Source organism: Cupressus sempervirens, chromosome 3 (assembly GCF_028749045.1).
Source record: "Cupressus sempervirens isolate cs-2001-9-10 chromosome 3, ASM2874904v1, whole genome shotgun sequence".
NCBI lineage: Eukaryota > Viridiplantae > Streptophyta > Pinopsida > Cupressales > Cupressaceae > Cupressus > Cupressus sempervirens.
Window position 1 is genome coordinate 266157178 of NC_143120.1, and position 144179 is coordinate 266301356.

The window sequence follows — 144179 nt, forward strand, 5'->3', positions numbered from 1 at the left end:
ATTAAGTGAGATAACCAAATCAGGTGAGTGTGTCATATGTTGGGAATCACCTAAATCAATGATCCAAGTAACAAAATAAGATAAATCTCATGCAAAAAGTGCATGTGCTTTCCTTGAAGGAGGAGGTGGTGGATTCAAAGAAGTAATATTGTGTTGTTGCATGGCCTCCTCTAAAGCCTCAAGATATTTCCAACACCTAGAAACTGGATATCTTTCCTTGCCACAAAAATTGTAAGGATCACCTATAAACTTCTTAGTCTTGGAAGAAGACTCACCAGAATTAGAAGGCTTACCCTCCAAAGTGGATTTTCGAGAATCTGATCTAGAAGATAATGTGGAGGAACTCTCACTTCCATTTGAATATGTTTTGGGCTTTAGTTTCCTCTTTGGCTTCCTTGTAGATGTTTGAATAACCAATACCTGGTTCTTTGATCCCATTAGAGAGTCCAGCTATATAAGCTTGGCCTTCTCTCTAGTCAATCGATCATAGAATACCTCAAATGTGGGAACAGTAAATCTAGGACCCAAAGCATCCATAAAGGAATGGAAGCTAGAAGAGAAAATCTGAAAGTTTCCTCAAAGCTTTGATAAAATAAGATAAATGCACTCCTTATCAGTCTTTACTTTCCCACAATCATGTAACAAGGATCTGTATTGTTTAAAATTTATCAAAAATTCCTTAATTGAGGGAAAAGTGTTAGGTACAAGTGATGTAATCTCTACCTCAATATGAAGTTCTCTAAACTCATTCACTTTACCAAATAAGCCCTCTAGCTTAGTCCACATATCTCGAGGAATAGTGCACCCATCAAGATGAAACTATAAACTGTTAGATACCTACAAAGAAATTAGCCACATGGCCTCATTCATTTTGTTCCTATGTTGCACGGCCTCAAAGGCCTTTTGTAAAATTAGTTTCACATTATCTAAACAAGACTACAATCATTTTGAGTGGAGAAGTCGTGTCATTCGAGTTTTCCATGTGTAATAGTTATGTTGGGTCAAAAGTGCTAGAAAAGAAGAGGTATATGTTGGATACAATCATTCAATTGTATGTTGTCTTTGATCTTACACAAATTTCAATTATATACTAAGAAATTGGTGTATGTCAAGCTCACTTAAGAGTCAAAGGAAGTTCTAGTTTATGACAAGTGTTTTAGTGTTAACCAAGTTTAGAGTCATTGTCTACCGAGCTCACTCGGTTGCCTAAGGAAAGTCTGCATGGAAAAAGTGTTAACTGAGCTCACTTGGTTACCAAAGAAAATTTGGAATGGAATGGTTGTTAACTGAGCTCACTTAGTTACCAAAGGAAGTCTGGAGGAAAGTCATTTCTAAGTTAGTATTGACTAAGTTGGGTCAGCTAACAAAGGATTTTCCTATATCAGTTTTGTTGGTTAGTTCTAGCTGACTCGTGGGATGAATTTCATTTATTTAAAATTGTATTCAAGCTAACTTGACAAGTTAAAACATATAATTATAAGGTCAAGTTGAGGATTGAATTGTAAAAGAAGTATGGGATTTAAAATATAAATCAAGGAAGCGAATTGGAAGGATATCAGAGTATCTAAGTTGACCGAGCTACAAAGAACATTCTGATCAAGAAGAATCAAGTATTCAAGCCAAAATAGAGATCTAAAATCAACAAATATAGTTGCATCAGCAATCAATTCATATCATTGTTACTCTCTAATAATTGTATCAATAATCAAATATCCTAGTAAAGTTATCTTAACATCTATTTGCCAAATCCTCTAACAAGGTGGCATTTCTAGATTGAAGTGTCTAAAGACCTCTAAGAAGGCCACTCCTAACAAGGTGATCTAAATTTTTTAATAGGGTCACACCTAACAGTGTGTTTTGTAACCTTTAATGGGATTGGCTCCTAACAGGGATCACTTCAAAAGAATAAAAACAATAACTAGTTGTAATTGGTGGTTTTTCCCAAATTGGATTTCCACATTAAATATTGGTGCCTCTTGTGTTCTTGTTATTTTCTTTATTATTATGCAACTAAGTCAATTAATATTAATCACACTAAACATCTTAAGAAGTAATTATTTTAGTATTTTCCAAGTGACAGTAATTCTTAGTGCTAAACTGAGTGTTCCTGTGCTAACCAATTTATAGAAGTATTTCAATTTCAATAGAGTTTGGTTTTGAATTGTATTGACATCTTAAGGGATCTTGGATTTGTTTTTGTGGTAACTGATTCACCCCTCCTCTCTCAGTTACTCCTCTTATATTTACAACAATTGTTATAAGAGCTTTTGGTGCTTGTAGAGAAGGTTTCAAGGACCTAATCTAAAGATCAAGATGTCTTACAGAAGGGAGATTCCTAAGTTAAACAGGGATAACTTCCCAGCATGGCATGAACTTATGAAGCTCCATTTGGAAACCATTGGTGACACAGATTTGAAATATTTGGAGAAAAAATACGTGGCACCACCTAGAACTTTGATTGTGGAACAAATTATAGAAAAGAAGAACCATAAGATTATGATGATTGACATCGCTTCCACTCTGAATTATGTTGAATTTGATGTAGTCAAAGACTATGGTAATGCTCATGAAATGTGGATCAAATTGAAGGATATCTATGGAGGTGATGATAATGTGAGGAGAGCCAAGGCAAAAAGTATTAAAGGTTAGTTTGATCAGATGAAGATGAAAGAAGATGAGAATATTGCAAAGTACAATGAAAGAATCAAAGCTAGTGTGAGTGCAATCAGAGCATTAGGTGGGAAAATTGATGATGTAATAGTGATAAGTAAGGTACTCAAAATAATTCTTCTTGTTTATGCAATTACAGTGCTAACTATTCAAGAAATGAGATGCGTTCCTAAGAATGATATAACCTTGGATGCACTAGTGAGAAGATTGATAGCATTTGAATTAGATAATTTTGATAATTATGTTTATAACTCTAGTAACCTTGAGTTAGCATTCAAAGCCAATCTATCACTCCAGAAGAAAGCTACAAAGTCTAAAATTAAGAAGTCTGATAGTGAAGATGAAGATGGTTCTGATGATGATCATGAAGTCATTGAAGCATTGCTTGCAAGAAGATTTCCCAAAGAAAAATGAAAGTACAAAGGCATAATTCCTTTGATCTACTTTTCTTGTGAAGAAGTTGGTCACATTTTTGCAAGGTGTCCAAATAAAGAAGGCAAAGAAGAAAAGAAGCATAACAAGTACAAAGGAAGAGTACAAGAATAAAGGTAAGAAATCTTGTTACATGGCTATAGATTCTAATAGTAGTGAAGAAGATGAAATGGTCTACATTGTTGTTAATGATGAATCAGATGATGAGAACGATAAGATGGTCCTCATTTATCATGTTAGTAAGAATGATACATGGATTATTGATAGTGGTTGTTCTTACCGCATGATTGGTGATAAATCTAAATTTGAGCACTTGGAACACTATGATGGTGGGAGTGTTAGATTTGGAAATGATGGACCTTATTATGTGGAAGGAAAAGGTTGTGTTTCACTAACCCATGATCTCATATGTTACAATGCTTATTGGGTTGAAGAATTGAAGCATAATCTACTTAGTGTGGCACAAATATTGAATAACATTGGATTCAAAGTAGAATTAATGAATAGGAAAGCCAAGCTGTTGGATGAAAATGGAAATCTAGTTGGGGCAAGTAATCAAACAAGAGGTAATCTATTCTACCTAGATCTAATTGTAAATTCATGTTTCATAGATCAAGTAGAAGAAAGTTGATTATGGTACAAAAGGTTGTGTCATGTGAATTTTGATAACCTAGTCAACATAAGCAAGAAGAAAAGGGTTAGAGGAATTCAAGCCTAAAAAAACCTAATATGGGCGTGTGAAAGAATTGTCAAATTGGAAAGATGGGAAAGACAAGTTTTAAAAGAAAGAACTATCATTCTGAAGAAGTCTTGGAGCTAGTTCATATAGACCTTTGTGGACCTATTGGCATATAAAGCTACACTAGAGATAAGTACTTTATTCTATTTGTTGATGGTTATTCTAGGATGATGATAGTTATGTATTTAAAGGATAAATCATAAGCTTTTAAAAAGCTCAAATGGTATCTGGCAAGAGTTGAGAAAGAAACAAGAAAGAAAGTAAAGTGTCTAAGGTTAGATAGAGGAGGTGAATTCATCTCAAATGAATTCAATGAATTTTGAAATGAAAGAGGAATCAAAAGATAGGAATCTGCACCTAGTACACCTTAGCAAAATGAAATTGCTTAGAGAAGGAATAGATCAATCAGGGTGATCCAGGTGGATCTTCAAGACCTGAAATTGAAGTGTTCTAGTTTGTCTCGGAAGCAGTGCCATCGCGTAGAGCACAGAATTCTGAATCCGGCACAATTTGAACGGGCAAAAAATGAGTCCTTTTGTGCAAAATATTGCCAGTCAAATCCTGGTCAAAGGTTGGTCAACTCAGGGATCAAGGATGAGAAAAGTGAAAAAATTCATCGTCACCAAATTGGTCAAAGTTGGCATCATCAAAAAGGTCTCATCGCCACGATTCCAACGGCGTTCGTTTCGTCGAAAAAGGAGTTCATACGCTAAAGTTATGAGCGGTCAAAGATGCCCAGGAAAAGGGTTGACCAGTGACATGTCTGTATGATAACGTCAGCATTATGATGTGGCAAGTACATAGCCAGTCAAAGGTTGACATGTGGCAGTATGCATGTAAAAATTTAAGTGCCATGTGGCACCCACGTGGCATGGTGTGGCAGAGGCCCACGTGGCAGGTGTGCAGACGTGATAGATGGCGTGGCCAGACACGTGGCAGTCCACGTGGTAGGGGGCAACTTTGTTTCAACAAAATTTGGTTGCGGGCCTCAAACTCGTGACCTCGGCACTGCAAGTCATTGGTCGGTGGCCATTGTGCTACCGACATTCTTTAAAACTAAATGGCGCCACATTGTATTTGAAGTTATCTTGTCGAAAATCGGCTTTTAAAAGACCGCCGGCAGGGTTGGAACCCCCGACCGACAGCCAATATAAAACTGCAATAACCAACTACGTTATTAATGAGCTCAACAATGTATGTGGCGTGGGTTTTAGATAACCCTTATCTAATCCGCCTACCAACCTATTAAAAATAGGTTTATTTGTTAATTTATTAACAAATCACCCCCCAATTTTGAGATAATGTTTATCCCCTAAAATGGCAAAAGGGGGATTTCGGATATGGGATAATAAATAAGCCCTTTATCCATTTTAGCCTAATTTTGGCATATTTTCTTGTATATAAGGGGGGAATGTAGGCTTAAGGGGGGGGGATCCATCAGTTGATCATCCAACTCTTCTCAAATCTTCTCGTAGAAATTCTTCTTGTAAGCCAAGCATTCCTTGGGGGAATTTGTGTAACTTGGCGAAGAATCTACGTTGTGTAAAAGCTTTTGCAAAGCTTCTTCATGTTCTCTTGTAAGGACGTCTTGCCGACGTGGGAGCTATAGACATAGGTGGAGCTGCTTTCTTGAGGCCTCTTGTAAGGCGAAAGCTGACTTTTTTTTTGTAGCCTGTGGCGTTTCCAAGTCTTGAAGGCAATAGATCGATTCCTTTTTCTGACGAATTCGGAGACGTAGCCGATGTTCGATGAACTCCGTTATCATCTCGGTTCTATTCTTTTGTGATTTTCTTGCAGTTGTTTCTCTGAGCTTAGTATATTAAAGATTTGGATTTACATATTGTATTCAAATCGATAATTAAAAGATCCTGATGCTAGATTTTACTAATGTAATCTTTGTAAGTCTTACCCGTGAGCTATTCTAAGTAAGTACTCGATTAGTTTTACGGATCAAGTGGTATCAGAGATAGAATCACTGGATCATAATCAGATCACAGGGATTGTGAAAGGATGTTGATGATAAAGAAGACCATTGCTATAAAATACTTGAAGGAATCAATCAACACTGCAATTCATACCTTGAACTAAGCTTAGTTGAAGGACTCAAATCAGACACCTTTTGAATTATGATATGGCTATAAACCTAATGTGTGTTATTTTAAAATATTTGGAAGCAAATGTTATATAATGAAGGAGTTAAGAAAAGAAAAATTTGATGTGAAAAGTGATGAAGGAATATTCTTGGGATACTCTAATAAGAGAAAAGCATACAAATGTCTAAATCTATCTACTCACAAAGTTATAGAAAGTGCACACGTAAAGATTGATGAGTTTGCAGAAGAGTCTTTAAAACAAAGCAGAAAAGAACATGAAAACTATAAAATCTTTGTTTGCTATGAGCTTGATACTTTACCTGGAGTTCAAGTAAATGATAGTCAATAGTCTTCACCACTTGAGTCCCTAAAATCCCCAATTCAATTTGAGCTACAACCAATACAACCCAAGTCATGATCTAAAGGACCTGAATCACAGTTAGAAGGATCTAAGTTTCAGCAACTGCAAACTGAATCATCTGATGGACCCAAGTCATAGATAATGAGACCTAAGCTTGATTCAAAAGATCATGGTAAACCTAGTGAATTCATAAAGGAGCCTAGACTTGTTGGATATGTCATAAGGCATCATGCACCCAAGAAAATCATTAGAGACCAGTCATATGGTACAATGACAAGGAAAACATTAAAAGGTACATGTTTTCTTACTGAATTTGAACCTAGAATTGTCAAAGATGCATTAGAAAATGAAAGTTGGATTAAGAAAATGAATGAAGAAATTGATTAGATTGAAAGGAACAAAACTTGGACTCTTATTCCTAGACCCAAGGACAAGAATGTAATTGGCACAAAATGGGTATTCAGAAATAAGCAGAATGAGAATGGAGAAGTTTCAAGTAACAAGGAAAGATTAGTTTGCAAGGGTTATGCTCAAGAAGAAGGTATTGATTATGGAGAAACTTTTGCTCCATTGCTAGACTAGAAGGTGTTAGAACAATCCTTGCATATGCAACACACAAAGGATTTAAATTATATCAAATGGATATGAAATCAACATTCTTGAATGGAATCTTAGAAGAGGAAGTCTAAATTGAGCAACTAGAAGGCTTCATTGATCCTAACAAAAGGGACATGGTTTGTAGACTACACAAAGCTTTGTATGATCTCAAACAAGCCCCCGAGCATGGTATGAAAGCCTACACAATTATCTCATAAAGGTTGGTGTTCAAAGAACTAATGATAACAATAGCCTATACATCAAAGAAAAACTAGATAAGAAGATTGTATTGGTAGAAATCTTTGTGGATAATACATTATTTACTAGAAATGATGATTTGTGTAAATATTTTTCTATGGAAATGAGTAAGGAATTCAAATGTCAATATTTGGAGAGATCAAATTCTTTATTGGCTTAAAATTCAATAGATGAAGGATGGTATCTACATTACTCAATCAAAATACATCAAGGAAATACTGAAGAAATTTGGAATGGAGGATTCTAGACTAGTTGGAACACCTATGACTGCAAGACATCAGATTTCCAAAAATGATGATTCCAAGGAGGTAGATCAAACTACATGCAGATCAATGATTGAAAAACTTTAGTATGTAGTGCACACAAGACCTAATATAGCGTTAATAGCTGGTATGGTGGCTAGGTTCTCTGCTAATCCTAAAGAAAATCATATGATGGCAATCAAAAGAATCATGAGGTATCTGAAAGGTATTGAAGAATATGGTTTGTGGCATAAGAAAGGAGGAAACTTTGAATTGAATGTATTCATTGATGTAGATTGGGTAGGAAGTGTTGATGATAGAAAGAGCAGTAGTGGTGGAGCACTTTTTCTTAGAAAGAGGCCAACATCTTGGATAAACAAGAAGCAGCACTATATCTCTCAATCTATAGCATAAGCAAAATATGTTTTTGTAGCAGTCAATTGTTCCAATATTGTGTGGTTCAAGCAACTATTGTCAGGTATGAAGAAGGAGATCAAGGACCTAGTTGTTATCTTCTGTGATAACACCAGTGCAATCAACATATCCAAGAATCTAGTGATGCATACCAAAACCAAGCACATTGCAATAAAATATCATTTATTGAGAGAACTGGTGCAAGACAAAGAAGTGAGATTGGAATATGTGAATACAAAAGAATAAATTATAGAAATATTCACCAAGCCATTGCCTAAGGATGAATTTTTGTATCTAAGAGGTAAGCTAGGGGTCATTTCCCTATCTGAAGCTCGCTAATCAGATTTTAGTGATGCATCAACCAAATATGTTGAAGATTAGACAAGTTGATGTAGTATTGTCAGAGTAGATTGCATATGAATATGTACATCAAATACATGGAAATTACATTGATTCTTGTCTTTGGCATAAGATATCAAAGAGGAAGAGTTTGTTGTTATCTATCAAAGATTTTTTTTGAATGTCTGAGATATTATTTCAAAAATTTTGAGTTGATATAAAAGAGGGAGAGTTTGTTGTCAAAAAAAGATATTGCAGTCATTGCAATCAGAGATTGTTGATAGAGGGATTTCACTTTGATAGAGGGAGTTCTCATGGATGAGAATTAGAATGAAACTAAGGATATTATTCTTACTTCTATTTTCTTCTAAAATTTCTATATATCATGACATGTGTCGCCATCAATGCCAAAGAGGGAGATTTTTGGATACAATCATTCAATTGTATGTTGTCTTTGATGTCACACAAATGTCAAGTATATACCGAGAAATCAATGTATGCTGAGCTCACTCGGGAGTCAAAGGAAGTTCTAGTTTATAATGAGTGTTTTAGTGTTAACCAAGTTTAGAGCCAGTGAATACCAAGTTCACTCGGTCACCTAAGGAAAGTCTACATGGAATGAGTGTTAACCAAGCTCACTTGGTTACCAAAGAAAAGTTGGCATGGAATGAATGTTAACTTACCTCATAGTTACGAAAGGAAGTCTAAAGGAAAGTCATTTCTAAGTTAGTGTTGACCAAGTTGGGTCAGCTAACAAAGGATTTTCTTGTATCAGTTTTGGTGGTTGGTTCTAGCTAACTCATGGGATGAATTTTGTTTGTTTGAAATTGTATTCAAGCCAACTTGACAAGGTAAAAAATATAAGTATAAGGTTAAGTTGAGGATTGAATTGTAGAAGAAGCATGTGATTGAAAAGATAAATTAAGGAAGTGAATTAGAGGGATATCAAAGTATCCGAGTTGACTGAGATGCAAAGAACATTCTAATCAAGAAGGATCAAGTATTCAAGCCAGAATAGAGATATGAAATCAGAAAATATAATTGCATTAGCGATAAGGTCATATCATTGTTACTCTCTAATAATTGTAGTAGTGAATCAAATCTCCTAATAGATTTAGCTTAACAACTATTTGTCAAATTTTCTAACAAGGTGACATTTCTAGATTGAAGTGTCTAAAGACCTCTAAGAAGGCCACTCCTAATAGGGTCACACCTAACAATGTGTTTTGTAACCTCTAATGGGGTTGGCTCCTAATAGGGCTCACTTCAGAAGAGTGAAAAATAGTAACTAGTTGCAATTGGTGGTTTTTCCCAAATTGGGTTTCCACGTTAAATCTTGGTGTCTCTTGTGTTCATGTTATTTTCTTTATGAATCCGCAACTAAGCTAATTAAATTTAATCACACTAAACATCTTAAGAAACAGTTATTTTAGTATTTGCCAAGTGATAGTAATTATTAGTGTTAACCAAGTTACAACAGTATTTCAGTTCCAACAGAGCTTGGTTTTGAATTGTATTGACATCTTAAGGGATCTTGGATTTGTTTTTGTGGTAACTAATTCACCCCTCCCCTTTGAGTTACTCCTCTTATATTTCCAATAGTATCGGTCATTTCTTTCTAAAAGGTGTTTGTTTTTTTATATAGTTATAGTTTAATGATGTAAATAATAGAAACAAGCATATAAAACATCCCCCACAATGCAAAAAATCGAACCCCAACAGCTAGTAGGAAAGCTTATACAATGAGAAGAGAAAAAAAACTTCAAATGAAAATCATGGGTACCTTTGAAAAATAAAATTAAAATATTAGATACATTGGAAAGATCTCAAAGAGACCTTTCTGATGCTTCTTTTAGATCGAAAAATGGAGCAAAAATGAGCAAGTTATGTCCCACAAAATGGAAAAACAATCATCTCACTTCAACTACAAAAATAGGTACCATAATGGAAAAATTCACCAATAAAACCTACACCACTGTGTCCATCTTGGAATCAGCTTTTTGATGATATCTCATTTACCAAAAACTACATATGTATGCTCAAGATATTGCAAAAAATCCTAGGTAGGTTCAGAAGGCAAAAAAAAGTCAAAAAAAACCCCTTAGGAGCTAAAAAACTAGCCCCCTGGGCCGACATAGGTCTGCCCACTTGGAAAAAGCAGGTCACTGGCCCATGAGCGGTGTGGTGGCAACAGGATATGGTAGAGGTGATCTCGGAATGGTAGTTGGGTGGAGGTCATGGTAGCAACGGGGCTAAGTAGCGACAACGAACAACAGAGCAGTGGAGTGTGGGTCGCACGCGAGTGGAGTAGCAATGGCATCTTTTTTTTATAATGGGTCACGCTAATAGAAAAAAAAATCAAACAATTGATTTTTTAATTTTTTTAATAATTATTTTAATTTTGGCCTCATTTTGTGTGCCAAGGGTCATACGACCCTAGTCTAAGAAAACACTTTTTTGCCTTAGAATTGCCCAGACTCCAAAATAGATATGTTTTATATGGAAATATGGGTTTTGAAATCCGTTGAATCCAACCGTGAGGTCTGTTTGGACTCAAAATGTTCCAATTTTTAGAGGCCCCCCTATTTCCACAAAAAAAATTCATAAAATTGCCAGATCTGTTTTGTCAAACCCTCTTTCCTCTTGTCCTCCAAATAAGAACACAAAGTCAAATGATTATTTTTACATTCTGGGGGCATAAGTTGCTTATTTTTGCTCTATTTTTTGATCTAGAAGAAGAGCTGGAAAGGATCTGGCTTTGATACCATGAAAGATTTGATGAGAAGAAATCTACAGATTTAATAGAACACCTGCATGCAAGAACCTGTCACAAAGATGAAAAAGATAAGAGAAGGCAAGTATTTGGCTTTGAAAATATGCAAGAATATATTATCAAACTGTAAGAATGAAATGAAATATACAATTGATCAATCCTTATAGAAGGAGATCGTAAAACCTAAAAGGGAAACCCTAAGAGATAAATGTCATTTAATAATTAATATTTAATTAGTAAATAGGAATGCATGTGGATAAAGGGAAATCTTAAGAAGGGAGTAAATGTAATTTAATATAAATTAATTAAATTAATCATTTACTCTAACAAATTTATATATTAAGTGGATGATTAATCAAAAGTTGAGATTGATCTAAGAGACAAATGATTGAGGATGTTTGAAAAAGGTTTCAAAGTTTCTCCACTAATCAATTAATGGTTTAAGATTGATTTAAGAGACAAATGGTTGAGGATGCTTGAAATATTTGGAGGAAGGAGGAACTCCCAAGTGACGTATCTTGTAATTGATGCACTTGAAAAAGACAAATATCAACGAGATTTTGCAAGATAATGTTATTTTGAGTTAAATAAAAGAAAGAATTTTAAAAATCTCATTATATATGTGTGTGCTTGAAGGACCACAAGATGTGATTTCTCTCACACATGTTAGGATTACATGCAGATATGCAATTTAACAAGTGGGTCTACATTTGTAAGATAAAGGGTGTAGTTCTTGGGAAAATAAATGAATGTTCCAATGCTAGAATTTATGGGGATGTGGGATGAATGTGAGAGATGATTAATTATTTAAGATTTATTTTGACTTGTGCAAGGGGATCAAATAGTTAACCAATTGATTTTAGTTAAATATTAAATTAAGATCATTTTTGGAGAAAGTAGAAGTCCACTATATATTATTATAAATTAATAAATTGGTTCAAACAAGCTCCTGAAAGAAAGAACCAGAAATAAAACACTTATAATTTACTCATAATTTACAAAACAAACATACCAAATATTATTGACGAAGCCCAAGAAATGCTCCTCAAATATCCTTTGGCCATATAAACTCTATACATCTATTGGATAATTAAGGAGGCTTTATAAAACAACCATATAAATTGCCCATACAAATATACACATTAAATCTAACTTTTTTATAGAATGCAAGTATACATGCCCAACACTAAATATTTATACAATATATCAAACCTATCATTATTATGAAAGTAACAAAAAATCTTCATTATGCCTCAACAGTCCCGACCATGTACCCAGCTGTTATGACGGGCATGCACTTTTCAATTTAGAAAAATTGAGAATACAGACAAGCTAGAAAAATAATAGTGAGGCACGTTGATCAGGAAAATATATTTATACAAATGGTTGTATTCATTTATTTTTTGGAGGATAAGAATGCGAAGGATCAACACGATTAAATAATAAGAACTATAGAGGAAACATTAATGGAGGCTAAAACAATTAAATTCATCTTTTATTATCTATTTAGATAATGATTGGAGGGTGATTGAGAAAACTACCTAAACTATATTATTTTATTAATGCTAGAAGGAAAAACAAATCACATGTGAACATGTGTCAATGATTTTAGCCATCTACAATTAATACAATACACCTTCTTAATGAATAGTATTTTTTTCATTAATATATAACAATATATACACAATTCACAAAGAAAGTAGGGGAATACAAGACCAACCCTCACTAGACATAAGGGTAGTCCCCCTCCCACTCAAGCAACGACAGGAACACTAGAAAATTATTGAAGAGGATCTATGCCGCCCTTTAATGTATAGTCAATGATATACAATTGCAAAATGTCCTATAATATGTTTTAACAATATGATTTATAAATGCAATCATGACGTTCATGAACTTTCATGTATTATGATAATATGTGTAATATTTGTTAAGTGGATTTCTTAGCTAATACTTCTAATATCAAGTGGTTGTATATATATATATTGCAATGTTTAATACACATGAATTATAACAAATAAATAAATATTAAATATTCAACTATATTCAAGAAATGTACTTGTTTACGTTCCTCTCGAGTATCTCTAGAACTTTTAACATATATAATTTTTGTTGAAAATTATTTCTTTTTGATAAAATCTTCCAAAATCAATTAAGTTAATATGATTATAAAATTATTTAAAACTAGTCATAAAGTCTAAATGTACTGTCTTAAAATACCTCATATAAAGCAATAATGTATGCATATTGTCCAAGTAATACATTAAAGGATTCTTGAATAAAAAGACTATTACAATTTATATTTAAAAGTAATTTGAATGCTACCTATTACTCCTTAATATTTTTTTACATTTTGGAAAAATCCCTTTCCATATTTCATTTAATGTACTTCTTGGACTATGAGTTAGCTATGTTGAAACCTCTTAGACTAAGAGCCACCCAATGGAATTTTTGTTGGAGTTTATACTTATGATAGAAGTCTTTATCTCTAGGTGTTAATGTTAGCCACAACTGATAATTTAATTGATAGTGGGAGATTGTTAGTTGATAGTGCTATGAATGTATGTAAGAGAGTTATATCAGTTTTTATATTGTCATTGATGTCAAAGTTTTAGTTGGCTAGACATCATGCGAACTCAGTTAAGTACCATATCATTATATTGATGAAGAGGATTTGAAGAAAATATGATAAAGACAGAAGTGATATGTAAGATATTGAATGAGTTGGACAATGATAATGTATTATTGATTTGATTTTTTGATAATCATGTATTGTTGCAAAGTATTAAAGAACAAAAGCTTAACCGAATGACTAGGTTAATGAAGGGAGACTGTATTTACTGAGTGACTACAATATTGTCAGAGTGATTGGCAAAGAAAAAGAGAATCATAGTGTTGCCTGAGCAAGTCAATATTAACTAGGTGTTATGTTAGCCAAGTAAATGTTAAGTTTACTAAGTGACATTTGGATGAACAAGTTTGGGAAATTGAAATATGAGGCCAACTTTTGATAGAGTTTTGGAAAGTTCAAGATGGTCCAAGGCACAAGTCAAGATTTGTTACAAGATCAATGATTGAGAAAATTTAATCTAGATCTGATGATGGAGATTAAAAATATATTTAGAATCTACATAGAAAATCCTAAAGGACTCTAGTTTACTTCATCTTCAAATTCCTTACCGTTAAATGGCAATTCGCATCTGAATGTGAAAGTTTTCTTGAAAATTCATCGTTCAGTGTCAGTTTAGGCAAAAAAGTGTAACCCATTATTGTGGGTCCACCCGGCCGTGCACAAATTTCTATATAAGTTATGTTTTTCGAGTGTCTAGATTTATTGTATGAAATTTTTGAATCGAGAAATTTCACATGAACCTAAGATTGACGATGTTGATTAAGAGACAAAAGATGGAAGGATATGGAAGCATTGAGAAAACTATTTGAGGAGAACAAGATTGTTTTAGGTTTCTAATTTCATGTTTTTGGTTGATGTTTTTGAGTGTGTTGCTAATCATATTCGAAAAAAGAGATTAAAGTGTGAACAGTTCAAGAAGGTTATAGTAAAGAGTTGAGCCAGGTGAACCAAGTAGTGGAAAGAGGAAGAGGATAAGTTAATCGGCCAAGTCAAGAGTACAAGAGTGAAAGAAGATCTAAGAGAGAGATCAGATAGAGAAAGAGAAAAGAGCAAAGGTCTAAAAAAGAAAAGGTAGTTGTTATTCTTAATAGATCATTTGTACTATTACTATTTAACCATTGTAGCAGAAAATCTTGGAAGAACCAAGTGGACCTAATAAGTCTGTGAAATCCTATACGGTAACATTGATTAGTGGTGTTTGTAAGTCTTTTAAATCAAGTCACTCTTTTTAGTCAAAAATAGGGTGTGATAAGGTTTAAATGATCTTTTGGTGAAATCCTCTAACAAGGTCACATTAACAATGTGTATGTAACCTTTAACAAGGTTGGTCCTAGCAGAGTTCAATTAAGAAGAGTAAATTTTTTTGGAATGTCGGTCCCAAGTGGTTTTTCCCTTCACAGGGTTTCCACGTTAAAATCATGGTGGTGATCGTGAGAAAGTTATTTGTGTTGCAAGTTACTTTATATGTTTTTACAATTTATTGCAACTTAGTAATAACTAAGTTTAAGATCAATAATAACTAAGTAATTTTACTGATACTCAGTAATGGAAGGAATAGTAAGTTAACAGTTTGGAATATATTGTTTGACAAAGTTGATTAATGTGTACACTGAGATTTTTTAAATTAAAAAAGTTTAAGAACCAGTTATACATCAGTCATAATTTCATTAAAATAGCCCAAGACTAGGACATGCCTATATTGTTTTGTTGTTCATATTTTTGAATTACATATAATTTTATACCATAGGGATTACAATCTCCAAAAAGACTAAGGATTACAACTCAGGGAATATACATTACAAAAAAAGAGAATTATGATCAATTATATTTGAAAAATACTATCCGAGCTAAGGAGTGTCCTTGTCATCCGCAATCTTATCATTAATCTTGAGGTTCTTTATAAATTGGTTCAAATTATCAAGCTCCCTTTGGTTGAGCATTTCTTTGTGAATTGAGAAGTACTAGCAAGATACCAAGTCCTTCTTGTGGATCAAAAGTTGTCCTTCTCTCATCAGCACCATGAATTTGTCCCTAGAAATCTCCAATGTTGTAGAAACTTGTGTCATAATATGAAATGTGAGTTTACAACCAAACTCAGTAAGCTACCTCCTTCACCTTTGAAAAATCTCCCCATTTCTATCCTTCTAGAGAAGCCATAGGATCTCATAGGTTAGTATAGACCAAAAGATATTAACTTGCTAAAATTAAATGACTCAACATACATATCCAACAAGGATTTCACTCCAAGATAACATGGGCACACTATTCCAAGTGACAAGAGAGCCAAAAAAAAAAATAGCCCAAACACCTCAGGCATAGGTACATTCAAAAAATAGATTTTCATAGGTTTCAAGAGCATAACATAACTTGCACATAATGACACTCTTTATGTCACGAGGAATGAAAAAACCAACAACAAGTTTTTTAAGCAAAAGCATCCATCTAAACAAGATTTTTTTGGTTCACATGGGAAATGCCAAAAAATGTCATTTAGAATCAGACCAGCGCAACCCCCAGCCATGGTTCACTCTACCAAAGGTAGAACAGTCACCTTTCAACATATCTATATTAAGATCGTTTACATATTGGGTGCTCCTTAAGAGCAACAATTACAACTTATTGAAGCTCTTTTCGAACAATCACACTAGAAATAACAATTGGAAGACCAAGAGTCACAACTTAGAATCCACTTCTTATAGATGAGATGAATATAACCAATAAAAGACCAAGAGTCGCAACTTAGAATTCCACAAAGATGTCCCTCATGGGATTTGAACTAGGGTGTCCACAATGAGAACTCATTGCTTCAACCAACTAAGCTAAACCCATTGGATGTCGCCTTTCAACATATCATAAATCTACTTAGTGAAAATTTTGACAAAATCATATCCATCCTTGCATTTAATCTTTTGCAAAAAAAGATTAGTATTTATAGTATGACCAAGAAGGGGTTGTATGATAACTAGACATAACTGATTCACCCTCCCCCCAGTTATCTAACAATTGATTATATTATGATCACGTTTAGCTCAAAATAACATTTACAATAAATTGTAATATTAAATATAATGACATGTGTCATTTGACATGCTTTGAGGCATGGAAATATGTAGAATTGTATTTAAAATAAAGAGTTGTGTTTTTAGAAAACTTAAAGGACCTTCTATTGTAATATGAAGAGTCTCTCTTCTTGATATATATATATATATATATATCAAGCCAAAAACATTTTAATCTTAACTTTAATGATGAATAACATGATATTTTGTTGTGTGTGGATGAGTTTTTCCGAGTTTCTTAGGATAAAGGATAAATTATGGTGTTTCTTGCTTTTGTTATATTTTCTTTATTGTTGTTGATCACTTGTTTCTAGGCTCAAAGTCCAACATAGTATCAGAGCCTCGTTAGATAACTGAAATTAGAATTGTGTGAGGAAGAGAAAACTTCAGTATATGTCCAAAATGATTGTCTCTTAGATGATATTTTTATTTGCTCGAAATACTCAGTGTTGAGTTTTGATAGCTCTCCTTGCATCAGACTGCGTAGACTTTTTTTGGTCTCATGATTTGGTAGTTTTTAAAATTCAGTACCAGGCTTATTATGACATGAAAAATCTAATTTTGTTGACATGCATCTAATTCTTGGCAATGATCAAGCCATTTCAGCAACACCTTTTGTCTATTTTTCATCTTTCTAAAATGACGAGCATGGCAATTTCTTCAGCCAAAATGCATGGAGAAACATCTCCTCCTGCAACCCAACAAGTCAAGGCCATGTTCAACAAGACCATCACTGATGTGAACATCAATGACAATTTTTCTTAAACTTGAAAAAGATTGCGCTCGACATGGTCTAGGCATCGCTCCCTATTGGTGATTATAGCCCCATCAACAATATCTTGTTGGTGTTGATCTTCAGGATCAAATTTGTTTCCATGATGGGAGACCATTGTGTCTAGCCATTGGCTTCTCTGTGATATTCGTGTTGATTATTGCTCTAGTCATCGTGTCTCTAAACTACTTAGGTGAACATAATCGAAACTTACATGTGTTGAATGTATGCTACAAGCATGGTGTGAGGAGGCTTGTTTATTCAAGTTCTTAATCAGAGTGTATATGGTTCCATTTCCAACAGTATTTGTTCTTTTTGCTCTTATTTTCTTGGTATCCATTACGGAAGTGAAGGCTTCGATAGATGTTGTGGATTGTCGTGTGTTGCATCTCCCTTATTGTAATTGTAGTCATTTGTGTCTATTGAAGTTTTTTTTCCTGAATGTTTTATATATGTAATAGTCGCATATGATTTTCCAGGAAGCAGAAAAGCCATTGTAATTATTATTACGTAGCATGATTGTTTCTCTACGCTTCTTTCAAAGTGTATCATTAGGATAATGATCGATTCACTTATTTCTTGCAAGGGTGTATGACTGGGACACATAAACACAATAGTGCATGATCGAGACTTACTCAGACAATCGGTATATGATCAAATAATGGCAGTTTAGCAGAGAGACGTGATTCTTTTTGTTGGTCTCTGTTTTTTCTTCTGCAGATGGATCGCTGTCCATCTCTTGGAAAGAAATCACGAGCGTGCAAAGCATGCTCATTTCAATGCTGCATTGAGCGATCTCTTCGTTGGTTATTGTTGGATCATCAATGCAAGGATAGAAAAACCTTGAATAGTGGAGATTCAATTTCCAAGCTCCCTCTCTCTTTACTTGTATACATTCATATTAGATTTTTTTAATGACTTACATTATTTAAGATTTAAATATTGATCTAGTCTTTTAGGTCTGTTTGGTTGCAGTCATAGGAATGGAGAATAGGAATGCATATTGGGAAAAGGAATCACTATTCCAATAACAACTAATTTTTGAAATGGGTATGAGCTCATTTTAGAGGCACAATGAGAATATATATTCCTATTCCCTATTCCAATTGATGAACCAAACAGAAAATAGAAAATGTATTCCAAATTTTCTATTCCTATTCCAACAACCAAACAGACCTTTGAAATCATATTTTAGAAACAAGAGATTTCTTCATATGCGTCCTATTTTGCAAATGGTATATGCATGCATATTGAGTTAAGTATTCTATCTTTCTGTATAAAACTGGAAATAGAATAAATCTTTGCATTGATCTCTATTATAAATGGACCTTATGAGATGTTATTAATCTCCATTGGTTGCATGATGCATTAGGAAGGTGGAGATTTTTTCATTTTTAGAAGGAGACGTTTTTAGATTTAGAGGGAGATGTGCAACCTCAGAGGGAGTTTACATCAACTATTTTATTGTGTAGATCAAGGCCATTCTTGTCAAGTGGGGGTATTTCAATCATTTTATGCATGTTGTTAATGACTTTTTTCTTCTTCTTCTTTTCATGTGATATGACTCTTGTTAGAAATGAGTCCTAGTTGTGATTGCATTTCTTGTTGATTACGAATTCTTTTTCATGATACTTATAAGGTCAACCTGATAACTCTTTCACTCAACGAGTGAACATCATGTTGAGAGAGTCCATGATGACATCACGTTGAGAGATTCTGTGATGGGAGTTGGAAGTCATGTTGACAAAGTTCATGACTATGACAAAATGTTGGTTGTAAACTTTACTAACTTGTCATGTTGAGAGATTCCATGGCAACATCACGTTGAATGACTCCGTGATGGAAGTTATTTGTGATTTTTCATGTTGAGCGATTCCATGACAACATCACATTGAGTGAGCCCATGATGGAAGTTGTTTGTGATTTTTCATGTTGAGTGATTCCATGGTTATGAGTAATTGTTATAGGTCTATCATGTCGAGTGATTCCATGATTATTAACAATGCGTAAATAGATTCTTAGTGTCATGTTGAGAGATTCAATGACAAAGTCTATGATGAAGGTTGTGCTTCTTGCAGTGGTTTCATGTTGAGTGATTTCATGAATTATATAGGATCTATGTGATTGGATTTTATCACTGACATTTTGATTGCATTCTTGTATGACTGACCACTAAAGATTTCTCTCTTGCTAAGAGGGAGTGTTGAAATTTATAGCTACGATAGAAATCTTTATCTCTGGGCATTAATTTCGTTATGGTCACATTCAACTAAATATGACATTTATGATAAATTGTAATATTAAATATGCATTGTGTTATTCCACACGTGTTGAGGCATAGAAATACATAGAGTTGTGTTTTTGGAAAACTCAAGAGACCTTCAATTGTAATGTGAAGAGTCTCTCTTCTTGTTATATATATGGCATCAAGCGAAGGACATTGTACACTTAAACTTTTGTAATCAATAAAATAGTATTTTGTTGTGTGTGGTTCGGTTTTCCCTTCATTTTAGAAGGGTTTTCCCAAATAAATTCTGATATTTATTACTTCTTTAATCTTTTCTTTATTGTTGTTTATCACTTATTCTTGAGTTCAAAAACCAACACTTTCTATCTCTAAATTTTGTTAAGAGACGGCAGCCTCATTCCTTATGATATAAGAACATTATATTGAACAAGAATTTATCTTATATAGCTAGAATATTTTGGAAAACCCAATGACAAATTTACTTTACTCTGAGATCTTTGTTCAAGTTTAGTTCTAACATAGGTAAATGTTATTTGTTTAATTTGCAGCTTCTCATAGTTATCCTGTATAGCTCATTTCTTCAACTGTATTATAGACTACAAATTTCCCAGGAACAATTTCATTTTAACCATGAACTGTTCTGTGTGATGATCAAATGCCTTGATCAGTCTTTCCAGACAATAACATTATATGAATGAAAGTAATTTAATTGGCGCTTAGGCTGTTACATGGCTAAGTTGAATGGTTTGGCAAAGAGCCAAATGAGAACGCAATCAAGAGGATGGCATGCAATAAGGTATGTAGTTGCTTAAGTTGCTTCTGAACTGATCTCTGGCTCTTGATTTGTAACATTAGATAGTGATTTGAATCATACTATGTTATTACATGTAAATTCTTTGTAACATTCTTGCAAATGAAAACGAGGGGCACAAACAGAATGGGGACATTTTTTTCCCGGGAGTGCATGAGAAAACTTTGGGGAAATAATGTTTTAAAAGAGGAGCGTGGCGTAGAAAGAAGAGCTAGTTAGGGGTTTACAAAGCTGAGTTAGGGTTTCGATGTAATGTATGATTGTTATTTTGAAAGGCCTGATGAAGCCAGTGTGTGTTGTCTTTCGCTGAAATTTCATAGAATTTTGATCGAATCTTGGATTTTGGTATAAATAATGAAACTGAGACTGATCAAGTTCTCAAATTTTGCTTCCATTTGTATCTACATAACCTTGATTGGCTGTATGATTGATCATTGTTAAATGAAATCTAAGCTGTACTACCAAACAACTTCGAAGGGTGCTTAAATTACACATGCCTTGTCTATGTATCACATAATTAGAATCGGCGGAAGTTTATGCTCATCACTAATGGTGGATTTAGGGATCTAATGAAAAATAGAGAATACTGTTTCGTTGTAATCAGGTGCATATGACTAAGTTAGTTCGCCAAAATGAAGGTATTGGTGAAGTTTCATACCCTGGTAATATTGAATAAGTAAACAGGCTGTTGAAATAACCTTTTGAAAAGACTCAGATATTCTAGAATTTCAATTAAGATGAAGGGCTTACAATTAATGCAATAAAACTTCCAATGAAAATCATTTTGCAAATATCTCTAAAGTATCTTTTGTCAATTATTTTAAACGTGATCACATTATTCTCTTGTCATTCTTTGTTTGAGGAACTCGTAAAATAAAGTTGTACTTATGAAAGACTTAAAGAAGATGAAATTTCTACAAAGAATACAGATAGAATGAAAAGCTTCACCTCCGTAAAAGCAGCCCTCAAAATGCTTAAGTTTCTCTGAACCCAACCGAAAATATACAAAAGCTCGTTTTTAACAATGGGCAATGAATTTGTTTTATATATGGCAAGGAAATACTATATAACAGGGGAGATCTTACAGAGCTAAATCTTTAAATTACTCTGGGTTTGGATTACTATTTTACCTTTCATGTCTTTAAGGAGTGCCTTTGTAATTTCGACAGAAAGGAGTGGATTTTTTAGAGCAAAACTTTCATACTTATCAGAGAAGATTATTTCATCTTGATGTCTTAGAATAGCATTTAGGGCTGTTTCTTTCAATGCAGTAGCAGAGCACATTGTTGCTAGCTCAAGAACATCCAAAGCATTTAATGTGTTTATAGTATTAGAGATGTGAATCTCACATGTCCTCCTCAAGAAAGGAATATCATATTTGTCAGCTGCTATAAATAAAGCATGCCCATGTTGTTCTATCGTCTCCGCAGATAGGCTTCCACTGTATAGAAACTCCACTAGGCTTTTCAGCTGGTCATGACCCATATCAGGAAAAGAAACTGAACCAGTATGTGACACCTTGCACTCATCTGCTTCAAACATATTTCTGAAGACTGGGGACTTTGTTGCCTGCAACAGGAAACAGAGTATGTAAGTAGAAAGATCTATATTTTGGGCTTTAATGACATAACTTTTCTGAAGACTGGGGACTTTGTTGCCTGCAACAGGAAACAGAGTATGTAAGTAGAAAGATCTATATTTTGGGCTTTAATGAGATAACTTTTAACAGTAAAATTGGTTAAACTTTTAGAATAAAATGACATTATTGTTGCCATTTGAGAACAGGAAAATCTGTTCCAGTGCCTAAAGTTTTAAAAAAAAAAAAAAAAAAAAATTGTAAGAACGGATTTGAACAAAATTGCTAAGAACTTCTCAATTGTAAAGATTGATTTGATTTATTGTAATCTATTTATTTCACATCCAAAGTAAATTTTCAGGCTTGAGCCTGCTCTTTGTATTTTCATGTGATTTGAATCACAACTATTGTAATATTTTCTATATTAGTAACCTATACAGGTTATATTCTCACCAAATTTTGATAGCTTAACAAAATTATATAAGTCTAGTCCATGAGGATCAACTATATATATTTTTGCAGTCATGACTCGGTGCAATTTATCAAACATAAATTAGAATTTTTATTTCAAAAGCTGCCATCTTCAAACTTCCAAACATTATTCTGAAACTAAACACCATTAGAAGAAATCATTAAACAAGTAAAATGCTTCGATAGGTTGTACAACTACATATTATTTTTTTCCATATGGTTTTTAAGACATCTCATCTCAAATAACTATTCAAATTGGTGTCTTTCTTGAGTTAAACCTCTAGTTTGACCTTAAGGAAGGGTTAAAATATACAAGAGCAAGGTTATTTTTCTTCTGTTCTGTATTTTGGCTATTATAGTCTTATAGACTCAGCTGGTTCTGTTTACCATCCATATCTCTGTATTCTGATGCCAACTGAAACAGCAAATATGTTGATGCTATTATTCAGTTACAGGTTTCTTATCATATAATATTTACAATAAATTTTCACTAGAGAAACTACTAATTTGAAAAATATTTGAAGAGTATTTTTGGCCCATGACCTAATCCTGTATTGTCACTCTAAATTTGTCTCTGAAGAATATCTTCAACTCATGACCTAACCCTATTTCGCCACACTAAAACTCAATAGGCCATTATCTTGGGAAGGCAGAAAGTCTCAGAAAAAAGAAATTGCATATTATGAACAATTGTAAATTGAGGAGATAAAACATGCCATAATAATACGGTGAGCATAGACTGAGGATCCTTCATTGGGAACAAGCTCCACGTCTGTATGTAATCCCTGATGAAAGGCAATCCCTAAAGCGTCTGCAAACTTATATTTCTCAACAAGGGCATCGTCCACCTGCTTTAACTGTTTCAGCTGATTGAAAGCCTGTGAAAGGCCCTGCACAAATAATAGAAACAAAACAAACATCGGAATCTGGCTCATATGGAATCATGGTACTAAAGGTGCTATATGTAAACTGCAAGTCTCCTTCAATTAAGATTCACTCTGGATTGAACCTGATTCAAACTTATTGTATTCTGTTATATAAAAACAGAGGCTCCCACATCTATATATGTTAACATATTTTCATATATTTTGGTACAAGACAGCCTGTAATGTTTTGAGTGCCTCTTTAATACACAGTGGTATAATACCCAAATACAGTTCGCCTTACAATTCCTCATAATTCAGAAGAATTGCAATTCAAAAAATCAAAGGAATAGACATATATATACCAGAAATTCAAGAGAATTTATTATTCACCTTTTGAGCATGTTCCTTGGCTTTTTCTGCTTCTTCTTGAATTGGGCTTTCCATTTGTTGTGTGAGAGCCAAGATGCATCGAGCACCCTCATAGCAGCTCCCACAAATAGTGTTCCTGGGAGGCCTGAAAATACTCACTATAGGACTGCAAAGACAACAATCCATTTACTTTGGGAACTGGACAATCATGGATTGAAAGTAGCATTTAAGGGAACTGGTTTCTGTTTCTTTAAGGAAGGAATACCAAAAACGGATCTTCCTTCAATCGAAAGGCAGAGGAAGTCTAGAAAATAATTTGAATAGCGTGTAGATGTTTGGTATTTTGTAATGAGGTTGTACTAAGCCCCTATTAAAAAAGAGATTATTAAAATAATCAAGTTGACTTGGATCCAGCCTGACCTGAATGATTCTTTTTCTTGTTCTTTTTCTTTTGGGCAAGGCAAATATGGTCGGCACACCTAAAATCCCATACATTATCAATAACAACGAATTACGAGTATTCCAACCATAAGTATTGTTTTTAATATCTTGAAAACAACTCATATTCCAATTGGATATGCAATTCTATCGAGTGCTTATAATTATGTATGCACTTTGCTGTTCATGCGTGGCCACTTGTTCTTGTTCTGAGCATGCCAATCCATGGCACTTTGAGCATCTAGTTTATGCGCCTGCACAACCATTATTGGCCGCCTAAATGTAACGAACATATGAATGTTTATGGCCACCGAATCTCAACTACTACAACCAATAATTCATTTTATTCAGATCACTAACCTATTTTCCAAAGTTGAAGTAAACATCATGTATATTCTTCATTACATTTGTACATTTCCAATCCTATTCTCAAGTTATTCATAAACAAATTGTACTCTTCTGAGAGAGGATAAACTCGCAGATTAATACTAATTTAAAAAAATAACTAAACCAATTAATTTAGATACGAGAGTTGGAATTGATGTCAAAAATTAGATGTAGAATTTAATTAAATCATATTAGATATTTAGTTTTAATTTGAGAAAGAAAGTTCATAAATTTGTTAGCTAGCACTGAAAAGACAATTGAAACAAATTTGCCTCAAGGAGTGTAGTGTCTATGATAATATTTTGGGACTTGCTAAGGGAGGTTCCTAGGTAAGTTAGTCATTAGCTTTGGAACAATGATTATTGAAGACAACAAGCATGTAAGTATAGATGCCTAAGATGATATATATTGATCTATGTTTGAATAAGGATATTATACATGCTTTATAACGATGTTCTCTAATAATTTTGTAATATCGTAGCATTATTTTAAATGAGTGAATGATTGTCTTTAAATACAACATAGCTTACAAATTCACAAAATCATTTATTAGGTTGGTTTACATCTAGTAACAAAAAACAGACCTATAATCATGGAAATGATATTGGTCAAATATAAACCTATAGATATGATCCAAAGTACATGATGATAGAGAAGGTAAATAGAACTTCTAGTAATAACTTGTTTAAATATTTATTAGTTATATAAGACTGGATTACCCACAAAAGGTTAATTGCTAGTGTAAAATCAACCAACTAAAAACTTACAACATACAAGATCAAATGAATGTGAAGTAACCTTTTTGTTAAAAAACATGTACCAACAAAAAGAGGCCAAGATTGTCTTAATCATTAACACATAAATAGATATATGCAACAGTTTTTTCCCTTCAATCTAACAACATTTTAATATCACCTATGTACCTTTGAAACATGGTGTAAAAGTACTATATCATGCCACCATTTATAGAGAATCGAGAGGAATTTCACAAAAGGTTCCCAAAGCAATCTACCATGAAACCGTGATAAAATGCAAAAAACACCAAATAGAATAAAGAGAATTTTTTGAGAATAGTCAGAGTAACTATTATTTATATTGAGAATAATGTTATTTAACAACTTTCTAGCTATTAATGTTTCTTTTTATGCTAAACCACGCATATGTAATAATGTCATGATGCTTCAAACACAAGCTAAAACAGTGGCCCTTAAGGTGGCCCACTTGCAAGAGTGACTTTAAGATTGGGGAAATGCTCCTTATATGGTTGTCTAAGTGTCTTTGCATATTTATGCTTCTAGCGAGCCTCTTTGCCTCATGGTCATGAGTGTGGTCATGGTTCTTCCACCTGCCATTCATCAAACACCATGCTCTTAGGTCTTTTGCAACCCTTTTGGTGGGGGAAGAGATTTCCAATGTCACAGTTCAACTTTGCCACCCCATGGTGGTTGGGCTTTCGGTTGGCCTACAAAAAGTGTTATTCCCTCTTCTCCTTGTGGCTATATGCCAAGCTTTGGTTGGTCATAATTTGGTGGTGATTCTTGGTGGTATGGTTTGTCCAAGTAGCTCCCTAAACTGGCTCTAGCAATTTCTCCAACCAAAAAGGAGAATGAAGAAGAAGAAGAAGAAAACAAAGGAAGGATGGTCCCTTCCACACCCCAATCCTGAAACCACTAATGTTTGGGGAAAGAAGAATGATCGTGATCCTCCACTTTTTGCATGCATTATTTTAGTTGCTTAGTTTTTTTGTTTTCTCGTTTTTGTCTTTGGGCTTTGCCCAAGTTTATGTTTCTTGATGGCTTTCTAGGTATCGCTTATGTGACTCTCGTGGAGTGACTCTATGTCCTCTTTTCTCATGAATAATGTATCTTTAATTATACTTTGATGGAAATAACCTATTCATAAAAAACAAAAAGAAACTCCCAATGAGCCATGAATAACTGAAATAAGCTTGTACTTATTGTAGGTCAAATGTCTTTGATTTAAAATTCTTCCATGATGGCTTATATTCTAAAGTATTAGATTTTTTCCACTCAACTTATAATAGGACCTATCAATAATATAAGATGTACTACTAAATTATAGTGTACAAGTAGAGAATACTAAAAATAGATTTTTAATCACCATTTCCAACTCCAGAGGTCAATTATGAATTTCATTACAACTAATCATCTAAGTCTACAAGGAAAATAAGAATTAAATAATTATTACACGTCAACAATATGTGTGTCTAAGTACCCATTCTAATATTCTTGGAGATATAAAAGTGATACATTAGGGTTGTGATTAAATATGACATAATCTTAATACTTTTCTACTTGAAATTATACATTGCTATCAAATATAAAGGAACGAAAAATAAACCATGTATAGGATCCAAGGCTTATTGGATTTCTTGTTCCAGAGGTTATTGGTCCTTATCAACACAAGAGAGAGAAATTACAACTCTTCCTCAAATGGGTTAATAAGTTATCAACTTGACTTGGGACTTAACCTGCATTAGGGTTTCCCAAACATACCCAACTCAAGGATCTCAACCCAAGGGCTTTATAATTCCAACTTAGTGACCTTTACACTCTTAAGAATACCCAACAAAAGATTATGTACCACAAACTCCTATACACCAAGATCAGTCTTCTAGGCTTATTCCTTACAACCTTACTATTTGAGTATTTCCAAATTTTCTCAAAGTTTTTCCAAAAAAAATGAGAAACAAATTATGTTTTCAGATACCCTTTCAAAGATACACAAACTACAAAAAGCTAGATGTGGTTGCTTTGGACCAACTATCAAAACTAATACCTTGCTACCTTTGAGATTAGCCCAATTAGGCCACTTTTACAAGGCAACCCCTTTAATAACTTACCACCAAGACTCCAAACCCTCTAGTTGTTTGTTGTTGTGATGCAAAAAAAGTGATTTTTTGGGGGTTTCAAGTGGTGCCATGCTCATCTTCATACCAAACTACAAACCCTCATTTTTTAAGTGTCAAAACTAGGGCTTCCTCAATCTCATGTTTCCAAATGCTTCAAAAGTCCATCAAAGGATCAAACACCATTGCACAACTTTTAGAAACTCAAACAATCATCAAATCACCCACTCATTTATCAACTTTTCCCATTCCAACACATGGCACATTTATTTCCACAATTTAACATTTAATCCTTTACCCTTGGGCATCATGATTGCGACTTTTCAACTTTCATGCATAAAGGTTAGTAGAAGAGACTATATTACACCATTTTAGATTCATTCCACAAGCAACATTGAATACATAAAGTAGCTCAACCTAGGACATTATGGTTACCATCAATAGGTTATGAAGTTGATGAAGACATAATTAGAACACATGCTAAAGAACTATTATCTAGACCTATGGATGTCACAACTTAGAGATTTGGAACTGTTGAAGTTGATGAAAGATCAACCCTATAGCTCCTAAGAATCACCTGGATGCAAACACCTGTCACAGAAGAGAGAAGCAAAAAGCTATGGAGGTCGGAATTGTCATATCCATAGATGAGACATTCTTGATGAACAAGAAGAGAAATTGCTATTATCAAAACTGAATTAATAAATTACAAAGAGATCAATCCTTATCAAAGGAGATCAAAACCCTAACAAGTAAAACCTAGGTTGCATGATAATAATTAATAAAATTATTAATTATTATATGCCTAAAGTTTAGCTTAAGTAAATTAGAGATAATAAGTCAATAATTAAATCAAAAGTATCTAATTAATAAGGCAATATCTTATTACTCTAACAGGAACATATGAGGAAGCATTCTCTAAAATCAAAATGGAACTGAAGAAACTGGTGATTCAAAGAATATCGCAGAGACTAATGAGCGTGTTATCATAGAAGTTTGGAAGTAGTGAACCCAACACACTAGTTGTAATGACTGATGAATCTGAGCAAACAATTCCTATTAAGTTGATTGAAGGAGAAGAAGAAGAGGAAAATACACTATCAACTGAAAGAACTTATCAAAGGAAAGGTAAAGAAAAGACTCATGGACCCCAGGGAACAAGGAAATTCAAATGGTTAATAAGAAAAAGGTCAATGAAGAAGAGGTAGAACGACAAGAAGAGACAAGTGCCAAGATTGTTGAGGAGAATTAAACTGAAGAAGCCAAAGAAAGCGAAAATGCTACATAGAGCAATGCAAACTTTGTTGTGAAGGACATAATAAAGAATGGAAGATTGAATGACACAAAACGTAACTATGAGCTTTATGATGAAAAGGATGAGAGGAAGGTAGCAAAAGTTATTTTTAGATATATGCATGACTATAAAAAGACACCAAGTGAATTTTATAGGACAATGCCCAAAGTGCTCTACAAGTTAGTTGATGGAATATGGAGTTTTGTATTGAAGCTAAATAAGGAAATGATGGAAGAGAAGTTATGGAGATAACTTATAAATTGAGTAAAGAAGAAATTGAGATAGTTGTTGAAGCCAATAGACAAGATTTTAATATCAAAAATGTTGTTGAAAGGATTATGATTGGGGACACTCTGAGTGTGCATGATAAAATTGTGGAAAATGGAAAGAGATAATGACCACATGGGGAGAAATTAATGGAGAAGAATAGGAAATGGATAAAACTAGTAAAGGTGGATTGGATAAACCTATCCTACCTCATTCTTACATTCCATCACGATTCATTGGACAAGCCAAGAAGGATACATTTAGACAAGAACAAGCTAGGCATTAACAAGAATAAATTGGTGATGATACACTCATTATAGAAGACATAACCTATGAGGAGATTGATCATACACTTAAAGCTCAACTTATCCAATCGATTACAAAACAAAGTGAGAAGAACGCAAAAGAATCAGTGATAAGGAAGAGAAGTCTAAGTTTCAACACTACATGTGAAAGAAAGAGGAGCATATCTCTTGTAAGGGATGTCAAAAATGAAGAAAAATAAATACTTGAAAATGTGGGCATTTCAAAGCTAAAACCCAAGGATCCTAGTGAGAATTCTGAGAAATTGAAAAGAAAGGCAACAAGGGACAGGTTGAAGGCCAAGAAGAAGAAAGCTAGGATAATGGAAGCTACAAGAAAGATTCTTGGAGAATTAGTACTAGATGTTGCATATGATTTGAATGCAAGCATCATTGATCATATGGGTACTCTAATTAAAGCAAAGTAATTGCAGAGAAAGTCACTAAGTTAGAAACAACAACATTAAAAGTACCAAAAGATAATTATGAGAGGAAGAAAATAGAGAAGTTGATGGACACAATAGACAAGGATAGAGTCACATTATCTGAAGAGATTAGTGAAGCAAAGACAATATTAAAGGAAGTTGGACAATTGATGATCAAAGTATCGAAATTGTCAGAATTCATGGATGATTTGGAGAAATCCAAACATACAACATGGAAGGAAATAGACTCATTAACCAAACAATTCGGTCTAGTATCAAGTTCAGCAATGGAATACTACTCTTAGGTGAAAATGATTACTTTATAGATAAAATAGATGAAAGAAGGAGAAAGGAAAAGGATGACTAAAATATTGGATTTACAATCACTTACATTGGAGAAGATTCAACAAAGTGTTAGGAATGTACAAAGACTACTCAGTCTACCTGACATGAGTACATTGGATTTAATGGAGGAATTGGCATGAGATATGCATGAGAAAAAAAAGCATCGACGAAGAGATCTAGAACATACTTCATAGAAATCTTTAACAAACTATGAAACAACTTTTTCATTGATGAAAAAAAGTGGGAGAATAATCCAGAAAAATGTAGGGTAAAGTATAAGAATAGTTTGAGAATCTAAGGGGGAGAAGATCATAGAGGATCATAGAAGTATGAGAAGGTCAAGAAAAGAAAAAGACAAAAAAGTAAATAGAAGAATATATATACAGGGAAATGCAAGATTTTAAGGGGGAGAAGTTATCAAAATAAGGATTACAAAAGGTTTTTGTCATCAATGCCAAAAGGGGAGATTGTTGGAATTTTGAATTAACAAGAGAAGATTAATTGGCTTCACCAAAAAAGTCAAGTACTGATATGATTTACAGTAGGTTGCCAATGATTGCAACTCATTAATAGAAGAAAAAAGATAGAGGCAAATTAAGTAATGGAAGCAATCAACATGATTGGTGAAACTTAGTCACGACCAATATAGTAAGGAAACATGAGGTCAAAGGAAGATTACAGGTTCACATGTTACTCATGATTGGTAGCACAATCAAATGATTGGTAGAATTGATGTGGTCAAAGATAATGTAAAAATGATGACTTAATTGAAATAAGTAATAATAACTTAACAATTGGAAGATGGAGCAAGAGAATTAAAGAGGATTCAAGAAGGAATCTCAACAAGTGAAACACATTTTGACTTATCCTTAAAATTACACAAGGAGATCCAATAATGATCAAGGGAAAATATTGAAAGTGTGTCAAGGCCATAGAGATGTGAGAAGAGAACAAGATGCAAATATGAAAAGTATGTAATTTGAATGAAGGGATGATATTAAACGGCAAAAAAAATTCAAGAGGTAAAAAGAATGAGTACAAGTAAAGCAAGGATGAGCGGCAAGAGAGTGAGACAATGTGGAAGATAGAGATGAGAAATGAACATAAAGAAACAAGAGAAGACATAGACAGAGAGGTGAATGCATTTTTAGATGCAGAGGGAAGCATTAGTTAGAGAAAATAAGAAAGGATCTGATAGGTAAGGAGTGCTAAGGATAGGTCAACCAACTTATTATTACCTACCAATTTTAATGAAGGTAATCCATTTGACGGGTGGACCTTAACTGGTCTCTTTATTGTAAATCTTTTAACAAGGTGGACTCTCAGAAGGAGTTCTAAATCCTCTAATTGAGGTAGATCCTAATAGATTTTATTTTACTCCTAATGGTGTACAAAACACTCTTAATAGGGTGAACCCATAAAAAGGGTTTTTGTATGCTCCTAACAAGACAACCTATTAACTCTAGTGAAAAGGATTATGGGTACCATCCCCACCATTGTTTTTACCTTTGTACAGGGGTTTTCCACATAACCAAAATACTGGTGTTATGTGTTATGTGTTGTGAATGCTTGATTAAATAAGTTTGTTTAATTATAATAGATATTTGATTTATATTTGGTGGAATAGTTTAACAAGTCATTTGAATTAGTAGATTACCTATTATACTGATTCACCCCCACCCCCTCCAAGTAACATTTCATACCAATGGTTAGATTCTAACAAAGCTACTCTAAAATGGGTATTTTTGAATGAATTTAGATCTAAAAGAAGGAAGGACATATTAATTCACAAATAAAGGAAGTTTATGAGAAGATACAAATAGAAGTCTAAGAGAATCATATTGACATTATGCATTCATAGGATGTAGGTTTGTTAAGATAGAATACCGATGAGACTAGTATTGATGATACATCATTTCCTCCTCAAGTAGTTGATACATAATTCTCTCCCTTTTTAGTTTTTATAGAATATTCTAAATAAATATGCAATAGCTCCCCTAACGAAGCTAAAGAAAAAAATCTAGAAGATGTTGAACAATAATTTCTTAGAGGAAAATAAATTCAAGCTAAATCACTTTAGCAAGATGGAGAAGGAAAATAAGAAAATAATTAGAGGTTGAGAAACTAGAAGAGAAAAGAAAACAACTTGACAAGATATATACATGAGTGCAAGGTAACAAGAAAGTTAAAGGGGCGAGTAGAGAAGAAAATAGGTAAAATTCTAATCATGAAATAAATATTTGTACCTCTTCCAATGCATCTATAAATCCTTTGGATGATTTATTTAATGCTTGGTTATTTTTCAACCAATAACTTCATCAAAATTATTCCTTGATTTGAATAAAATGGACCCTTTGCATAAATTTCAATTGAGTGGTGCATTTCATGCATCTATTAGGAAAGAATTAATTGGCTAAAAATAGAAAAATGACAAAATGATTGAGGATAGTGTTGAAGTGTTATACAATGTCAATCCATGTAGTTCTATTGTTCCCTCCATGTCTATTAATGAGAACGTAAAACATTAATGAAGTCCTTTAAAACATATTCTTTAAGTCTCAAGGTTATAGTAGAAAATGAATTGGCAAACAAAAGAGAAAATAGATTTTCAATGTTGAAGGAAAACCATGTTGTTGGACATAAATGGTTCATTGAACTAGTAGCTAGCAACAAATCCTACCGTACAAAAGCTCCTGCTTTATATCACTTCAATTCGCAATGTCTTAAGGAAACCAAATACATAAGGAAGTAAATAGACTATTGAATCTCAAATTCAAGTAGCCTATCAAAATTTTAATCTAGAACTAGATTTATGAAGCTCCACCAGGTCCAATATTAAGGAGTTATAATAGAAATAACTTGAGCTTCAATAGAATAGAGAGGGCATAATACTTCCTCTTAATAATCTTTGAGATTTTATCAATGAGAATGTGAACCTATAACCATGTACCTTCTCAAGGCACGAAAAATGATCTCATCTAATCTAGATCCCAGTATAGTTGATGAAGTAAACTACATCTTTAAAATATTGGGAATTCAAAATGGTCTCCTAGAAGATGCAATTCTATCTTGGGACAACAATAAAGGCACACATAAAATCTAAGTTTGAAAGATCAAAGAGTTAAAAATCTTTAGTAGATAATTTTTTTGCAGTCAAGTATATATAGTTTTGTTACTTGTATAGAAATTTGTGCATTCCACTTAAGGTGGGGTTTCTATTTTGGTTTTAGGTTATGTTGCAAATTTTGACTTTTTTTTGCCCTTTTTCAATGAGGTCAAAGGGGGAGACATGTAGTGTTTTCATATAACAAACATATATGAGGGAGGACTAAGGGTTAAAAATATACATAATATATTATAACAATTTTATGTCTTTTTCGATAAATGAAAAAGGGGGAGATTGTTGGATTTTGTCTTTATGTTGTTATTAATGTCACAAGTTTTCCTACACATGTGATTGGGCAATTTTGGCAGACCTCAAGCCTTTGTTTTGATTTGCATTTCTCTGTAGATAATGGTGTCTTTATAATATTTTGGTAATAGGTTTATATTTCAAGAAAGCATGTGTAATTGATATTATATATGACAAATCTACAAGGTCATGATGCTATAGTTCTAGAATCTTTGTTTATCAAAGTACCCTGTATTTTCAATAGAAAAATAGATCATGTCCATATATCATCTATTCATCGTATTTTTTCATGCAATCTTGCAAAGTGATTAGGTGTTGGATGTTGTGTAAAAAATTTGTTTTGTGGAGATATAAAAAGTGTTAAGGTTTACTTAGATGTGTTGGAATAGTAAGGATAGATAGTATGCTTGGAGGAAGAGGGGGTGGGGGTGAACCAGTATCCTCTAAAACATTCACACTCAAACAAAATTAGTTTGTTCCTTTTTCACCTATTGTAACTTGGTAATCACTAATATTTCATCACATTACTATGTAAACGGAAAATAGTATAACTTATTTAGCATTCATAGTTCAAAACATATAAGCTCATGAAACATAAGACAAATATTTGGTATTATAGAAACCCTTGGTCAAAAGAAAAATTGTGGTGAAGATGGTACCCACAAATCCATCACTACTGCAATAAGAGGTTGTCTTGTTAGGGCTACAATGTTAGCCACTTATGATGACTTACTCGGCTAGGAGTATACAATAAGACATTTTTAGATCTACCTTTTTCAAGGATTTTACTGTTAGATTAATAAAGTGTTTTCCTATTAATTAAATCATATTGATTTAATTATTAAGTCAATTATTATCTCTAGTTTACTTAAACTAAACTTTGGGCATATAATAATTAATTATTTTATTAATTATTATCATGCAATCTAGGTTAGTTACCTGTTAGGGTTTTGATTTTCTTTATAAGGATGATCTCTCTTTGAAATTAAACATTCATTCACTTTTGATTATAGCAATCTCACTTTTTGCTCATCACGAATGTCTCATCTATGGAATTGGGGATTCTAGGCTCCATAGTTATTGCTTCTCTCTTTTTGTGATACGTGTTTGCATGCAGGTGATTCTTGGGAGCTATGGTGAGCTACATTGAATTGGAGGTGAGCCCGCATGATTCACACAATCCTTTGTAATGGGAAGATGTTTTTGAGAGGAAGCGTCTAGTTTTGGTGTGATCCATATCCATGGCATTAATTGTGCCCAGTGATTTGTGCAAACCAAGCCACCCAGCAATTACCTCCGTCCATCTTCAATAGTTTTTGCAGGGACCTAGGTGTTTGTTTTACATCTACGCCTTTGTGTTTGTCTTTGCAAATTCACGCGTTGAGAGGTTGGGGGGCATTTTTCCTATGCACCCAATTTTTGGTCTTCACACTCGTCACTCTAGCTTCCCACATGCCATCCTCCTCCTATCATACCATGTAGTTTTTTCCTAGCCAACAGTGGTTTTGGGGTTACCAAAGTTTTTCTTAAATGCAAATTTTGTTTTAAATTCAAACTTTTGTGGTGAGTGCCTTATTCGAGTGTCATAGTACAAAAAAATTTGGGCAGATGAAAATGTTTTTTACCTTCAATTATGCACCTACCTATGCATTCACACCAACAGTCTCGTCCAGTCAGTGGCCTTTCTTGGCCCATGCCAACTAGCACCACGTCACCCTTAGATGATCTTGTGCTCAACAGATATTTTTGGCCACCGGATTTATTTCTCCGGCATCAACTCTTTTATTGACAACAATGATTTTATGGCATATTTGTCTTGTTTCTAGCAACTACTTTTTTTTTTAGTAGGGGTCCTTTTTTTGGCATTTGTTTGCCTCAACGATCATTTGACCATCAAAATTATGCTCGTCACTTGCTAACGTCAACATGGCATCATGGTTCCTATCACTCCTTCATGCTCTATTTGGACCTACCTTCACATTTTTTCTCATATCATCGAAAAGTTGGTTCTGACCCCATCACAGTGGTATAGGTGGTTTTTAGTTTTGATATTTTTTATAGATTTTTATGCTATCAAAGTCAGGTGTACAATTTTTTCACTCCTGGAGACATATCTTGAGCATCCGATCTCTGATTTGGGAAATATTTATATCATTGGAAAGGTCTTCCAGAGTTCTTTCCAGTGATGTTAGTTCTTTTCCAGATATTTTCTAAACACATTATATTCAATTTTTTGCATTTTTGCATTCTGTTGGATATCTTGGTTGTTTCAGGTCTGAGGATCAATTTCTTTGCTTCAGATTATGCATCATGGTCTGTACTATCTATTGTATTAGCCCTATGTCTCTTCTGGTCTATTTAGATATTATTTGTATGCATTCTTGCAAATGCACTAAGATAAAGTATCATATTCTATTTGTATTTTTGTTGTTTTGTCTTCTGATTTGAGCACTGTCATCTGAGGACACTCATGTAGATTATTGTATTCTTGGGATTCACCATATCTTGTGCCTTAGTGTACATGCACTACTCTGATTAAAGTGCCATGGGGGTTGATGTTTTGTCTTTGTTTTCCATCTTCTTTTTCCAGTGAGTGTCTCATTGTTTTGCCTTATTTTGCCTTCTAATTTGAGCAATGTCATCTGAGGACACTCATGCAGATTATTGTATTCTTGGGATTCACCATATCTTGTGCCTTATTGTACATGCACTAATTTGATTAAAGTGTCATGTGGGTTGATGTTTTGCCTTTGTTTGCCATCTTCTTTTGTCCAGTGAATGTCCCTTTCGTGACATTAGCCACATGACATGTCTGAGATTGATCACCTCAGTACACACATATGTACTCTTTTGCACATCTTGATCATGGTTCCTTGACATACAGTTCTTTTGGCCTATTTTTTCAGTTGCTTGTCACCTCACCCTTGTCTACATTAGGGGGGTTATTCTATTTTTTCTCATGCTTTCTTAGTTTGATGGAGTGAGCTATGTATTCAGTATTTGTTACTATGTAGTAGGTGGCTGTAATGGTTGAGTACCTATGCATTTTGGTGAGATGGATCATTTACCATATAGATACTCTTTTTCTCATTCCTACTTTGGTTGCAACCTTCCATGTTCGATTGATCAGCTCTTCGGGATTTGGTTTTTCATGTCATTTATATCTTTGAATTTGGTTGTTTTCCTTTGAGTGCTTCTTGATTCAATGTAGATTACAATCTTCTCTACCTGGTTAGGTTCGATTTTAGTAGAGGTTCTTCAGATCAGCAGTTACTTTTGACAAAGCTTTGCAGCTTCTACATTATTTAGTGGTGTTCTTCATGATCATCTCTTGTTCTTATCTTCTAGAACATTACCTAGTTTAGAGGCTTGTCCACTCCTTCACTAGTTCTTTTCAACATTATTTCCATCTCTTTTTGGAGTAGGGTTTTTCCCATGTGGTTTTCTTTATTTATCCTCGTTTCAGAGATTTGGTTGTGCTTGGGTACCTCATCAAGCTTTGTTGTCGGGACCCAAATTTACTTTCAATAGTAGTTTCTAAGTTTTTAGCTACTTCCTAATTTCATCTTAAGGGGGGTGTTAAAGTAATAAAGTTTTTTCTTATTAATTAAATCATCTTGATTTGATTATTAAGTCAATTATTATCTCTAGTCTACTCAAGCTAAACTTTGGGCATATAATAATTAATCCTTTTATTAATTATTATCATGCAAGCTAGGTTAGTTACCTGTTAGGGTTTTGATCTCCTTTATAAGGATGGTCTCTCTTTGTAATTAAACATGCATTCACTTTTGATTGTAGAAATCTTACTTTTTTCTCATCAAGAATGTCTCAACTATAGATCTGGGAATTTTGGCCTCCATAGCTTTTGCTTCTCTCTTTTTGTGACAGGTGTTTGCATGCCAGTCATTCTTGGGAGTTGTGGGTTGATCTTTCATCAACTTCATCATTTACAACACTCTTCAAGTGTGTTCTCAATTAACAGTTTACATATAAGACTATTAAGTCTACCTTTTTAAAGGATTTAGGAGACTACTATAGTGGTTCAACAATATAAGCAATGATCTTTACAATAGAAACTTACTTTCTTAATTAGATCCCTCTTATGCTATGTAGTTATCACCTTGTTGTGATAGATCTGCAATTCATTCCAACTTTGTCTTGATCTTTGATCTCTCTTACTTTTGTTCTTGACCTTGATCTCTTCCTCACTTCAATACTTCCTTCAACAATATTGTTGCAACAAAACTCTGAGCATCAACAACTACAACCACCATAACCAATTATGTATGCTCTGTTTATAGTTTTCTTTTGTTGTTTTGCAGCTTGACCTAATTAGGGTTTTAGAACTTTTTGGAATCATTCTCTTATCATGATCAACGGTTCTAAAAGCATCCATCTCTTCCTTCCTTTACATCTTTATTTTCATTGGTCCTTATACCTTGTAATCATGCACAATCAATTCACATTATTCAATGAAATCTTTTCAAATCGTTACCTCAATTCATGTAAATATTTTTCCTTGCTCAGTATAATTGTATTGCATTAGAATCTGTATCAATTCAAACTTTGATGTAATCTATGTGTCACTCGATAAACATACTATTCTTCATTACTAACACCCAATAAACATTTTCTAGGCATCCTCTCGATAGCTCGGTAAACTTTGTGCTTAGTGTACATTGACTTCTCCTCAGCTCAATGTAAGTAGAATTTCTTGGTGAATACTTGAGCTCCGATATACTTAATAATATTCACTTAACTCCTTCATAACTCAGGAAATATGATAGCTTGGTTGCTATACACATTTTGAAACTACTAGGCAATATGATTCTTTGTAGAAATAAAAAGATGGGTAACTTGTGTGGATCTACTTCAAGATTATGTGTGGAAATGTTTTGGGCTGACCTAGTCTTTGGGACACAATATGTACGATTTAGATGACATTTTGTATTAGAAAACTAGTATATGTATGTGTATCTTGCACACATAAAAAGTGGTATTCAATATGATACAATATTTGGTGACACTATAGTTGTGATGATAGTTAGATAAAGTAAGTCAACTCAATAATTTGGACTTCATTGGGACTATACAACATGCATATCTAAGATGTAGATATAATAATTCATTATGTAATATTGATAGTGAGTCAACCTTTCTAAATTGAGCCTTATAAGGAAAGTGATACCTTTAGGAGCCACTCATTCTAATATTTTGTAACCATTATAAGATTAGAGTTAATTCTCTATGTGGTTTTACCCAATATCGGGTTTCCATTTAAAAAAATCGGTATTATGTTTGTTCTTTGTTTCTCACATTTATATTTACTTTCACTTATTAATTATGTTATGTAGATGGTTGTTTAGAGGATCTAATAAGGTAAAGGGTATATTGATTCTCCATCCTCCCCCTTTTAGTAAACCAGAGGTTCAACATAGACTTATTTTTCTAATTCTCCATTAAAAAATGCAGACTTCATATCCATCGATCTTTCCTTTTGACTTCTCCATCTTTATTTGTTTTTTGGAATGCCCACTTTATTGCAAGAACATTCTTCTTTTCTAGTCTAGATACCAAATCTCTTGTTTGATTCTTTTCTATTTGATCTATATCTTCATTTATTTACTTAATCCATCCATCCTCTTTGCTTTCTTTTGCAATTATCTTTGTTTCCATCTTAGATAATAAATAGAAGTTTTACTTTCAAGGTGCCTTAGAAAGTCTTTTCCTTCTCTAAACATCTTTTTATTTATCTCCAATTATTCAATTCTGAAAATGATGTCTCTAAACATACTTTGCAAGTGTTTTTGGTACTTAGTTTGGTTCATTTTCCTTTTCATTGGATACTTGTTTTTCTTTATGAGCATTTTTTTCATCTCTAGAGACAATAAGAACAACTTCAAACTCAATATCACACTTTGGAGAAGTTTAGTCCCATTACTCACTTAAACATTTGTACTCTCCACAATCATCTTCATCCTCATCTTATAACATTACTATGCCTTTCTCTTTTTGTGGAATATCCCAAAAATATTCCTTCATATGATCTTGCATCATTGTCATGTCTTCTGATGTAGCACTTATAAACAAAAACTCTAAAATACTTAAATGTTGGATCCTTTCCAAACCAATCTCATATGTTTCTTTGTGCTATTCACTCTCACCTATACTTTGTTAAGAAGATACACAATAGTATGCCCAATATCTCTCCAACACATATTAGGCTGGTTACAATCATTCAACATAGTTCAAGACATATCAATGAATACAAAATCAACCGATACATAAATGCATTGCCTCTACCAAACCTCAAACCATTGATCCTAGCTCCCGCTTGATTCTCAACCAAATTTTTGAGTATCTTAAATTTATTTAAAGTTTCAAATTTTCCTCTTAAGTAACCCATGTCATTCTAGAATAATCATCAATGGGTAACTAAAATACCATTCACCAACAAATGAATTTTGTAATATACTAAAACCCAAATAATGGTTTTACATGTATTGGGTTCTCCTACCCAAAGAATTCAAATTATCACCCTACGATTTTTCTCATCCCTACTTTTGCAAAAACCTTCATGCAATCTATCAATGGGCTTGGGGTCTCCATGGATGAGGGAATCATATCCCCTTCAGCTCCTCTATCTTTGGGTTATAGTTCATCTATGTTGATTAGGTCTTCTCATGATCCTCTTGAGAAGATTGGCCCTTCTTCCTCTTGTTAGGACTCTTCTATAGTGAGTGGATCTCTACTCCTTTATTGGAGGGGGGTTTGTTGTGCTTGGCAAGTTTGTTGGGCTTGGTGGTGTTGTTCAAGGTGAATCTAATGCTTAGCCTATAGTTATTATTCCAAATATAGGAAAAGATAATGGTTCTAATTTGGCTTGTGTTGATCCTATTTGGTCTCCTATGATTACTTCAAGTTGCTTTCCATCATCCAAGGTTTCCTCTATGGATGTTGTTGTGGATCCACATAGGATTAAATGGTTCTTTTTTTATACTAGAGTTATATTGATTTGAAGGGTATTGATGTTGATCTAAATAGAAAAATAGAGGAGTAAATAGACCATAATGTCTCTATTTTCTCCCCTCATGGTGTGATCTTCCAATTTAAGGGTTTTTGGCCTAACCTCCCTTAATTGCATGCTTGGTTATCACAACATTGGTAACCTCTCCTCTCTAGTATGGTACATATTCTCCTTTTGGAAAAGGGCTCTTTTATTCCATTTTTTTAATGTTGATTAGGACATAAATAAGATTATGTGTAATCACTTCTATAGCTAGGACAGTAACTTTATGCTTACAATAAAACCATGGCATGCTAATTTTAATTTTCTCCTGAGAAGTTTAATAAAATTCTTATGTGGACTTGACTTCCTTCTCTCCCCTAGCCTCTGGGTGGACTCTCGTTTAGAGGTGGAAGAAGCGCTTGGGGACTACCTGATGGTGTATAACGATTCTTCAAACATATTTCATTCTACATATGCTTGTATCCTAGTGGATAAGGATATTTCTAAGGGTTTACGTACAAAAATCTTACTGAAGTCATCTAAGGGTAGATGGGCTCAACTACTAGACTATGAAGGGATTCCCTTTAGGTATAGGAGATGCTTTAAAATTGTCCATGTGGCTACCCAATACAAGTTAGAGAAAAAGAAAATGAATGCTTCTTGGTGGAATGATGCTATTATTGAGCATTATACAATAGACAATAAATTTGATACCCAAAGGATTTCTCATGAGTTGTTGTATCGAAATCTTTTTTGTTTCATTGCTTCTCCTCCAATTGGTTTTGTTGGGGATTTGCTAAGGAAATATTTATGCATTATGTTCGTTCTTCTCTGAATGCATATGGGAGCTCCTACTTCTGGTCTTACCATTATGACTGGTTGTGCTATGTTGGTTGCAAGTAGCGACCTCCATGTTGGCTCTATTTCTCAAATTGATGTTGTTTGTTCTACTGGTCTATTTTCTTAGGATGGTGATGTTTCTATTATGATTTTATTGTCTTGGCATAATTTTTTTCTGAGGTGGAAGAGAGATGGATTACTATGAAAGGAAAGAAATCTAAAACATTCACACCCTCCTATCTGCTCACACAAGGGTGAAGCTAAATGCAAATCTTGATGGTTCATTGTTGTGAGCGTTTAGACTGGAGTATCTCAGGTCATGTCTTTGGTTTTGGGTTGCATGTTATTTTTTCTATGTAGCTTTTGTTTTACGTTATGGATCCTATCATTAAAACTCACATTGAGTTCTTGTCATGATGTGAGTTCTTGGTTTATCCTCTATTTTCTCTTTGTAAAGGGTTTTGGGTCCCTTCAAACCCTTCTTTTGTGTTAATCAAAAACATAAAATACCTTTCACCATTAGTAATCTTGTTCTCAAAAGTTCGCACATATATGTATGAATAATCTTCAAAGGCCTTGAGGTAGAAATACTCCAATGTTCTTGATTTTTTCCTAGTCTACTTTTTGAATGGACATTCTTTCCATCAACTATTAGAAGGGTTGATGATCTTTAGTAGGTGTTTCACAATATTAGAAGAACTAATCTTCATCATATTTTCAAAATTGATATGTCTCATTCTCGTGTCATAACCAACATTCATTTTTCTACACTAATAAATGATTGCTTCCTCCATTGTATTTATGTAGTAGACACTCTCATCGATCTTTATGCCTTCTACAATTAGTCTTTGAGAACCCTTGATCTAACATCCAAACCCATTGTCATGAGCAATTAGGATACATCATTTAATTATAATGGAGAATAATATAAAAACTTAAAAATATTTGGGGCATCTTAAACTTCAATGTGTTGTATTGGATCTTGAAATAGTGGATGGCCTACAATTATTAGATAAGTTACAAAATTTTGTCAAGTCAATTTAATGCAAGCATGGGAATCTAGCCAATCTTCGTGAAAATATTTCATGTTATACAATATTTTTTATCCTTAAGCTTATGCTTATTTCTTCATAACTGAATATAGTTTATTTTATTATTGAAACATTTAAATATATTTGCACAAACTAATAACATCCATATAAATACACTTAAGTAAGAAACCAATTTCATTTGCATATATACTTCAAAGTTCAATGTAAAATATCCATAGTAAAAAATTGATTGAAAGAGTATAATGAAAGTCTTTCATTTAATGATTAAAAACACCACATTACGCATCTTAGCAAATAGAAATATACCATGGTCAAACATCTCAATTTCTACCTTAGCAAATACCACAACATCATTATCAAATTACATCTCACTTCACATTTTGAAAGATGCCAAAACACCATGGTCAAACCTCGTCTCACTTTGCATCTAACTTATCTATAATCTCCTAACCTAATCACTTTCTATTAAAATAATTGCAAGACATTGTTTGCTTCTATCACTACTTTCCTCAACCTATTTGAGTAACCTTATAACCTATTATTACTTGTATCTTAGAAAATATTGAAACACTAGGGTCAAGCATCCCTCACTTCATATCATGGAAAACACCAATACACCATGATCAAGTAGCATTCATCACTTCCTATCTTGCAAAATACCAAAATACCATGGCCAAACAACCTCTCACTTTGTATCTAACTTAATCTCCTAATATAATCATATTTTTTTAAATCATTACATGAAATAGTGGATTCCTATAACTACTTTCCTTAGCCTATCTAGGTAACCATATAAGCTAATATTATTTTAAAAACTTGAAAATGTGATTTTTATTGTATAATGCTATTTTTAATTCTTCTAAATTGCATATCTATATCTATAATTCAAGCAATCAAGAAAAGCTTCCCAAAACTATTTTGTTTTCTGAAAAATGAAATCTCTAAAATATACGTCTCATGATATATCTCATAGAAGATATATAAACAAGAAATTTTAAATATATTCAAATTGTGATTATGACTTATTTTAACCACAAAATTGATTAGGGTTTATTACTTTTTTGGTTTAATAATATTGGATTATCATTTACATCTAAAAGGACTCCCATTTACAATCAATCTTTCCAAACAAACTTCATATTCATGTATTTTGCTTACTTCTGTTGGAAAAATAGTAAAATTTGAACTAGTAAACAAGTAGTAATAATAATAATGAAATCAAAACAATAAATAAATAAAAAATAATCAACTGGAAAAATCAAATAGCAAAGCAAAAAAAGGGTAGGTCATACTGCCAAATGAATCAGAAATTCTTGACCATCTCCAAGATCGCCATGGAAGCAAATGTCATGCCACTCAGAAATGTCTTGAACAAAATAAGCAGAGAAATCAAATGAAGGGGAAATGGATTGAATCTAAGGAATTTCTAGAAAGTCAAAGTAAACAAGGAAAAATCCCTAAGGTGGGATATCATTTCCCAAAAACATCAAAGACCTAGTTCCAAAAATTGGCATATGTTTACTAGAAATAAAGGAAAGAAGAAGATTGATCATGAAGCAAACCCTGGGCTAACATTGATATGAAGTTGACAGGAGGAATTTGGTAAAAAGGATTTAGGTATGGGAAGAAGTAGGAATGATTGGGTTTAGCCCAAAGAAAACAAGAGAAAATCATTTACTATTTCCAATGAGACTTTCAGCCAACCTGGAAACATTTTGAAGTTGTGGTCTTCTATCAAAATGGATAGGAGTGAAAGACTAGGAAGACAAAATCATCAACTGATGGGATACATAATTTTGCAAGAGAGTGAATGCTAGATCCCTCTCAAATGGACTTTTTATAATTGCTTGTGTTGATAAATATCTTAAGTGAAATATTATATATAGAAACCATTACTTATTTATTTTAGGCTTTTGTTTCGCAATTGAGTTTTAACTCATACAAGCATAAACCCAATAGGTTATTAAAATGGATTAGGTTAAAAACCTCCCTTTCAATTATTGGTACCTATCCTTAGAAAAAAGAGGGGGAGCCCTAGGACCTCATATAGGCATTGATTAGAATTTCTTCTTTGGCATACTAGGATCAGAGCTAAAAGCCCTTGTTATTCTTGACACGGCTTTGAGTCCTATAGATAATTCTTGACATGACTTTAAAAAGTGGAGATTGATATGCAAGAATATGGTGGCATGTGTGTCTTAGGGAAATGTTAAATAGAAAATTGGTAAAAATATATTCTAAATAATAAAACCCTGAAGTGGTTTCACACTAAAAAAAGGCTAAAAGTAACCTAAACCTGAGTATTCCTCTAGGGAACTTGAGGAGGGAGAGACTGTAGAGGGTGAAGAAACTCTAGGGACTTCAGAAGCATCACAACACAAAGAATGGGAGTTCGAAAAGGAAATTCATAAAACTCCTTAACAAAGAAGTGGAATGGGAAATCATCTATAGCTAAGGCAAATTATTTCCAAACCAGAGGCCTTATCTAAGAAAATTAATAAACATTTTGTTAAAGAAAATTTTGAGGACCAACTAAAACCAAACATTGAACTACAATGTTTTCTACTTTAAGAAACAACTTTGTTGCCCGCTCATACAAAATTTCATACCCTCGTGTTGTTTCAGGCTCTGCATTTGAGATTGAGGCCTCTCTCTCGTAGTGTGGGCCCCATTCCCTTGTCATTGCCTCCTCTTTGTCAAGATCTTTGATATTAGACTGTGAGGTGTTTCAAGTCAACCTCCCTTTAGCAACTTTTGATGCTCGTGTTTGTGTGGTGTTTCCAGTTAGCCTCTCTTCGGTGGTTAAGGCTCACATTTGTGGTATTGACTCTAGAACTTCTGTGAGGTTTGTCTCTCTGTCATCTACTCTTGTGTGGGTTATGTTGAGTCCTCACCCGCCCCCCGCCCCCCCCCCATCTTTTTGGGTTCCTAATGCTGATGATTCTTGGGGCTCTTCTGTGGTTGTGTGTCAACTATTGCTCTTATGTTGAATGCAAAGATGAAATAGGAGATTCATCATAATACCTCTATTTTTCACTTCTCATGGTGTATCGCTAGGTTTTGGGGCTTATGGCCAACCACTCGATGTTGCATGCCTATAATTCCCAAAATTGGAAGGCCACAGTTACTAGTATTCTTCACATCTTTCCAACAAATAAGGGTTCATTTATCGCCAAGTTTAATCATGTTGAAGATTGCCATAGGGTCTTGTGTGAGCACTTCTTTAGATGGGAGGATAAATTTATGCTAATGATTAAACATGTCATCCTAATTTTACTCTCGCTTCTGAATCATTCAACAAGATTCCTATTTGGCTCACACTCCCCAACCTTTCCCTTCAACTTTACACCAATTCCTTGTTAGAGGAATTGGGTGAGGCTATGGAAGATTCATGATGATAGATAAGGATTATTATGATATTTTTCATTCCACTTATGCCGACAATTTGGTTGATTTGGTTTTTTCTAAAGAGCTGCTTGCTAAGATTAAACTTATTACTTTAAAGTGCTTTTGTATCCAACTGCCCAACTATGAAAGTATCCCCTTCATATTTCAAAAATGTGTCGAAAACAGGCATGTCTCATCTCAATGTAGGTTAGAGAAGAAGAAAAGGTTCGCTTCTTGGTGCCTCTTTTGAGCATTATTTTGTCAGGAAGAAAAAACTTCTCTCCGGTGGTTGTGCAGGATTCACTATGTCCAACTTCTGTCGGTCCAAGTTTGTGTTAGTGTGTCTCAAGTTGCTTGTGAGGATTTTGTTTCTCCTAGTATAATATGTGTTAATGGCTCTTCTTCCTCTTATGGGGTTCTAGTTAAAGATCATGTCTCTAATATTCAGAAGTCAGAAGTTTGTTGGAGCTATTATTGTTGATTCTTCCTCGCAAGATTTGAGTGGTGATCTTGGGAAGCATAGTTCTTTTCTAATCTTTTGAGTTTATGATAGGTCTTTGGATGGTGATAGTGTCACTTTGGTTGTTGTTTTCCTTGTTCCTCTAATTCTTATTTTCCCTACTTCAAATCCTTATATTGGTCCTTTATCTCTAGCCACGATGACTTATGTGTTGAATTTGATTCCTTGGCAAGATGTTGTTGCAAAGGTGGAACAAGGTTGGATTACAGTCAAAAGGAAAAAAATATCTAGATAAACCTCATTTGATATGTCCATCCACACAAGGGCAAGTCAAAAGGTAAATCTTAATAGGTTTTTTGGTTTAATTAGAGTAAATCTTCTTTTCGTACTTTCTTCAATTTTTGGTTGCTTGTTGGCTTTTCACAAGTGTGTTTTTTTCTCACCATACAACAATTGATCTTAAGGGTAGGATTTTGTACGCTTTCCCCCATTTTCTTGGTTTGGTCATGTCTTGGGGTTTGTCCTAATTCATGTTGTGGGTAATTGTTTTTATCATTTGTTATGGGTTTCAGTTCCCTCCAAAACCTTCTATATAAAGGGTTTTGGGTCCCTTCAAAGCTTGATTTTCACTTAATCAACAATAATTTTCAAAGACTAGAATCATACAAATCAAGATTCAGGGAGCTCACAAGATGTTAAGGTGGACTTAATGATTTTATGTAAGTCAAATAGTCCCATAGAAGTAAACATAATTTCTCAAAAAAATGCTAATGTAGAAGTAATAGACTCAACAAAATAGTAATGAATGACAAATGCCAATAGAGCTTGACAAAAAGCATTTGACAAGATTGATGGGAGGTTTCTCTATAGAACTTTGAAGCCTTGGGGTTCAATGGATGGCATATAAACCTTTGATGCAAGACTTCTTGATTTCCTAAGGAAGATTCGCCCCTCTTAATATGTGAAATCTGCAAAGAGAGGAACCAAAGAATTTTTTAAGACAAAGAAATGCCTTAAGTCTCCTTTCAAAACAAGGTGAAGATTGTTGTTGAAGAGGTTGCTAACTATTTTTCATCTATCCATTCTCAAAATCAAGAGGGGCATTCAGAGAATTGGATGGTCAAATGAGATTTAGATGGACTAGATTGAGAATACCATCCTTTGTAGACATTGAAATAGCTCATGTAAATTTAGCCAAAAGTTTGGCCAATTGGATAGCTCTCGATTGATTAGAGGTTTCTCTATAAAACCTTTGAAGCCTTGGGGTTCAATGGATGGTATATAAACCTTCGAAGCAAGACTTCTCAATTTCCTAAGGAGGATTTGCCCCTCTTAATATGTGAAATTTGGAAAGAGAGGAACCAAAGAATTTTTTAAGACAAAGAAATGCCCTTAGTCTCCTTTCAAAACAAGGTGAAGATTGTTGTGGAAGAGATTGCTAACCATTTTTCATCCATCCATTCTCAAAATCAAGAGGGGTATTTAGAGAATTGGATGGTCAAATGAGATTTAGATGGACTAGATTGAGAATACCATCCTTTGTCGGGATTGAAATAGCTGATGGAAATTTAGCCAAAGTATGTCCAATTGGATAGCTCTCAAGTTTGGTTGGTATAAGATGAACTCCGATGGAGCCTGAGGGTGTTCAAGTCCCTCTAGTGCTGGATGCATAATAAGATTGTAGGATGATGAAGTTGGTGGTAAATTAATAGTTCCTCTTGAGGAAAACACCAAAAACATTGTTGAACTTAATGCCTTCGCTCTAGGTCTTCTATTCCACAAGACCTAGCAAAAGAAAGAGTGGAGAACAAAGGGCATTCTACCTTAGTAATCAATGTCGTAAGATATGGCACCAATCCCAATTGGAAACTCAACACACTAGTAGAAAGGGTTTGGGAGATGGACCTAACCTAGCCAAGAAAGGAGGTGCAGGGGACCTCCCTCACTCTACAACCCGTAGGTAGCACTATTGTTCCTATGTTTGCTATAAGACGGAGAGTATGAGATGGGAGTTTAGCTAACCTACAAGGGTAAATGCAGCTGGAACTCTTTAGAACATTTACCATCAATCACATTTACAAATACGTGAATAAAGAGGAAGTTGATTATGTTGTTGATAGGGGCACCTCTAGAGCTATTGGTCCCCCATAGATACCATGACAACAAAATGATGATCATCATGATCATCAATTTAAAAAATGCTATCAATGGTGCTCCCTGTAATATGTGAAAACCTATCAATTTCCTGGTACAAGATGGAAGGCAGGCAAAATTACTCTTGGTATATCCAGGAAGGTTGTTAGTATTTCTTCAGGCTAGCAAGATCAATAGACTTCAATTTGTTAATTGGGATGGATAAAATACTTTGAGGAAAGCAAAAGGTTATTGGCATGAACAAAGCTTGGGCCCACATTCTCTTCCTTTTCTCTGCTTCAAAAGGACGGCTCGAATGAAATGGATCTTATCTCTCACATTGACGTGCACCCATTACGTCACCCAAGAGAGCAATAATGATTTATTGTTCTCTTTAACATTGGCGGCGGCTATTAACTTGATTTCTCTCTAACAAGCATGATGGGCAAATGGGTTGACTCTACGATAGAAAGGAATGACACAACCCCAGTGCAGATTTTATATCGGATTTCAAGGATGTTTGCATGCTTCAGTATTATGAAGCATTAATGAGAGCAAGCCTCAATAAAGTATGCTATGTTGGAATTTCTCTAACAGTTCAGCAATAGATAGAGAATTTGCACTGCATTTGAGAGCTCTGCATTGCATTGGTTCCATATCTGCTGCTGAATAGTTGCACTAGCATTATGGACTATTCCATTCGCCATACTTCTAAGAAGAGGCACATATCTCCAAGAAGAGATTGAAGAGAAACGTCTCAAAATTGTCATTTCACTCACTCCTTGATAATTCATGAAGTTGAACAAATCTTCGGCAAGGATTTTCAAATGGCAGATAATCGATACAAGGTGAACACCAATATTACTTCGGTCTTCCTAGCCTTGGTTAGCAAATACAATGTCAGTGTCCAGTAACCATGCAGAAAGCTTTTCGTGTAATCTTTTTAAGGGAGTTTGGATTTGGTATTCGTCAACATAACTATTAGTATTAGCAATTATTAGTGATATAGTTACCCACTGGCCCTGTCATAGCAGTATAATACGTAGTTGTATGAGATTGTATAGGAGCTAGCTGTAACAGATAGTTTCAGTTTTTATGAATATACAAGTCTTGAGCAATGCTTGGCCCCAATGGATCTCATGTCTTAATTTTGCCTATTAATATGCTATCGAGGGGGAAAAATTTTGAACTTCTGCAACCACGGCATTAAGCAGCCTTAGCAAAACTCTGGAACACCTCTAATGTTTTCCTAACACTATTGAAATCGTAAAGTTCAACTTTTGAATTAATTTAACCAAACACAATAAAGAAACAAGTTTCTATAGTTTTATTTAACTTTCAATTCTAATGATTATATAAATTTATATTTATCGTTCTTCCAATTGGCCTACACTAAATAATGTAGGGAAAAACTTATTTATTTTTTGTTTTACATTGATCTTTGCACAGAAATAATCTGCTGAATTTTGTTTTAGTTTCTTAAAAAAAATTATATCATCCACTTCAGTGTTTTTGTCACCCTTCGGCATTTATTTAAATATCTTATGGCTCAGTGCTTTTTGTTGGCCTTCTGTATTTCTTTTGATATCTTCTGATTCAGTATCTTGTTGCCTTTATTATTTCATTAGGCATGACTAATCTTGTCCAGAATTAATGTTCATCAAATGCAGCGTAGAAGGCAAGCATACATTATACTTGCATCGTTTTGTTGGCAGAGTTTATTTACTCTGTGCAGTAGCTAATTTGCTTTTCAGTGATGCCTATGCTTAGTTTTGTTTAAGACCAGAACAGTACTTCATGCTCGTGGCCCAGATCCATCCTTTCCAATAGTATTTTGCAATGATTATTTACTATTGTTGGACGTGTATTTGTTGGTAAGTGCATGAACAATTAAATTTATACAAGTAAACATATTTCAGCAGAAATGATGGCAAAGTAAACTGCACCTGTGAAATGGAAATGGAACTTGTACTCTCTATCCTTTCATCATTGATGCAATCTTTAGTTCCATGTGTTCTTCTGTTAAGTTCATATTTTTATCCATCTAGTTCTTTCATTAGAAAAGGAGCCAAAATCATCTGAATTTGTTGTCTCCATTTGTGAAGCGTGAACATTCCCAAGTCAACAAAAAATGGGATAAACTAGAGAATAGATATTGGAAACTATTTTTTTAATTGAAATGTTCACGAGGTGACAACAATGTTAGTTGTATGACCAAACAGACTGTACATCAGGATCAGTATAAATGCCACCAATATGCTTAGGTCTTGTTAATGTCTTTGTAGTTGGCCATGTCGAAGATCCACTTGTTTCCACAAGCCAGTTGTTTTCAACTTTGTCTTCTTGTGACTGTGATCTGAAAATAACACGCAGAAAACATTAGAATGTAGATATAACAGTTGAGTTCAAACATAAAGAGATTACAACAATATCCAACCCAGTTATTAATGGGGATGTTTAAAAAAAAGGTGAAAGAAAGCGGATAAAGTAAAAAGAAACATGCAGTATTATTTATTTCTGTAGTCCTTGTACTAAGCAATCCTCTTTGAGCAATACGGTCTGTTTCTCTTGCAGATGTAACAATAAGCATTACAATTAAACACAAATCCAGACAAAAGGGAAATTTTCACCAACAGTACTATACACCATAAACACAATGATTTTAACTTAAAACCCTCTAATGGTCATTGGGCGTTTATAGAAAGGAAAAGACGATTATCATCACACTGATTTTCCAAATGAAAAAAGAGTTATATTGCATTATGTCATGTCCCCTTTTCAAATAATTAAAAATAATAATCTTTGCTAAGGGCAGGCAGGCCCAGAAAGGTGAAGTTTTGGAAAAAGGGGATAATCTTTGGAAGCTAATGGACTAATAAATGAAGATTATTATTAAAATATGTTTTATTAACCCCTCTTGGACGTGAGTTAGGGTTATGCCCTCTTTTAAGAGGTTTGGAGGCATTTTGGGTTGATTCCAAAACTTGATTTTTGCTCATTTCTTTGTTATTCTTCAGAGGCTGCCAAACCTGTGGAGAAGGAGACCCAAGAACGGGAGTTTGCAAGTTTTCAGGAAGGCTAAGGACGGGAGTTTGAAGCCATTCCATGTGCATGCTCATGCACAGTTTGCCTTTGTGCTGAACAGTGCAGATTTGTGAATTTTCGGGTGTATTTTTTGTAAGAGTTTGGTGTTTCCGGTTGAGTATTTCATATCAGTTGGGTTGCTGCTGTATATCAGACTTTAAAATGTTAAAATAGAGCTGAAAATATGTATTTGGATATGATTATACTTCTGTGATACATTATTAAGTCTTTGTGGTGATTCCGGGCTATTTTGTGCTATTTTCGGGAGCCTGATGAGCATTGTTTTTGTCCTCCGTTTGGGAGCTATTGTGTGCATGTTATACAGATCTGGAAATGTCATTTTATAGGCTGTTATGCTGCTCAAATTTCTGTAAAAATGTCCACTTTCAGATTTATTAATAATAGCTGAAGCTGTGAAGCTTTTGGCACTATTTTCGGCATACCCGATTTGGGGTTTCTTGAGAAATTTGGTGGATCTTTGTGATATTAGTTGTTTGATTTTGAAAATCTGATTAGAGGCGTGAAATATGATGTAAAATCAGTAAAGGGACATTTCAGTGGTATCAGAGCCATGATCTTGCCAGCCTGAGGGTTTGTAGAAATTTGCATGTTAGTTTTGACAACTACCCAGATCTTGCATGTCAGTTTTGACAACTACCCAGATCTTGCATGTCATTATTTATAGTTGCATGTTGCTTCTAATCAATTGCATGTCAAAATTTATGGTCGCATGCAACTAAGTGAAAGAGAAAAAAGATATTTGCAGCGAGAAAAGAATAAAGAAATTTTGATCAAACCTCCAGTTGAAAGTAAAAGTACAAAATCCAAAGAAGGGAAAAGTATGGCTGATCCAGATGAGATGGCAAAGAAATTCTTCCAAGACATCCAAAATACTCAGAAGCAAACAGTGGATTGTTTGGCAGAAACTAGAGAGGCTTTGCGAATATTGACAGAAAAACTACAAAGAGTTGCATCTATTAATGAGAAAGGGAGCACTTCAGAGGAGCCAAGAAATCTGAAATCCACACCATCTAAATCAACCAAAACTATTTTCTTGCCTACAGATGAGCCACCAGTACCAAATCCAGCCATTAATCCTGTGGAAGAGGTTACAGGTAACTTGATTACATTAAGAGCTACTTACAATGGCTTAGAGGATGACTTTCGTAGTTCGGTTCCTTTTAGAGAATATGTGGATATGATGAACACTTTGATGCCCAAGAAAGAGTACAGAAGGGAGCATGACATAAGTGGAAGAGAGCTCAAAAATAAAATAAGCAAGTTTATAGCACCTACTTTTGATGGAACAAATAAAATTTCAGCTACAGCATGGCTACAAAAATTACAGACCTTCTTCACACTTAACCCCATGAAGGAGAGTGATGCTGTTCAAATTGCAAGTCTACACTTGGAAGATGCAGCCTATGATTGGTGGTATCATGGAATGACTACTCAAGGTCATAATCACGTAACTACATTTGATGATTTTAGTCAAAGAGTGATAGATAGATTTGACCTCAAGGATGATTATTATGAGGATGTTGTTGTGCATGATGGTGAGATACCTGGTAGAGATGAGTAGACATTGAGCATTCATGACTTTTTTGAGAGAGAGAGTACCAGGCACAGTTAAATGCTTCGTCACATGAGGTTGAGGCTAGTAGTACTTCACATGATTTATCCCGCCAGTTAAAGGTGAGTGAAGATAGTATTGTGACTACATTATCTCATCATGACAGGCATGTGGAGTTAGTTGGTATTGGTCATATTACTCAGGTGAGGAGTTTGCTTGAGTTACTAGCTGATTCTAGTTTACGGATATGGACTCGAGATTGTTATATTGGCGTTTGGGATTCAGTTGACTGGAAATCTTTAACACTTTTTGGTAGCAGTGATTGTTTGGGTGCTATCATGGATTTGATTAGCAGATCGCGGTGTTGTCTTTTCTTGTGATAGCAGCTTGTCCAATGTTGGTATTAGTTTTTATACACCGGTGTTGGGCTTTGTTCATATATCCAATCGACCATTTTTGCTGGAATGTGTTGATGGTCTTTCATATTTGGTAGTGTGTACAAATGAGTCCCAGGGTCATATTGGCATTGATGACATCCAGGAGGATGTAGTGGGCAATTTTGAAGACTTAGTTTCCTTGGCGGTTTCTTTTGGTACAGAGGAGTTGGATAGCAGTGCTACAGTTTTTGATACTCCGTTTGTTGATATGAGCTTTGGAGTTGATTCACAGGATATGGATGGTAATACTCTAGAGACTAGTAACTTTGAGGATACTCCTTTAGACAGTGCATCAGAGGAGGTTTGTAGGAGACAGTCTAGCCAGTGCCATCATGTGTCTAATCAGTTGAGAGTTAGTGAGCGAGACATTGCTATCGCTTGCCAGCATTTTGATGCTGCTCGTCAGTTGTTAGCTGTTTATGGATGGGGTTCTCCTACTAGTGATGAGCAGGGAGGTAGTTATCTTTCCTTGACAGAGTTCCACTCTTTATGGGGGGCTATCCAGATTTTGAGACAGGATTATATGCAGTTGATAGCCGATAGAGATTATCTTATGGAGTGGAGCAGTACAGCATACGATGCATTGTTGGCCAAGGAAGATGAGGTGAGTGAGCTTACTCAGCAGCTTGAGGTGACTTCTAAGATTCTTGAGAGTACACAGTTGGCTTTCAAGGAGTCACAGTTTCATTTGGCTAAGGTGACCATGGAGTTAAAGCAACTACAGTCTTCACTAGATTCTGTACAGTCACAAGCTGTGGTGTCTGATGATCCGAGGATGTCCATGGTCGAGATTGTCAAAGATAGTGGAGATGGGGATGCATCCATCCTTGATACTAACATTGGCATATCGGGTTCATCCCCACTAGAGTCAGGTTCAGTTGAGTTGGGTGCTGCAGTAGATTGTCGTGGTATGCCTGACATGGTGGTGACCTCTAGCACTAATGGCATGAAGACTAGAGATGCTGTATCAAAGACCATGTGTGATGTTGGTGAGCCGATAGTTGGCATGGTTCCTGCTAGTAATACTACTCCCTTGGCGATGTCTTTGGAGGTAGTAGTCAGTTCCAACTTGGTTAGTGATCGATTGCAGTTAGTTACATCTGGATTGCAGTTTGAGCCACTGACTGAGATTGGCGCATTCTATCAGCATTACATTGTAAGGTATGCTCATCAATTTACCTTTGATGACCATGTTGAGATGATGATACAAATATGTACTTTGGTTCCTAGTGCTTATCATCAGTTATGGGATAGTTTAATGCCTCAGGATGAGAGTTGTGATGGACATGACATGGCGATAGGTTCTACAATTGACAGCTTGGTAATACATGACTTAGAGCAGGAGTTTCAGAGTGATGCTTCAGCGGGTGTTGTTATTGATTCTACTCCTTTGGCTATGACATCTCCTGACTTAGCTGGTGATCAGTCACAGTGGGTTGTATCACTTGTTCATGGTGAGCTGTTGACTGAGGTTGGTTTTTTTTATCAACATTATATTGCAAGGTATGTACATCAGTTAGCATTTGATCCTTGTGTTGAGGAGTTGATGGCAGGAAAATTTGGTTTGGGTTCCAATTCTTGCTGTTTATCTTGTGATGGCTTTTCACCATCAGGGGTGCATGGTAGTTATGGTTATGAGACAGTGGTCGATGATCTACAGAGTTGTGTTGACTGCAGGCGTTGTATAGTGTGTGGATTCTCCATACTTGGTACAGTTTCATTCGAGAGCATTCACCATTGTTGCAGAGTTGGATTGTACATTCCGTATAGGCCAGTGGAATGCATTGATGGTATTTACTGTGTTGATAGTCCACTTTACTTGGGCTTTGATGTTCTAAGAGTTTGTGTCTCATGGGTTTCTGACTGTGGAAGTTGTGATTTTGGAGTTTGGTTGAGCTATAATTGTCAGTTTGATTATGGATTCCTCTTGGTCATATTGCAGAGGTTATTGCAGGAGCCTGTGTTAATTTGTAGTAGTATAGTTCATGACTACATTTGGGATCCAAGTGGATTGATTGGTTTATTGTTCAGCCATTGCTTGAGGACAAGCAATGTTTGGGAGGGGAGGACTTGTCATGTCCCATTTTCAAATAATTAAAAATAATAATCTTTGCTAAGACAGGCAGGCCCAAAAAGGTGAAGTTTTGGAAAAAGGGGATAATCTTTGAAAGCTAATGGACTAATAAATGAAGATTATTACTAAAATATGTTTTATTAACCCCTCTTGGACGTGAGTTAGAGTTATGCCCTCTTTTAAAGGGTTTGGAGGCATTTTGGGCTGATTCCAAAACTTGATTTTTGCTCATTTCTTTGTTATTCTTCAGAGGCTGCCAAACCTGTGGAGAAGGAGACCCAAGAACGGGAGTTTGCAGGTTTCCAGGGAGACCCAAGAACGGGAGTTTGCAAGTTTCCAGGAAGGCTAAGGACGGGAGTTTGAAGCCATTCCATGTGCATGCTCATGCAGAGTTTGCCTTTGTGCTGAACAGTGCAGATTTGTGAGTTTTCGAGTGTATTTTTTGTAAGAGTTTGGTGTTTTCGGTTGAGTATTTCATATCAGTTGGGTTGCTGTTGTATATCAGACTTTAAAATGTTAAAATAGAGCTGAAAATATGTATTTGGATATGATTATACTTCTGTGATAGATTATTAAGTTTTTGTGGTGATTCCGGGCTATTTTGTGCTATTTTCGGGAGCCCGATAAGCATTGTTTTTGTCCTCTGTTTGGGAGCTATTGTGTGCATGTTATACAGATCTGGAAATGTCATTTTATAGGCTGTTATGCTGCTCAAATTTCTGTAAAAATGTCCACTTTCAGACTTATTAATAATAGGTGAAGCTGTGAAGCTTTTGGCACTATTTTCGGCATACCCGATTTGGGGTTTCTTGAGAAATTTGGTGGATCTTTGTGATATTAGTTGTTTGATTTTGAAAATCTGATTAGAGGCGTGAAATATGACGTAAAATCAGTAAAGGGACATTTCACATTAACTGGCAAGTGAAGTGAAGGGATAACAAATCTCACTGTGTTCATAATAGAGATTTAGCAAATACTCCTCAAAATTAACAAATCTATAGCACATACTTGATAACTAATGTGTGCAAATTTCATTAATTACTGAGGATTGTTCTTATTATTTGAATCCCATATTTAAATAAATATTTCAGATTTTGAATATTTGAATCCCATAGTTAAATAAATATTTCAAATGGTGAATGTAAACATATTCCCTCCAATGAAACATGTTGTAATAAGAAAGGTAGGAGAAATATGTAGATAAGGTGATTTTCCTATGTGACTACCATGATATTTACTACAATCTGTCTAACGGAGAGAGAGATAAATTAGCATTTAATACCTAACCTTATCTTGTGTAGGTATTGATTTATCTTTCTTCCATTTAACAACTTAGACTAAATCTTTAGGTCATACATAAATATATTGTACATTAGGTGTTCTCCAGGTCATTTTGGCTAAACTCTTGTGAAAGATCACTGAATATAATGATTTTACTACAACTACCATTTATCATAGTTGAAGGAGCCACCTGAGAAGCATACCTGCCTAGCTCCACTTGCAGGAAAAGAAAAGATAAATAAAAGAAAATTAAAACTAAGGTAAGATGGGCAGTCAAAAAACTGAAATCTGCATTAAAATTGTTTAAAAAATCTACATTTTGGACCAAACATGCAGGAACTAGTGGAAAGATTTCTCAATAACATGCTCAATTAGACAGACTATTTTACCCTGCCGTCAAGCCCACCATCTCTCATGAATAGAAAGTCAATATCTTGACGGGCAACAGTGATACCTTTTAATCAACTGGGGCACTGGCATTGTGGTTTTGCAGGCAAAACCCCATACCTAGTATTACAACAGCCCATTCAGCTGAATTCCTGGTAAACATTTGGTTGGGCCTGATCCCTGTGACCTTGATTGTGAGTACATGCCTTTAAATCACTGAGGCATTAGGCATTGCCTTTTGCCATGTCATTAAGTAATCAATTAGGTATCCACAAAATGCATATTCTTAAAACACAAAGATTCATCAAGTTGTCAATTATGTGTCAATCCCACACATAATCTTATGTCATCGCACCAAACTGCATTTCCGGTAAACATGGCCTTAGGCATGGCCCCTGTTACCTCCCTTGTGAGTTTGCACCCTGGAATCACTGAGACATTAAGCGGCTTTGTCATGTCATCAAGTCATCAATTAGGAATCAGCCCCATACAGGCTTACAACAACGCACAGAACTGCATTTCAGGTAAATATTTGCCTAAGCCTTCCCGCATGATCTCGCTTGTTAGTATGCGCCTCTTCTCCTAAAATTTACTTTGCTGGGTTCCTCAAAGATTTATCCCAATCCCAAATGCAAACTGTGCCATGCCTTGTACTTGTTCTTATGATTTTGACTATTTCTATCTACAGTCATAGGGATATGATGTTTCTTCGCTTCACAAAAAACTTGTCCTCAAAGCTAATGATGGAAAACAGCACCGTTGGCATCAAAGTTCTTAATCAAAAATCTAACCAAAGTCATTCTTACAGCTATAGTCCCATTGCTAATGCTATCATAGCTTCGGTCGGATAAAACCATCAAAGATACATATATATGATTGTCATTATAATCATATATGTCAAATCACATTATACTGCATAATATCATGTGTGTCAAATCATGTTAGTTATCTGTTGGCCGACTGTCTATTTGAATCGAGAGTTTACATTGTGGCCGTGAACAAGTCACGATGGTACGTGACTGCCATCATAACAGTCACAGTGGGTCGTGACTGCACAATGACAGTCACATATCATAGTGACCCTAAAACCCTTTTCGCTATCGTGACTTTTCAAACTCTATTTATATATGGCAAGGGAAATAGATAATACACTGGCGAACACATATTATTAATAGTCTTCAACGTGTACAATTTTCTGAGCATAATAAATGTGCAGTATGCAATTAATTTTATATACGTATATATAGAATTACAGTCTGCATTCAGACAGATACATGATAAATATTAAATATCATCTTGATATTTAGTATCAATATTATATAAGAAAATTTAATCATATCTGATTATCAATTTTAACATGGTAGCAGAGCAGATTTGAAGAAAAGATCCAAGATCAGATTTATTGGCAAATCGATAGACACCTAAATTTTGAATTCTTATATCCATCAAAATGGCGAACAGCATGAAACTTGAAGACAGACTTGAAGGTGCTTCAAACTTTGAAGCTTGGAAACTCCGAATGATGCCGATACTAAGCATGAGTTAAAAACAATTGTTGAAACTCCTAAACCTAAAGAGAATGACAAAAAGAGTCTACAGGAAACAAACAACACCAAAGCAATGGAATTATAAGTAGACAGAGTAAAAGATCATCTACTACCTATCATCACAAAGTTAGACTCTGCATATGTTATGTTCAAAGCTCTGGAAAATATGTTTGAGATCAACAACAATAGCAGCATTCTCACTCTTAAGAATCAACTCTAATATTAAAATGAATAAAGGAGAGACATCACCTCATACTTTATGAGGATAACAGAATTAAAAAACCAACTTTCAACAATTGGTCACATCTATGATAATGAAGAGTTAACTATGTTAACATTAAATGGACTCCTATTTCATGAGAAAACTTTAGACAAGGAATAAGTGTTTATTCCAAGCTCCCCAAATTCGATCGACTAAAGCCTGACAGCATACAAGAAGAGTGTAATTTAATAGGTAGAGGAATCGGTATGAAATCCACAAATGAAGACATTTAGATTCTCACCACTAATTTGAAAAAGAAAAAGGGCAAGTACTCTAATAATAAAGTCATTCAAGAAACAAAAGGAAAAAGATTACTCTAAAGTACAATGTTATAGATGCGACAACTATGGGCACAATGCAACAAAATGTCCCAACAGACTTAAAACATGAAGCATCCTTCGCCGAAGTCAGTAATCCAAATTTGGATTCAGAGAAATTTGCATTCTAAAGAACTTCAAAAAATACACAAAAAATTTGGATTAACAGCGAGTTCACTGTTCTTTACCATCCTCACCAAACCTCCTGCAAAATGAAGGTGGAACACTTCCAAGGTAAACTTGATATAATTGTAATTACTGAGAAATAGTCTTAGCCTATTTGTTTAATTTACTAATGAAAATACTTACGTTGTTTCATGACTATTTGGGCCCTGTGTACATCATGACGAAGTGACGACTTCCAAATGATTATCACTTGTATTTGTAAATGTTATTCCAAGGTGCCGATTTTTCAGTAACTTAATCTTCTATTGTGATAGACATCTTATGATCTCTGAGACAAATCATGATAGATTATAACTTGCATGGTGGATTAAGTTCTTTAAACAAACCATGGCCTTCTATTATGATGGACATCATATGATGTATAAGACAGAGCATGATAGATTATAACTTGCATGGTCGATTGAATTCCTTAAACAGACCATGGCCTTCTATTGTGATGGACATCTTATGATGTCTGAGTTAGATCATGATAGATTATAACTTGCATGGTAGATTAAGTTCCTTAAGATAGACCGTGGCCTTCTATTGTGATGGACATCTTATGATGTCTGAGATAGATCATGATAGATTATAACTTGCATGGTAGATTAAGTTCCTTAAGATAGACCATGGCCTTCTATTGCAATGGACATATTATGATGTCTGAGACAAATCATGATAGCGTTTCTTAAACAAACCATGCATGTTCATATGTAAGCATTAATGAGAATGTGTGTTTACATTCCTTACAAACATTTGAGTACTTGGTGAATATCTTCCAACTTGATGTTCAGTGGACCATTACTCTTGATATTATGAGATGATTTCTAAATGGGGAATATCTTCTGATTAAAGATATCCACAAAATTGTCAAACCTAATATTGCTTTGAGGTAACTTCTTTTTCCATGTTTATCCTTCCTAACTAAGAGGGAGTGTTAATGTTATTATAGCTTTGGTCAGATAAAACCATAAAATATATATATATATATATATATATATATATATATATATACATTATTATTATGCAGTTCAGTAAATGCATTCAATATTATTATTATTATTATTATTATATAATTGTCATTATAATCTTATATGTCAAATCACATTACACTGCATAATATCATGTATGTCAAATCATGTTAGTTATCCATTGACTGACTGCTTATTTGACTCGAGAGTTTACATTGTGGCTCTAAACAAGTGACGATAGTACGTGACTGCCATCATCACAGTCACAATGGGTCATGACTGCACAATGACGGTCACGTAACAATCATGACCCTAAAACCCTTTTTGCTATCGTGACTTTTCAAACTTTATTTATGTGGTAAGGGAAATGGATAATACACAGACGAACACATATTATAAATAGTCTTCAACATGTACAATTTCCTGAGCATAATAAATGTGCAGTCTGCAATCAGTCTGCAATTAATTTGAAATATATATATTTAGCATTACAGTCTGCATTCAGATCGATACATGAAATATATTAAATATCATCTTGAAATTTTATATCAATATTATATAAGAAAATTTAATCATATATGATTATCAATTTTAACATCCATGATAAGATTCTCATACAAAAATTCACAGTAGACCTCCATTATGAACTTTTGTGTGTTATGTCCCTTACTGAAACATGCCCAGTTAAGATCTTATAAACACAATTGCGAGAGGTAGAGGTAGAAAGTTATCTTGCCAAGTATGAATTGCTTTAATTATGCTTGGATTTAAACCTTGCAACAAAGAAAGAGGTACAAAATTCAAATATATGTCTACAAGACTTCATTAAAACGTTATTAGCTAATAAATAAATAAAAATATCCAGATACATAATATACTTAGGCATATGGTAAGAAAACATATCTAGCATTTCAACTTTCATGGACCGTAACCATATTAAGGGGTGAATAAGAAGATATGATGAGCCCTTTCGTCACTACCCTAGGCCCAAGGGCAGAAACACTGCCCCCCTTGGCCCCGTAACTTATGGAATTGGTGTACCTTGCAGAACTTTATGTTTTTTTCATTCATCATTCTATCTTATATGCTTCAAACTGTTAAGGTCCTTTAAATATCATATAATCCTACCATATGAGTTGTGGATAAAGACTAAAATAGGGTGCCCTTAACTCAACGCTAAACCCAAGAGTGGAATCTCTCGTCCCTCTTGGCGTCATGCTTCTTGAAGTGGTGTACCTAGCAAGGCCTACCCATCCATATGGACAACCCCTTGCAAATAGTGCTTTTGTATGATGTAGCCTACGCCCATTCCACCGCAAGCCTTATTTCCTTGCCTTTGTATGATGTAGCTCATGTCCATTCCAACACGGGATTTATCCCTTGCACTTGTCTGATGTCACATGGTCCATTCAACAGCAGCTCTTATCTCTTACCTTCATATGATGTAGCATGCTCCATTCCACCTCAAGACTTACCTATCTTGCAAGATATATTAATATAATGCAATTAAAAATATAAATACACATAGTATTCTACCCAAGTCACATATTCCACATGTCCATAAATCAAACTGTAGATATGAAACAGTAATTATCTAAATATAAACACAAAGCATCCTATCTTTAAAGGATGATATTAAATAGTGTCTGTTGTGACTAATATAAGCAGTCAAAGTACTAACTATACGCATTTAGTGATGAGCAGTAACAATTATTATGTCATGAATATCAAATACCCATACCAGCTATCACAGAAAATCTGTTCTAATGATTGTTGTCCAGACTTTTCCATCTTTGTTTCAATTCAAACGCATTTAGTGATGAGCAGTAACAATTACTATGTCATTAAATATCAAATAATCATACCAGATATCGCAGATAATCTATTCTAATGATTGCTGTCCATACTTTTCCTCCTTTGTTTCTATTCAATGATTATTTCCTTGTCTCTGCTGATGGTTCTCCTGCAATCACTTATGTGATATCTTTATCTGCTCTGCTTTCTAGATCTTCCCAGCATGGCTTCCTGTCCTTCTTCAATGGAGTTCTTCTCTTTTATATCCCCTATGAGTGCAAGGAGTTACACCCTTTCATTTGTGAATGCCCTTATGAATGGGTCACACCCTTTGAATATGAAAGATACATATGTTTGACAGCTGCTGCCCCTTTCACTACCTATCTCTCACTTCTCAAATGTATCTTTACTACTTTTTAGATTTGCACGTGTCCCATTTAAGATCTGCAAATCTTCTTCTAGATCTTCATATCTTTTCTTATTTCCTTCTTCATTCTTATTTCAGATCCCTCTTAAAAATTCTGCTCCGAATCTGGTCTAGATCTCTTCTACTCCTTTCTCCTCCCCTCAATTTGATCCTTCTTCCCCTTTACATCTTCCCCTGTGAGAAAGAGGCCACACCTCTTCATCATGTCTTCTTTTTGGCAAGAGCCACAATCCTACATAATTCTGCCCCTTCGAACAGTCACAACCCTTCATAATTACAACTCCTTTGAAAAGTTACAACCCTTTATAAACACCACACTTCAAAAGAGTTGTAACCCTTCATCATCGTTGCCTTTTGAAAGAGTCACTTCCTTATTTTCTTCATATTCTCTTATATGAAATCTGTTTTGGAATAAATTTGTTAAGCGCGACGTCAATATAATGCACACATCATCATTGGGCAAGAAAGGCAATCAATGATATTAAACCTATGGAATTTTAATATTAACTTTATGGGCTGCTTAATATGAAGAAATAATAAGTTTATTATCAATTTTAAACAATAATATTTTGACAAAAAATGCTTGTCTAATTAAGGTAAAGGTAGGAATTTTTGTTAAAATGCTCGTAACATTACACTTTCCCTTGCTGCCATTGCAGAATGCCTCCAGCATTAACAAAAAAATGTGTTTAACCTTGGAGGATCTCCATGGTTAACTACACTTGATCTGGAATAGGACTGGATGGTTGACTTCCCAGAAAATTTGAGTGCTTCACCTCTATATGAATTACCTAGACGCAATGCATGGTAAGTGTGTCATTCATTCTCATGATTATGGGTTCTTGTGAACCACTACTCTTGAAACATGGAGCAAAGAGTTTGGCTCAAAAAATACATAATTGAATCCTCATAGCAATATCAAAATTTGACTTGCTGTGGAAAATATCTCCCACTTATCAAAAAAAAATCAAGTCACCCATGAGTCTGCCTTTTACACTTCAACAAAGAAAGAGTAGTCAAACTCTAGCCATGATCATGACATCTTGTTGAGTTTCATATAAGTAGCCCACAATAACCGAGTGAGCAGAAATAGATAATAGATAAACCTGAGAAGTTCCCAGTTGGTACCTGGATCAGTTCCAGAACCATGCTTATACATGCGTGGGAGGTGTAATTGTTAATGTTTTGACCCAGAAATATAGATAAACAGCAATAACAAAGCATAAACAATACAGAAAGGACACAAAACATATATCCTGGGAAAACCTTTCCACTTGAAGGGAAAAACCCAGCCACACCAGCAAAATATCTCTTTTATTGATCAAGAAAAGTTCATAGTACAAGGCTTTCACTTGATTGATTTACGATATACCAATCAATAACATAAATAGATTGTATAAGACACTTCATCTTTCACACAAAAATCTGAGTCCTAAAAAAAAGACCGACCATATTTCCACACATTAACACTTCACATTTTCATATGCATGCCTCTTTGCATGATGTATGACACATCTTTTTATATAATATTAAGTAAATATTCTCACAAATGTCTCTTTCAGTTGAAGGTGACCATAACAGTCATAACAAACATATTTCCATTTTATAAGAGAAGAGATAAAGATCTCTATTGCAGCTATAAACTTCAACACTCCTTCTTAGCCAGAAAGAGACCTTTAATGAGGTAGGCACACATAGCTGCAGCCAAAGATGTCAATGATATAATCCCATCACATAACATATGTTATCTCAACATAACATAATTCACCATAGTTACTTCATAAGCACATAAAATTAGAGTCATGAATTCAAATGCATGACTTTCACCACGCCTACTCGCAGAGGATGATCCATCATACCTACTCGTAGAGGGTAGAACAAGGGCTTTTATTTCAAAACTTCTGCCAGAGAAGGATACATTTCCACCATACTTACTCACAGAGGATGGAACAAGGGTTTTCACCTCAGACTTCTCCCAAAAAAGAATGCATTTCCACCATGCCTACTCGCAAAGGGTGATCCACCACACCTACATGCAAAGGATGGAATGGGAGGTTTCACCTCAAACTTCTCCCAAAGAAGAATGAATTAATAACTGAGATTTTCTCTTAACAGAGACTCCCTCTCAGCAAAGACAACTTTTTGATACCTGAGATTTTATCTTTAACAAAGACTCCCTCTCAGCAGGGACAGCTTTAGTCACCACAATAAGAGGGCTGACTATTGTATAAACTTGCAAAGGGTTGGAAATCTCCCTCTGTCACATAATCTCTCTATGAAACTGAATACTCTCTCTCTAAATATGATCTTCCCCTTTCAATAAAGTGCCACCAACTTAGTATCAAGACTACAAACAACGTTGCATAATCTCTCACCATCCCATTGCATCTTGCAACCAAAAGAGATATTAATAACTCATAATCATTAATGCTAAAAACAATCACTATAATCAATATTAAGGAGATAATCATAAATACTGATCTCTTTGAGATCTAAACTCAACATGCACACAAATATACATAATGAAGAGATTTTTTATTGTGCCTCTACACCCAATGCAATGCTCGTGGCATGAAAAATCTGATCATAAAATTAGAACAACAATACTTATCTACTTATTATTTAATCTTCCTCACAATCCACCTGTTGTTGACTTATTCACAACACCTCTGTGTAGCTTCTGAAGGAACACAAGAGGCCTCCAATGTTGTGGTTAATCTCCTAAAGACTCCCTCTCAGCAGGGATGGCTTTGATTAGCTCAAAAGATGAGATGGAAACTCACTCTAAGGCCAAACATCTCCCTCTGTATCAAAAACTTCCTTTGAACGCAAATATGAATCATCAATGCAACCAAAAGATTAATAAAATTATTCCATCAAAATAAAATACATCAATCCCAAAAAAACATACATTATTTTCCATGACAACAACCAATTATGCAAGGATAAAAGAAGACTTATCTCATGATTATCTTTTCCAGATTTTGATCATCATAAAAATGGTAGGGTGCAATGCCACGACTCAATATTCCAACTTTGCATGTTGCACCCATAAGCTCATCAAGCAAGGTGCTCTGTGCTTTCACCATTTTTGAAAGAGCGAGGGTACTCCACAATATTGCAAAAGGAAAGAAGCATCGATGACAAAATCACTAGCCTCCTTACAATATCAAGGCAAGACACACTATGTAAATGCACAGTATTGAGAAAAACTAGATTAATAAGTTGTTGATAGTGTAAGCTCATGCTAAACAAATGAAAATGCCAAGCCTAGGCCTCTACAATCAAATACTGACTTCTAAGATGTGCGATAATATTAAACATGCACCTCCAAGAGAGAATCTATCTCACAACAATGTTTAAAAGATAAAATTACCCTCAACTTCTTCACACATGTTGCAATAAAGAAAGTACCCAACATAGGTCAAAAAAATGTAAAAAATTTAAAAAATAGTAACTCCCAGAACGACACTTCAGTCATCCACCTCGCATGATAAGAACAAAACTAGATCCTTTAATTATTTGTTATTATTTGACCTCAATAAATATGAAACGCCTAAAAAAGAGAAAGACTTGTCATTATACAATATAGGAGTCACGAAAACTTTCCAATAAGTTAATAAATCGATGACCATGAGCCAGAGAACAACAATGCCTCCTTTAAACATGATGAATGTGTTTGGAAGGTAGCTGATCATTAAGCTTTATTTATGCTGACATATTCTCCACGAAAAAAAATATCACACCAAGGGACAGGAGATGATGTTCGATATGAATGTAAAAGCATTTGGCACACCCGAAAGAATAATGAAAAGTAATATAATCGCTTGAAAGGAAGACAACACCCAGTGTCTCGGTGCAAGTCTCTTACATCATCTTTGACAATTGATATTATCTTCTTTGTTGAGCATGGTCTCCACGATATGTCTTTTCCCTGACACATAAGCTCTGACTCATACTTACACTAAGACGATTGTTGCTGAAGATAAGAAGACCTTCGCTAGAGACAAAGAATTATACAGACAAGATCAACCGCAGGCTTGTGCTTGGTATTCCGATTAAGAAATTTCTAAGCCTTGAAAACAAAATTTTCGGCTCCTCCATTTTGACATGCAGAACTAGAGCTCTTGTCGTCATTGATTCCTTCTTTCTACTCAATTAAATAAATGACTCCATTCTAGCAGAGTGTGGAGATTCACGAAGAGCCCTTGTGAAGGTTGAAAAACTAGACCACTCCATCATTGTGCCTCATAACATCAGTGTATACCATAAGCCTACAACATCCTACCATGTTGGATGATAGCCTACATCTAGTAACATCATGGGAGAAGTCTTTCCAAACATTGGATGCAATGAGACAACATTTCTCCTGATCATGAAGAGTCTCTTCAATCATCTCGAGGTGCTCCAAATCTTATAGAGTCTCCATTAAATGAACAAACTGATTTAAAGAGATTTGGCATAACCTACCGAATACTTTATTTATGGATTTGTAGACCCACGAAAACCATGACAAGATGGTGAACTTTCAAAGAGGGTGATGTACAAGCATCATCCGACCATCCCCAAATTACTCTCAAGTACCTTTTGCGATCTGAGAGAGCAGTTCAAATGAGGAATTTGGAAGCGAGATATTAATACAAGGACTGGAGCAACATGCACATGTTAAAATGGGGACTGGAGCAAGGGTACACCTGAAATGTCTTAAAGGCCCTTGGGCAGCCATCACAATAAAGCAGATCTCCTCCATCTCCACATTCTGTACAATAGTCCTCATCTTCAATGCATCTTTAACTTGTCGGAGAAATTGCAACTTCATGCAGAGACCGCCCATCCAAAAATCCAACATGTGCTTCATACTGAGAAGAACTCCTCACAGCTTGCAAAATTAATTGTGAAACAATGGCGTGCCTCCTTGAATTGGAAATACTGCAACCTCCCTAAAATTCGATTGAAGAAAAGAGAAACAATGTTATCCAACACACATAGGTTTCTGATAAGATGAAGACAAGATCAATGAAAATTTTAATCGAAATATAAACTTTTGTGCTCCCTTAATTGCAGTTATCTAACCTAGCTCTGATATCATGTTAATATTTTGACCTAGAAATATAGATAAACAGCAATAACAAAGCATAAACAATACACAAAGAACACAAAACATATATCCTGGGAAAACCCTTCCACTTTAAGGGGAAAATCAGCCACACCAGCAAAATATCTCTTTTATTGATCAAGAAAAGTTCATTGTACAAGGCTTTCACTTGATTGATTTATGATATAACAATCAATGACATAAATAGATTGTATAAGACTGTTCATCTTTCACACGAAGGTCCCTTTGAGTCCTAAAAATAAGACCCTTAATATTTCCACACATTAACACTTAACATTTCCATTAGCATGCCTCTTCGCATGATGTATGACACGTTTTTTTATATAACATTAACTAAAATATTCTCACAAATGTCTCTTTCAGCTGAAGGTAACCATAACAGTCATAACAAACATATTTCCATTTTATAAGAGCAGAGATAAAGATCTCTATTGCAGCTACAAACTTCAAAAGTAATGTACCCTAGTTGATCAGGAAACACTAAAATGGTTGGCAGGCAAACATGACCAAGTTTTACCTGGGTCCCTGTACACAGTTAGGTGTAGATCTTACTGTTAGTGTGGTGACTGAATCTTCCTGTTAAAAAAGCTCGGTTGGTTAAGTGATTGTAACTTAAAAAAAAGGGTTGTTGCATTCGTACTTATTCCCATCACTGTGTATGGTTATAGTCGTCATCAGCAAAATGAGATTTGCTTGGCAACTCAACTCCAAGAAGTTATGGAAAGTGGATTGTCTGTTAAGTACTGCCAAATGTGTAGTTAATATCTACTACTTTAGGATTACAGCTGCTGGAGAAAATAGGATGCACTTGAAAGCAAGACAGATCATTATAGAAATCACAAAACCAAAAACACTCCATTTTGAGAGATGTGTAGCTACAGAACTTTGGCACCTGGAACAATAACCCCCATGTGTTTCTACAGCATGCTTTCCGGACAAAAATCCTCAGCTACGGACGAGTATTGTGAGACAACAGTGAGGCAGAAGCAGAGCATTATTATACTGGAATGTTTGGAAGATCTGAAGGCTTCAATGATTATGTGCTGGGTAATACTTATACCCGGTACTTAGTCTGATATTGCAGTCATTTGTGTCATATTTTGTGTTAATCAAAACAAAAAGAAAACATAAAAAATATCATTGTTGTTAGAGATTTGGAATCCTTCCCAGGTCTACCTCCTGTGAGTTTTCAAATAGGTTGCTACAAGTTTTGTGTGTGTTTTGTCAGGGTTGTTTCAGTGGTACCAGAGCTGTGATCTTGCTAACCTATGAAAAACACATAAAAATTTGTATATAGAAAAACAAAATAAACAGGGAAAAATAAAATACAATCAATCATCAGTACTACAAGTCAAAAAGTGATAAGGAAACAATGCATCAGCACAGGAAGGGATAAATAAATGTCACATAAGGACAAGAAGAGAGTTTTTCAAGGTGATAAAATCTGTTTAAGAATGGCCAACCACACCTTATTGAACTCTTCTGCATATAAAGGGTAAGTAAACCAAAGAAATAAATCACGACACTTTGCCTTCATGAAATGCTGCACAAGGAGAGCATTCATCTACAGTGACAACCCATGAAACCCCAATTAAGTCAGTCATGCCTACAGGACCACCTAGGCTCATATTCCTGCAGAAGGAAGCCTTGTCTCTGGGCAAAATTATGGACAATGAGCAGAAAGAGAATTTGGACAATTTGGATGCACAATACAGGGCATACGTAATGGAAATATCACAGCCTAATACTCAATGGATATCACAGCCTAATACTCAATGGCATATATCACTATAAATATATCACAGCCTACTAGAAGTTATGTACAAGCTTGACAGATTTGAGAGGTAAGACCCAGAGAAGAACTTCAAAGAGCTTTCACAATTATCTCAACAAGGCCCACTGGATGCTTATGTGGCTGATTTTTAGAGGATATCAGTTATAGTACCTGATGTATCAATAAGTTGTCTACTATTCCTTTTCATGAAAAGACTGAAAGAACCCTCCTTTAGGCTCTTGAGCCAAGTTTTTAATTGACTGCAATTTGTCATAAAAAAGTCCTTGAACGTGGAAATGACTACACCTAGCAGACCTTTCCAAGGGTTTAGAAGGGTGAACCTAGGGGGGGATCACAACAGCAGAAACAGCACCTTCTCAACTCAACAGACTTCAAGGAATGGGGCATACATTTAAAGGTTTGCAAAATGACTAGCGATGAACTGCCGAGGAAACAATTCTACTTCAACTGTAAAGAAAATTAAAGCCCGAAACATAAGTATTTGGGAAAACTGCAGAGCAATTGATTTGAGGTCTAATCGAAAGACAAGGGTGGGTCCAAGTCATGACTTGAGGCACAAAGTGTGGAAGAGGATGAGGTTTCACCAATCAATAGAGTAACTCAAGTCTTACAATCAGCTGAAGAGACTATCCAACCAGCTACAATGTTTTCTTTATTAGGGGCCGCCATTTAGGCGTCGTCTACAGTGCAACATATATGCACCATTATTCAATGGAAGTATAAAAGACTTCCACTATTTAACACTGGCGAGCGGTGCATATATGTTGCCCCATAGCCACTGGCCCCCATTTACACTATTTCCAAGTTAAGAGTAGGATTGGAGACCAGCAAATAATGGCACTCATTGATGGAGAAGTGACCAATAACTTTAGCTATAACGGAGTGGTAGCACTTTTCAGATTGGAAGCTGAATTTTTGTAGGGTTTAAAGCAGCAATAGTAGATGGTTATTCATTGGCTTGCAAGTGGGTAGTCTACCAGTCAAAGGTACTGTTATATGGGCAAAATATCTCCATGACTTCTGTATCATTCCACAGTGGGAAGCTCACATGGCTCTAGGCATCCAGTGGCTATATTCACATGGGGAGTTCACACAGAACTACCAAACAATGACAACTAGCTTTACAAAACCTGGGTGAAAGAAAACTATCAACAGACTTCAACTCACCACACAGAGATGTTTTTGAGAAGGGACCACATCAGTTGGATGGCAAACAATTTCACCGTGAATGGGCTTCTTCTAGATACCACAAACAAAAAGAAGGATAAATATCCTTCAAAAATTCAAGTTTTGCTAGATAACTATGCTTCTATGTTTGGGGGTGTGTGTCTAGGACTTCCACCGGATATAAGTTTCCAACATACTATCATGTTGAAGCCACAGATGGAACTTGTTATTGTGACTCCTTATCAATACCCTTGTGCTTTCAAGAATAAGATAAGAGGATTCTAGAAAAGATGCTGGAATTTGTCACACATTAGACACAACAAAATCCATTTACATCTTAAATGGTAATAATGAAGAAAGATGGAATGATGTTGATGCAGGAGCATCCTAGGTGTAAGAGCTATCTTGCATCACCCAATAATATTTTCATTTTAGTCTTTTTCTATTTTAATGAGGACTAGTAGACAGGGTGGTTACTATTTATGGGAACTTGCTACTTTTAGTAAGTTTGTCATACGAACTCGGAATGTTCTCATTTTCTACATGAACATTCATTTTAGAGTTATAAGCTTACCATAAAAATCTCATTGCTCCAGCTTATGTATTGGAGAAATTATTATGGATTTTTGGTGGAAACATTTGCACAAAAATCTTCAGGCTCACCGTTGGAGGCTTTAGTGTGCCTGGATGAGTTCCGAAAACTCAATGGAAGGGCGCTAGTGCCATTCCATGCCTGTAGATCAAATGCTGGCATTTTCGAAAAGTGGTTATAATAGCCGATCGAAGCGACGGGTCGAGAGTTATGGCCTTCCAAAGTTGGGCTACTCGAAATTCCTAAAATTAATGTCAGAGATGTATTTGGCTAACTCTATATGTATTGTTAGGATCTATCAACCCTAGGTATTAAGTTTCAATGTCGAGAAGCTTCCCAGGCAGCATAAAATTGCCTATTTAAGAAAGGCCCGAACATTGTCTACGACATCTCTAGGTGATAGTTTGCAGCTTAGCCTTGCAGATTACTGTAATGAAAGCGCCCATGTGGGTTAGCATATTGTACTTATGAATTCTGTAATTCCGCATTTGCGGCGCAAATAAGAAGTCCATATTTTGTTCTTGTATTTCCTATTTATGTTATGTGTTTATGGTATTAGGGGGAGCACCCTTTATCAAGTGGTATCAGAGCTAGAGATCTTGAGTGTGTGGACAGATCGCAGACTGTGAGGTAGTTCGCAACAAGACCGTGGTTTGGGCTAAGTGTGTAGACAGATCGCCGATTGTGAGGCAATTTGAACTAGGGTTTCAAACAAAGCGCGAAAATGCCTCCACGAAGAGAGCGTAGCAGAAGAGTTGTAGGTGTTAAACTTGACGGTTTTAGAGCCCTCCAAAGACAAATGCAAGCATTGGAAGAACAAATGCGTCGAGGAATAAATCTTCCCGTAAGAGATAAAAGCAAGGATGAGGACGAAGTAGAAGAAAATGCCGAAGCAAAGACAATTCTTAACCTAGAGGAAGAGAGGCTTTTTAGGGCCATCTCCAAGATTGGAAAAAGACCCAAGTTTTAAGTTACCACATTTTCGGGATATATTAACCCGGAGGAGCTGATCGATTGGATCAATGAACTAGAGAAGTACTTTGAGTATGAAGATATTGTGGATCGGGATTAGGCAAAACTGAAGGGACATGCAAAGATCTCGTGGCAAGAGGTTCAGTTGAAGCGAAATAGAAAGGGAAAGGACAAAATCACCAAATGGGATCGGATGATAGCTAAACTGAAGCGACAATTCATTCCTGTGCATTATGAGTTTGATCTATTGAAGAAAATGCAAGGGTAAAAGCAAGCAAGAAAATTTGTTCAGGACTATACCAAAGAGTTCTACCGAGTTCTTGTTAGAACCGGCCATGCAAAAGCTGATAAGGAGAAAGTGGCCCATTATCTTAATGGGTTAAGGCATGAGTTGAGTCTAGTTCGAATAAATAGTATTAAGGAGGCATACTGGTTTGCCCTAAGAGTTGAAGAGACATTGAGCAAGAAGTTTGACAATAAGAATGGTGGAAGAGGTCGCCATGAAAGATCTAGCGGACGATTGTATGGTGGTCGTAATCATGATCAAAAGAACAAGGATGAGGCTAGAAGTAGCAGTAAGAACCAGAGGGGAAACAATTTCAATTGTTTCCATGATCAAAACAATACAAATCAGAGAGGAAGAGGCAGAGGACAAGGATCTAGAAGAGGAGGCTTCCGTGGATGTTTTCACTGCGGAGAAGAAGGGTATAGAGCATTTGAATGTACCTTGCGCCAAGGAAGGACAGATCGAAGAATAGAAGGGCAGGTCAGAGTTGCACATGTTGATGAAGATGTCAGATCCTCAAATTCTGAAGATGCTGAAAGAGGTGAAGTCCTAGTTATCAGATGAGTCCTACTAAGTGGTGAGAATGAACCTGATCAAAGAAGAAGCTTGTTTCGCACAACGTGCAAATGTGAAGATAAGTGTTGTGATGTGATCATTGATGGTGGAAGTACTAACAATCTAGTGTTTGAAACGATGGTCACCAAGTTGAAGTTGAAGAGACAGAAGCACCCGCGTCCATACCAAATTGCTTGAGTGCAAGACGACCACGAGGTCATGGTCAACGAGCAGTACTCAGCGAAGGTCAAGATTGGAAGTTACTAGGATGAGGTACTATGCGATATCATACCTATGGACATATGTCATATGTTGTTGGGTAGGTCATGGCAATTTGAGAGGCATGTTGTACATGATGGGCGAGCAAATACCTACACACTAACCAAGGATGAAGTGAAGCATAAGTTGAAGCCATTGAAGGAAAAAGAAGACAAGGTATGTAGTGCTGCCCGAATATGTTTTGTTGATGTAAAAGAGTTTCTCAAGGATATAAAGCGTGAGCATATGTGTTTTGTTATAATTCCAAAAGATAGTAAAGAAGAAGTAGAGGAGGTACTTGCAAAAGTTGCAGATATGTTGGGAAAGTTTTTTGATATTTTATCAGATAATGTACCTAACAGATTGCCTCCAATGAGGAAGATCAATCACCAGATGGATTTGGTTCCAGGAGCCAGTTTGCTATACAAGGCAGCATACAAAATGATACTAGCAAAAAGTGAAGAGTTGAACAAGCAAGTTCATGAGTTGTTACAGAAAGGGTTAATTCAAGAGAGTCTGAGTCCATGTGTTGTACCCAATCATATTAGCACCAAAGAAGAATGGAGAATGGAGGATGTGCACAGATTCTCACGCTATTAATAAGATTACAATCAAGTACAGATTTCCATTGCCAAGGATGGATGATATTATGGACTGTTTGAGTAGAGTTGAGTATTTTACAAAGATAGATCTGAAGAGTGGGTACCATCAAATTCGTATCAGAGAAGGTGATGAGTGGGAGACTGCTTTCAAGACAAAAGAAGGATTGTACGAGTGGTTAGTTATGCCTTTTGGGCTAACCAATGCACCAAGCACTTTCATGAGGCTCATGAATGAGGTACTGAAGGAGTTTATGGATAACATTGTCATTGTTTACCTAGATGATATTTTGATTTTTAGTAAGACATTGGAGGAGCATTTGATCCATATTCGCAAGGTTTTTGATAAGGTTTTTGATAAGTACAATTTTCTAAAGGAGATGGTGTATCTGGGATTTGTAGTCTCAGCAGAAGGTCTGAAAATGGACCTAGAGAAAGTGAAGGCTATCCTTGAATGGCCTACTCCAAGGAGTGCGACAGGGGTAAGATCTTTTCATGGACTGGCTAGTTTTTACAAAAAATTTATAAGAGGTTGAAGCAGTATTTGTTGAACCCTTGACTGAAACAATGAGAGGGGATAGGAAAGAATTTAAGTGGACTGTAGGAGCAAATAAGAGTTTTAATCTGTTGAAACAGAAAGTTACTGAGCAGCCTGTTTTAGCACTTCTTGATTTTAACAAGGTGTTTCAAGTGGACTGTGATGCTAGTGGTACTGCAATAAGAGTTGTTTTGAGCCAAGAAGGTAGACCTATTGCTTATTTTAGTGAGAAGTTGAATGATGCAAAAAGAAGATATTTTGCTTATGATCAAGAATTTTATGCTATAGTGCAAGCATTGAAGTGGAGACACAATCTTCTTCCTAAAGAGTTTATTTTGTATACTGATCATAAAGCTTTGCAATATTTGAATAGTCAAGGAAAACTGAACCAAAGGCATTTAAAGTGGGTTGAGTTTTTGCAAAGTTATACATTTGTTTTGAAACACAGGAGTAGGAAGTCTATTAGAGTTGCAGATGCTCTTAGTAGAAGACAACTTTTGCTGACAGAAATGCAGATAGAGGTGTTTGAGTTCAAGGAACGTAGTACTTTGTATCCAGATGATCCTAATTTTGGTGAAGTGTGGAAGGCTTGTACAGAACCTATTACACTTGACAGGACAAAGTGGTTGGATTTCATGATCCAAGATAGTATGGTGTTCAAAGGTAGCCAATTGTGCATTCCCAGAAGCTCAATGAGAGAAAATCTCATCACGGAGAAGCATAGTGGAGGATTGGCTAGACATTTTAGCAAAGATAAAACCATAGCTTTGGTTGCTGAGAATTATTATTTGCCCACAATTGCAGCAAGATGTGAAGAATTTTGTATAGAGTTACAAAGTATGTTAGATGGCAAAAGGAGTGAAACAAAATATAGGGTTGTATCAACCGTTACCTGTGCCAGAGAAGCCGTGGGAGGATGTCAGCATGGATTTTGTTCTGGGATTACCGAGGACGCAATGTGGGCATGATTCTATTTTTGTGGTGGTTGACATGTTTTCAAAGATGGCACATTTTATTTCTTCCAAGAAGACTAGTTATGTTGTTCATGTAGCAGAGTTGTTTTTCCGAGAAGTAGTGAGACTACATGGTCTTCCAAAAAGTATAGTTTTAGAACGAGATACCAAATTTGTTGGGTATTTCTAGCATACATTGTGGAACAAGTTGAAGACGGATTTGAAGTTCAGTTCGTCACATCATCCACAGACTGATGGACAAACAGAAGTTGTAAATTGCAATTTGAGAAACTTGTTGAGATGCTTGGTTGGAGATAAAACCAAAAGGATGGGATATGATTTCACCACAGGCGGAATTTGCATATAATAATTATGTTAACAGGAGTACTGGTAAATCAACATTCCAGATTGTATATGGGAGTAGTCCCAGAAATGCTTCTGAATTGCGACAATTGGGTAAAGAAGAGATAAGTAGTGTTGAAGCAGAAGAATTTGCTGAGCATTTGAAGAACATCTATGATGAGGTAAGGAAGCACATCATAAAGATGAATACACAGTATAAAGCTAAGGCAGATGTGAAAAAGAGGTATAAGGAATTTCAGATTGGAGATGAAGGCATGGTTCATTTGAGAAAGGAGCGTTTTCCAGTGGGTACATATAATAAACTGAAGATGAAGAAGTTTGGACCATGCAAGAGAGTGAAAAGGTATGATTCTGGAAATGCGTATGAAGTGGAGTTGCCTGCTGAATTGAATATTTCACCAGTATTTAACATTTCAAATTTGACAGAGTATTATGAAGGAGGTGATGGCGATGAAGTTGCAGAAGCGCAGTGGAGTATTCCAGCAAATAGTTCTGCTAGAAAGGAGATTAAGGAAATATTGGACAGTCATGTTGGCATTAGTACAAGAAACAGAGTTATGAGGAATACCTAGTCAAATGGAAAGGGAGGCCAGTAGAGGATTCATCATGGCTAGCAAGGGAGGAGGTTAACCATCTTGGTTTTTCTCTGAACACCTAAGATGTGACGAGATCACTTCTCAAATTACCTCGGGTGTCTAATGTAGGAGCATCCTGGGTGTAAGAGCAATCTTGCATCACCCAAAACTATTTTCATTTCAGGCTTTCCTATTTTAATGAGGACTAGTAGATAGGGTGGTTACTACTTATGAGAACCTGTTATTTTTAGTAAGTTTGTCATACACGCTTGGAATGTTCTCATTTTCTACATGAAGGTTTATTTTAGAGTTATAAGCCTACCATAAAAATCTCATTGCTCTAGCATATGTATTGGAGAAGTTATCGTGGATTTTCAGTGAAAAAATTTGCAAAAAAATCTTCAAGCTCACTGTTGAAGGCTTAAGTGTGCCCGGATTAGGTCCGAAAACTTGACACATGGGCGCGAGCACCATTCCAAGCCTGTAGATCACGAGCTGGCCTTTCCAAGAAGTTGTTATAATAGCCAATCGGAGCAACGGGTCAAGAGTTATGGCCTTCAAAAGTTGGGCTACCCAAAATTCCTAAAATAAATGTCAAAGATGTATTTGGCCGACTCTATATGTATTGTTAGGGTCTATCGGCCCTAGGTATTAAGTTTCAATATCTATAACCTTCCCAGGTGGCATAAAATTGTCTATTTAAGAAAAGACCAAATATTGTCTAGGACAGCTCTAGGTGATAGTTCGCAACTTAGTCTTGCAAATTACTGTAATGAAAGCGCCCATGTGGGTTAGCATATTGTAATTATGAATTCTGTAATTCCGCATTTACAGCACAAATAAGAAGTTCATATTTGTTCTCGCATTTGCTATTGTTTCTTTGTTTTTGTTACGTGTTTATGGTATTAACGGGAGCACCCTTTATCAGATGTGGATGTATATAGCTTGCAAGGTTCTAAATAAGAAAATAAACAAGAACAAATATCCAATACTCCATATGGACAAGTTGCTTGATGAGTCACATGGGCCACCATATTTCACCAAAAATGATTTGTTGTCTATGGGTATCACCAAATAAGTGTTAAGAACTTAAATCTGAAGACACACTTTAAGTACCTTTCAATGCCATTTTGTCCACTTTTGAGTTTTTTATGATGCCTTCAGGCTTCCTCATACAGCATCCACCTTCCCATTCGGTGATGAGAGTAAATTTCAGAACTTATTTGAGAAAATTCATATCAGTAGTATTTTAAAACATCCTAATTTACTACCAGAAATGGGAGGAATACATGAAACACCTCGATATAGTGCTTCCTATTCTACACGAACACACCTTTGCCAAGAAATGTAACATGGGATTGGAATGCAGAAAATTATGCACCTATAGCATAATCAGCACGGCCAGTACATAGATGGAGCGAACCAAAATGTAATCCATCCAAGAAAGGCATATTTCAAAGACACTAAACAGTTATGACTACAAAAAATTCATTACAAGATTCTAACAACTATCATCACCTTGACCAAATTGACCAAGACAGCTGCCTTGCATTGGTCCACAGCATCACAATGGGCATTTGATCAAATAAAGAAGGTAACGTACACTAATTCTAGTTTTGCACACCTTAATTTCTTTTCATTACTTTTTTGTGCTGGAGTGTGATACTTCAGGAAAAAATCAATGGATTGTTCTTATGTAAAAAGAACAACCCATATAGGTCAAGAGTCAAAATTCATAAAAATACATTGTTTCTCTAGAAGTATATATGATCAAGAAATTTTGGATGTCGTCAATCCAGTGGAAAAACTCAGACGATAATTAGTTTGTACACATTTTATAGTTCATATGGACCACAACTTGCGATTTCATCATTTATCCTGCACAAGCTCAGCAGAGAGCGAAAATGGCTAAGCATATTGAAGGCCAATGATTTTGACATCATATATGTCAAGGGAAAGAACAATAAGGTAACAAATGCACTGTCCAAAAGACCTGAACTATAAGCTGTCGCCTCATAAATTTGAAGTGGAAGGAAAACTACCAAAGTATGACAAAGACCCAGCAGATACAGGATTAATAGGGTACAATCACTGCACAAAAGCGATTGTATTAATTGATTGCGTGATGAGAATTGCACACTTATAATCCATTCCCGGTGAGTTCAAGGAACCACAAGTAGCACATATTTTATTCAAGAAGATATTTCAATCACGTAGATTACCCCATACTGTGGTCAATGATAAGCATGCAGACTCCATGAATGATTTATAGCAAAGATTATACAAGTTGATGGAAACAGAATCAATTCCTAGGACCAATTATTATCTCCAAATGGATGGACAAATAGAGATAGAGTGCAGATGGGTTGAAGAGTACTATAGGAGTTCTTTGATTGATCACCAATCAACATGAATGCAATGGTTGTAGTTTGGGAAGTATATGATGTACCAAGGTTTAAAAACAATTCCAGAGACAGATCCCACACAACAGGACAGTTTATTGGTAAAGTAGGAAGGTTCTAAAAGGTTTGCATTATCAGCTTCAGCATATCACAAAATCATTAAAGGATTTCTACTGGTAGGCATTGCAGGGAGCTACATTTTGTGGTAGGAGATATGGTTTTCCTTTGCTTGCAGCCCTATTGTAAGTATACTTTAGGGAAATGTGGGTTGAAAAAATAAAATGCAATTTCTGCAGTCCCTATAGAATTGTACAGTGTCTCAGTGAGGTGGCTCAAGAGATGGAGCTATTCTTTAACATTTAAATCCATAAGGCTTTATATCAATCCTGCTTGATAAAGGCAGTGGGGCAGCAAGTCATACCTTCAGGTGTTTCAACAATTAGATGGGGAAGGGAAATTATTATTAGTGCCCGAATAATTAGTAAATACTTGGTACTTGAGAGGATATGGTGTGCCCTTTCTGCCCTGAAACAGTAATTCCAACATGGAGTGATAACTGCATTATATCATAATTATATATTTTTCTAAAATAATAAAAATATTTTCTTTTAAATTCACCTTAATGATTCTGAAAGAGAACCTCATCTTGGTTTTCTGCTATGTTATTACCGATTGCAGATCTCTTCTGTAACACTGACTTGTCTTTTTCTTTCTTGAAGTTCTCTGATTGCTTGATGCCCTCCTCAAATGAAGATAATCTCTTTTTATATTGCTTTTTGCATAGGTCACACCCTATCATCAATAATGATCTTTTAAAAGGGTTGCATCCCTTCATTCTGATCACTGATGAATAAACAATTATTAATTAATTACCATTGCTCCCCATTGTTTATTTTAAGGTGTAGCTTCGGTAGATGTGAAGTACACTAAGTATATGTATCTATGTTTCTCCTTCTTATATATATATATATAAGAACTCATTCAAAATTCTGATAATTCTCATATTCTTGATAAGAGTTGATATATGTTTCATAAGATATATATATATAGAATTCTTGATATCATACTTCTACAATTATCAGGCTCTTCTCCATTTAGTTATCATGGCATCATAAACCACTGGAAGTCATATTATGTTGACTTGTTATGACCTCCGATCATTGGATTATCGTGCTGATTGAATCGGTGTTAATAAGGATGACTTTCCATGTCCATGTAGGGACATGACCCTACGTGGTACTTGTACCACATAGAGTCATGTCCCTACATGGGCATGACTCTTTGTTTCTTTATATATACTGTGTGTACCCGCTGAGAGTGAACATTATCAATATACGGCATAATTAGTATCTACAGTAGCGAAATACATAACTATAATCTGCATTTGATCCAAGTTATATACCTTGAATTATATCACAATATTGTCTGAAGATTATCATATTAATTTTGATATAAGTTTTGAGTGTTTGGTATAGTTCAAAACAGTCACAGTGCATAGCAGTTTGATACATATAAATTATATATCAGAACCTCAGTCAAAGAACATTGCATTACTCATTCTGCTACTCTATCAAAGATCCTACATTCCTAAACATGGTATCAGAGCCAGCCTGATAGAGAAATTCGATCTCAGAATTATTGATCTCAGAGTTATCAATTTCAGAGTTATTAAATCAGATTTCTAAATTCTGAATGGTGAATCATGCAAGGCTAGAGGATAGACTTGAAGGAGCATTAAATTTTTCATCATGGAAAATTCGAGCTATAATTCTACGACGAGAAATGTAATTAGAAGATTATATAGAGTCAAATAAATCAATTCCAGATAATGATCTAGATAAAACAATATGGAAGAGGCACAACAACAAGGCCATGAAAATTATTATAGATTCTGTGAAGGATCACATTCTCCCCTCTATATCTAGTCTTTCAACAGCTTTTGAGATGTATTCTACCATTAAGAATACTTTTTAAATTAACAATGCTAGCAGATTGCAGATCTCCTATATATCAAAATGAACAATGGAGGATCAATTACGTCTTATTTCTTAAGAATTTCTGAATTAAAAGACCAACTTGAGACTATTGGAAGCCAAGTAGATGACAAGGAACTCAGCATTATAGCCCTTAAAGAACTACCACTATCTTGGGAGACATTTATTCATGGACTAAGTTCTCGAACTGAACTTCCTAAGTTTGAACTACTCGTAAACAAATGCTTAATTACAAGAGGAATCATTTCAATTCAAGAGGGAGAAATTCAAGCTCTTCAAATCAGTACCAATAATAAGGGAAAAAGAAGAGAATTCATCAAAACAACAAGTAATTCAACAAATCATACAAGAAAAGAGATTGGTCCAAAGTACAATGCTTCAAATGTGACAAATTCGGTCACACTCATAAAGTCTGTCCAGAACGGAAGAAAATTCAAGCAGCCCTAGTGGATGTTAACAATGAAAATGATGAAAATTTTGTATTTAAGTTGTTGGACAAATAGATAAAGTGGATAAATTTAAATGAGAAACCCATAGTGAGGAATTAGAGGGAGAGTGATACATTTCCAAAGTTCATGATACAACCTAAAAGATAAATCAGTTATCTATAAATTCAATTTTTCTCTTCAATATAAGCATATTGAATCAGAGATATGATATATCGAAATGTTCTCAAGTTGGTTTACATAATTACAAATGAGCAAATAGCGGATATTCTTACCAAACCACTTGCCAAGGTTAAATTGGAATATTTCAGAGGAAAACTTTGTATGATCAAATTGTAATTTTAAATATTGAACTTAAGTTTCAACTTTTACCTGTGTGTAATGCTTCTAATTGAATAGTTGCATTAGATATGTAATGAAAGATGACGACATTTCATAGACATATTCAGAAGGTAATCATTGTAAGGTGACAATCTTACAAATGATAGGCCTGTTATCATGACTGTTTATGTTATTGTTCCAAATATGACAAAAGTCGTTGATAACAAACATATTATGATCACTCTAATTATTAATCCAGAATGCCAGAGATCATAATACATGTTATGATAGTGTTCATAACATCGTGATTATGGTTATTTGACAAGTCACTATTTCAGAATGTTAAAGTCAGATAATTTGTTATTTGTATGGATATCATTAATATTGATATCTTGTTAAGTTTCATGAGATATGATTGATATTTCACTTCTCCCTTGCTAATAGGGAGTGTTAAAGTGTAGCTTCAGTATAAGTGAAGTAGACTAAGTATATGTATCTATGTTTCTCATTCTTATATATATATATATATATATACTCATTCAAAATTCTGATAATTCTCATATTCTTGACAAGAGTTGATATATGTTTCATAAGAGCCATATATATATATATATATATATATATATATATATATATATATATATATATATATATATATATATATATATATATATAATACTTTTACAATTATCGGGCTCCTCTCCATTTAGTTATCATGGCATCATAAACCACCGAAAGTCATATTATGTTGGCTTGTTATGACCCCGATCATTGGATTATTGTTCTGATTGAATCGGTGTTAATAAGGATGACTTTCCATGTCCACATAGGGACATGACCCTACGTGGTACTTGTTCCACGTAGAGTCATGTCCCTACATGGGCATGACTCTTTGTTTCTTTATACATACTGTGTGTATTTGCTGTGAGAGAACATTATCAATATACGACATAATTAGTATCTACAGCAGCGAAATACATAACTATAATCTGCATTTGATCCAAGTTATATACCTTGAATTATATTACAATATTGTCTGAAGATTATCGTATCAATTTTGATGTAAGTTTTGAGTATTTGGTATAGTTCAAAACAGTCACAGTGCATAGCAGTTTGATACATATAAATTACATATCAGAACCTCAGTCAAAGAACATTGTGTTACTCATTCTGTTACTCTATCAAAGATCCTACATTCCTTAACAGTTTACAAATTAAATCGCCAGAATTATAGTTGCTGCCTAAGTCACAAGGTTCGAATTTGAGTTCGAGTTCGGCAACAATCAAATTCGGATAAAGTTCAGCATGGTAAAAACATTGAAAAAAAATCGACATTAAATTTGCCTAATATAAATTTAATTTTTAGAATATATAATAATATATTCAATAAAATTCAAAATAGTTTAATACTTCAAAACATTATAAATTTGAAATGAAATAAATAGTCACTAAATTTTATTTTGAAAAAAATTTAAAATTTTAACTATAAAAAATAAAAATATATCAAATTCTTTTTTTCAAATACAAAACAGAAAATAAGAACACTATAATATTATTAGTAAAAAACATAATAACATTAAAAAATAAATAAAATACCAAATTTTTATTCTATTTAAAAACCAATGTTAAAACATGCGATTCTTTTAATATTTACAATATAAATATATAAAATCATTGTTGACTTTAAATGACTTGGCATGCTCCAAAGTGGATTGAACAAACACGAATATCACGAATGGCATGTGACTTTCGAGCATCATATGATGCTGGTTGTCTGCATTGTAGCAGTCCAAATTGAAATGCTCTAGACAGGGGATGTCCAGATCGTAATAGCAGAGGAATCTCTTATGCCCTAGAAATTTAGGTGGACACGTTACTACCAACATGCCATGACCATAATATCTCATTATTTAGCGGACACATTCAGACCACTGCAAATCTCTTTTGCCCTAGCCGCAGCCATAGACGTTTCATTTTCAACTAGCTGCAGCCGTAAAAATTCCTCCTCAACAGACTCCGACGAACTTCATACGAATTTTAACAAATTTTTTAATTTTTTTTCAAATTCGCCAAATTTCGAATTTGTAGCTGAAAGTTTGGCGAATCTTGTGACATAGGTTGCTGCCTTGTGTAATTATTAATTGCTATGGCACTAGTTAATCTTTATCCTTGCTGTCTTTATTTAATAGCGAAGATAGGCTGGATGGTGCATAGAATTTCACATCATGGAAATTTAGAGTTCTCATTGCATTGGAAGAAAACGATCTTCTTAACTATGTGAATACTGATGAACCTAAGCCAACTGAAGATACTAAGAAAGCTCAATGGAGGAAGAATAGCATTACGGCAAGAAAGCTACTCATTGATTATGTAAAGGATCATCTTGTGCCCATTATATCCAGGTTGAATTCAACTAAAGAAATGTTTGCGAAACTTTTCAGCTTGTATGAATTCAACAACACCAGCAGAGCTCTGTCCTTGAGACGTCAGCTTCTCTTTATAAAAATGGCTAGAGAAGAACTAGTTATCTCCTTCTTCATGAAGATTACAGAATTGAAAGATCAGCTCACAGATTCAATTGAAGATAAGGACCTGGTTATGTTGGCCATGAATGGTCTCCCTCATTCTTGGGAGTCGTTTATTCAAGAGGAACTCAGATTAGAAGCAAGAGGCAATGGACATATATCTCATCACGAAGAAGATCATGTCCTTGCCCTCAAATGTCTAAAGGAAAGGAAGAAAAGGAAACTTCAAGAGAAATAGAGATAGGATTTCAGATTCAGCTCCTGAACCAAAGAAGAAAAAGGATCTCTCTAGAATTCAATGTTTCAAATGTGAAAAGTATGATCACTTTGCTGGAGATTGTTGAACAAGACCAAAACATCATGCTGCTGCTGCAAATGTTGCTGATACTTCACCTCATAAAGAATCTACTGACACGTCAAAGGGATTTTTAATTATCTCAGCTCTTTCAAGTTTCAAGCAATGTTCTAACTGATTGGAAGACTAGGTTAATTGATAATGGTGCTTCGCGCCATATTACGGTATACCGAGGGCAACCTGCTAACTTGGTAGAAAAATAAAACTTGTTTGCAAGTAATTATTGGTGATAATGATTGTTATTCAGTGAAAGGTGCTAGGACTACTACTTTTCACCTAGATTACATCATCCCTTTTTATTTGAGTGATATCTTATTTGCTTCAGGAATCAAGAGAAATCCAAATTCAATTTTCAGTGTTGGAGGGCAAAGAGTATCAAATTGCATTTGCTGAAGATAAAGTGCTTGCACAGAAGAAAAACACTAGCATTAAAACAACTTGTGAAATCGGTGTCCATCAAGACAGCCTTATAGACTTTCGATTTCTCCTATTCAGGCTTTAGCACATGATTCCATCACTACAAGTGAGCTTGGCATAGGAGATTTGCTCACTTAAATTTCAGAACTCTTTCTTCCATGGAGAAAATGGTTTTTGGTCTTACCAAAGTTTAATCAAGAGCATGACGGCATTTGCAAAGGTTGTCCTCTAGCTAAGAATGTTAAAGGTCCTTATCACAATAGTGAAAGAGCAAAAGATATTTTAGATCTGATTCATTCTGATTTTTGTTGCATTTTGAGTGATTTTTGGTAGTGCGTGATTTTAATTGATGGCTTTTCACGTAAGACCTAGATTTATTTCTTGAAATCTGTGGAGTCTGATGAAGTGCTTTCTAGATTTAAAGAGTCCAAAGCTCAAATTAAGAATATATCTGAAAACAAGATCAAAATTTTAAAGATCAAATAATGGAGGGGAATATATTTATGGAGTTTTTCAAAACATTGGTATTGAGGAAGGGATCAAGAGGGAGGTTTGTGATCCATATAACCCACAACAAAATGAAGTTCCAGAAAGAAAGAATAGATCCTTTGTTGAGGCAGCAAAAGATATGATTCATGATCAAAATTTGCAAACTTTTCTTTGGATGGAACTTTCAAAACAACTGTTTATATTCAGAATCAAAGTCCACATCGAGTTTTGGATAATGACTCCTTGAGGCATTCGCAAGTATTAAACCTAAAGTTAGTCGTTTGAGAATTTTTGGATGTCATATCTACATTCATGTTATAGTGAGTCTTCTAAAGCCTACAAAATTTACATTCCAGGACAAATACATATTGAAATCAGCAAGGATGTATTGTTTGAGGAAGATGTAGCTTTCAAAAGATCAAAGGGATATTCCATGGAGATAGATAGAGAAGAACAAGAGACAACTCGAGATATGGACATTGCTGCTCCTGATTCTCCTTCTGAGATTCAAAGGGAGTCTACTGAATTAGAAGAATCTATTCATCCAGTTGATCCCATAGAACCAACCAATGGACCAAGTAATGCTTCATTAGATAGAAAGAGACTTTTGTTGGCTAGACATACTATGCAAGAGGCTGAAAAGTATGCAGCTCCGCATCGCACCTTTAGAGAAAGAAAGAGACCACATAAGTTTCCACGTTATGTTGCACTAATGAGTCACATCATTGAGTCTGAACCTCCACGTTTTGAGGAGGCATCAAATCAACAAATATGGAGAGATGCTATGATGGAAGAATATCAATCCATCATCAAGAATGATGTTTGAGATGTTGTTCTTAGGCTTAAAGAAAATCAGTTGTATCTTCTAAGTGGTTGTTCAAAATCAAGCATGCAGTTGATGGGAATATTGAAAAATATTAAACAAGATTTGTGGCAAGAGAGTTCTCTCAAAAGGAAGGTATAGATTATGAGTAGACATTTGCTCTTGTAGCTCAGTATACTTCTATCAGAACTATCATTGTTTTTGCAATAGTTAAAGAATGAAAATTACATGAAATGGACGTAAAGACTGCATTTCTTAATGGTGTGATTGAAGAAGAGGTGTTTATTTAACAGCCAAACGGTTTTATAATTCATGGGAAGAAATCTCATGTATGCAGATTGAAAAAGGCCTTATAGGGCCTTATAGGGCCTTTAGCAAGCACTATGTGCATGGTATGAAAGGATTTCAATACTTATTGAGCACAGGATTCTCCAAGAATGATGTAGATCAAGGTAATTTATGATAAAGCTTTAATTTTAGTTCTTTATGTTGATGATTTATTTCTCACAGGGGTAGATAATCTCAGTGTCAAATGTAAGAAAGATTTAACTTCTCAATTTGAGATGAAGGACCTCGGTTTTATGCATTACTTTCTACGACTAGAAGTGTGGCAAAGGCCTGATGCAATTATTCTGAGTCAAGGGAAGAGATTTGGTATGCTTGATTGCAAGTCCATGACAACACCTATGGAATCAAATTTGAAAATGCTGCATGAATGTGCAGCCAGTTCAAATTTAGTAAATCATGCCATGTACAAACAATTGATTGGTTCATTGATGTATCTAATCTAAGCTGCTGAATCATGGGACTTTTCCAAGCGATTTCAGGTATGAAACATACCTGAATTGAATTCTGAAACAGATCTCCTATGGGTACACATCTGGGATTTGTATTTTTAAATGTCAAACTGTTTAGTGATTCTAGTTTGATCTTTTAGATATTTTTATGCCTAGACCATTGATTAGCGAACTTTGAACTTATCTATCATGAGATTTTGGATTTATCTTTTTGATACAGAAACCTAAATGTAAATTTGAATGATTATTTTCAAATTTTGAATTTTGTAATTGTTTTGTTTAGCATATGTATTGGTATACAACATTCTAAACTTAATAATATTTTTTTGCTGCATATTTATGAACGTGTGTATTGACATACCAAAAATGTACCCTACCCCCCTAAAACAGTTTATGTCATACCAATGTTTCATACCCACATATCCATACAGTGTACCCTTTCCCATTCCCAACTCAGCAACTTAGTATCTGCTCAATACTAGACCAGATATTTGTCATGATGTTAAGCATTCTCAGCCAATTCATGTTGCAGCCTAGACAGATTCATTTTGTTGCAGCAAAAACCATAAATTGAAAAATTTGTGTGGTACTGTAGGATATGATCTGAAATATACATCTAGTAAAGATGTGGAATTGCAAGGCTTTTCTGATTCTAATTGGGTCAGGTTGTGCGTAATAGGAAAAGTACCCCTAGGTGTTGTTTCAGCTTAGATTATGCTATGATTTCTTAAAGGAGCATGAAACAGTCATGTGTGACTCAAAGTACAGTAAAAGCTAAATATATTGCAGCCTGTGTGGCAGCTCTAAAAGCCATGTGGCTTCAAGAGCTTATTGCTGAACTATTTGGAGAAACCTTGAAACCAACTGTGATTCACTGTGATAAACAAAGTTGTGCAAAGCTTTCTGTTAATCTAGTATTTCATAATAGAACCAAACATGTGGGTATTAAATATCATTATTTAAGAGATATGATTCAAAAGAAAGCAATTCAACCTAAGTATATTTGTACCAATGAGCAGACAGCTAACATTCTCACCAAGCCACTTTCCAGAGTGAAGTTAATATTTACTCAAGATTAGCTTTGGTATTGTGGAGGATGATGCTCTTGCTGGGAGAAAGTCTAACATCAGTGGTTCTTGCTTCTTGCCAATAATGCATTTTCCTATGAGAGAGAAAAATTTGAGGTAAACACTCTTGTAATGCATTTTTCTCTACGACAAAGAAACTTGAGGTGAAAGCCCTTGAAAGAAGTCTGCACTTTTTTATCCAGTGAACATCTTTTATTATTTGCACTTTGTTAATGATTGGTAGTTGCAGGAGCTATCCAATTATCTGTAATATCAGCATTCTGCTTGTGTAAATTTGATGATCACTCTCTGCTGCCATCTACTCTTATTATTTTATTATGATCGAGTAACGTAGACTAGGCTGATCAATTCATCAATGTGAAGAATTAAGGCAGCATTTGAAGAATCTCTGCCATCATTGAAGAGCCACAATCCTTCATTTCTTCCATTATGTGCTCAAAGTGATGACCTTATGTTTATTCTTTGAATAAAGGAATATGAAGAGTCACCCAGTTTCTAAACTAAAACGTCGCCTCATTTATGTAACAGCTATCTCTTCCTTGGTCATGAAAGACTAAGCATTCTGCCGTCATCATTATTATCATTCTCACTGGTTGATGAGATCATTCTGAGATCATTGTCTTACGCACATTGTTGCTGTAGGAGTGCTTTGAGACATATAATGTGATTGTTAATTATTACTCCTATTCAGTATTCTGTTTTGTTCAGAGGGAGATAGAGTGGGTGTTATTCATTATTATTTTCCTTAGTTACCAATGCGAGCTTCCTGCCTCTGGAGATGGAAGCAGGTATGTCCACATTTGGATCCAGAGTTTCACTTGAGACTCTGTCAGTAGTTAGAAGTAGCTCCTCCATTTAATGGTCCTCCTGTTAAAGCAGAAAAGTCGGCCAGTTAAGTAGTTGTAACTTAAAATGAGTGTTGTTGCAATTGGATTTATTCCCATTGTTGTACACACCAGTGGTCATCATCGGCAAAATGAGGTTTGTTTGGTAACTTAACTGACAGAAAGCACTGGCAAGGAAGGGGGACGACAAGGAAATCACTCATTCTGAGGGTTATATGACTACAGCACTTAGGAACCTGGTAGGAAAACCTGCAGCTGTTTCTACTGCAGGTTTCAAGGACAAAAATCCACAGCTACAGACAAGTATTGCTAGCTGCAAGGCGACTGTAGAGCAGATGAAGGGTATGGAGAATCACGGGCATTCAGCTGGCATCTTTGTAGGCTCTGGACACTGGAGGCTTCAAGGAGTCAAAAAAATGTACTAGGAGTCCAGCAATTAATTGAGATTAACAATTATTTCTATTATATGTTTATGGTTACCAATAAAAACTGAAAGAACACATGATATCATAAAATATTACTGTTGTTAGAAACCTTTCTACACCTACTGTGCATGTTTAGACTAGGCTGCTCTACCTTTTGTGTGCATTAGTCAGGATTGTTTAAGAGGGCCTCTAAAGTAGTAGTCAGTAATATGGGCTGGAAGTTATGGGTGAGAAATCTTAGGATATTTGAAAGCCAACAGTTTAGTAATTTACTACTTACTTCAACAGTAATATACTATCTCTTTATTTGAAAAAATTTCTATTCAAGCTGCACTCAAAAAAGGTATTCAACTATTTTTTAACTAATTATTGATAAAACAATAATAGGTCAATTTTGGACAACCAAGATAATTTTTCAATCAAAAATGGCGATCTGTGCTAATTTACAAATAGTTGCTTTAAATAAAAATATTGCGAAAGGCAGTTTCTATGTCATGCTATTCAATAATAATCAAAAAGAACAAATGAATCTTACTTGGACCAAAAACTGTTAGCAGATTGCTCATAGGAGTGACCATTTGTAAGAATTGAAGAATCAAATGTCAATCCTGTTGGCCCTTGAGTAATGCTGTTTGCATGGATGGTAGGCGATTGATGGCAGTCGTGACCCTCCCAGCTATTCACAGCTGATTCAAATGCTGGTATGTTCAACCACAAGTTACTGCTACTTGATACTGGATCTGCACCTTGGTCAGGGATTCCAAGGGTTGGTTGTTGAGAGAAAACAGAAGCAATGTGGTTTTCTGATTTAAACGGAGATTGGACAGCCTTTTCTGGGGCAAGCCTAATCAAATCTTTTTCCCACTCCAAAGATTGAAGAGAGCCAATTCCAGACTGACCAAGTTGTGGTGTCTCCCACATTTGCCACTTCCCTTGCTCTGACGCACAATTGGTATGATCAAATGAGAGTGATGGCAAACCCCAAGGCTCTGAAATTGTGGGCAGCTGGTCTCCAGCACAGTGCAGATCATCAACAATGCCAGAAGGCAACAATTTTGACATAGGAGACTCGATAGGTCCAGGTCTGTTAATTGGACCAGCAATAGGTACCCGATCAGATGAAAGAATGGATCTTCCTATGTCAGAAGGATATCTTGCTCCAGGGTTCAATGAAAAACTATCCAATGACTCTGAAACAGGTCCAAGTAAGCCCACAGAAGCAGGCAAATACGACGGGGCGTAAATAGGTTCACTTGAAGTTGACGACATGACAGGCACATCATTATGAGTTGAAAAAAATCCTGATGAGTTCATAGGCTCAGCTGCTGAAACGGAAACCAATACCGAATTGCTAAAAACCGACGTAGCATCTGCTAACCCAAGTGAAACAGCTGGAGATGATCCAAAATGGTTATTGAAAGGAGAGGAACTCATTGAAGTTGCTACGAATGAGGAAGATATATTTCCCATTCCAGACTCAGAATGTTCATCCCCTTGATCGCCAATATCTGTGGAACAAGATTCAGAGGAAGAATCTGAAGAGTTTGAGAACAATTGGTGCCATGGCTTGCTCATAGTTGATCCTGTTGATACTGCTTTCAGTTCAAATCCCACCTACAAAAAGTCATTTTCCAAATAAACTTATTTTATCAGGCCCAAACAACAGCAACTCATGACAAGCTGAAATAATATGCCATCACTAGGGCTCCTGTAAGGTCTAATTATATGTGAGAAAATCCTAAAACAAAAATTAAATGAAACTTTTAAAAAGTAACACATTAGTGCCCCACTTGTCTCCTATTATATTTGCCAGAGCTTAGTGGTTCATTTGCATGCTAAATAAACAGTTTCTTGTGTCTAAGCATCATGGTTTTCATTGTCTTTTTAACTTTGAAGTTTTTAGTGTTATTCTGATTAAGAATCTGGCCAAAATTTAAAAAAATCTGCTGATGACCAAATGGTGCTGAAGTCTCTATCATACTATGATATGGTTCACTGTTTAGTGCATTTTAACCATATTCTGAAATATAGACAATGCATATGAAATATAAATAAAATAATCATAAGATATACCATGAAACTTACAGGTGGTTGTTGGAGTATTATTCCTGGGTTTTTGTCTGCAACATTTATGTTAGGCTTCCCTCCAAAATTGCCACCATGCATGTTCCCTGCAGAATCACCTGCACTAGGTAGTTGTCTGGAAGCATCCTTGGAAGCAATGCCATTACTTTTACCCCAAGCCCAACCCATTCTGTTCCAAGCAGATCTAGTGTTCTGGTTTGACTGAAGACCTGTTGATACAATAGGAATCTCACCAGTTGATGTCTGGGTTTTATCTACAGAACTACCTGGTTTACCAGATTTTATCCCAAAACTTGAGGCTGCACGAAGACTCTTGCCCCAAAAGGAAGATCCATCGACCATATGAGTCGGACTTTTAGGAGGAGTGTTGGGTGATCCTTTTAGAGAATCAAAATATCGGGAGCCACTGACCTTGACAGAACCATTAATTCCTCCCTTCACAGCATTGTCACTGCTTCTGTAACCTGTTTCAAATTGCACTTTGGAATTCTCTACAAATTTTCCAGCCTCTGTAGAATTTTTGTCACCCTTCTTATCTAATTCATACTTCCTCTCACTTTCCTTAAAATTCTTCTTCTTTATCTCCTCTGCATCAATTTGATATTTATCTTTACACAAACCTTTCTCCCTCTCCTTCATCTTCTCCTGCCTTCTTCTTTCTGACTCCTTATCTCTTCTGCTTTCTCGTTCCTTTTCAGCCACCACCTCTCTCTCACTCACTTTTTCAGCTTCCAACTTCTCATCTCTTAATCTCCTCCTTTCCTCTACCAGCCTTGCAACCTCTTCTCTCTGTTTTCTCTCCTCCTCTTCCAGCATTTCCTTTTCTAATCTCGCTTGCCTCTTCTCTTCAGCTTTCCTCCGTGCTTTTTCTCCTCTGTTCTCTTGGGATCCCAATCCCTCTTCGCCCTTCTTCAATCCCACCTTGCGACTTGTACTTGGAACACCAACTCCGCCACAAGACGCACCCCTGCATAATCTTCTCCATACCCACCTGATGCAAGCCAAGAAACTACCTAAAAATCTTAAAATTAAAAGAGAATTCCTGTCCCTCCAAAAATTTCCTAGTCCTGAAAAGGATACTCCCAGCCAAGAACTATTACTAGACCAATCACTTGGCCAACCCTTTCCATCCCATAACCTGATATTTTTCCCTCCCAACTCACCAGCTGCACCTGCAGCACCAGTACCAACTCCCTCGGGAACAACATTGGATATATCCAATACTGGCCGCCGAGAAATGTGACCACAAAATGTACACATAAATCTGCCACCCCCAGGATTCTGATCTCTATATGCTGTCAAACAGTTCCTGCACCTACGAGTTGCCTCTTTCCGCCATTTTGCTGCCTCTAACGCCTTAATTCTCTTCCTCTCTCTCATCAGGGCAACCCTCCGTGCTCTCCACACTGAAAGACGAGGCATTAAGATCTCATACCAACCAAGACCGAAAAAAATCACAAAAAGGCAAGCCAACCTTGGTGAGGTTACCTCAAACCTAAATGCTGGTGGCAACAGTTGAGAGAATGCCCAAAGTACAATCAAAGGAATCACCAGCCATGGCAGCATGGCCACAATTCGTCGTGACCACCGCGAAGCAACACATAGTATACACATTATTTTTTTCCTCAATCTGTCAAACCCACTAAATACCCAGCACAATGCAAGCCACAATTCTCATCCACTGTCCAGATCCACCGTTATTAAAAATTAGACCTCAAAGCAAGCCTGGTTGACTTCCGTAAAGCTTATCAAGCCTTAAAAACCGTCACAAACCCTGCACTTACAGAAAATTTCCAGCAATTGTGTACTGATTAAAATATATGTTAAAAGAACTTCGCAAACAAAGAAAATAAAGCATTTCTTGAAGTAAATTGTGTTCACCGGAAGAATACTACATAACAGAAATAAGCTCTTCAGCAGTAACAGGCGTCCAATGAGAACATTTTGTTAAAATTCACATTTAAAACCCTAATTTGAAATTTTTTAGCTAGTTAAAACTGTAACTTACACTTTCTATATTCCTATTTCCAGAAAATATGAAAAATTCTTGGACTATAACAGCTCAGCATGCATATTCAAAAATTTGCAACGCTTAAATTCAATTATTACAGTGTCTTCTCCATTTCCCAGCCACAATTTTATGTGTTTTATTTCCCCAAGCACGATTTTAAGTGATTCTCTTTCACAAAAACCTCAAACTTTTTAGCAATCATTTAAACACAAGTATTTATGTTTCTTACAAACAGCCCAAAGTTTCCTCAGTTGCTGAACAAAGAGTTTCTTTCCACAACACCCGAAAGAAGCGTTAGTTCTTAAAATAAACCGCCAAATTTTAAGTAACCATTCAACCAGGCGTGTTTTTTAACATAAAAATCCAAATGCAGTATTATTGTATCCACGAACCCTAAGAAGAAGGTTCAGTTTCTCACAAATGCCCCAAACGTGTTATTTTCCAGTCGCCCGATTTTTCAGCATTTTTTCTTTCCATCAGGTTTTCCTAGCAGAGAACTTTCTTTGCGAAAACCCTATATTTCAAGGTGTTTATTCAACTAGGGTTTGAACATTAATAAAAATCCAAAAATAAGAACAGAGATCCAGTGCCTTTAAAAACCAAATGAACACATAAAATTCCTCATCCCTAACCTGTGCTGTTGCAGCGGTGCCCTCTGAAAGTCCGGCCGGCCCAGCCAAAAAATGTAGCCCAGAACTTTATTCCGTAACAATGTAGTTTTAAAAAAAAAAAACTGGAACGACTCCTGCGTGGTATAATTTTCTTCTTCTCGTTCGCAGTGAATTTGAGGAATTTCGCCAGTTATGGATAAACATAGATAAGTAGAAACATAATAATTCAACGAAAGTTATTACGCGGAAGACTAAGAAACTGTACATTCTTATTCTAGTTTGTATTAAAAAATTCAAAGCACTGTTCAATGTATATTTTGGACATTAAGATATTAGAATTAATTATGACCAACTTTGTGTTTTTTTCGCATAGACTATATCACGATTGGACGAAAATGGTGGATATTACTAGAAGTTTTTGGAGGGGATTGTTTAGCGGCTAAGTTTGCTCTCAAAAGTTGAAATGGTCAAATTATTTTTGGAGGTATTACACAAGGAGAATATTAGTCCTTAAATTTTTCTTTTTATTATTATTAATACTTGTCTATAGGGTAAGTACTATTGTGACATTTTATGGATTCTTGATATTAACATGTTAACTTCCAATCTACCAATTATAATTCATTTTATTTGATTTTTTCATATAATTATTATTTTTTTAAGTTATTTAACAATTTTTTAACTTTTCCATTTTTACATATTAATTTTCTATGTTTTAATTAGTTGAATTGAGGTCTTTAGAAATAATCAATTAGATGTGTTATATTAGAAAAATCAAATAATTTTTAAAGGAGTTGACATTAAAGAGTGTCATTTAATTTTTAAGGTTTTTTAATGTTTATAATTTCAAGAATTTGAATCTTATTTTAAAAATATAATCAAAATTAATTTCTACACTTCACAAATTAAGCTACCATTTTGAACTCACTAATTTGTATGATCATTAACATGTTACTTTTTAATATCGATTAAAATTAAAATAATTTAATTAAAAATTTTAATAAAAATTTTAAATAATTTTTTTTTAGAAAAACATTTTTCTTATATATAAACTAAATTTAAATTATATTGTTACTTTACTAAAGACAAGTACTTAGCCACTATGTGGCCATGTTTTGTAAAATGTTGTTGTGTTTAACTTAGCAATGAGTTTCGTTGGTTTTTAGGTTTTTTGGTTGAAATTTTAGGTTGGTGTTAATGGAAAGGTTTGAATAGGATTACATGTATAAAATTTAGTTCATTGTATCATTCATTTTTATTTATTTATTTGTAAATATATATTATATAATTATATTTAATATTTATATTTAATATATTTGAGATATGTCAAGGCTTATTAATATTTTTCATGTGTGACATGCATTATGTATCTTAATTCTATGGTTTTCTTATTCTAAGTTAGTGTTATAAGTGTAAGATTGAATTTTATTATATGAATTCAATTCTTAAACTTAAAACTTTCAAATTAAATTGTTACACTCTTTGTTTATTTATTTGTTCTCATGGACGAGCTTCGTACATGTTTTATGTGGTTTATCGTTATGTTGTGATATCTAAAAATAATTAATAAGCATCAATTTAGCATCATAAGATCATTTGCTCATAACAAATAGTAATTGAATGATCATTTACAATTAAGGAGCATTTGTTAGTGTTGTCTTCACTTAATTCCTTCATCATAAAGTTGACACACTATGGGATTAGCCTAAGAGAACTTGACCTAATGATTTGAAAATACGCTCAAAATATTTTTAAATACTACTATCTCTTAGCTAGTAGCAAGGAGCATACTTCAAGGTGAATTGAAAAGCATAAGTGTGCAATGCAGTGAGTAGATTCAAGAGTTATAGTTCAAACATGTGCCTAAAAGGGGGACATAAATGTATGAGATTGATCAAAAGAACAAATGTAGTCCTACATAAATTCTAAGTGGCACGTAGAACATGTATACCATTTTTGTCTTATTACAAGAATCTAAGCTACATCAAATCTATCCACCCATGTGAGTTATGGAATGAAGTATAGTTATCATTCACACTACTTTCCAAAAGTATTAATAATTATTCAACCATCACTTATGTGGCTCAAAATAATTAATTAGGGTTGATTTATGATAATTGTGTGAGTTGTGTTGTATTAAACTAAATTAAATTAATGAAAGGGTATTATTCTTTGTATTTATTATGGACTCGTCCAATCTTACATCAGTCTAATGTTTCACTTTAAGATTTCTACTTTTAATAATTTAGGATTTCGTGTTTGTATTTTCAAAATGCACTCTCATTTTATGGATGTGACTAGGTTTTTTGTTTTTTTATTATTGTTTCATTTATGCATTTTCTTTACATTTTGAGATTCATTTACGTTTGCATCTACCCACCCTTGACTACCACATTAGGATTTCATTTTAAGATCTAATGTACTACTAATATTTTGGATAAGTAATCATGAAAGTATACTATTGAGTTTAAGCTTTATCATGTGTGACTCTAACACTCATAATTGTAGTCTTATTTTACAGTGATTGTCAAATCTTAAAAAATCAAAATGTATCCCAATGATTAGGTTAAGAATCACTTTGATGATAATCACGACTATGATCATGATCAGTATGGTTCCTATAAAGAATTGGTAATTGAGATTACTAGTTTGAATAATGATGAAAGCCATCTACATCTAATAAATATGGTATGTAATGTAGTCATCAATAAGCCATGTGGATTGGAGATTTTGCAAGATAAGGTTCAAAAGTACTAAACTTACTTTTATGCTTTGTGAATCCACCTCATCTCTCCCTACCACTATTATTTCCCAATCTATTAATGCTTACCCTAACTCTACTTGTATGCCTCATCATACCATTTATTCCCAGTGTACCTCTCCTTGTGGTCCTCCTGCTAATCATCAACTCTTACTTCAATCATACATGATGCATCACACCTTTATTCGTGTATCCCCTACCACTGCCCCACATGTTATATATCCATCATTCACTTCTTTTGAGTGACATCGATATTTATACCCCTCTATTATGTGTCATGACTAACCCTTAATACATCCCACCCATGTTGATGGATGACCTTCATTAAATCAAGTACTAGTGAAAAACAAGGTAAAATAAATATTATACACTATTCTAAAAGTGTGTACATGTGTGAAATTAGTCTTGTAATATTCATATTTCCCTAAAATATTATTTCTGTAAGCATAATCTATGATAAGAATAAAATCAATAACTAATAATATAAGGTAAAGGCTTGTTAATGGACTTCTGTGTGTTGATCCAGTTATGCAAAGGCAAGAAGATGTGGCACTGGAGGCCCCACAGGAAGGATGGATCGAAGTCAATTTTGATGGGGTGTCTAAAGGAAACCCTGACCTATCAAGTGTTGGTTGTGTTGCAAGAGATATCTTAGAGCATATTCTTGAAACCAAATCCAAAAATATTGATAACAAAACTAACAATAAAGCAAAAGCCCAAGTTGCACTACTAGTAAGTAAAATGGTGAACCATATGCAAGTGGGGCAACCACACTTGGAGGGTGACTCCCATATCATAGTAAACATCGTTGTGATATGGAAATCTCATGTTTGGAAAAATAAACAAAAAAACTCCATAATAAAAAGGAAGTTGGTGGATTTTTACAATTTCTAAAATTTCCTAGTCTATAGAGAAGGCAATATGGTGAGAGACACATTATCCAAACTAGCATCTAAATCACCAACTCAACAATTTGGATGATGATGAGGTGGACAATCAGACATGTGGTACAATGACGTAACTTGACTTGCAAGGGGTGATGTTTGGGGCTGATGTCACTTGACTTGAATGAAGTGAGGTATGTGTTGTTGTGAAATATAATTAATATCAAGGAAGTTGGTGTGTGTGTGGAATATGGTTATTAATTTCTGTCACCCACACTTTAGATATAGATCATTATTTATCAGATTAAATAGACTCAAACAAGTTGATGATAAAAACTCTCAAATTTTATTCTATAGCTTCCTATCTAAAGCATGTAAGATCTATGTAATAGTGTTCTCAAATTGACAACAAAGAGAGCTTACAGTACACTCTAGAACAAAAGATTCAAGAGAAGATATGTAACAAGAATGCCAACTTTCAAGATCTTATCAAAGAGTTCAATGCAAAGCTAGATTAAATGATAAAGTTTAAGCTAAGGATGAATGCAAGTACAAAAGCTAATAATGATTAGATGATTTTAAGCTATGAAAATAAATTCTATATGTTCTAAATGCAAACCAACAAAATGATGATACACTAATTAAGTTAGGATCCTTTGAGCTAAGGCATATGCCTCATTATGTAGATTCACATAAATCAAATGAGTGATTGAGATGAAAAGTTGAGAAATGATGGTGATGCTTCCTTGTTTGATCCATGTCCTACATTTTTAGAAACTTCCAAAATGCTGTGCACTTTCACTTTAGTTATTTCCTTTAGTTTGAATTTGGAAAATAATTTTGTGTGTGCACATAAGTGGGGTCTTTTTATTTAATTAATTCATGGGTTTTATTTTAATTAAATGAGCTAGAAGATGTTGTAGACTTAAGATGTTGAAACATAGGATATCATTAGGTTTTTAGATTAAATGGTGAAATAATAATACAAGTAGAATTTTATGCACAATTAGGTCTGGATTAAGATTAAAGTTAATTATTTGAGAATCAAGGTACATAGTTTGCTAGATGAAGATTAGGTGACTGCATTTTTCCCTTCTTTGTATCATTGTAAGAGAAGTACATTGAGTCAAAGAATGTGTTGATGGCAAATAGTTATTTGAAGGATGACTTGTTCTCAATTTAGAAACTGACTCTGAACTTGGTTGAATGAAGAAAAACTATACCAATTTTGAACTTGATGTAACAAAAGTTTCTCAGTTTAGGAACAAACTTTGAACTTGATTGAATAAAGAACAACTATACCAATTTCAAACATAGTGTAATGAAGATTGAAAGATTGATTTTGAAGAGACAAACTCTAACTTGATTAAATAAAGGTTAGCAAGATTATGAAGAAGTTGACTCTAAATTGATGGAACAAAGATCAATTAAATTGGTTCTAAACTTGATAGAATGAGAATCAATTAAAAGGCCTAAATGCACAACTTCATATGAAGCAATGAAACTGTACATTGGGACTAACTTGGCTAATTGGACATTATCAAATGGTTGTGGTGTGATGAGACTAATATTCCCTTATTTAGATTTTGTACCCACCCCAATAATTTGATGTAAAGTGATGAAATCACTCATGTAGAAGATTAGAGAATCTCAACTTGATGTGGGGCCTGGTGAAGTTGAGATGCCATTGGCAATGAAATATTGATTGCTTCATAATTTCAAGGATTGATGATAGAATATTCTTACCCCCTTGCAATCGAAATTGAAATGAGGGAGAGATTCAAAAAGGAGGTAGGTTCAATAAAATAGTTATTAGATTGGGTAAAAAATGATTGAGAATATATTCTAATGGATTTGAAGATTATTTGACCAAGTTTAACCACCTAGTGATGAGAAATTATGCTAGTTTGACCAAGTTTGACTATATTTGACCAAGGTTGACCTAAGTTTTGGATATCAATTTGGAAGTATGTGGGTTTCTTTTACATCAATATACATAATTTATAAAGCAATCAACTATGTTTGACCAAAAAGGTTGACTAGGCAAATGATGTAAAAATTCAATTTTGATCCAAAAAATGTATCCAAGACATCAAAAAAAATTTTGGAGTTTGAGTTTTATGTCACACAGAGTTAGTTGAAAATTAGGTCAAAAGAGCATAAAAGGGGCCCAAGGGGTCATTTTTTATTTATTTGAACATTCAATTTTTTAGAGTATTAAAGCCCTATGCAAGAGCTATGATGTTAGTACAAGTCCATGCTCCCTCTTTTGAGTACAAGGAGAGGCACAACCAACCACATATGTACAATACACTAGCAAGTAACAAAATCTAGCTCTTGATTTATTTATTTTTGCAATTTTTTCATGTTTTTAGGTAGATTGTACCATTTTGTCGCACAATGCAATTGTATATCACATGTAGTATATTCTTGCATCGTACAATAGAAGATTAGTTTATGTTTTATCACACTAATGTATTGTTAGCCCCAAGTGATGCTATGACTGAGAATGTTATGAATGTATGCGAGAGTCATATCAGTTGTTATGTTGTCATTGATGCCAAAGTCTTAGTTGGATAGACATTGTGCTAATTTAGTAGAGTGCCATATCATTTGATTGATGAAGAGGATTTGAAGAAAGTATGTTGATGATATAATTGATAAGCATGTTATTCAATGGACACTTCAATGAGTTGGACAATGGTAATGTAATGTTGGTTTGATTATTTGACAATCATCTAATCATATAATGTAATAATAAACTCCATGTATTCACCAAGCTATGCAAGCTACACTGAGTAACAAGGTGAAAGAAGGAGTACAGTATTAACTAGGCATTTGGAAAAGAGAAGTTAAAGTTTAGTGTTAGTCGAGTAATTCAATTTTAACTAAGTGATGTATTGCTTGAGTGAAATGTAATGTTCATTGAGTACAAGCTAGAAGAGAAAGTTAAGAATGATGAGATATGAGGCCGACTTATGATGAACATAAAGAATGTTTCATTAGTTTGAAGGTGGAAGTCAGATTTAGTTACAAGATTTATGGTTGGAAAAAATATAATGAAGATTTGATGATGGAGATTTAAACAAGATAAGGATGAACACAAAGTTTAATGAAAATTCTATTTTTCTAAGTGACTAAATACATTGAATTTGAGATCTACAGATGTGGTTAAGTGGCAAAACTTGGAAGAATTTGGAAGCAAAGAGTTCACTATTCAAGGAGATGTTCAAGCAAGGTTTTGGTTGTTGATCATTATCGTTGAGTTGGTAATTTGTGTGAAGAAAAGAGAATGAAAGAAGCAAGGTGGACCAAGTAGAGCAAAAGGAAGATCAAATGTAGTTAGAGAAAATTTAAATTGTGAAGAAGTCAATCAACCAAGCAAAGATCATAGAAAAAGACAAAGCAAAACAAAGATCTAAACAAGAAAGGTAGTGTTAAAACCTAACAGATCATTTTTCTATTACTTTCTTACCATTGTAGCAGAAAATATCTTAACCAAGTGGACCTAAAAAGTCTACGAAATCCTATATGCTAACATCAATTAGTGATGTTTGTAAATCCTTTAGAGTAGGCCACTCTTTAGACGGAATCAAGGAGTGATAAGGTCTAGATTATATTTATGTTAAAACCCTCTAATTAGGTCACACTAAAAATGTGCATGTAACCTTTAACAAGACTTGCCCTAGCAGAGCTTACTTCAAAAGAGTGAAATTATTTGGGTTATTAGTCCCAGGTGGTTTTTCCCTTTGCAGGGTTTTCACGTTAAATCGTGTTGTCAAATGTGTGATTATTTTTATGTTGCAAGTTGATTTTCATGGTTTTTACTTAATATTGCAACTTGGTAAAAGTTAAATTATATTTATGATACTTAATAATAATAGAAACAACGAGATAACATTTTGAATTGAATTTATTACAAGATTGAATTGTAAAGTTCAATGAGATCATCGAGTTATTCTTATTGAAGTTTATGAAGTTTGAATTGGTACTAAATTATTTAGAAGGCCTATAGGATAACTGGACATAACATATTCACCCCCCCAAGTTATCTAACGTGTACTAGCTTGTAACACACGAAAGACACCTATGTTTCGCCCCCTTAGGTGCAATTTATTGCATAACTTATAATATTTTATCACACAATAATGTTGGGATAGATATTTTTCATACAACCATAGGTGTACCTTGTTTTTCTTTATTTGCAATCAATTTGATTACTGCCCTGCATTTCTACTATTTTAGACTTGTTGTGATGTTTTTATAGATACTCTATTGTTTATATACATGATCTTCAATTCTTCCTAGATGGGTCCATAATGCTTTGAGTTCTCATTTGATGTAGGATCAATTTGTAGATTTACAAATCTGGTGTGCATACCTATTGGGACTTAGACTAGTGATATATCTTGATGAGGCTAATAGGGGTGTCACAGAGGCATGTAGGCTCGAGAAGATTTTACAACTTCCTAATATCTATGTCAACAAAAAATTGTTGATAATGCTCACAAAGTAATTTTATTTAGAGCATACCACATTTTGTTGGTACAAGTTTCTTGGAGGTTGACTCGGAAGCCAGACCGGTAGACTTAGTGATCAAGCAAGTTGTCATTGTTCTCAACAATAAGAAAAGACTAGTAGAAAGGGACAACTGATAAAGCATATTATAATGTGAAAACCTATCAAATAAGGATGATTAGAAAAGAGAAGATGTGTACACCCAACGAAAGTGATGAAAAAGGTTATCTAGTTAGATGAAACAAGGCAAGTGCAGACTACTTCAGCAAAAGAAAGAAAAGCAAAAGGAAATGCATAAATATCAATGAGCTAGAGAGGCCAGGTCCACAAGATGTGCATGAAGAAAGAAACTTATGAATATCTGGTCATGTATTACAACTGCACTCAACGCCACATTTATTGGTGATGGGGGAATAGATTGAGGAACAACTATAAGAATTTGAATTTGAATTATTTTTAGTCGAGAGCATATCATTGAGCACACATGACACCGGTGACTCTCTTATGAACACAATGAATCTGACAAGACTGACACACTACTACAATGGGAAACCACACTAATAGTAGGGGTGAGAATTCAAAATTTGAATTCGTAGTTTGAGACTTCTAAGTGAAGCTAAGAGAATAGTATAAAAGGAGACGAGATTGAAAGAGGAAGGATTGGATTACCAAGTAACTAGCCAAAGAGCCAAGAGAACTGAGCTAAGGTGGAATCTCAAAGAGATATCATCTTTAAGGAGTGACCATGCTAAGAAAAGGAGAGTGTGCCTGAACAACACAAGAGTTTTGTGAGCATAAACAAAGAAAGAGAAGCACATAAGTGATCAATGAATTAAGTTGCAGAGCAGATTTCTAGACTGGTCAAAGAGAGCTGAAAAAGGATCTACATCAAGCTAAGTTTAGTAAGAAAGCTATTAGATCATTTTTGTATTGTTTACATGCCTTTACAACAATAAATCTCATTAATGGTAGATCCTAATAGGTTCTTTGTACAAATCCCTTAACACGGTGACACATTAGCTTGTGTTGCAAAATCATCTAACCAAGATGCTCCTAATAGGGAAAGATCTTAACAAGTCTCATACAAATTCTCTAATAGGGTGGCACTTCACAGTGTTGTAATCTTCTAGCAGGGATAAGCTCTCAACTAGGTGCATTTCAGAAGAGTGAAAATTTGTGAGGATCAACTCACACATCATGGTTTTTAGCCTAGTTGGACTTCCAAGAGATAAAAATTGTGTTATGTGTTTCCATTTTCATGTGATGTATCTTTTCTTAACCCTGACTGGTTGATTTATAGCCTGCACTAACTCAAAGATAAGTGAAGACTGAGATTTGAAGTAAAAAGTTGAACATATTGATTCACGCCCCCCCACCCCCCCTCTTAGTATATTGACCTTTGGTTGGGACCAACAATTGATATCAGAGACTAGGTCCTCAAGACATGAGAGATTAACAATTCGAGGAAAAGATCAAGATGTTTAAAAGAAATGCACCTAAGTTCTCTAGGGAGAACTATAGCCCATGGTGTAGAAAGATGTGTTTTCATCTGAAGACTCTTGGAGATGCTTACTAGACCCATGTAGAGGTAAAATATGTTGAACCAATTGGCCAACTTAGGAGATACACACAACCACAATGGATGTTGTAGCGAGCACCTTGTAATACTCTGAATATAAAGATGTCAAGAAACTAGAGGCATCCTATAAAATGTGGGAGAAGCTTAAAGTCATCCATGTTGAAGACAAGCATGTCATGAGGGCTAAAGTTGACATCCTAAGAGGAAAGTTTGATGACATGAGAATGTAAGAGGCTGAAGATATAGAAGCTTATGGAAAGTGAGTGAAGGATGTCATGTTATCCATCAAAACATGTAGTGGAGTAATATCAGAAGATGGGTGTGTGAGCAAGATGTTGAAAAACCTACTATCAAAGTATGCCATAAGGGTGTTAGACATTCAAGAGTTGAGAATAATAGACAATATGGAGGTGTCACTTGATGCCTTGATAGGAAAGTTCACTACATATAAACTTAGAAAATTTGACAATAGTTAACCACAAAGGGTTGAAATTGCCAAAGCCTCAGTTGCATTGGTTGCAACATTGCGGGAAAAAGCACCAAGTACATGCAGACATAGAAAGGAGTTCGGAAGCATGTAGGCTAAAGAAGAACAAGAAGAAATGGAGGCATTGTTTGTAAAAAGAATGGTTAGAAGATAAGGAAAGTACAAGGGTAAGCTTCCTTTTTAAATGCCTTAACTACTAAAAGGTAGGATATTATCTTGCTAGATGTCTAGAGTCTATCAAAAAGGAAACCAATGAATGGAGAGAGAGCAACTATTAGCCCCAACTAATAATATAACTAAGAATACTATTAATGTGTGTAAAAGAGTCATATTAGGTGTTAAGTCATCATTGACGTGAAGCCTTGGTTAGACAATATGTTAATTTAGTAGAGTTCCATATCTAGTGTAGAGGCACCTAAATTTCAAGAGAAAAAAGATTTTTAGAGTCCTCAAGTCATATGTTGAATTAATGTGATCCATTTATGACATATTTTAGTCTTTTGAGTCAAGATGTAAAGGCTAGAGAAGCCATTTGAAATAAGCTGTCAAAATTGTAAGAGGAGGTCTTAATATGATAAATAATGTCAAAACATTTATTAAATAGGTGAATGGATCTATTTATATCCATATAAAGTCATTTGAGTCATAATTTTGGTCTAGCTCAGGTTTATATGAAAGTTGTAATGCAAAAATGCTTACAATGCATAAGATGTCATAGTTGCATAATTATTAAAAGAATGTAAGGAGATGGTTTAAAGGGTGGTTTGGAAGTTACAACCAACCAAAAAAGCTATAAAAATGGATGTATGGTAGAACCAAAGCATTAATGAAAGGAAGAGATACATTTTGAAACAAATTTGGTAATATTCTGAGTTGTTATTTTGATTGGTTTTTCAATTTTATTGTTAGTTCTAGGTCTTGGACGATCACATACAACCTAGAAACCATGTAAAACTTGTATATGTGGATATATTAATGAATAAAATTTATTTTGGCTTTGGTTTGGATTTATTTCATGTAGAAATGAAGAAGTTATGCAAGTTTTGGCAAAGCTTGTAAATTGCAAAATTGAGGATGCCCAACTATAGTCAGATTGCAATGTTTGGTCTAGACACATTTGGATGTAAAATGAACTCTATTTATATCTATTGGAAAGATATGTGAACTATATTTCATTTCCAATTGGTTTGAGTTATTTTCATTCAGATTTGTGTAAGTTATGAAGATTTGAGTGAAAACTGGTTTTTAAATGTTGTCAGTGGTGTTGTGGGCAAAGATTTGTGCTTCTACAATGATTTATGTACTGGAAAAATTAATGTCTTATAGAGTTTGAAACTAGACTCACAAATGGATAATTTGGAATCGGTTTGAGGTTATTTTAATTTGTTTTGTGAAAGATATTTGATGCCCTAGGCAAGGTTACATGTTTTACTTATGGTTTATGACAAAGAAAATGGGTCTTCGTGCAGACAACATAATTTGAAATTGGTATATTATATTGTACTCAAACTTGGATATGTTTTAATGGGTATAATTTGGAACAATTCCTCCAAAGGGTTTGGAAAGAAACATTAAGGATTAAAAGTTACAAATAATGTAATCAGACATAGAAATCAGGATGTGCAAATGGAGAAGGGTTGTTATTTTTGTATTAAAACATGTTGTGTTTTACCTCATAAGATGCCTCTATATAATGAAACTATTTCATAGATTTTGAAGGGATCAATAAGTATCTCACTTATTGGTTGATTTATTTGATGCTATGCATCAATATCATTTGATTGATGAAGAGTATTTGAAGGAAGTATGATGATGACATAATTGATAAGTATTGGTATTCAATGGGAACTTGAATGAATTGAACATTGGTAGTGTAATATTGGTTTGATTGTTTTGAAATCATGTAATGTGATGAAGTTTATGTATTCAACAAGATACACAAGTTACATCAATCAAATAGTCTACATGATGAAAGGAGTATAGTATTGCCTAAGGTACTAAAGTATTAACCGAGCATAGTGTTACCCAAGTCAAGTTATAATATTCACCGAGTATGAGCTAGAAGAAAAAGTTAAGAAATATGAGATGTGAGGGAAACTTATGATTGAAAATAAGGAATGTTAGAGAAGTTCAAAGGCTAAAGTCATAGTTTGTTACAAGATTTATGTCTTCAAAAATATAATGGATATCGGATGATAGAGATTTGAGTAAGATGACTACAAAGTTCAATAATGTTCTATTTTCTGAGTGTCTAAATTCAATGAATTTGAGATCTACAGATGTAATTAAGAAAAAAAATCTAGAAGGTCAAAGTTAACTATTTAAGGAGATGATTAAGACCATTTTTAGTTGATGTTAAATGCGATCTATTGAAAGCATAAAAGAATGAAGAAGAGCAAGGTGATCTGAGCTAAACATAGATGAGAAGATCAAGCAGAGGGAAGTGCAAGGTGAAAGAGAAATATTGTTAATCAAGCAAACAAGTATCAAAAGGAAGAAGACTGAGTAAAACAAATTTTTTATAAAGCAAAAGTAGTATTAAACCTAAACAGATCATCTGACTGTTACTTTATTACCATTATAGCAGATAAAATCTCTTAACCAAGTGGACCTAACAAGTCTGTGAAATCCTATATGGTAAAATTGATTACTAATGTTTGTAAGTCCTTTAAAGCATGTCACTCGTTTGAAATATCAAGGAGTGATAAGGTCTGGATGATCTTTGGTTAAAATCCTCTAACTAGGTCACACTAAAAAGAGCATGTAAACCTTTTACAAGTTTGGCTCCTCGCAAAGTTCACTTCATAAGAGTGAATTATTTGGGTTGTTGGTCCCAGGTGTTTTTTTTCCCTTTATAGGGTTTCCATGTTAAAATTTGTGTTCAGTTGTGTGATTTCTTATGTGTTGCAAAGTTTATTACATGTATATTCTATGTTGCAACTCGGTATAAGCTAAATTATTACTCTAATACTCGGTACAATAACAAACAATGAGTTATTAGTTTGAAGTTAAATGTTCATAAGTGTGAGTTGAGATGTTGAATGTGGTTATCAAGTTTGTACAGTAAAAGTTTATGGAGATTAATTTGGTGTTGAATTGTTTTTAAGTCCTGTGGGATAGATGGATATAACTGATTCACCTCTCCTCTCAGTTATCTAACAATAACAATTGGAAAGGTTCCAACAAGAAGTGGTCAAAGGCAAAGGAGAAGAAGCGATGTTACATTATGAAGAAGGTGTGATTGATGAAAATTTAACCAGCGATGAGGAAGATGATGAGGATGAAGTATTCTTTGTTGCCATCATAAAAGAAAGGGTGGAGAGAGCCCTAATAGCAAGTATCATAATCCGTAAGAAATGGATAATAGACAATGATTGCTCACACCACATGTCAAGTGATAAGAGAAAGTTTCATGAGGTCAAGGCCTACGATGGAGGAATGGTGAAGTTCAAAAACAACTTGACATGCACAGTGATAAGAAAAGGTATAAAAGCCCTAAATGAATCCACTGCCTATAAAGATGTGTATATAGTAGAATGATTAAAATACAACATATTAATAGATAGTGATTTCTCACACCACATGTCAAGTGATAGGAGAAATTTTCATGAGGTCAAGGCCTACGATGGAGGAATGGCAAAGTTCGAAAACAACTCGACATGCACAGTGACAGAAAAGAGTACAATAGCCCTAAATGAATCCACCACCTATGAAGATGTGAATATAGTAGAAGGATTGAAATACAACATGTTAATAATGGCTCAAATAATGTACAAAAGGCTCTAAGTTTGAGTTAAAAAAAAAGGTGTTGCAAAATATTTGACAAGACAAGCAAGTTATTGGCTACAAGAGAATAAAGCAGAGGTAATCTTTTCTACCTCAATATTTATGGAAACACTTGTATGGTAGCTATAAATTATAATAATTGTGTATGGCATAGTAAGTTGTGTCATGTAAACTTCAAAAGTATTGCTAAAGTAGGAAGGAAGAACTAATTTATGAGCTCACCTAAGTAAACTTAATATAAGAGTTAAATGGAAAAGAACCATTTACTCTAACACCCCCCCTTAAGTGCAACTTAGGGAGATTTACTTAAGCTCATAAAGCTATATGAAATGCAAGATGGGTCTCGACTACTAGGCCATGTTAGGTACCCATGTACAAATTGTAGAAAACATGCAATCTCTCATAAAGAGGAGAAAGAGGGAAAACCTCATGGGAAAAACCCTCCCCCAAAAAGAGAGATGAAAATGCAAGATGCATGATGGATGGAGTAATAATCTCCCCCCCCACCATTATTAAATACATCATGCATATACAATAGAAAATACCTCCATAGGAAGGAAATAATGGAAGAGAGACCAAGTAGCCTCTTAATGGAGAATGTATACCAATGATTGATGCTCCAAGCTAGATACAAAAAATGCTCCATAAAAACTGAACCACATTACTCCCTTTAGGGAGAAACAAGACCAAAAGTGTATGAGAAACATCTCCCCAATCTATAGGAATAAACCTCAAAAAATGTGGAATCTTGAAAATTGCTCAAATGCCCCCATGTTGATACTGAAGGTTAGCCCTTCCAAAACAGGTGCATTAAACCACTCTATTGAATACAAAAATTTAGGATCTAGTAAGGATGAATGTAGAATAGGTACTAAAGACTCAACTATCTCCTCTGAAGATATAGAGATCTCCTGCAACTATTGTACATAAGGATCCACAGTCACTTCAACCTTGAAATATTCATCATGTGGAGTATGAGTGTGAGAGTCAAAGTGTTCCCTCACAATAAATGAAGAAGGATCCTTATCATTAAAGAGAATATTTAGATCATTGATGATGTCTCCCAAATCTGCAATGTAGGATTCCTCAAACACACTTGAATTGTGTATCAAGTAGAAATCTCATAAAGATGTAGATGGAAGACAAGGAGTATCTTGTTACACTGAATCATCTAAAGAAATCTCATCATCAATAGGAATGATCACAGGTACAACATCAATGAGAGGAGAAGTGATGGATGGCTCAAGAACTTTATCACATGTGAGAATACCCAAGTTAAAGTAGCCAAATTTCTCCTCAATATGTGAATCAACACTAGAAGTGTGATCAGAATACACTAAAGAATCACTCTCATCATCAGAAGAAAAATATACAAAGTAATATATTCAAGATCCATGGTCAACAACTCCTATAGAAATGATCTCTTTTCTCTCTAAGTCTCAAATAAGAACTTATTCAAGAGTGAATTCCATAGTCCTTCTTGTCGTCCCATTCATGAGTTGATAGATAGAAAGGAGATTATGGGTTAAGTGAGGTACGCATAATACATCATTGAAGGTGCCCTCCCCTTTATCAAATTTTCCTTTCCCAATCACATTCATGTAAGTATGATTTTCCATCAAAATAGATGCTGCATTACAAGGCTCAAATATAGAATACAAAGACTATGAAGATGCCATATGATGAGAAACTCTCGAATCTAGAAGCCATCCCCCTAAATCATGACTTGAAGTAGCAATTAAGGCTCAACCTTTTCCCTTGTTATCTTTTCCTTTGGCAACACTAGAATGAGAAGAAGAGGAAGTAGTCATTCTTGAAGGTAGATTTATTTGATTTTTCTTAAGAAGATTCTTAAGCTCTTCTATATCCTTTTTGTAGCAATGATGTTCTTCACATTCAATCTTCTTGCAATATGCACATTTGAGAAATACTTCTTGGGTTTTTTTCCCATTTATTGGTGGAGTAGGTGAGTGTTCTTTCCCATGTTGTGGCTTTTGTTGCCAATTATTTTACTTCTTCTTTCCTTGATTATCTTGATTAGCCACCAATGCCTTAGACTTTGAAGACTTGAGAATGTACATAGTCATTAACTTTATTTATTCCAACATCATCATTTCTCCAAATGACTCAAATGAAGGAGTAGTGAAAGCACTACCCATGGTCAACTTGTGAGTATTGTAACTTGAAATAAAGGTTGCATATTCTAAAGTAAGGTTGACCATCATATGGTGAATCAATTGTGAACTCTTTATGGTGATACCACAATCCCTACATTGTGCTCTTAAATCATTGGCTTTGTTAATGAAATATTGAATTATATTGAAGTTCTTAGGATCTAATTTGAGAAGATTTTCTTGAATTGTGAATCTCATATCCTCATCCACTTTATCGTTCAAATTTTCAAGTTTTTCCCAGGCCTCCTTGGCATTTTCCAAGGGTGTAATGTGAAATAAAAGATCTTGAGAAACACGTGTTCTTATCATCCCTAAAGCCTTAGAGTTTTGAGTTATCCAATCATTTAGTTCCTTTATATCCACATTTATACTTGATGGTTCATTAATTGTGTCATCCACCTAATAATTCAAGCCTCTCCTCATTAACTTACTCCATACATTTTCTTTCCATGTAAAATAGTTATGTGGAGTTAATTATGGAAATCCAAGATAACCCATGATGCAAAAATGAAAGAGTGCAAGAGAGAACACAAGACACACCCCCAAATCACTCAATCAAAGAATGTCCCGCCCAATACTAGAAAAAATGTCAGTCATTGAAAAAAAAACCTTGGAAACAAATCCAGTTGCCTGAAAATATCCCCTCCCTAGAAACAAATTTGGTCACTTCAAAAAAAATTCTCCCCTTGTCGAAATAATATCTCACTAGAAAAAAAAACTTCCTTTCCCAAAACAATCTACCCCCCCAACTTGGAAATACAAAAAACTCCTCCTGCCATTAAAAATTCCCAAATTCCAAAAAAAAAAGGAGGCTACAGAAAAAATGTCGGTGACTGAAAAAAATAGTCCAGGTACTAGAAAAATCTTAGTAGCGATGGTAGAAGAGCTCCACTTGGATGGTAGCCATTTGGGTGGACGATGTTGGTGGAGATGCTCCAAAGTAGAGGAAGGGCCTCAGTGCTAGAGGCGAGTGGAGCAAGTTGAGGTTTGCAGATGGGTCGCTCGAGCAACAAGGAGGTACAACAGAGGCACAAAGGAAAGGGGCAACCTTGTATTACGACAGGGCAGAGAGCTACAATGAACGATGACCCTAAATAGAGGGTCATCATGGGCTGAAGAGATGATGTCAATGGCTATAAAGGTCATGAGAAGTAGAAGGCTTCAAAGTTCAAGTAGTGAGAGGTTGCAGGGGTGACTAAGATGGTTGACACGCAGGAGGAGGCATGCGAGAAGAGTAGCAGACACTGTGGCAAGAAGCATGAACAAGAGTCATGGGTTGCAGTAGACCACATCTAAGTGGAGAGCACAATAGAAAACTCTAGTAGTGGTGACAACATATGGTGGTGTTGTTGGTGAAGGTGGAAGCTATTGTCATTACTTGTGGGCAACTAGTGGTAGTTTGGTGGTGCCTACGAGGAAAACGAAAGACTGGCAAGTATTTTTACAAATTTTTGTTTATAAAACACACACACACACATGCGCGCGCAAAAAATGTAAACAAAATGATCGTTTTAAATTTATTTTTAAAAATATAGATATATAGTTTTTTAAATAAATAAAAAACTTGCACATGCATATCGTGCAATAAAAAAAATTGAACAAAACAATGGTGAAATATAAATTTATTTCATGTGAAGAGTTTTGACATGTAAGGAGTCTAATTATGAGGTATGTTTGGGCTTGAGGTGCTTGGAACAAAAGCTCCTCTACATATCCAACTAGAAAATCTCTAAATCCTTCAAATCTGTTAAACACTTCAAATATATTCAAACACGAGCGAGTAGCTTTTAGATACAAGGCTTTGATACCATGTTAGAACCTGTATAACAATTCTAAAAGAGCTAGGATTATAATCTGGCAATGAAATACTTGCTACATGGAAGAATTGAAGCAATGACACAAATATGCTCTCAAATATGCAATATATTTATCGAGAGAAAAACCTACATGATAATGTTACAATGAGAGATTTGAGTCTTATTCTATTACATGTGAGATAGCTTGTTTATATAGGAAAGAGTTGGGAGGTTACTTGGGCAAGAGTGAGACAAGTGTTTCAACTTGGAGGAAGTAGAGTCCTGATGGAATCAACCATCTACCATCCACCTACAATCTAGAAGAGTGGTATCCAAATTAGAATTAATCACATGTGATATCTTAGGAGTAGTTGGAGTCAAAAGGATGACTCACACTATCCTCCTAATAATAATATCCAAGAATTTATAATTTCTCCTAATTTATGAGTTCACCTAAGTAAACTTAATATAAGAGTTAAATGGAAAAGAACCATTTACAATAACAGATATGAGTCTAGTCATTTTGATATGCATCTTGGTCACGTGTTAAAGTGATGCAGGAGCATCCTAGGTTTCCTTTCTATCATGCTTATCTTTGTTCATTCTTCCTATAAGTGTTGAGTTCTAGTAGTTGTCGAGATTCAGTTACTGCTGAGTTTTTCAGTATTGATCGAGTGTTGTTTGATGTGCTGAGTGAACCTAATATTTGTTGATGTTTGGCTCCTTCATTGACTAAGTTTTTATGTGATTAGCTCTTAGTATGAGTCGACTTATGTATTTAATTTGGATTGTGAATTTAATATAAAGATCTTGTCTTGGGATGTGTACAGACCATTTTGAGGTTAGATTTCTATTATGTAATAATCTAGAATCTTTTGTAAGCCTTTTTGGCAAGCATAAATATGGGTGTTTAGGTTTAGGTTAAGTATCACTTAGAGAGTTTGGGAGAAAATGATCCTAGAAGAGCGAGTTTAGAGTTGGATTAATAGAGATCATGGATCTTGAAATTAAATCTTTATATTGGTTGTAACCCAGAAGGCCTTAGATTTGGGCATGTATGTTGATAAATTGATGAGACAATAAAATATTCTTGTTCTCTCTCTCCTTGGTGTTATTCCATGTGTTGTTTGCTTGCATTTTGTTTACTTAACAAGGTGATTGGACAATTAAGTATGCCTATGGCCCTAGCTTTGCATCCCTCCTTTTGTTAGGTGATATCATAGCTAAAAGTTTGTCATTAAGGAAATTGGATCATGTAGAACCCTAATTAATTTGGTTGTAGGGTGGTAGATTTGTGGATTTGACCTATAACTTTTAGAGGGTTGTGATCTTGTAGGAACCTATTTGTCAAGATGGTTTGAGGTAGAGAAGTGTTGATATTATTATTATGGACATGTTGAGACAAATTGTAGCTAGATTAGATACTGTAGAGACAACCCAGAGGAGAGTAGTGCATCTAGATGATGTGAGTGATGATGAAGCAAAGAGACCAAACCCTAATCTAGAACCTAAAGAAGATCAAGATGAGGAAAATATATTGCGAGTTTTGTCTAGGGTGCATTCAAAGCCTGATGTGGAATTTGTTCCTTATGATGGAAAATTGGACACCAATTTTGTGTTTGATTGGATCTTTTATATGTAGAAGTTCATTAAGTTTGAAGGCACTCCTGATAATAGGATGGTGAAGATTACAATCACTAGGTTGAAAGGTTATGCCTCACTATGGTGGGAACATTTGCAAATTGATAGATAAAAGAAGAGGAAAGGAAAAGATCAGAACTTGGTTGAAAATGGTGAACAAGGTGAAGAAAAAATTTCTTTGTATTGATTACCAAGTTATATTGTTGAGAAAGATGCAAAATTTGAGACAAAAGGACATGACTGTGAAATAGTATATTTAGGAGTTCTATAGACTAGACATCAGCTCTAGACATGTGGATGATGATGTTGATAAAATTGCAAGGTACCTCAATGGATTGAGATATGGAATTCAAGATGTGATAAGTTTTGTGAAATTGAAAAGTGTGGAAGAAACATATCAATATGCCTTGAAGCTTGAGGAAATCTTGACAAAGAAGCATGAGAAAAGATAAAGAGGTAGAGGTGGTAGATTCAAAGAGGTAGAGGTTGATCTTATGGAGAAAGTGGTGGATCTAACAATTTTATGCAAAATAAGAGAAAATTTGAGTGGAAAAGTAAGGATAAAGGTAAGATTAAGTGGAAAGGTGGTAGTTCTTACTAAGGAGGTACTAGTTCTTACCGAGGAAGAGGTAATTCTTATTCTAGAGTAGGTTTTCATGGTAATTGTTTTAGATGTGGCAAATAAGGGCATAAATCCTTTGAGTGTAGGTACTCTGGAGAAATTGAACAAGGTAATAGAAATATTGTGATTCAAGGAGATCTTGAGGGTTCACCTTGTGGACCTGAGGTTGGAGAAAACCTAACGGCAAGGAGAACTTTGTGTAATAAGACAGTTGGTGAGTAACCTATCTTGAGGAGAAGTCTTTTCAAGACCAGATGTAAGATGTCAAGAAAACATTGCAAAGTAATTATTGATAGTGGCAATTCAACAAATTTGGCATTAGAGGAGCTAGTTACAAAGTTGCAATTGTAGAGGTTGAGGCACTCTAAACCCTATCATGTTTCATGGGTCAAGGATGAACATAAATTGTTGGTAAGCAAGAAATGTGTTGTGAAATTCAAGATTGCAAACTATTTTGATGAAGTTTTTTGTGATATTATGCCTATGGATCATTGACATATTTTATTGGGTAGACCTTGGCAGTATGATAGACATGTTGTGCATGATGGTAGATTAAATCAATATACACTTTGGGTGAATGGAGAAAAGAAAATATTGTTTCCTTTGGTTGAAGCTCCTAAGGAAGTGAATTGTACTATTGTTAGAGTTTGCACGGTTAATGGAAAACAAATTGAAAAGGAAATGAAAAAGAACCAAGTCTATTTTGTTGTAATTTCTAGAGGACTATGTTTTGGTAGTAATGGGCAAGCAATAGAATATAGTAATGATTGAGCAATAGATAGAGGTCGAGTATCAAAAGACAGTAGAGGCCAAGTGACAACAAAAATTGATAGTTTTGACCAAGTGCCATTTGAAATAGAAAAAATGTTGAATGAGTGCAAGGAGATTGTTGTTGAAGATATACCTGATGGTTTACCTCCAGTAAGAAGTATATGTCATTGTATGTATCTAATTCCTAGAGCTAGCTTGCCAAATAATGCACCATATACGTTGACACCTATAGATAATGAAGAACTTAACATATAAGTGTATGAGTTATTGCATAAAGGTTTGATTAGAGACAGCTTGAGTCCATGTGTTGTACCTATTGTATTAGCACCTAAGAATAATAGGGAATGGAGAATGTGTATTAATTCCATAGCTATTAACAAGATAACCGTGAAATATAGGTTTCCTATGTCAAGGATAGATGACATAATGGATTTTTTGAGTGGAGAAAAGTATTTAACCAAGATTGATTTGAAGAGTGCTTATCATCATATCAGAATCACAAAAGGTGATGAGTGGAAGAATGATTTCATGATAAAAGATGGTTTGTATGAGTGGTTGGTAATGCATTTTGGTTTGACCAATTCACACCAAGTACTTTTATGAGATCGAGGAATGAAGTTCTCAAGAGATTTTTGGGTAAGTTTGTGATTGTTTATTTAGATGATATTCTGATATTCAGTAAGACAAAGGAAGAACGTCTTGAGCATATTAGACAAGTATTGCAAAGATTGAAAGAGGAGAAATTGTTGATTTATTTGAAGAAGTGTTCCTTTATGAAAGAAGAGCTTGTATATTTGGGATTTGTGATTTCAGTTGATGGTTTGAGAATGGATCTTGAGAAGGTTAAAGCAATTTTGGAATGGCCTACACATGAGAATGTGGGTGAGATAAGATCATTTCATGGTTTGGGTAGTTTTTATAGAAATTTTATAAAGAATTTCAGTTCTATTTGTAATGCTATGACTGGGACTATGAGAGGAGATAAAAAGGATTTCGAGTGGACACATGGAGCTGATAAGAGTTTTGAGTCTTTCAAAGAAAATATTGTTGAGTTACCTATATTAGCTATGGTTAATTTCAATAAGGTATTTCAAGTTGAGTGTGTTGGAAGTGGTAGTATAATAGGAGATGTGTTGAGTCAAGAAGGTAAACCTATTGCTTTCTTTAGTGAAAAATTGAATGATGCCAAAAGGAAATATTTTGTGTATGATCAAGAGTTTTATGTTATTGTTTAAGCCTTGAAGAAATGGAGACATTATTTTATTCCTAAGGAGTTTGTGTTGTATACTAATCATAAAGCTTTACAATATTTGGGAAGTCAACACAACTTGAACCAATGACATATGAAATGGGTTGAATATTTGTAGAGTTTCACATATGTGATCAAGCATAAAAGTGGAGTCACGAACTAAGTTGCAGACACACTGAGCATAAGACATTCTTTGTTGAAGGAGTTGTATGAAATGAAACTAACCCTAGTTTTTCTAAGGCACGGAGAGAGTACAGAGCACCAAACCAATCTGATCAACTGAGGAAGTATGACGAGTATTTAATTTAAGAAGGTATGTTTTTAAAGGAATTCAGTTGTGTATACCAAGAAGTTCTATAAAAATTAATTTGATTAAGGAAAAGCATTGCGATGGATTGGTTGGAAATTTTGGAATTGATAAAACATTGAGTTTTCTTAAGGATAAGTGTTATTGGCCATAGATGTATAAGGATGTTTACAGATTTGTAAGGAGTTGTGGAATTTGTCAAGTTACAAAAGGAGTATGTCAAAATACTAGATTGTATACACTATTTTTGTTCCTGAGAAATCTTAGAGTGACATCAATATGGGTTTTGTTCTTGGATTACCTAAGATAGAAAGATAATATGATTCCATATTTGTTTTTGTGGATTTCTAAAATGGCACATTTCATACCATGTAAGAAAATATCACATGTTGTGAATAGTGGTGAGATTTTCTTTATAGAGATTGTTAGATTTCATAGATTACCGAGAAGTATTATTTTTGACAGAGATTGAAAATTTGTTGGTTATTTTTGGAGGACTTTATGGAAAGAGATGGATGCTGAGTTGAAGTTTAATTCTACATTCCATCCACAAATAGATGGATAGACAGAGGTTGTGAATTGGGTAATTTGTTGAGATGTTTAGTTGGAGATGAGTAATTGGGATATGGTATTATCACAAGCTAAGTTTGCATATAAAAATAATGTAAATAGGAATACTAGAAAAACACCTTTTAAGATTGTTACTAGAATGCAACCTAGAGGAGTATCAGATTTGAAAGATGTTGCTGGTAAAGAGAAGAGCCATGTTGAAGGGGAAGTATTTCTGATTTTATGAAGTCTTTGCATGAGGAAGTGAAGTTGAGGTTGGAACAAAGTAATCAAAAGTATAAGGAGAATGTAGATAAGTCTAGGAGACATCATGTTTTTGAAGTTGGTGATGAGGTGATGGTTCATTTGAAGAAAGGTAGATTTATTTTTGGAACATACAATAAGATGAAAATGAAGAATTTTGGACCTTCTAGAGTTTTAAGGAGGTTTGATAATGGTAATTCATATGAAGTTGATTTGTCTAATGACATGGATATATCTCCTATATTCAATGTTGTTGATTTGCATAAGTATCATAAGTCATATGATGGAGTTGTTGTACTAGATGATTGGATCAAAGAATTGGTAAACACACAAGAGGAAAATATTACCATGAATATTTGGTGAAGTGGAAGAATAAACCAATTGAAGATGCAACATAGATTTATCAATCTAAGTTGGATTCAACTTAGGTTGTGACAGTTGCATGATTTAGGAGAATCATTCCTTTCAACTCTAGTTGTCTGATGCAGAAGCATCATGGGTTGCCTTGATATCTTGTTCATCTTTGTTCATTTTGCCTATTAATGCTAAGTTCTAGTGGTCATCAAGCTGTAGTTATTGTATATTTGTTCAGTGTTGGCCGAGTGTTCTTTCATGTACCAAGTGAACCTGATGTTTGTTGATATTCAATTCCTTCATTGACCAAGTTTGTCTGTGATTGGTTCTTAGTATGAGCTAACTTATGTATTTGATTTAGATTGTGAATTTAATGTAAGGATCTTATCTTGGGATGTGTGCAGACAATCTTGAGGTTGGCTTTTTGTTATGTAATAATCTAGTGATGTAGGAGCATCCTAGGTGTAAGAGGAATATTGCATCAACCAAAAAAAAATCTTTTTGTTTCTTGAATAAGGGTTATCTCAGTGTAGAGTTGTTGTTTCTGCAGGCTTGCTACTTAGTAAGTCATTCATACAAGCTCATAATGTCCTAATTTCAGAGATGGATGTTCATCTTGGATATATGATCTTACAAGTTGAGGCTCAGTGCAATATCATGAGTATTGATGGATTTATTGTGGATTTTTAGTGTGCAACTTTGGTATAAAAACTTTAGGATCATAGTTAAATGCCTAAACATGTCCAGATGAGGCCTAAAAAACTCAATGGATGGGAACTTGCGTGTATCCAAGCCTATGTAGCACAAGCTGAGGATTCTGAAAAGTGGTTATAATAGCCAATTAGAGTAATAGTTCTAAAGTTATGGCCTTCTAAAGTTGGGCCAACTAAAACTTCCAAAATAAATGTCAAAGGTATATTTATCCAACTCAATATGTATTGTTAGGGCTTGTCGGCCCTAGGTATTAAGTTTGAGTCTCTAGAAACTTTTTGAGCAGTGTAAAATTTCCTATATAAGAAATGCACATATATTGTGTCTAGTCAGCTTATTACTTTAATAACAAAGGATTGGACATCATTCCATAGTGATTCCATGGTCAGACAACATCATGTGTTTACTTAAAATAGTACACTGACTTCATTTAATTTGTCATCTCAGGAGCATAGACTTGAGAGGATGAAAATAATTTCTATGTTCTAATTGTTGGAAATATCCAAGACTATGCTAAGTTACTGAGAGAGGAGGGGTGAATTAGTAACTTCTAAAACTTTAATAATTTCAATTCTTAATCCAATAATTCAATTAGCATTTAGTTCATCACATCTGATCTAATTTCATGAATGAGAAATTGAAAACATGAAAGCGTTCATAATGCTTTGACACAAAGATTTGGTGACCTATAAACCTTCCAAATAGAAAGTAAAACTAGGGTGGGGGTGATACCCACAAACTTCAATACTGCAACATAACTTTGGCTTGTTGAGGCTTACATTGATCACTTTTGATGATCTGCCTTATTAGGAGCAATAAGGACTAATAGGTCCACCTTGTGAGAGGATTTTCAAACATATAATGAAGTATGCACTCTGTAAAGAGATTTATGAAAGACTGTTAGGTCTACCTTATTAAAGGATTTTGATTGGTCCACCTATTAGGATGAAGCAGTGGTAGATCTCTGATCTACAACTTGGTTTGTTGAATGAGATTTCCTCTGTGTATTGATCACCTTTCTGTGATAGATATGTCTTTGCTGCTCCTTATACTAATATGGCCTTTACAATTCACTCTTCTTTCTACTCTATTCCAATTGCATTCAATTACATTACAAAACTTACACATTCACATTCATTGATATGGTACAATACATTACACATATACCAATCCAATTTACATAATTACAAAGTTGGCCATAATACAAGTTTACACAAATATTACAAAGACGACCCATATGAAGACACTTGAGTTCTAAAGATTGACTCGGTAAGGTTTTGATACACGACATCCACTATCATTGCTCGACATCATCATGTACTTGGTAGACGTAGAAGCTTAGTCCATATTGATCACTTCTAAGTATTCTTGAACTTGGTCTACACTGGTGACTCAGTAGATATTGTGCAACTTGGCTTAAACTGAATCACTTGATTACTCGGTAAACACTATCACCTTGAGCTCTCTATAAATTAAATCATTTGGTTAACATAGACTAGCTCGATTAACACTAGATTCACATCACATGAATTACAAGCTTGGTAAGCATTGCATTGCTTAGTAACCACTGATAAACTCAACATCAACTCACACTGCTGGACTTCACACTAACTAAATCTACTCGGTAGCCACTGGGATTTGTCCAAAGGACTTAGTAGCAATTGAAATGTTGGGCAGACACTGTAAACTATACAATGAGCTTGGTAGCTATACACAATTTGAATAAGTGTGTGTCACTAATAACAAACTTGACTGATATGTCAACAATCTCCCCCTTTGGCATTAGTGACAAAAACACATATCAACCAAAACTGAATACCTTATCCATCACCATATGATACTAGCTTGGTAGAGTATACTATTTTTGAGATTTTTCAAAATTGATTTTTAAAGTATATTATACACCTTCTTGCTATATACAACATGTCTTTCTGTTCATTTCTTACTTATTGCAAGTTCTCCCCCATAGCATATCTCTCCCCATACTGTCTTCTGTCTTTCTCCTCTTACTATGTATCTCTCTCCCCCTTTTTGATAATAATGCCAAAGATTTATTCTATTTTATTTACATAGAAATACCAAAATGAGGCAAAAATTTAGAATGTACCTTGAGAATGATTGCTAAGGTTTTATACCAATTTTCTTGCAGGATCTTACATGTATGAAGTGCAATTTGTACCTCTATTGATAATTCTATCATATGGTCCACAATAGAGAAGTTATTGCCATGGATTAGAGTTTTTGAATATGTAATATGTTTTTGCAATGCATCCATGTTGGGAAGGATCATGTTTTGTATATCAATCAATGTGGATCTAATCCTTGCTTCTTCTCTTAGCAATTATGCTTGCATATTTGACAAAAATTTGATTCTCTTGAAATGTGCAGAGCTTGAACTAGGGTCAAGTTGCAGTTATTAAGCACTAGCCTTCAGATCTTCATCTATTTTGGATAATTTGTCCTTTATTTCTTTTGTAAACTCAGAAACATCACATGGTTTCCCAAAAAATGATGACACATTTAAACATGATGCTTCTAAATTGAGCAAAATTGTAGAAAGTTCTACTTGCTGTAAAGCTATCTATTGAGAAATGTGCTCTAACACTCTATTATGCAATTTCTTTTTAGCCTTCTCCACTAGCTTATCTTGTCCATCAGTGTCTTCATTAAATTTTTAGACTGCTTCTGCTAGCTGATACAAGATAGGTTGAGAAGAATCGATCTCAATACCTATGGCCTCTACCAAAATGTTCTTAGCATCTTCAATTATCTTTTACTCTTTATCTTTCTCCTCTCTTAGTCTTTGTTGCTTTACCTTCTTCTGGAGGAGTTCACCAAATGTCTGCATTTGGTCTAGAGTAAGCTTGTAAATATCTCAATTAGGGATTACTATTTCCTCATCTAAATTAATGTCTTCCTCTATCTCCTTTCCTTTCACTAATTTTTTTTTTATCGATTGAACCTTAGGCTCAACTATCCTTACACTTATTACTTTTTTATCCAGAATGGAAAAAATGGCAAACATGCTAGGGCTTATAGTAAAAACTGATACTGTACCAACTGGAGGAATACTTACATAAATACTTGAAGAACTCAAAATTGATGAGGCCAAAATTGTAGTGCCCAAAACTAAAGTACTCAAAACTAGTGTACTTACAACTGATGTGCTCAAGACTGAAGTAGCCAATGTATCCATAGATGATGATGCCAACTCAGTTGATGAAGAAGGTGTTTACAGCTTGGTAGATGAAGTAGAGGTTACTTCTATCAATGATGTGCTGAGCTAAGTGGGGGCAAAGAGTGATTGGATGTTTGAGTTATCACTGGTGGTCACAATCAAACTTGTTGAGGCAGTCTCCACACATGATATAGTTACTAGTTTTCTTGGGGAGTGAGGAAGTGAGGCAATGACTACTGCAGTTATCTTGACTAGGTAAGTCTCCTCATCATCTTGCTTTGCTTCCTCTGTAGCCTCTTGTCCTTGATCATCTTCATCTTCTTCATCAACGTCATCATCATCATCCTTTATATCATCATCCTTTACATCAACTAAAAAATCACTTGGTTTGTGAAGATGATAAACATTTTTCCAAGTGTTTGTTGCATTCTTCACAACATACTCAATATTCTTCATCAAAGTTAGATAGGTATTGAATTTGAGAGTCAATTTTCCTTTATTCTTCTTTAGTGACTCTTTCACCTTTGCATCTGATATGCTCAATAATAACTACCTTTAGGTTTGCCCATATATGTCTTTGACTATTTGCATAGCATGTTCCCATCTTGGCTTATTTCCATTAAGACATCGAGAATTTGAGAAACAAGCTAGTCAAAAGAGTACTTCCATTGTCCCATCTTGTCTATGACCAAATCTTTAATTTTCTTTTTCTCTTCATCTATTCTGGTTTCATATTTCAAAGCCTTGAATTTTTTTATACTAGCTCCATCTTTCAATTCCTTTAATCTATCCTAGAAGGTGGGTGGAGATCTATTGAATATGATGTCTCCTCCTTCTTTGTCAACTTTCTTTCTTGACCTCCTGGTGAATACTACAGTGGATGGTTTTGCTAGCTTGGTGATGATCACTTTGCCCTTCTTCTTCAATGGTTCTTCTTTCTCAGAGTCATCCTAATCCTCTACTTCCTCACCTTGCTCATCCTTACCTTTTCCTTTGGTTAACAAGAGAGGTGTACTTGATTTCAGCTTTGCAATCCTTCTTTTTCCTTTGTTGACCACCTAAGGGAGCTTTATTTCAAGTTCAATCCTAGCCTTTGCTTCATCATACATTCCAAAGTATGTAGCCTTAGGATTAACTGGTTCATTGATAAGAGCTTCAATGATATCCTTTGTTTCATCAATGTTGACCTCATAACCAAGAGGTTTTACCCACACAATTCTAGGCCTAGCTACCTAAATATACACCTTGTCACTATCCACCATGAAACATATATCATATTTATAGTCTTCAACTAGCTTCTTGGGAATTCTAAACCCGTTGTTCATTTTCTCCTTAAATGCATCAAAGTAGTTGTCCATGACACTATTGTAGTTCTCACCCATCTCGACAATATACTCATTGATTTGATAGAGCATAGGTACATCTTTTCTCCAAACTATAGTGCCTTTAGAGGGGGAAAAAAATTTGTGCATAAAAGAATAGGCAAGTTAATAAAGAACCAAACTTACATGGATTGTTCTTTGATGTTCTTATGTTTTCCATGTTCTTGTTGAGTTGCCTCAACAATCGGTTGGCAAGGTTGTATGATAAATTGTTCTTAACCACCTTGTATGCCAAGTCTACAACTTCACATGACACACTATTCAGTCTACTTGAACTGTATATCTTGTGCACAATAATGTGAATACCAAACTTTAATTCCATGTTAGAAATGCTACTAATTTTCATTCCTCTGCCATCCCATTCTTCTAGGGTTTTCTTCTCCAATTCTGCCTGACCTAGGGTTTTTTTTGTTTTGGCTTTGGCTAGCATTGGAAGGCCAGTGATTTGATGAATTATCTTCTTAGTTATTAGAATTGGTTGCTCTAGCCACAATTACCCATTATGCACCTAGTTGAGGATAAACCTAATCCATTTGATTTGAAATTCATGAGGCATGTGAGGGATGTGTGTCAACCCTTTAGTTTCCAAATGTTGATGCTCAGGTTTTAGGACTCCATTCACACATAATTGACCTAGGGCATCATCCATTTCTAGTGTACCAATCTCTTGAATAATGCACTTGAAATGACTACAAATATCATCGATAAGAAGTACCTTTAGAGGAATTTGGGATTGTACACTGCTTGGATCTAGGGTTTCGCTAACTATAGGAGTGAGCTTGAAATCTGGTGCCTTTCACTCAACTCCATGAACCAACATGTCAAATCCTCGCTTAACCTTGCTACTGCTTGATGTTATTTTCACTCAGTAGATTGAGAGAATTCAAAATTCTTTCACTAGAAATTCACTCAAATTACTTTGGTCACATTGAAATTCGATCTTCACAATAGCACTTGAAATTTTACGATAAGAAATGACTTCAACTTCATGCCTTTTTGCTGAAATTTTACCATTAATGCTTGGTACGAAAGTAGATATGTTGACAGACTATCATCCACTACTTGGCATTGATCACTTGGTGACATCTTCACAACTTAGTAACCATAGGTATCTTCATTACTCCCAACCTTGCTTAGTAAAGTCTATGACTTGACCTCACTCAGTAGAGAAGTAACTTGGTTAACATTGGTATCTATATTACTTTATGATCCCTTTGTATCCTAAATATAGATTTGGATCTTTGTCACCTTTCAACTGGAACTAATTTGGATGTCGTCTTTGATAGCCTAGTTCCAGTTCTCCCTTGAGAACTTAATTAGAAATGGTAGAGTCACCCAATTCTTGAGTGACTTGACCATCATTGCTTAGACTTGTATCCTCTGTAGATTCAGGAATCCATTGTTGTCTCATATGCTTTCAGATGTTATCAGCTTTTACCTTCATTTCATCTTCAATTCTACTAGTATTCATACAGTTCTTGGCAAGATGACCAAGTTTTGTACAAATGAAACATCTTTTGGTAGTATCTCTTTTCCTCATATGATGTTTAACACAATTCATACTAATGTGTCCAAATTCTCCATAGAAATGACATCTACACTAGGTATTGTAGTCCCAACCAAATATAGCTTTCATAATTTGTTTTGTACGATTCAATGTCTTGGTTTTGCATTTTGATGCCTTGTGTCCATGTTTCTTACATTTATGACATTTGCCTTCAAATCTTGGTTTCTCTTTACATTCATTAGCCTTATGACCGTGCTGATTGCAGTTGTAGCATTTTCTATTGAATTTTTCTTTCTTGTTGCTCCAAAATTTGTTTCATGTATGACCTATTTTACCACAATGACTACAAGTAGGTCTTTGATTCTTTTGAGCCCCTTGTTTAGAGTATTCACCTTCTTCTTTATATCTAATTCTTGCTTTCCCTTTTTGTCTATAGAGACTCTGCTCATTCAATTGATTCATGTCTGCTTGGGATTTCATCATTCTTTCATTGATTTTTCTTTCAAAGTTTAGATCATTCTGCAATCTTTCATTTTTAGATCTCAAGTTCATGATTTCTATTCTTATTGAAGCAGAGTCTCTATGCTTTGTTCTTCCTTCTTCTCCTTGACACCTTTCAACAACTTCGACCCAACCACTCTAGCTTCTTGGCCTATGAATCCTTAAATAGAAGTTTGGAATCCTCTTTCCTACTTGATTCTTTCCACTTTCAATTTTAGTTTGAATGGATTAGGTAGGATTCAATGAATCTAACCCATATCTTGTTCCTTCTAGAAACATCATGAAGAATCCTCCTGAATTTTCCCAAAAATGGTTTACTTAAAATTCTGTGCCTCCAGCTCATCATCTTATCGTCCATCTGGTTCACAAAATTCAAGGTAACAAACTTGTCAACTCAGATTTGGCAAATCTTTGACTTTTCACATAATGCAGTAGCTCGACATTATTGAAATTTTGGTGCTTGATACATACTGTGTTACTCGACACCAACTACATTTTGTTGATGCTCAACACCTACTATGGATTCACTCAGCATCCACTAAGTTTTTCTAATGCTTAACACCTATTAATTGCTCGGCTCCTTCTATATCACTCCGCACACACTAGATTTTTCATTTGCTCAACACTAACTGAAAATCTGCTCAGCACTCACTAATGAACTTAGTCCAGCTTTGTAGATAGCCTTATTACAACTTATACTTCTAAAGTTTCTAAATATGGCCAAACTTTGTATCTTCAAGTATATTATCAATACCTCATTTTACCATTGTCTTAAATGATCCTTGTACTTCATTACAAAACCATAACTCAACCTTTCCCTTAGGTGCTTTTGTTACATCTTGTTGATTAAATCCTCTTCATCAATCAACTAAGTGATAGTACTTGGATCTTATATGCAATTCTCATTTTAGCAAATAGCAGGTTTGACATCAATGAAAAAACAATGATTGGAAACATTCTTTATCATCAATCTCCCTCTTTGCAAACAATCTTCTTCGTTCTTCAATCAGATTTCCAACAAATTCCTTCATTTAGATTGGTGAACTGATTGACTAAGTCAGTATACTAAAGAGATATACGTTGAATCTCATTGTCTTTTCCTTCCAACTTTGCTTTTGTTTTGTTTTTCTCTTCCATGATTTCACAGTCTTACTGACTAGATTTCTTGCTCTCTTCTTAGTTTTATTGCTTCTTCTTGTAGTGAACCATTCTTCTCTAGGAGTTCTATGATTACATCATTTGCTTCATCTGAGCTACTTGAAGGATGAAAGTCTTCAATTCTTTTTTCAATGTAGTGATGATCATTTATTTGAATTGCAAGTTCCTTTCTTCTTTTTAGGGATTGAGAAAGTTGCTCCTTTGCTTTCTTGAGTTAGACAATGGCCATTTCCAAATCCAACTTCTCACTGTCAATAGCTTTGTCAAGTCTAAATATCGCCATGGCCTTGATCTTGGTTCAAGCTATTAAACTTTCTTCTGAGAACCAAAATAGCTTTGATACCAATTGTTGGAAATATTCAAGACTATTCTAAGTTACTAAGAGGGGAGGGGTGAATCAGTAGCTTCTAAAACTTTAATAATTTCAATTCTTGATCCAATAATTCAATTAGCATTTAGTTCATCGCACTTGATCTAAAAGCATGCATGAGAAACTGAAAACATGAAAGCATTCATAACACTTTGACATAAAGATTTGGTGACCCAAAAACCTTCCAAATAGAAAGTAAAACTGGGGTGGGGATGATACTAACAAACTTCAATACTGCAACATAAAGTTGGCATGTTAAGGCTTACATTGATCACTTCTGACGATCTGCCCTATTAGGAGCAATAAGGACTGCTAGGTCCACCTTGTGAGAGGATTTTCAAACATACAATGAAGTATGCACTCAGTAAAGAGATTTATGAAATACTGTTATGTCTACCTTGTTAAAGGATTTTGACTAGTCCAACTGTTAGGATGAAGTAGTAGTAGATCTTTGATCTGCAACTTGGTTTGTTGAATAAGATTTCTTTTGTATACTGATCACCTTTTTGTGATAGATATGTCTCTGCTGCTCCTTATACTGATATGGTCTTTACAATTTGCTCTTCTTTCTGCTCTATTAAAATTGCATAACTTAAACATTCACATTCATTGATATGGTAAAATACATTACATATATATACCAATCCAATTTACATAATTAAGAAGTTGGCCATAATACAAGTTTACACAAATATTACAAAGTCAACCCATATGAAGACACTCGGGTTTTGAAGACTGACTCGGTGAGGTTCTAGTACACAACATCGAGTGTCATTGCTCGGCATCATCATGCACTCAGTAGAAGTAGAAGCTTAGTCCACACTGATCACTTATGAGTAGTCTTGAACTTGGTCTACACTGGTGACTCGGTAGATATTGTGCAACTTGGATTAAACTAAATTGCTTGATTACTCAGTAAACACTATCACCTTGAGCTTGGTATAAACTAAATCATTTGGTTAACATAGACTAGCTCGGTTAACATTGGATTTGCATCACATAAACGATGAGCTCAGTAAGCACTACACTGCTCGGTAACTATTGATAAACTTGGCATCAACTGTAATGCATGGTTTACACTACTGGACTTCACACTAACTAAATCTGCTCAATGGCCACTAGGATTTGTCCAAAGGACTCGGTAGCAACTGAAATGCTTGGCAAACACTATAAATTGTACAATGAGCATGGTAGCTATACATAATATGAATAGTGTGTGTCACTAATAACAAACTTGACTGATATGTCAACACTAATTCCCCTTCAAGTCATTATAGCTGATACAAAGGAAATGATGAAGGAATTCAATGATAGCAACTGAAAAAAAAACTTAACTTAAATCTTGAAAGTAATGCTACAATAGTAAACCTATCTATTCACCTATGTTACAGGAACAATTCTTTGATTTTTTTGTCAATGGCTATAGGAGCAACACAATTCTATCTTGTAAGGAAACAAGCAAGGAAATGAAAACTATTCTAACAGAATAGTTCACTCACCAAGTGGCCCTCCTTAGATGAGTGAACAAAAAAGACAATAAAGATAAGACAAATAGACTTGAATTGCTCATTCTATTCATTCATAGTGAAGGAATTACACTTGACTAAAAAAATTGAATCACACTTGACTACTGTGAAAATCAACTTATCTTTTCTTTTTTCTAAAATACTCCTCTTGAAGCTACAATAGACATTATTTAAAAGGAAACTACAACTACTCCCTAACTTTATGATCACTCCATTAATGAGGATCAATTACATACTCATAAAGTTTGAAATAGAATCACCATTAACCATGAATAAATCCTCTAGGAATATAGCAGGATGTGGAAGCTACATTCATGCTCTATTCCAATAGAAAGCATCTAATGAGTTGCTCCACTCATGATAATTCAACAATCTGGTTGGCTCTAACTTTAAAGCTAAGGTGTTGACTCTTGAATATCCATGACAAGTACCTAAAAAGCATTCAATGCGCACACCACTTCCACATACATATATTTAATTTATCATTAATGTTAGAAAAGGTGTAAGTTCAAATTATCACTCTTGCAAATCCTATGGCTACAGGAGGAAAACTACCCAAGACATAGCATAAATGAGAAAACATTTATCAACATGCAACATCACTTCATTATACCATTTTTGTCCATAGATTCAAGCAATTATAGCATATTTGAATTATTCATACTTCTACTTAATGTCTCATCATATATAGAGCATATACATGAAATCATAAGTTCATTTTCTTAAAACCATTAATTCATGATTGTTTATGCAAAATAATTTCTTAAAAACAAGATAAAAAGATCTTAAAACAATGATCTTTTTAAGGCCCATCATTCCCTCCCCCAACTGAGCTATTGTTGGTCCCCAGCAACCATGAAGTTTTTGATTCTATCCTAAACTCTCCAATCATTGGTTGTCTTCTCCCCAAGCTCACTCTTAACATAGTCAAAGTACCCATAATTTTCCTTGACCCTTCTCCATCTCTGAACTTCTATTGTCATATCATGATCTTCTGCATTGTCATTTACTACTAGTAGTAGCTGTAGGAGAATAGGGGCATGATACTTTAATGGAACCCAATATTTCTATTAATTCCTTCCCAAATCAATATACTATGGAATCCTAATAGTAGAAAGAGTTAAATTTTGAGGAGAGTGGGGTTATCTTATCTTTAGGTAATGTGGTATTCATGTCCACCTTTGTCTTGAAGCAACAATAGTTTTCTCAACATCTCAAGAGGAGTGTTGTTCCTAATCTACAAAGGCTTGTTCTGTAACTGAGCATACTTTACTAGCTCTAGCAGGGTTTCTTATAATAGAAATCCAATCCAGAAATGCTTGTTTAGAGTGTTGAACTTCTGATCTCATGAGTAGAGGTACTGTCATTTCACTATACCTATAAGGTGCAACTTGATGATCCCTACTTATCTCATTTTATATCCAATAGATCACTGCTCTCAAGTACAGATCCCCTATATACAAGAGTGAGTTCCACTATGTGTCATTAGGCACTGCTAAATCATGGAGATACAATTTACATAATATATTCTTTAAAGGCATTGAAATAGATTGGAATGCATCATAAAACTCATGTGGAGTTGCAATAGAGGGATTAAGCCCTTCCACAATTCTAGTCAACTTAAACTTTGCAAGATGCTCTTTGAGAAACAATGCATACACCAGTGATGGTGATCTACATTCCATCAGTTTAGGAATCAATTGTGTAACTTGTTCAATTCTCCTTTTTAAAACTTCATTCTACTTTGAGCTCTATTTCAACTGATAGCTATGTTAATTAATAACATGTTTTAATTTTTCTTTTTCTAGCTTCCATTGAGCTCTTTCCCATAACAATTGTTGAAACAAATTGATTCCTACAGATAAAGGTGTGGACAAATCAGGTGGTGGCAATGGTTCTTGGTTAAAAATGTCTATCCATTCAAATGTCAAATGAGGAATTTTGTTGACGCTTCTTGGTGTTTAGCATTCTCCTTTTCATGATAATTGTTGTCACCACATTCTCTTCCTTACTAAATTCAGCTACTTTTATTTCCAGTGTATCTAACCCATCCTAATTGAACTTTCCATTACTTTCCTCAACAATTTCTTGCTTGAATTCTAGGTAGTCCTTAGAAGGAAGGTCTTTTGGATTCTCACCAATATCCTGCATAATAGGGCTTTCTTCAGATTCCTAAAATGCTTCAAGCTCATTAGACTCCTTATCACTATCAACAATCACATAGTTAACACTAAGGTCAACTTTGGGTTGTGGACTCTAGTTATTACAATCATTATCAGCAGCTATGTTTTGTTGCAATTTTTCCTCTAAAGAGGACTCCTTCTCAATCTTATAATATTATAAGTTAACCACTAGAATAGAGGCTTTAGTAACCTTATTTCCCTCATAAATCCCCATACTTTGCCTCGTAAAAGGTGTAGACAGACATGGAGGATTCTTAAATTTCCTCTTGCCTGTAGACATTTCGACAGTAGGTGCTTCAGGAGGTTTTTCTAAAACTTCCTCTTCTTACAAGTGTAGGGTTTCATTATCATTATTTTTATCATTAGGTTGTTTTAAGTTTTCTTCCTCAAGTTCCATGACTTTACTTTTGCCTTCCTTAATAGTAGACCTAGTCTTAACAGACGATGGGGTCTTGGGGGCACTGGCAGCTTCCCTAATTTTGCTTTTATTTTTTCTAGAGATAGAGGAATCAACTTTATAGATTCTCTTCTTAGCTAGTCTAGAACTAGAGGGATAGGATTTAGGAACATTTTTGGTCCTGGGAATGACCTTACAAAAACCAATAGATATCTTTTCCCTTCATCCAACCCCTTGGCCTCTAGGGCCAACCAACCTAGGCTCTACCTCTTTTAACTACAAGAACTCTTCCTACGTCCCAATTGATTATTGGTTCAATTCTCTTTCCACAACTAATTTTTTCAAGCAATTATGGGAGATAGATTGATCCTTTCTTGATTGCACTAAAGAAGCTTACTTCTTGACAATGTTAAACAGGAAATTGGGAAGACTTACCTATTGATAATCATGTTGCAGACGAGCCAAAATCTTGAAATGTAGGGCATGTAGGTATTTGTAATGACCTTCACAAGTGAAGTATTAAATGATGAATGTTGTTGGCTGGATAAAATCCAATGGCAATGATAGTATGGAGGTACCCTACTTCTTATCAATATCCAATGGAGGGTTAGAATGCACACTGAATTATGCCCTAGCTGTTCGTAGGTCAAAATCTTTTGCCCAATTTTCTCCTTCCTGAGGTAACCCAATGACTTTGGCCACCACTTCTTTTGTAAATTCAATTCTAAGGCCCTTAACCATTGCAAAACCATCATGCAGGGTGCTCTAAAATTGAAGGTAAACCTCCTCATCAAATCTCTTAAGACTAAGGCAGTAATCTAACCATCCCTTCTCAAGAACATTTCACAACTAGCTGCATCAATCAACAAAACTCTGTGATCAATTGGTTGATACCTCTAGAGACCTCCACCCATTGTTACTCATAATAAAATTTTGACAAGATCGTGGCATTTTCCAAAGTTCAACAATTGCAAGTTAATAAAATTTGCAATATTATGGCACTGGACAGAGAAAATAGCGTACTATCACTTTGTGCTTCATAAAAAAATTTAATGCATGCAATCTCATGATATCCTTCCTCACATCTAGTCTCATAATTTTCACTCATGTATAGGTCTATCACCCCAAACACATTGCTAATTATCATTAAAGGTTAAGCTCAACTTTAATGTCCTTAACTTCCTTAATGATGCAATCACAGAAGGACATGGCATCAACGTGTGACAACAAATGTTACATAAGACAATAGCTTTTAAAATTTACATGTGATTTGAAATTTTTGAAAAAAAAAGAATATCCCCCCAACAAAGTTCAAGTGTGGGTCCCACTAGGATAGGAAATGAAAGAGGAATAAAGTTAAACAACACAAATTTCTAAATAAAGAGAGTAAAATAATATATGCAAGAGTATGTGGCTACAAAATGACCTCTACAAGGTTCATCATGGCATGTTCTCAACATATCATATGTTTCATCTTCTCTAATGCACCAATGCATTACTTGATCAGGGCTAATATAAAACATAAATCTAGTAATCCAAGAATAATTAAAACTCTTTTTAGAGAGTAACACTAGTACATCTGAGACCCATTTTTGACCATTATTGGTTGAAATTTTGACACACTTTTCAACCAAAATTTGACCAAAGTCGACCAACCCATTGGTCAGAAATTTTTTGGTAGAAATTTCAACCAACTTATGGTTGGTCGAAATTTGGACCAATACTTTGTTCGAAAAACCTCCATGACCATTGTGCATGTTCTATCAGGAATTGGTCGAAATTTTGACCAAACAAGGAAGAAATTTTTGACCAATAAAGGTAGAAAATTCGACCAATGTAGGTAGAAAATATTGGCCAAGAGAGGTGGAAATTTCGACCAAGAAAGGTAGAAATTTTGACCAATAAAGGTAGAAAATCTTGACCAGAAAGGTGGAAATTTCGACCAATGAAGGTCGAAAATGTTGACCATTGAAGGTAGAAATTTTAACCAATGAAGGTCAAAAATTTTGACCATTGAAGGTAGAAATTTTGACCAATGAAGGTAGAAATTTCTACCAACGCTTGGGTGTAAATTTTTTTCAGGCATTCTATAAAATAGTTCACATGCCTTGTGTATGATATGAGAATTTGCATGCATCCTTCACTCTCTCATCCGACTAATGATGGTTTACGGAGAGTGATCTGAAATGATGACGCTAAAAAACACACAATCAAATCCAAAATGAACTTGCACTACAAATGGATTGTAGAAATTTGATATTGTTAATTTTGCATGCATGTCTACCAGGACAAATATATGTTAAAGTTGTGATTGTCTTGGTAGACATGCATGAAATTTTACCAATATCAGATTTCCATAATCCATTTGTAGTGCAAGTTCATTTTGGATTTGATTGTGTGTTTTTTAGCATCATGGTTTTAGATCACTTTGCGTAATCCATATCAGCTAGATGAGAGAGAGTGTAGGATGCATGCAAAATGTCATAGCATAGGTAAGGCATGTGAACTATTTTATAGAATGCTTGAAAAACATCGATAGTAACTAATATGAAGAATATATAATTAGTCCTATGATTAAGACAAATCATGTACATTGTATGAAGGCAATCCATGTCTGACAGGGCCCACCAAAAGATAAAACATATGATAAAAAGACTTATTTTCATGTTTTGAACATATGGGGTACTCAACTGCTGTTCTCCTAAAGCTACATGCCAGAATTAGAAAAAATAGACTTGTCTTTGGAGTTGAATCTACTTCTACTGCACACTGATTTTTTAAAGCTGCTGGAATAGGCATATCTATTTAGCTTGTTCCTTCACACATATCTTTTAGCTCGTTGCTTCATAGTCTTTTAGTCTTTATTTTTGGTTTTTCTAGTGTTTTAGTATGGGCAACACCAGAATTGTGTTTTCTCAAAAAATATGCAAAACTCAATGCGATAGAAAAACATGATCCATCATCTAATAGTCCTTTTATTCTGCATTGTGTTTCTCATGTTGGAGGATCTTGCTATTGACATAGAATTCCCAGAAATGGAGGAACTGAACTAGCACCCAAGCAGGATTTGAATCTTAATGGAAAGAACAAAACCACTATTTAACCATCATAACATGCCAATGTGGGCTTTTTTTTAAAGGTTTCGGCTGGGACAGATAAGGCCAAGTTTTTGTGTGCAAAATCGGCATTATATGGCTTGAATTTTAGCTCTTAATTTGCTATTTATTAATGTATTATCAATCGTACACAAAAATCAGGTTGACAAATAAGGTAATTTTTACATTATGCCGTAGCAGGATTTAGCTACATAGTTTTTTGAATCAAAGTTGTTGACCCATAATTCATCAAATGTGGATCGTGGAAAACCATCTCGTGGGCATGAATGGTCCACTAGTCACTTTTTAATTCAGGCAATGCTCTAAGGGGTAAGCATCAAGACTTCCCAAGAGTTGACTTATCTTGGAACTACTCCAACTAAGAATCATTAGCATTGCACAAGGATGGGTGACAAGCATTTTGGTAATTCTTTATGTCTTGTTGGATAAAAGATGTAATCATGTTTAGCAAACATAAATCCAAAACTAGTAACATACATTGCAAAAACCAAAAATTTCACGTGACGGGAATAAAAGGATCACTAATTTCAGTATCCCAATATTTTAAAGTTCCATTCCATTAGAAGTGAGCTATTTGTGCATAGTAAACAACTTTTCCCTACCTCAGAGAATCGTTTCAATATTATGATACATGTAAACACTATATCCATTGTGACACATATTTGAGGGAAATGAGAATAATTTAAGATACAAGATAGATAAACAGTCATTACCAAAACTCTATATTAAATTGATTTTGTACGAGAAACCATGCTATTAATTCACTTCCTAATATGTCCAGTTGTTGTACCCAGCAAAGGAGCTAGCTATTAGCACATCATAAATTGCAGTTTCCCAATCATGTGTAAAAAGAATGAGATGATTAGAGGTATGAGAATAAGATAATACCATCGCAATGCAATTTTAATAGGTGTTGTGAGACATGAAGTGAAGATATCAGCTAGAAATTCAGGACTCTAAGGAAGAATCTCATCTACTCCACAAGCTGCAAGTAATATACAATCCTTCATTGCGACTATAGACGAAATACCAGAACCCAAGTCTTGATGCTGCACATCAACCAAAGACACTGTCAAGAAATATATTATATATTCTCAAATAAATAATTAACTTACAAAGGGGCATATGTATTTGTTTGGATTAATCATAGAAGATTCCATGCGCTTCACAATTTATTGAGTAAAACTTATCTCTAGAAAAGCATTCACAATCATATCACGTAAACTTTTATAAAGTCTGAAGGATACAATGTTGAAGCAGCTTCAAAAAGATCGTCCGAAGGACATGATATGCTCAGGTTGAAGGAGCTTTGAGATTCATTACCACAGTCAGGAATGGGCTCATATTCAATCTTCTGAAGATTGAAGATGAGCCCATTCCTGAGTGTAGTAATGAATCTATAACCTTGACATCCATCTCTTTGTAGACTTGCACATAGGCTTCAAAATACTGATAACACAATTCATTTGTCCATACTATTGGAGAAAAAATATTACTGTAGAATCCAAAAAAGTTTGGCCAAATAGGTAGATTATAGAATCATGAAATTGTGAACCATTACACACACACAAGAAGAACAATACCTTGAAACACTACTAATCAAATCTTCATTAATAGGTGGGCAACTTAAAAAAATAATCATGTTGACTCTGAGAGGTCTTGATTAAAGAGGGTTGCTGAACTACATCCTGGGTGAGCCAAAGCAATAAATATATTAGACTCAGAATATCCAACATTTGCATATAGAGCAGCTGCAACACCAACTTCCATATCAAACACATGAATAAACTATTGAAATGCTAAAAAATTTATGACCTTATCTCTATGGTAATCATATTATGGTTTTGCTACTGTTTGGAGGACAATAAGACTAAGTCAATCTTAACATATTATAAAGTTGCTTTAGGAACAATGTGCAAATTTTACAATTTATACAACTATACCTCAAAAACCTATTCATATGTCTTTTGTTTGATACAAATGAACCTTAATGGTCATCAAAGTCAATTTGAACATCCTAAAATGAAATACTCCTAGCTAAACCTGGTGATAGACCAATATCTTACAAACTTCATTCATTCACAATCAGCTGATAAAAGATTAATCTCTACTCACAAGTTGAATTGAGACATGTCAGGCATAAGCACTTCATAGAAAGGTTTAAACATTGAATTTTTCATGAAGTAAAATGAGGGTTTTCACAACTTAAAGTTACTCTAACATAGATTATGACCTACACTAAAAATGTTCATCTTGCACCATTGATGTTTAAGTAAGACATTGTCAAGTAGAATGGTGACAATCATATTGGGAAGCACTGTTGACCAGTGCAAGTGTTGAATCTAGTTGCAAATTGATGTGTTAAGGATTTCCATAAGTAATTAGGGTCTTGGGAACCCACCTTGTCCATTCTTCCTTGAAGCCCTAGCCTAACTTGATCAACTAGGCCTAGGTACCAAGAAGCAGTTTGGGGGTGCTGGAGCAAGATTTGCCTAAGAAACTTTTGGATCCTTAGTAAGTGCCTAAAGAGGTGCTTGGAGTGGTGGAGAAGTTCCTATGCCATTGAGGGATAGTTGGTGAAAATACAAGAAATCAGATTGGAAAGGCTACAAGGATTGTAGGCCTAGAAGTGAAAAGGCGTGTTTTGGGTTTGGTGGATTCCAAACTAACAGTGGATTGTGGTTGGACTGCATGTCCTGTTTGTTGCCACCATTGCTTGTGTTAGTGGGTGAATTTTTTGAAGTGAATTGCCCATTTGGGCTCAGTAGTTGTGTATACTCGGTGTGGGTAAAGGGACTTGTGCTAAGTCCTAGTATCCTATGTTGGATTGTGAAAGCCATTAGAAGTCTAGTGGAAAGTAGTTGTTGTAGACTTTGCATCAAGTTGCTATTTCAAAGTAAGAAGTGAACATAGAAGTTCATACTTTTAGTTTGAATTCTCATAAGCATACACAAATTACATTCTTATTTGAATATTTTTTCTGCTTCTTTGGCAGTAACATGATGCTTCTAAACTAGGAATCTATAACTTTTATGTCTTGCTTTCACAGTGCCCTCTTATGAATATCAGCTACTGCCCCAAATATGAAGAGGAGTCTAGTGTAGTTTTCATTTATATTTTGATTTAACATAGTTTTAATTCATCTGTAGTGGCTTTTCATTCTAATCATATTACATTGACTAACTGAATTGTAAGTTTCTTCATTGTTATGTATTCAGGCAATTGTTTTGTATAATCCCTTGGGATGGAAATGCAATGAAGCGATCAAAATTCTAGTAAATTTTTATTCCTAAGGGATTCTCTTCTTTAAATACTAGATTCTAGATTTATCAGTTGAGATCATTACATTCACACATACGTCCTAAAAATGAAATTTGAATAAAATGTGGAAGATTTAGAAGCTTTAGTCTCTAGTGACCATAGATGGATTGGTCACCAAAAGGGCTTGTAGCTCTATGGTAGATCATCCCAGCATCAACCAGGTGGTCCTCAGTTCAACTCCTAGCTAGTACACAGAAAAGTTTACCCTGGTATCAAAGCCAAGGTAAAGTAGACCGAGGCTAGGATAGGAGCCCCAAGCACTTGCAGTTTGGATGAAAGGGAATGTAGGAAACACCTGGACCATATTTCTAGACCTTATATTTTGAATTTACTTAATAGGTTTCTATGTCTAACCATTGTCTACCACTTATCTTTGTTACCTATGATTATAAAGTTGCTCAACAATACTTGTTTCATATCCTAGGTTGGCATGGCAGTGTCTTTGAGGGAACTCCATGCAGGAATTGAAGAGAGAAAGCTATACTCACATACATCTTATAAAAACATAAATGACAAAATTAGTATATGCCAAATAGTTTATTTGTTTTTCAAATAATGTTAAGGTGGTTTCCAGTGGTATGATGGGTGATGCATGGTGTGATAGGGGTTTTATTCTTTAGTGAACTTATCTGTAGTAGAAATGTTAAATTAATAATAATAAATTTGTAAAAAGTAGGTAGCAGCTTCGACAAAGTCTACTCAATCAATTGACCAACAATACCTGAGTTTTTCAAAAAACTAAATACAAAAATAGTGTATTAAAGATACCATATTTTTAGAACTCATGATATATTGTTGTTTATGTTTATGATAAGATAATGTGTGATTTTTTATCATCTATGTTTAGGATAGCTTTCAATGGTCCATGGTCTGTTATCACAGTGAGAGTTCAAGAATATAAAAGAATCTATGCACATACATCCTAGAGAAACATAAAAGACAAAATTAAAATATATTTTTAAAATGATGTTTCAGTTTACCTTTAGATTCAAAATTTAGAAATTTAGCCTTCTTGATTTAGCCTTCCCTTTGTCAACAGATGAACATATCAATTGGAAAAATAGCTAAAATGTAATAAGTGTTTCATTTTCAATCTTGAAATTCAGATCATTTCTAATTCAAAGTGACCCAAGAAACTTCTTATTGAACCAAACACATTGATATTGTTTTATGTTTAAAATGCTCTTCTATCAATTCAAAAATGAAAAATAGATTTTAGCATTTATTAGATCCCTATGATTGAATCTATAGTTATCTAGAATGTGGCCAATTAGCCATAGCTCATGACAAACATTTATTTAACTGTACCACTTGGTGTTGCTAGAGTTTATAATCCTATCCACGGTGTTGGTTATAACTTGAAGATATTTCGGGTATAAATATAGTAAGCAACTTAATTTTAAGGATTCAAATTTTTATGAGTTCCATGATGCTGGGAATGGTAGGAGCTTGTTAATAACTTGGTTGATATCTACAATTCAAAAGTAGCTTCTTCTGTGGAAGGAGCAAGTTTTTAAAGAAATGATTCATCTTTTTCCATAGGATTTTAAATATATCCAAGGATCGCTACAAAGCTTCTATGTTGGAAAGTAGTGATTGTCGAGAGAAGTTTCATGCCTGTCTTACAAAAACAAAGGTCATGATAGATTAACAAAGGAAGGCAACCGTATATAGTGGTAGAACCACTACACTTTAAAACAATATGAGATTTTAATAAGGAATACTCTAGTGCTACACTTAAAACTAGATCTTAGGTTGTCTGAAATGGTAGTTTGAAGGAAAAATAGGTCATAGATTAGGTCTGTAGATAAAACAAAGTAGGTTACTTTTTAAAGGAAAAGATAAAATAGAAGTGAGTTAAATAACAACTATCAGCTACTAATTGTTGAAGATAATGTTCACCAATTACTACCACATTGAATCACAGGCTTTTCTTTTATTAATGAAAACAATAAAAAATTTCTTTTCTAAATTAGTATCCTTTCCTAAATTTGGATATCTTGTAATTTTTTGTGAAGACAAAATTAGTGCCCTTATAGGAACCAATGTGAGTTGCCATCATGCAACCCACTTTGTCTAGAATAAAAGACAAAGCATTTATGCTGCATCCAATTTGTGCTCGACTACTGAAATACACCTCTACCATGGATATAAAGCACAATGAGAATGAGAGAAATTCTATTACCTGTTACTTGAAAATAAAACCAATTGAGGAGGCAAGGGTGCATGAGTTGTCAAAACTTCATGTGCTTCTCAAACAGTTTTTGTGGATAACAGGCAAAGTCTTCACATAACCTCATACATTTTATTATTGAAACATAATCAATATTTTTTTGATAGGGAATGTTTAGTAAAATGAAGCAGAGAAAAAGAAACACAGTTGCAGTACCACCCTTCTACCAAAAAAACACACCTAGTATATAATAATGGATAAGATCAAGACGACAATAATACTGGTCCTTCTATTGATACGCCTTTTGAAGGTTGAATAAGGTTCCTGATTTTGCTAACCCACTCTATTTTATCTACTATACTTTCTGCTTTCAGCACAATTGCACTATGTGCTAGAATAGAAAGCCATGAAACAAAGATCATCAACCATTTAAGCACAAAAGGTGCCAATTTAATATACAAATATGTGCACTTGCAGTTTGAAACTTGAACCCCAAAATGACACACACCTTTTAGTACTATTTTGTATGAAACCTTGTTGTTGATTTTGAATGTAAGACTTATAGCTACAACATCAAGACCATTTTCCTTTTTTGAGTTTTTAGAACTTGATTTAGCTGGAGCTGGAGAATCAGAAGTACCATCATTTGATACCTCCTCAACAATAGAGTCTTGTAACATGAAACATTCATTCAGTAAAAATTATCAATAAGCTTATCAAAGACATTAATTCATTAAAAAATTTTGTGGTGCATGCTAGATAATCAAGAAAACCAAATACTTCATACAAAATTACACAATGGACAAACAAACAGAAACAATCAATCTCATTTTTCTGTTACTTGATTTAGAAGTTTAAAGGTTCCAATTACAAAAAAAATTTTGTATCCTTCAGGGAACTTTTGAAAAAGACCAAAAGCCTTTACAATCACAAGAGATCAACTTATAGTATACTTAAATGTTAGTAAAGATCTGCATTGTAAAGTTTCCTGGAAGTGACTGGCACTCTCAAATTTGCATTCAAATCAATAGTCATGAACTATTTCAATGTACAATAGGCAAAAATCAATTACATATAGGAACAATGTAGTATAGTTGTACTTATTAATCATGCACAATATAATCAGAGTGCACCTGTGACCAATAGATCTCGACTAAAAATATACACTTCCATGATCTGATCAAAGTACTTCGAATCAAGATTTCCAAATCCAACTCTTCCCTTCATTTTGGCATAACCATTAAAACTTATTTACAGGTAACTATAACTAGTGATTAGCCATAATTTGACTATGCTTTCAATGATGGAAATTACCAACCACCACTAGAATGAAATCAAAACTAATTTGGTAAAGAGAGAATAATGCAAATCGGTACATCAATTATAACACACACAAAGCAGTTAAAAGATTCATCAGCAACTTATACCTCCAAATTAATGACTCCTCTAAAATGCCTTTCTTCTGGTTTTCTGTTGTAACCAAGCTGCAAGAACATCAAACCCAATTCATTAAGATATATAACTTCAATTGAACAAATTACAATTCTATTGTACACATCAAATGCAACAAACCTTTCAAGATTTCTCATTCAAAACAAACCACTGCTGACTCCAACCATTTGTTTTTGCACTTTTCTTCAGCAAATACCCTGACATCATCAATCAATCTTATTTAAATTTTCCTTATTTTTCCTCAAATATCAAAAAATATGATTCACAATTATAGCAGCACAATTAATTATAGATATAGTATCAACTTCAGGAATTGTAGGTTTACCAGCATAATTTAATTTGAATATAATATTCAGAATATATTTCAGAAAAGATATGATTGATCCTTTGTATTTGTTGTTAACTATCTCAAATCTGCAGTGATCTTTCTTGACTAAAATGCCCTCAAATTGTCTTTATATCTGTTTGAACCAGGGGGCTTGTCTACTAACTCGGCAATGGAAACTAGGAGGATTTTTTCCTTGAGGCATTTTGTTCGCAGATTACCGAACCACAGTCCATGCTGAAAAAGGAATAATAATTTAATATAAATGATATTATCAATTGATGTCTTCTTCCCCTCACTCAAACACTAGTATATAGGATCTTCCACCAATACTTACATCTATCCTAATATCCTCTAGAAATAAATAGTTAACGATGATTTCATTACATTATTTAGTCCAAACATTGTCTTTTACTTTGGCAATTTCTTTCCATTCTCTATCTCCTATTCTTGATTTTATTTGTCATTGCTGATATGATTTCAGCTTATTTAGCACTTATAATTCTTTGGCAGATATTGGAAAAAGGTGGTGATTTATAAAGTAAATCCTCCTTGTCCTATGGCAGCTACTCTCAGTTGCATCCCTTGTCCAAACCATTTTTAAATAAAATAATATTTATATATTTACCGAAGCATATTCAAATAAATTAATAATTGGAGGGTATAATTATAGTTTAATTTTGAGGTGAGGGCATTACATCCCTAGCAAGCCAGGCAAAGACAAACAGTCAATACAGACTTAGAGCCCACCCACTTACCACCTTCTCCTTGCAAATATGAAGGACCAGATTGACAGAAAAAAAAGGAGCAGAGTGGGGGAGGTGGGCAGTTGATAGAGTTTATCACAATAGGGGATTGAGGGAAAGTGTGAAAGAAAGATGAAATAGCTGTAGTATGGAAGGAGATATGGCATATTCATAGAGCTAGGCTACTGTGAGGCACATAGCTAAAGTACCCCATCCAATAGCAGGAACTGAAGGGGGTGGATGCCTTGATGAATTAATGTGGATGTAAGGTTGTGGGGCTCCAACTATCTCTAGCTCATCTCCCACCTCCATCCAATGGTGGGAACTAGTGAGCATGAAAACAAGTCAATGCCAGCTATCTATAGAGAAGCCTGCACCAAAACTCCCCTACACCCCCCTTTCTATAGTTCCTATTGAGCCCTATTCACCCTATTAGAAAAGGGAAAAGAGAAACAAGATGTCAACTGCCAACCGAAAATCACTTCTAAGTTAGGTTAGGCTATCAAAGCTTGAGTTCTATTCTGACCAGTTAGATTGTTTGAAACTTTGAAGGCTCAAACAGAAATGGGAACCAGGAAACATAATAAAAATGGGCTTAAACTAAGGAATGGCAGTTTCATGGTGTTACAAAAAGCATTTTGGAGTTTTTACAGTTATACATCCAAGTGAAAATAAACAACAAACAATGCTCATACAAGAAAACCTTAATTGCAACATCCTTTCAATTTTGACCCAAGACTTCCACCAGTTGTAGTATAAAAATATATAATGTGCAACAACATTTATGTATTTGAAGACTAGTCTAAGTGAAAGAATAGCTCAGGGTTGTAGATTAAAGGGTGCTTCAACCAAGACATGTGACAACACATCAATAAGTTTAACTAGCGAAGACAGTAACGAACTTCAGTGGTCATTTATTTCTTTACCAATTTATGCCCATTATGGATGGCCACTTATCACAAGTCAGAAACAGTGGAATGCGATTTTGAACCTAATAACTATTGGTTGCTAACAAAAACAAAATAATCAACCAAACATATGAAAACATAAAAAATGTGTGAGGTAAATACTAGTTTAAGTGCAAAAAGTGCTAGATTCAGAGTCCGATGCGAGAGATGGAGTCCAATGTTCCAGATGAGGAGCTAGCGGCGGGAAAGAAAGCAACACTGGCATGGGTGGACCCAAGGTTTTGTAGCTCGAGCTACTTCGCGCGCTCAACAATGAAATTGAAAAAAAAAATTGATTGTAAAGTTAAGCCCGTGTTGGTCAAAATTTCGACCAACACGGGCTTAGATTTTTAAAGACAAGAAAATTTTCCTTCTATAATGTGACCAAGCTAAACCTTTTTAATTGATGGTCGAAAAATAACCTCAAATGTACTAGTATTTAAACCATACTAAGCCACTATACAAGCATAAATCAATACAGTCACATTCAACAAACATTATTGGTAATAAGTATTAACTCTTGGGAAGGTAAAAGCTAATTTACATAATATAGCTTCTATTTTGAAAAAAAGATAGGAGCACATTTAATGATCCCTAGAGAGGTGTAATAGAAAAGGATTAGGTTTAACTAGCTCACTTAAGTTATGCACAATTCAAGAGGCAGTTACTGTAATGACCCCATCAAAACAAAGTTTGATAATAAATTAATAATTGTGTAATATAACGAAGAACTATAAAATTAATAATAAGAATAAATTGAAATAAAAATAAAATTACAAGTCCATAACATTAATATAACATCATCTATTCGGAATGCATTTGTTTCGCTTTTGGGCTTTAAAATCATCGTCTATGTATGGTGCTTGTCGATAAAATATTTTAGTTCTTCCTATACTACAACCTTTCTTTGTTTGTTTGTGTGTGCATGTTCACATCAAGCACTTTCTCTAACAATTTGTGTGCACAATCATGGGGGAACCATTTATTGTCATGCGCCCACCAAAATGCCATACATTCCAGCATGTGAAAACCATTTGCTGTGCGATTGAAGTTTAAATAGCACCCATATCATAAAAGCCAATGTTGCTAATAATATGATAAAACTAGCACTAACAATATTCAGGAGGTGGTGCTAGCAAAATAATTAAATTTAAATTTCCAAGGGTAGGGATGGATGTGAATCTTTCACCAATTAGTATAAAAGAGAAATCAAGTCATTAAGAAAAGGAGCATCTATTCGGAATGAATATTATGTGACTTTGCACATAATTGTTAAAGCCAAATTGAAGAAAACCCCTCCAAGGATATTCAGAGACTTAAAGATGAACAACCGTCCTCTTATCAAATTATTGGACAAAAACCTATAAATTGTCTAGG

General features: G+C 34.6%; 2 protein-coding genes across 6 annotated transcripts; both read right to left on the reverse strand.

Moving 5' to 3' along the window:
- Positions 1 to 21370: 21370 nt before the first annotated feature.
- On the reverse strand, positions 21371 to 24149 carry LOC149565924 (BTB/POZ domain-containing protein At1g01640-like). The gene is made up of 3 exons (XM_089819386.1): positions 23744 to 24149; positions 23204 to 23377; positions 21371 to 22009 (listed from the first exon to the last, which is right to left on the reverse strand). Exons 1-3 carry the CDS (start codon positions 23906 to 23908, stop codon positions 21530 to 21532), a joined length of 819 nt encoding a protein of 272 aa, XP_089675512.1. The 5' UTR covers positions 23909 to 24149; the 3' UTR covers positions 21371 to 21529.
- Positions 24150 to 50299: 26150 nt separating this feature from the next.
- Positions 50300 to 94447, reverse strand: LOC149565925 (uncharacterized). 5 transcript variants are annotated; one of them, XM_089819388.1, is made up of 5 exons: positions 94089 to 94447; positions 93875 to 93970; positions 91446 to 93224; positions 89896 to 90974; positions 50300 to 50701 (listed from the first exon to the last, which is right to left on the reverse strand). In XM_089819388.1, exons 3-5 carry the CDS (start codon positions 93057 to 93059, stop codon positions 50548 to 50550), a joined length of 2847 nt encoding a protein of 948 aa, XP_089675514.1. In that variant the 5' UTR covers positions 93060 to 93224; positions 93875 to 93970; positions 94089 to 94447; the 3' UTR covers positions 50300 to 50547. The 5 variants fall into 5 exon arrangements, 4 of the variants coding, with proteins under 4 accessions (XP_089675514.1, XP_089675516.1, XP_089675513.1 ...); XM_089819390.1 differs by having other exon boundaries at positions 91446 to 93219; positions 94089 to 94381; XR_016362082.1 differs by lacking the exon at positions 93875 to 93970 and adding an exon at positions 67359 to 67604 and having other exon boundaries at positions 50497 to 50701; positions 91446 to 93219; positions 94089 to 94370.
- Positions 94448 to 144179: the final 49732 nt, after the last annotated feature.

Coding starts and splice junctions, on each gene's coding strand:
- LOC149565924 (XM_089819386.1), bottom strand. CDS start 23,908: ATGGATTGTTGTCTTTGCAGTCCTATAGTGAGTATTTTCAGGCCTCCC. Junction 23,378..23,743: donor CCAAGGAACATGCTCAAAAG/GTGAATAATAAA, acceptor TTATTTGTGCAG/GGCCTTTCACAGGCTTTCAA. Junction 22,010..23,203: donor ATGCTCACCGTATTATTATG/GCATGTTTTATC, acceptor TTCCTGTTGCAG/GCAACAAAGTCCCCAGTCTT.
- LOC149565925 (XM_089819388.1), bottom strand. CDS start 93,059: ATGTGTATACTATGTGTTGCTTCGCGGTGGTCACGACGAATTGTGGCC. Junction 90,975..91,445: donor TAATACTCCAACAACCACCT/GTAAGTTTCATG, acceptor GACTTTTTGTAG/GTGGGATTTGAACTGAAAGC. Junction 50,702..89,895: donor GCTAACAGTTTTTGGTCCAA/GTAAGATTCATT, acceptor TGTTATTTTCAG/ATCACAGTCACAAGAAGACA.